Raw genomic sequence first — 141891 nt, forward strand, 5'->3', positions numbered from 1 at the left:
TGTTTTATTTTATATTAAATTAGTGTAATTAAGTTAATTTAAAATATTCTATATAAAATATAGTGTAATTAAAATATCTTTAATCAAACTTCATGTATCTGCAAATAAAACGTTACGAAAATTCACACGTGTATCTTGTATTTAATATAGAAAAACACTTCACACGAAAGGAAAGGATAGAATGTATGGAAATTTTTCAATGACACCATCGACAGTAAATCTTGTAATTAATCGGCCGTAATATTTATTATCCGACCGTGAAGAAAGATTCACGGGATAAGTTGGTAGATTTATCGAGGATACGAAGGGCTTGGCCCGAAACGGAACAAAAAAAAACGCTACTAATTAAGGAGAGCGATTACACGTAACGGTATAATTAAGAGAAAGGAAGAAGAATTAGAGCCGGTACTATGACAAATAAACGACTTTATCCGCACAGGAATTAATCGAACAGGCGAGGAACACGGCTTGCTTAACGAGATATAATGTACTCGGTTTGTTGAATTTATCAGGAAGATTCTGATGAGTTCAGAGTCTCGTGAGTTCAGGATAATCATATGAAATAATTTTATTCTTCCAAGGCAATTATTAAATATAAATATAATATCAAGGAATATAAATATCAAGAAATTATAAAAAATTGTTATCCTATCTTTCATTTATTTTATCATAATAAAAAATAGATTGTTTCATGCTTTATCAAATATTTGGGATAATATCGCAATTGAGTGCTTCAATATAATTTTTAAGAAGTCGATATCCTTTGGCGATATTCATTTTGTATATTTATGGTGGAGACCAAAAGATTTGACTGGTCCAGTTTATAAAGGGATAAACTCAACATGTTACCAGGAAGACTGGTAAAGGAGCGTTCTGTTCCAAATGAAAAGACGAGGAGAACATATAAAAGAAAGACAAAGATCCCGAAGTTCAGAAGTGCCGCCCGTCAGCCTATTACGTTGATCTGTTAAACCACTACATATGCAAATTTTGGTAGGCAGGGCTTATAGTTAGTGATGCGCTCTAATATATTTCGAATTGCATAGAAATTAAGATTTAAGCGCCTTTTACTATACATATAATATATGTATATTATAATATATTATATTATACATATATAATAATAGACTAGCTATAATACATTTTAAAATATTTAATCTAATATCTCCATCTGCTGTTACTTTTACTATCCTAATGTATTGTGTAATAAAGAATAATACGTTCGATAAATTATTATTATTATCACGGCAATCATTGTCTGTACGTAATTATTTGTTTCAGTAATTTTTTTATGAAAACGTTTCTAAAATAATTTTTGCAAAAAAAGACCCGCTATTTCAATGTCAGTTCGATGATAATAGGTAGAAGAACCTGAGAATGAACCCGTTCAATTACCAGAGCAGAACGTGTTTACATGTAAAACAAGTGGTTTATCGTGTTCATCGATGTGAGTAAGAGTTCTGCCTTTCTTACTAATGACCCAACTTCATTCCGAAGGGAGACTACCTTTAAAGGCGATAATTGTATCGACATTCTTTTTTCCACTGAGAGTTAAACATTGTACTTCAACTAATCCTGATATATATACAAAGGACTGCTCTATTTCATACTTAGTATTTTTATTATACTACATACCCAGCATGTAATAAATTATGTTTATTTTGAAAGAAAAGTAACGTAAAAATATTTTATAGAAATATCGATTTATAATAGATATGATTTGAATAAATATAGGTTTGCCATTTTGCTAATATAGTATAGACGATAATCATATGAAGCCAATAATAATATATTATTATAACGAAACGACTAAAAGATTGATATATCGGATCAGCAGATCGCTAATTGTATATATATGCAAATTATAGCCAGTTGTTTATCTAGCAATCAGACGGTTACATATTTCAGTTGGAGATTGTGATACGTGAAATATTATATTTTACTATAGAAATTATAATCAGTATTTAAACATTATAGAAGGAATAATAAAAGGAAGGAATATTCTAAAAATGTAAAGATCTATAAAATTTATAAAAATAATTACGTGTATACATATTGTAGTATACCACTACAGAATTTCCTTACTATATGAATTCGCTTCATTAACTAATACATGTATCAAGACCTTGATAGTACGTCTTATTGTTTGCTTATGAAAGTTTTATTTAGATACCCTACTTCTTTCTAATTGCTCTATACGACTGCTTTCTTGAATACTTCTGTGACTTGTACACTGGTTTTTTAAAAGATTTACTAGATAAATCATTTTAAAAATATAACGGAGAAACTGTTCAATTTATTTCAGAAATTTATAAATAAAGCGTTCTCGAAAATTGGCTTTCGATTCATTTTTGCTATACCACATTCGTTCGTTGGTGTTCCTCTGTTGAATTCCTAAAAAAATCTTTGTCGAACGAGAAGGATCACGAAACCACCCCTTTGTCTCTCCGGAATCACTCGAAGGAAAAAGAGAGAAGAAGAAAGAAAGGAGAAGTCGAATCGAAATCCTCCTCGGGGTTCTTCGCGAAAGAAGGGGTTGCATTCGGGCAGGAAAAAAAGAGCTGCTAATTGACACGAGCGATTGCACGTAACGGTATAATTAGAGAGAAGAATACGGAGCCTGGACCGGTGCACCGATGAACCAATGAACCGGCCAGAGAGCGGCAAGAGGGGAAGGAGAGAAACAGAAAGGCAAAGGGAAACAGGGGAGAGAAGCAGCCGGCGAGTTCCGTCGAGGGTAGTGATGGGCATTCAGTTTCTCCTATATCACGAGTTTTCAAACAATTTACACGTATATTGACACGTATATTGACACGTTGACTGGCATTGGGGGTCTCCGGTAACCGGCACCTAGACCTTCCACTGACGTCATGGAAGTCACCGATTAATTGAAGTAATTTCCACATGATTCAATGTACCTTTCCGACAACTAATAAGTTATTTCAGATTTATAAGAATTGTCAGTTCAAGTATTCAACAATTTCTGGAACAGAGCTGTTACAGTATATTCATTTATAATTTACTAAAAAATTGTTTAAATGTACGTTCAATAAGAGAGATGTTGATATGTTTACTTATTATGCATTTTTTTAATGTGGTTGATAATTGACGATAAGGCAAAATGGCTTGTCAGGTTCACATTTCAAAGAAATGTTTCATATATTACGCGAACGCGACGCTGAACCTACTGAAATAAGTGATACCATTTTGACGCTCTGGTTAACACATCAAATTTACCCGGCAGTTAACGCGGTAAATTATTCAACCAAACAGGGAACATAAATCTTTCAAGAAATTCGACAATTAAGTAAAATTCAATAGCGACAAGTATCTCAAAAAGAATACTTATCCGAACTGATCTACTAGCCACAATTTATCTTCAACGTTATTCGTCATATGTCGAGCTACGTATTATAGAAGATAAATCAAAGCTATTCGGTTTTGTCATTCGATCGGTGAATAATCACAATAATGGAGAACTCGCGGTGCCAGTTCCAACTGATTCGAGGTGCCTTAAGGCCATCGCTAGTCGAGGGGGCTCCCTCTTTGGGAGAACGAGCAGGAGAGACCGATCCCGTGGCGTGCAGGAGAGACAAGGCAGCGGGAGAGAACGAAACGTACCACGGTCTCGTGGATTCTGCCTGCACTCTGCGACCATTCCGCAGTAACACGTCGTCCAAGTCGGTTTCGCAGCGTTCCTCGGTCTCTGGCCTCTTGCCACGAGGCAGCACACGTCCTCGAGATGATCCAACAACCGATCCGCCGTGGGACCGGCTTCTTTTTACCGATCCTGCCTACCTCTGTCTAAAGTCTCCTTCGAACGAAAGGAAACCTCTTTCGATTCCTGCTCCTGAAAAATTCCTTCGATCGTGCTGGAATTTCACGTGCCAAATATGGTTCTGTTTCCTTCTGCTCCCCTGGTCTCGTAACGTTTACGGGATCTCAAAGTGGTGAACAGGAAGGACACTTTAAAATAAGTTTTCAGTCAACGTGGATGGTGATTCTTAAGACGTTCGACCGGAGGAGAGTAAAGTTGTTTTGGAGTTGCACGTAACAGCTCCGGTGACGCTTCGTTTTTCGAATCGACGAGAATGAAGGGCCACGAAGAAGGTCGAGAGGATTTTAGCACGGTGAACCACAGCGTTCGTCGGGGACGCCTCGAGAAAGGGAAGTGACAAGAAATCTTTCGGTGTTTGAAGAGCTTACGAAATGATCGAGAATTAGAATGTGTTTACCCGTTGGTGTTTCGAGTGACTGTTTTCGATGACACTTCCGCGTCCGGTTGCCTTGACTAACAGGTGATCGTTGTTTCACGGCCGATTCCTCTTTTTTATATTTATCAACGGTGACTTACGAAAGTTTCCTTACACCCTCTGTATGATCGGCGTCGTTATTATCGCCGGAATTCATGATGGAAATGATTGAAGACAAAGGAAATCGTGAGATATTTTAAACATACTAATGAGGATAAGCGTAATCAAAGTTTGTTTTAGAAAAAAGTTGGCAGTGTATCTAAGTATTTGATTATTAAATAATCCTTTCTCTTTTCCTATTGAAAATCTTCAATTTTTTACTTTCAAAGAATTTTGTGACGGTACTATAATTTTAATTTTAGTTATGAATTGTTCGCTTATCTTCGAAACAAACTATCGCTAACTATATATTATAACGATTCTATATCATGTAATATTTATATAGGGACATGAACAAGATAAAAGAAAAATTTTGTTCATCGAAAACAATTTCTTCCGCTGTATTTGTGAAGATCAAATGTTTCGATGCTGAAGATGAGATATGAATTGTGCCGTGTGAAAAATGATGGGTTTCCCGGCAAAACCGGAAATCTGAACAGAGATTCGATGAAAGTGAACCGACACGAGTTGTGTTATCGGTATTAATTTAAAAAGTAAGTGTCGTTGTGTGGCTTTCGTCCATAAAAAAGTGAAACGTTGCCCGATCGTACTGGGGCAATAATTAACTCGTCCTTAACGACTTTGGATACACCTGGTTCGGTGAGTAATCGTTTAATCGGTTTAATGGGCTATGATAATTAACTATCGATAATGTAACCTTGCCTTTGTGATTAACGTATTAATATTGTAATTAGAAACTAAAATCGATAGGATTATAAATACATGGAAAGCCTATTCTATTTAACCCTTTAACCCATTAACCCTTTATAAGACCATGTAATTTGAAAAGTCATTCCTACAGCTAAATAATACATCTTTGCTTTTGAAATTTTATTTCGTTTTTATATCGCAAATTCAATTTAATTTAAATTTATCGCGTGTTGATCTAAGTTTTTCTTTCCTTTTAATTGACGTACATACGTATAGTGGTATATGTTCTTTAATAATTCCTTATAAGTAAACCTAACAGCGATTCTCTCAAACATGACGATTAAATGACGTAAATAAATTTGATAATCAGTAGTTTATATCCTTTGGAATGTCTTCCCGTTGCAAAAATGATTAGGATCTTTGTAATGCCCATTTGACAAACGGATACGCATATCGTAATATCAAATCGCGTTTCGATGGCGGCTCGACTCAAGACAATTTATTCCGGGAACAATATCTCGTTGAATTTTAAATGGCCGGCGTTATCGAAACTAGTTCACATAGTGCGAAAAATGCAACTGATCTATCTGGTTTTGTTGCGTTCGCGCCGCATAAATAGAGAAATGCCGGAGCCGTGAGCAATAAAACAGTTGACGGGTTAATTACATTAGCTTTCAGATTCTTTGATATATTTGTAGGATCTTTAAAAAAAGCATGCATGGCTTATGTAATTGATTCTAAGCAGAAAATATAGGGACTGTGACTATTTTAATATTTCAATAACGAAGAACTATTAAGTCAACTATACGGAGATGAACAAAAGCATTCTACTAAGTTTCAATCCTATATTAAATCCTACATTGAAGTTTTTAAAACATTAAAACTGTTTGTCTATGGTTTCTATGTACCGTATGGTTTCTACAACTGAAACCAGAGTGAAATTGGAGCACAGGATATTCTAGATATCTGTAAAATTTGAAAGCATTCTAAAAAGAAGCGACTGAAAGGAATACACACGTATCTCATTGAACAAAATGTAAGTTCTGCAGAAACGATCTCTGTTGCATTTCATTATGGACATTTCAAATCCACCGAATATTTTAGAAGTTGTTACGTTTTGGTTTTCCGTTATCGTAACATATATCTGGTTATGGATGAGGCGCAGGTTACACCATGCAACCTTATCTCATCAGTTTGAGCTTTTGCTAAGTAACTTCCTTGCTATACGACAGATACGCAAGACGCTAGCCTTTCGTACTAGCAGATATACATAGATAGTATATGGTTGCAGACGATGAAAGTTGTCCGGTGTAGATTGCGGAATAACTTTGATTGAGAAGTTTACGATAAGAATTAATGGGATATCACTCATATAATACACCTCGTACACCGTTTCCTTTAGCTCTGTGTATTTCGTAATTATCCTATTAGTCATTCTTAGTGCTCTGTTTATTCTGATAATTATTCATTTTTAATTTAAACGATAATTTTTTACAATATTGTTTTCATAGTTCTATTTTAACATAATATCACAAATAACACTATCGTTAAAGTACAGAAGAATTTGTTAATGAATTGATAATTTGTAAAGGTATTCTAATAATATTAGGTAAATTCCACAAGAAGGTTCAGGTACTATTGCTTTTATTTTAAAAAATCCTTTGCGTATCCGGCAATTATTCTCTCATTTCGTCTTATCAACAAAAAGTTATGCGTGCGTCGTTGAAAAGTGGCTTAACTGCGGATTTTATGCGAATTCTCGACGTTGAATTCGCCAATGTCAGTAATCGGATCTCGTTAGCGAAGAATCAGTGTGCGCGATGGTATTCGACATCGATTAACATTGCCGTTAAGGTAAGCTTTCGTTTGAGAGGTAGCTTCGATCGATCGATGAACATTCGCGCCGCTGATCCACGACTTCCCTTCTGTGATCGCCGCTCAATGATTTACGAGACCCGAGGCAGATTAATTGCTGCACACTTTTAACGAGGCCCGGTGTTTCTCATCCGATGATTATCCGTGTTTTATCGTACTGCTGTCTAACTATTGCGCCTTGCCATTGTGCATCCTGCAACGAACCTTTTGTAGGTGGAAGACTTTTTTTCCCTTTTTTTTAAATCTTTTATTGTTGTAAATTTAATCATCAAACGAATTTGATAATTATGTGATTAATCAGATTTCAGTTCATGTTAATTTTGGTAACTATTGAAGTATATAATCTTTCTTTGACAAATTTTTAAAATATACCAGGGAAAATAACGAGTATGCGTGTTAAAACGTATACATTATCGATATCGCAATTAATTCGAATTTATATGTTTCCAATTGAACAACTATTTCCATCGTAATTAAGCGAGTTCAATTTGCTTAATTCAATAAGCATCCGTATTACTCTACCATTTCCATACGTAAGTAAGGATAAAAGCAGTTAGCCGCCACCTGACTGGGAGACATCATAAATTTGCCGCCGATAAACCTACTGAAATCCTATAATAGCCGTATCATCGCGCAGGTATCCCATGCGATAGCAAAAGCAGTAAACGGCATAAAATGTGAGAATACTTAGCTTATCGGACTTATGAATTTAATTGTAATTCTTTTAATCATCGAAAATTTTATTCGGATAAAAATTTCGTATATTCTACATCAAAACGACTTATTCTCTCATTATATTAATTCATTCTTTATTCTTTCTCATAATTTCCTTCTACCTCGATCAATTATCTTCTTCTTTATCTCCTCTTTCCTTTTTTCATTTTTATTCTCCCCTTTTCCGTTCGACATTCTACCGTTCCGTCCTCTGCTTGCTTCCCCCCAAGATCTTTATCCAATTTCTTTTCTTTTCTCTCTTTCAGTCTCCTTTTTTCCATTCAACATTATCGTTTCCTTTTTTTCTTTCCTGTTTCTTTCTCGTATGTTTACAATTTCTTTAACTTTCTCTTCATCCCCTTCCACCATTATTTCTTTCAGTTCTTTCTTTTTCTCTCTCTCTACTGTCCCTCACCTGAAGTCCTCTGTACGCACCTCCTTTCTCTCCTCTCGAGTCTACAAGCCGAGTAAGCACGCTCTCGTTTTCTCGCATGCACGCGTACGGTGAATGTGTTCTCGTATCGTCCCTATCCAGCAACTTCGTTAAGAGGACTCGAGTCGTCCTGCCGCTCCTCGTGAAAATCCCGGTCCAACTCGTCGAGGACAGGTTGATGCAACGACGTGCATACCTTTTCCCTGCCATGGAAAACAACGATCCGCTCTTACCTGGGTGTAAAGTGGTCTGGGTATTTATGAATGTTTAAGAACGTGGAATAATGGCCCTGTAAAATGTAAAAACACAGGCTTGCATATCGCATACGCTAGCGTCGAGCAGAATATCGTCCAAAGAATATTTTATTCCGTGTACTTCGAAAGTATTCGATGTCATATAAATCGAACGTTACGATCTGGAAAGATTAGCTACAAGCACACGGCTCGAAAACACTAACGTAGGATTGATGGTGATCGATGGTGATTCTATGTGCACAGATAAAGTTGAACAGGAAGAATCTAGTTCTTTCGTTTAAGACCGCGTTTCTTTTAGAAAATCCAGTTTGAAATAGATGTCATTGGATCCTCAGCCATGTTGAATTGTATTCTATCAACAGTTTAGCTAAGTGCATACAAAATATTATGTAATATTCTTGGTGTTAAAAATATTTGTTGTATCTTATATTAATAAAACAAAGAGTAGCATTGTATACATATACACTATATCCTTAATGCCAACCGAGATTCACTTATGTATGACATCTCCTTTTGAGTAAAACTGGTAATAAAGTTAATGGTTTGAACTGCATGTCTCGTAGAACCGTGAGATAGGATTGAAAGATGTAAAGCATAAAGTCGTCATGATGTCTCCTAAATTGGAGCGCTGTCCTTTAAACAAAGCGGTTACCGAATATTGTTGAAAAGGATAGCAAGTAGATGTTGTCTAGACAACGATTTATGACGGAGCATCGTTTTTACGATTATACGTCAGGATACTTTCATATCGTAGAAGACTATTTCAAAGGAGCCGAGAATTTATGTTTCCTCCATTTTGGAAGCAACGTAATTAATAAAAATATATTTTACACTTTTCCCAAAACATTTACACTATTCCAAAACCAATGCTAATCGCAATCCGAATGAGCGTATTATACATATACATATCTGAAATGCGCATGTAATTACGAGTCTAACAGGAATTAAATTGCGATGTTAATGCTTTCCCGTCCGCTTGTATCAATTCTTGGCCTTCTTCTTTCTCACTCTCCACTTAGATATTCGTAGCCGGCAAACGTGTACCGTAGAATTTCAGTGAGTTTATCGGCAGTGAAGTTACGATAATGTTTCCTGGTCAGGTGGAAGCAGGCTGCTTTGCGCTTCTCTACAAGGCCAACAGCAATAGTAAAGTAATGAAATTATGTTTTACATTTTATGTCAATTTTTTTTATCCATTCGTCTCAACCAGATTACATAAAAACATACATTTCATTATTACATGAATTATTACATAGCTCGATGAAACGATCATAATATAGTTTCATGAAACATAATTTTATGATATTTACAGTTTCGTCCAGATTGCTCTTAAATTTACTATCTAAAGTACAGATAAAGATATTGATGCGTTTCATTTGTTAAAAGACGTACATAAATACATTTTCTTAATACGATTCCTAGTTCTTTGCATAAATTCAATTTATCTTAAAAAGATTATGAAAACTCGATAAATAAATTAATAAGGATTAATCCTCTATGCAACTTGCAAGTTATATACTATTTATTCGTTTATCATTATACCAATTAATATTCCATAACTTTTAGATCACAATGACAAACCACGATCTTTGTCATGATGAAACAAAATTCTGATTGTAGACCGGTAAATGTTTATCGAAAAAGCACGTCAATAACAAAATGATTATACGACTAATTATGACAATAAATCATGTACGTTGAAATAAAATTTTCGCTTGGCAAAGTTAACGAACGTATCTCTAGGCGACGATTGAAGATACGACGTCCTCGCGGTCCTAAAGATCTGTACCTAATTATCATCGCGAGCCGAGGATTCTTGAAACTTTACAGATTTCCTTTTCCTCTTTTCAATGGCCGTTAGCCACGGAACGTCGTGTGCGCTTTTAATATTAGATCAACGATCTTTTACGATCATTATAGCCAGCGTGGTACCCATCCAGCTGCGCAGGATCAACGATCAACCGACGAAGACCAACTCATTCAGCAACAAATGTAGCGGTGCTTGCACTACCGCCGGTCATGTCTTGTTCAACACGCCAGCGAGATACTTTATTGCTGATAATTCGAGGCCGGTCCCGCGAGAGACGTGCTGAAGTACGCCATTTACATTCCTGTCGTGATCACAAATGCATTTTATACACCGGCTAATATTCTGCTCGATCGCGTGGGTTAGATAGACGAGGATATACAGGGTGCTTTTCTAGTATACTAGAAGCTTTAAATCCTGTTAGAATCCTGGAATTTTTATATTCTCCCTAAATGATATAGTACGCTATGTTATTTTTAAATTTATTGCCTATCCAGTTTCAAGCATAAATATCTTGGTAAAAATATACCTAGCCCATTTGTTGAAACCTACCGGCTGCAATTAATTTATATTCAGTCATGAAAGTCATCATATAACCCTTAAACCTGAATTATAACACCTTAACTTTTGGTAATTGAAGGATCCAGTAGTAAAAAGATACATTTGACAATATGTGCTATAAATTTCTAAACCTCAGAGTTTTAGGAGAAATAATTTTATCAGAAAACGTAATATTTAAATAGCTAGATAGACGATAACTGCTATAAAATTTTGATTGTAAAATTCATCGACCCATTAGCTCCTGTAACTTTGGTACATTGCATTAATTCGGATATACACGTTGGATATACACGATTTTATAGTTTTACTAATAAAATCCAATCCAAATAAACTATTACATGTACGCGCATAAAGGTGCTGCATGTACCTTTGGATCTTTACTCATTTTTTAAAATTAACATTACATCTACGGTAATTTGCTGACATACATTTCGCAACTGATGACAGGATACCATGTTCCTTTAAAAAGCTCCCGTTCGCAAGCGTGTTTAATTTGTTTCATGGTCGGTTCACTGAAATTATAGCAAGCCGGGATCAAAAGTTACAAAATTTACGACTCGTAACTTCAGCGAGTAGCATATATTAACTAGTCGCAGCGGGCAACTTTGAATGCAACAGCCACCCGTCGTGGTCGAGCAAGGTGTAACGCAAGAATCGATGTGCCATAATCGGGCCGAGCTTTTTGATTTAACAGCGCAGCGTTTCTTAATGAACGACGCGCCTCTTCTTTCGCTTCTTTTAAAACCAGTAGCGGAACTTTTTGATCCGCGATCGGGTTACCCAAGATCATTCACTCGCGAACAAGACCCAAGGTATACTTTTTTATACGTACCTGTCATCGATTACCAAGACCTTGAGATGCAACGCCATTCTAAAATGAGATCGTGATTATTTTAGATTTAGAAAGAAGTATTTATATCTTGCTAAAATTAAACTATTCGAAGTAGTTAATAAATAATGTATTTTGCCTACGAAGATAAAAGTGACCTTGAAAATATAAATACCTCTGTATTAGTTCTCGATGTCTAAATTAAGATATTTCCCACTAATGCTTTCATAAGAATCGAAAAGATTCAATAACATAAAATTCATATCGTTTGGCTGGGCAATGATGGCTTTTCTACTGAAAAATTCCAGACATTCCACTTTGATACTAGCAAAACCAACAGATAAAAATGACTACACTAAAAAAATTCAGAAAATTTATTATTTCCGCTATCAAAACAGAATCTGCCCGAATTAAATTTAAAGCAAGGTGATAATTCTAAAACCACCTTTCTACTAAGTCACGAAACTTGATAGCAATACGTATTAAAAATATTACAGACTTTCCAAATCTAACTCAACGCTTGCAAACAGATGTATGTACGTTCGCCATATGCAATCAAGGCGAGAGTATATCCATAAACCATAAATACAATATTGTCGCTAGACTCTACTCATCAACAGGTATAGTTCTCGTGTCACCGTAGCGTAACAGTTGAAAATGAAAAGTTATAGAGTTTACGAGTCGTAACTCAAGTCTGTAGTTTCTATTAACCAGTCGCGTACATGGCTGGAGCCTGGACCGAGAACAAGAACCGAGGACTCTCGTGAGTCGCTTCAGGAGCAAGCAAGGTGTAATGTCGAATCGATGTACCATAATCGCCTGGACTTAGGTGTCTTTCGTTTCAAGCCGAGGCTACGGCGTGCTTGCAGCCCACAGAACTGGTATACACGTATATATGTATATTGTATATACTAGTACGTGTACTCACGTACTCATTTTGTATACCGGGTGAAGCACTTGGTGTTACTGTTTGGAATTCCCTTGTGAAATGGTCTTAGCAGATACTCTTCGTGATTGTGTTTCGTGAAAATTATTTTTAATTCGAATAACACGGTTTTTAATGGAGCTCGAATATTAACGGGTCCGTTCAAGTGCATACACGCTATTGTAAATGCAAATAAATATTTACACACGAAAGTTGTTTGACTTGGTAGAAGAAACTTAATAGAATACTCTGACTTTTTTTTAAAGAGATTTTTTTTAATGGAGATATGTATTTTTATTGTCGACGATTTATTGCATGTTTCAAGATACATTCGACAACATGTATATTCCATATCGTAATATATAAATTCTGCCTTTTTTTTCTTTAGTCTTATTTTTTGTATATTAGAACTTAATCGAGAAAAATGGTAAGACAATTTGGAAGTTAATACTTATATCGAAATTACTTTGCAGGCAAGATGGCAGTTTGCAGCGGCTTACTCATTATTTCGCGATTACTTCTCATCGTCGTAGCATTGACTGTACCAGGAACATGGATGTGAGTATCCCTTTTTGTAGAATTACTAGCTTCTTAAATTAAAGTTCCAATATCGAGTATTTCGATACCGTTAAGATATAACTGATTATATTCAATTACGAATGTAATATCCAATTTTTATATAATTACGAATATTCAAACATTTAAGTAAAAACGTTATAATGTGCATTCCCTCATAATGTTTGCTATTAAATGCAGATAATAATTCAAATTTCCCTAAAGGAGTAAGCGTGAAATTCACAACCCCTACGCAAAATTGCCTAATTACTCGGCGCAATCTTCAAGGTACAGATCGAAGAACACAAGTACGGGGTATCAGGACGATAATCGATAAATTAATATGTCGTGAAGAGAAAGGTACGGTTCTCTACCCTCATCAAATTCCCGCAAAAATTGCCCACGCAACGACTACCATAATTTATAGCTCTTTGTATACAGCGAGACGAAATCGCGTCGTGGGAACACGATCGAAGGATTTTTCATAGAATCGCTGTCCTCTTTCTCAAAGTACCCCCGACAACGGTGTGTCTAATTTCTGAATTGCCTTAGTCACCCCTAACTTCCACCCCTGCACGTCCATGACAAATCATTGAATAGTTCCGAGATTGGTACAGATTTCATGGCGTGGAATTTTCATCCGTGAAGATCCTTCATGCCCCGCTTCGTAATTGGATTTTTGGAAATCACTGGGATTATGGTATTTTTTCTTCTGCTTCGGTGAAAGCTTCTTTATGTTTTTCTAAATCCCTTCCTTTCGTCGAAATTTCTGGCCAGTTGAATTGAAATGGCAAATATTTTTAGTAGAAAGGAAAACGGAGGAAGTTGTTCAAAATTTCCCTTTCATAGCAAAGATTTTTTGAAGATACTGCTTGAGATAGACTTCGAATTAACTTTTGATATTTCTAAAATTAATTGAACGAAGTTTCAAATGAAATAAGAATTAAATGAAAAAGGGCTAGTTCGTTTAATAAATTTTTGTTGAATTTTTCTTCCTAGACTCTACCTAATATGTCAAAGTTGCGAGTATCGAAAGTGGATTATAATTAATTTAAAGTTGTTAATTTTAAACAAAGAATATCGAAAAACAAACACTTTTGATCACTGATAAATGCTACCAACTTTTCCATTACACTGCTTCCCATTTCAAAATTCAAAAGATGACACTAATAGATTTCGATCGTTGATAAATGATCAATAACCCTTTCAGTCATTATAGTGGTTTTTTTTTCTAAATCATATCGCTAAGCGTCTCTGATCAAGAAAATGCCTAATCATTTGGGCGGGACTCATAGGATCTCCATAAAAGTTAATCCCTCTTATCTGAGCTTAAGTTAAGAACTCGATGGATGTAATCTCTGGTCGTTTTAATTTTATCTTTACTACATCCTAATTAGATCTGAGCTTTTGAGGGATCTTTCAAAGAGCTTTTAATAAATTACTTTCAATATTCGTGCAATTTCTATGTACTTTAACAAAACCAAAGAGTTCTGTCTTAAAGATACAGATTTTGTTCAGTGAATTACCACCTTATCTGCTTCTTAAAAATCTGTATATTCAACTTTTCATTCGCCACATATCCTTGTTATATACCTTATCCAGCGAACACACTCGACGTGAGTATCTACTCTGTGCGTCGTAAATGGCAGACTTGAATTCTTCCATGACTTACGGTCTTACGTGAGCGAATTAATTACACGACATTTCAGTCGGCAATAAGATAGAGCGTAACTTGAGCAATGGTCTATGCAAGATAAAACAATTTTCTCGCAAAAATGCGCGTTTCTCTCGCTAATCTACCCTCCAGTATCAACGTAACAACCCCTTAAGTCACGACTAAGAGCCAGCGTCCAGATTAGATTCCGGACACACGGCGATGTGCGTGTGTTTAAGTACAGGAATGAATTGATTCACACCAGGCCATTCCCGGTGCACTATTTCTCCGTGAATCGCGACGATATCGAAACAGTCAGATTAAAGGGTGGCCTCGAGACATTTTTCTCGTCCCACGTGAGAAGAAAGTGGCGTCATTGTTGGCCGCGACACGATACTTTCCACTAGATGTTTTAGTTTCTTTCGTTCGATGTTAGACTAGAAATCGGTTAGCAATTCGCTCGATTCGCTTTAACATCGAGCATATAGTTTCTTTCACTTGTAATATGATCAATTCTTATTCTTCGTTTCTTAGATTTCTACAAAATGATACGTGCATGTTGAGCGAAAAAAATGAGAAATAGGAAAAACAGTAACATAAAAAACGAAGAATTCCTGCTTGAACCGTAGGAACAAAAATAGGTACGTGTTACTCCAAAATGGTCTCTTCCTTTCCTTTGTTCCTCATCCCTTCTTCCTTTACTTTATTTCCTTCCTCTCTTTCGTTTTGATCTTTTTGCCGATATAACGATGATATCGATGAAATTTTTTTCATTCTGAAATAATTTATGTTTTATTGCATGAAACTTTGCCTACTTTTAAATTTCTATGTTTCTTTGTTTTCATCCTCAGCAAGCAAAGATAAAATCCTCATAAACTCACAGTCATTTCTTTAAGAATTTCTTAGATGAGGAGCACAGTCAAAGTAACTTTTAAAGTCTCGAAGGAATGTATATTCTTAGTTGTATTAATGGAGAGATCGTACTTCATGGTTGATAATTTACTACTGCTAATAGTAATCATTATCTCAATCGTTCGTCTCTGCTAACACTAAAATAATACGGATCGATTACATTACTCCTACGCAAAATAAGGTGGATAACGTATACCTGAGCATTGTGAGGAATAAAGTCTACGTCGCTCTTCAATGTTTATTAGAAAAAAATTATCATATATCCGATTTAGAATAATAGAACATAAAATTATATTTAAATTGATTGATATTTCAATGTGTAACAATCGAATCTCATACAAAGTAAAATTTTCTAAATTTCTACTTTATATTGGAATTAACTTATCATTAAATTCGTGAATACGTATTAAAATTGACCCCATTTCTATCTCTTCGTCCAAATGTTGACAGAGTTAAGGATTAGATCAATGACTTGAAATAGCAAAGTTTATTCAACGGGAAATTAAAATTAAATATAATATTTCAATTAGAACACCCGGTACGTAAAACCATACGATTGCCGGTATAATCTTTTAAGAGACACGGGGCATTACTTTTTGGGACGGCACGGCCTACGAAGTGCCCCACGAATTTGCGTGGGCAGGATCCTTCGAAATATTATCGTTCCCCTCCCATGATTCCCTGCGTCATTGTTTTAGGGGAGTGCAAAGCTGATAATATATCACAACCAAAACGTGTTCCGGAATATTAATGCAGTCTATTATGCATACCCTAGTGTAGTTTACCATGAGACCAATGGTTGAAAATCTTAATCCTCTAAATCTCGTTCAGATTAGTTAATTCGCTTCTTTAATTCGAGTGACTTCGCTTCAAGCTTGTATTCATGAAAGTCAAATTGCTTGATTTGAAATCGTTTACTTTTTTTTTTAATATTTATCGGTGATGTCTTCGAGCACTGTATGTTACGTGGGATAGTATCACGCGCAACTTTCACCCCAGTAAAAGGGATTAGAAACTGCAGTAAACAACGGCATAGAAACATCTGAGATGTAATAATACAGTTTGCTTAACGTCAGGAACGATATCTCCTACACAGAATGGTCTACATAACTGGGACAAGTTGTATCTCTTTCTAAGTTACAATTAAAAAAATTTGACAATTAGCTTTTATCTTTTAGAATATTGCTTCCAAGTGAAAAATCTTCATTAATTTAGTACCCATCTACTTTCCTAAATACTATATTCAAACAAAGTATTTTAAGGCATCGTTTAACGTTTGGGCAAATTTCATCGCAGTGTAAAGAGAGCGAACGAGAAAATTAATTTGATTCGATACTTGGGAATATCCAACAACTTGTATACTACATGTTGATCTTTAACCCGTTCTACTACCCTTAAAATATCGAATACGGATCCTCATATATATACACTATATATGACATAACTTTCCTATTGTTTCCTACACGTTTTGCCCATCAATCCTGCGCATTGAGGTCGCTAGACTGCGTCCATTTTATGTATTCGATTGGCAATATCAGAGCATCCAAGTGTGTACAGCATACACTCATACTCATGCTTATATCGTTGGTAAAACCTTTACGAGCACCCGTTTCGAATTTCAGATTGGTAGATCCGTTAGAGACCCCCTGACTTCTGTCCGTGACGGCATCATTCCATCATCTCGCTCGGTTGACTCACAAATGTACCATTAAAAATCGGCACGGAGAACCGTTCTTCGCCCACGGCTTTTCAGCTCCAAATTTGTATAATCAGCGTAACAAATCTTTGCAAGTTGGACCGAATTTATACATGCCTTTTGGAAAAGAAGGGGGCGTCGAGTATTCGACAAAGGGTGGTTGATCGAGATGGGTTTTGGAAATATCGGACAAGCTTCCACGTTGGAAGTTATTTGTTCGAGCTAAGAATAGATTTCGCTCGAGGTTCCATTGAAACTTATTATCCTTGTAAAACTCGTATTGAAATTTACTAATATAATATAAAATAACTGAAACAATGTAAAAATACACGTGATATTTGAATAACGCTATTAACTGTTAATCGCTACCCTGAAGTATCCCAAACAATATTCAGTACAGTTAATGTTTAACGTTAATCAAAATGATGGATTTAATTTTTATTCAACAGAGGTACATATTGGCTTGGTGGAAAAGTTATATCAACTCTATGAATACAACTATAAATCTATTTTATTAAGTTAAATAATATTTATTGTTTTCTATGACCTTACTCTATCGCTCTATTCTTTTCCGTTCTGATTTTATCCTAACGTTTGCATCGCTTTTTCCCGTGATCGTTTCAGAAACATCGGCCTGCAACACTTTCCACAACTCGAAACTGCTCAGATGATAGAAACTTACGACGTCGCTGCATCGAGCATTTGTCATGGGCTAAAAGGGCTCTCGCAAGGCCAAGGGAAGCTATGCCAGTTGTCCGTGGATCACATGCCAAGTGTTGCGAAGGGTGCAAAATTTGGAATTCACGAGTGCCAGCATCAATTTCACGACCGAAGATGGAATTGCTCCACTGTCTCTGATGAGTCAGTGTTCGGACCTATGCTTAGAATAGGTAAAACACTTTTATACAAGCTACTTATATCAAGTTCTTTCTTTCTTCGTCAATGACCTTTTATTAGCAATACTTGTTTCCTAACAACCTCTTATTTACGAAGAGACACATCACGATGCGATGATCTCATTATTGCAATCAAGAGATAGGTAGGTTTCAATAAACAGTACGGAAGAAATGAAGAATATTACACTAATTCATGGATCGATCAAGGATAAGGACTCTCTTTAAACAAATAAAAGTTTTAAAATGTTATCATTTATAAATAAGTTTTTAAGCAGTTATTGATATAGCTTTAAATGCTAATAAAAGGCTTAAACGGACGCGTTCCTTTTCCTAGCAAGCAGAGAGACCGCGTTCGTCCATGCGATCACAGCTGCAGGAGTGGTATATTCGATTAGCCGATCTTGCAGAGATGGACAATTATCCTCGTGTGGATGTTCTAGAAGCAGCAGACCCAGAGATCTAAAGCGAGACTGGATTTGGGGTGGCTGCGGAGACAATCTCGAATACGGTTACAAGTAATTATTGCAAACTCTTTTTTAATTTCACTAACTGTTTTAAAATTCTCCCTAATCTGTATGTATATTACTGTCAATGTTTAACATGCTCAAAGCTTTCATCGAGAGCTTTCTCTAACAGATTTTATCTGTTTAGATTTACACAAGCATTCGTTGATGTGAAAGAACGTGAGCGAAGTTTTAAAAGAGGCAGTAGAGAACAAGGCAGAAGCTTAATGAATCTTCATAATAACGAAGCCGGACGCAGGGTAAATTTCATTCTTTTTTATTTCCATTTTATTAAATAGAGACAAAGAAATCATTAGCGTTAATAATTATGAAATTAACAAATTTCCAAAGGCTGTTATAAAACGGTCCAAAGTAACGTGCAAGTGTCACGGAGTTTCTGGAAGTTGCAGCTTAATTACTTGCTGGCAGCAACTTGCTTCCTTCCGAGAAATCGGTATGTTTTTTTTAATGTAGTTACTTTTAATGTTGCGATAATAGAATAATATTATAAATACATATTAATCATCTTTACAGGTGATTTTCTCTTAGATAAATACGATGGGGCAACAGAAGTGAGAGTAAATAGACGTGGGCGTCTGTCTATGCGAGATCCAAGATTTTCGTTACCTACTGCGAATGATCTAGTTTATTTGGATGAATCTCCAAACTATTGTCTTCCTAATGAAACACTTGGATCGTTAGGTAACAAATTTTTATTCAAAAACTTTAAATGATCAATTTATTAATTTCTTTTGGTAATTTTCAAAAATATTAAATAAATACTACACGAGACTATGCTTATACAAATTTCTTTCTTTCTTTACAAAAAATAAATATTTATTAGGTACACACGGAAGAATTTGCAACAGAACATCATCCGGTATGGATGGATGTAATCTTCTTTGCTGCGGTCGAGGATATAACACACAAAAATCAACCATTAGAGAACGATGCGAGTGCAAATTTCATTGGTGTTGTTTCGTTGAATGCAAAACTTGTGTTAAAAGCGTAGATATTCATACCTGCAAATAAAATTTCAATTTTATTTTATACTTTCATAAGAAAAATTTATGTACCTTTTTGTGATACAATTCTCCTCGGTATTTCAGATAGACATCAATTATTAGGGAATATTATACTGTGTATATACATTTCTTAAACTTATAACGAACGTTTAGCAAAATACTTTAGTAAAATGCTTACCTATTATCATCATCATTTAAAAAATGTGCTATATCATATTTAACTTAAAATATGCACACTAATCCTTTATTTCATACTATTATACATTTTTCTCATGAAAAATTGGATGTATGAATGAATACAAATAGGTTTTTAAAATTCTGAAAATAGTTAAATGACTAAAAACACTGCTTGCATCTTAAAAATTATGAATTTGATATTATTTAACAATGACATATATGCCCTATTACCGATATTCAAAATTCAAATTTTAATTTTTAGACTGAAGTATTATTAATGTTTAAAGTGTAATATATAGATTTATTTTTTCATATGTGCAGGATTTTCTACGGAGTCTCAATAAATATAAGTGCACTTTACAAAATCCAGTAATAAAAATAAAAGCTATAAATACAGTACAGTTATTTATGAAGTTAACTCAACCAAATTAAGTTTCATAAATGACTCACGGTCTGTGATTTCATAAATTAAAAAGAAAAGCAAAATAAAAGACTTCATAAATTTTCTGAACTATTTAGATATTTTGTTATTTACAATTATGATACAATTATTAGTACAGTATTATATTTGTAAAGAAATATTTTTATTAGCATGCAAAATAAGTCAGCCTAATATGTAGTATTAATTTAGTTTATAGTTAGTGTAGTAATGATAAATCCTGCACACTTATACATATTTAATATTATTGAGCACAGTAGGTTTATCGTATTTGTCATAAATTAAATTTTATTTAATATTAACATGATTATTTATTGCTATCTTTATATAATGTATGCTGTATAAATTTGCATATTCCAATTAAAAGAAATGCTTAAATAATAAAGACAGATAACACTAAAATAGAAAACATGTTTTTGAATATCCTTCCTCAAATATTTTCCTAACTTCAAAAGATCTGTAATAAAAGTTAAAAGATCAAAATTTGAAAATTATTATTATTTTTACTTTACTTTATGATAGACAAAATGCATAATTCAAAATCTGTTAGATTATGCAACTTATATTTATTGCTGCGTACTATATATATACTTTTATATAATATTTATACATAACTGAATACTATTCATATGTTTCCCAAGGTTTCTCTGGATAATTCATGGTCCCAGGTCTTGGGTGTTTATATTCCTCTGGTTCTTGTAAGCAAATTCCACTTTCTAACAGTGTATCGATGAGTGATTGTACCTTCTTTCCAATAACAAAAGAAGTTTTATTCAAATAAATTTCAGATATACCACTTTCTAAACAACGTTGTGCAAGCATACGTCCCACAAACTTATATGCTATACAATCATTTGTGCTAAAATAATTTGTATAATTTTAATTTGGTTTTTGAGTTTTGAAAAGTATTTAATTATTAACTATTTAAAATTTTTCATAAATTGATCAAATAATCTACGTAAGTCTAGAAAAAATCTAGAAATCTTTGTCATCATTTCTTTTGCTAGTTGGAATTTCAAATTTCAAATCAATGCATTTCTATTTCATGTATTTATAGTGTCTACAAACCTATATAATTGTTTTTTCAATCCCCAATCTTTACTTGATACTGTGATAATTGGACCATTTTCAAAATGACATATTTCTGCTATAACATGACGTTGAGTGGTATGTACAACCAACCTATCCAAATTTTGATCACAAGTGTTAAAAAGATACAGTATTAAAACTTAGTACACTATTAAGGTTATAATAGAAAAAATTATGTTATGATAATTATCTTACTTATGCCAATATCCACATTCACGTTTATCAAGAGCATATCCTATAGGTTTCCTTGCGATTCTTAAACGTTCTAAATTTCGTGGATTGCGATTCCTGATTTCTTTACAATTTTTTACTATTTCTGCATTTCCATGTATTTGTCTTTTAATTAAGGTGTTAGTAGGTATTCGAAGCATTTTGAAATTTTATATAATTTATAAATATTTTAATAATTTTGTTTATTCAAATGCAAGTAAAATGTATACGTATGTATATCTGTCGTTTAAACCTCAAATTCTTTAAATATTTCCAGACAATCACAAATAATGAATATAAGCTGGGCAGTGAACTCCTCGCTCAATTATACTACATAATCAATAACACAATAGACAATATTTTTCATAATATTTACATGTTATGATATTTGGGTTTAATTCAATTAAAATAATAAAAAGTCTATTTTAAGATAATTAACAAAGTTCAGTGTTATTTAATCTATGTGTACAATTTCAATGAATTTTTTTCTTATACTATTTAATTATTTAAAAGAGCTAATGTTTTTTTATTAATATGGTATCATAATATTATAACATTTATTAATATTCTTATTTTATTACAAACAAAATTAAAATATATTAAAAAACATTTTATATTTTGTTGATTCATAAATTTCACCTCTCTTAATTTGAAATAAGAAGTATGTATATACATATAGTATAGTTTATACAAGAATGTAGTATAAGAAGAATATAATCATATATAGAAAAACACATTTCTTAAGCATATAGTAAAAAGTATAAGCAGTACACGGTAAGAAATATATTAGAGAATACAGATACTTGAATTTTACATATTTTAAGCATCATTATATAAGAATAATAATGTAAGAATGTGAATGTATGAAATATTTATATTTGTATGGAAGAAATATAAAGTAATAAATATATCATGAAATTTACATAAATTTGCTTTAAAATTTTGAATTCTTATACAGGGGACAGCACAATCTACAGTATCTTGCAAGGATTAAGTGTATAAATCTAATATTTTGTTTTTCTAAGTTTTATACATAACCAACTTAGATATGAAAAATGAAAAGGGAGAGTAAATATATAATTCGTAGTTAAACAAATGCTACGTTGGACAAGAAAAATTTATAACATTAAGAACTAAAAATTATTTTCAAAATGGGTACTGTAGAATATGGTTTTCCAATGATCGGTGGTTTAATGCCAGTAAGTAAGAATGAAATATAATTCGTTTATCTATGAAAAATTACATTATATATAATAATTTTCTTATGCATATCTAAATTTTTTGAATATTTCTTTTTTATATAATTAATTTTTGTGTCGCTAGCAAATTCAAGCTCTTATAGCACCACCTGTATCAGAAGATTCTAAAACAGCAAAAAATAAAAAGGACAAAGAAGAGAAAAAGCATCCGTATTTTAAAAGAAGAGGACGTGGCCACAATCATGATATCTGTGATGCCTGTCGAGATGGAGGAGAACTTATATGTTGTGACAAATGCCCTGCATCATATCATTTGCAATGCCAGTGAGTTTGGATACTTCAAGATGAAAGAAATGAGATTCAATATTTCTGGCTTTAGTAATATTATTTTTAAATATAAAAATGCTTACTGAATCTAATTTTTTGTTTAAATGAATTGAATTTTATATATATAATCATTTGCAGTTATCCAGCAGTGGATCCAGCAGATATTCCTAATGGAGAATGGTTGTGCTATGCTTGCCGATGTGCATCAAAAAAAAATCTATTAGATACTAAAGGAAATGAAAAGAATAAAAAAAAATCTGCATTAGAAGTGTTAGCTTTGGCAGCATCTTTAGTTAATCCCAGAGAATTTGAATTGCCTAAAGAATTGCAATTACCAATTATGTTCCCTGGTAGTAATAAAGTAGATTATGTTTCAGGTAGAAGAGGAAAACAACAAAGTGGAAGTAATAATGGTATATATTATTTAATTTTTTATAGATATTTATTACATAATTTATTATTAATTATAAGATTTTTTTTTCAGTAGGGAAAAGTCACTGTTTAGATAATAATTTAATGGTACCTTTACCAGCACGTTTGTGCTTTGAATGTGGTCGTAGCTGCAGAAAAGCACCATTAATTGCATGTGATTATTGTCCATTATATTTTCATCAAGATTGTTTAGACCCACCACTCACTGCTTTTCCAATTGGGAGATGGATGTGTCCTAATCATCCAAATCATTTCATAGATCAAAATTTATTAACCTCGTGTAGAGTGACAGAACGTATTAAACTTTGGGATAAATATGCCAATCAACGTATAGATCAACATGCAGTAAAATTAGATTTTTTACGTAAAGCGCGTGCTGCAAATCCACTTTTTCGAACAAAGATAAAATTAGAAGGTCGAACAAGAGTAAAGGTACCCTGTTCTGTAAAATTTCATTATGAACACCCACCAGAATTAGATCCTGTACAATTTTATCATGATGCTGTCATAAGACCAGTGATTAAAAATATTAAAGTACAGGGTGTAGAAGCTAATGATAACAAACTTCTTAAAGTAGAAAAAGAAAATACAAAAGTGCAAAAATTGGAAGAATCAATGGAAGTAGAAAAGGAGATTGAAGAAAACAATGAAATAAAGGATGAAAGTAATCAAGAAGATACAAGTAGCATTAAATATGAGGAAAATGTGGAACAAGAAAATGTAACTGAAAGTAGTTGTAATGATGACATTAGTACTGAATATTATGCAGAGAAGTTTGGTTATGATGTAAAAGAAGGTATACAATTACTTGAAAGACCAGTTTTAGAAGCATTGGCATTACAACGATTAGAACAAATTTTAGATCCAGATGGAGAAAATTATAACATAATTAATTGCCAAACAAGGGCCAGAGCGGCATTGTTTTCTTTAAATCACAAACCTAAACCACCAACTTTTATGGTTCATAAAACACTTACTATTGGAAGTGGACCAAATTGTGATTTAGTTTTATCTAATTATGGTAACTGTAGCTTTACATCTTCAAAACACGCTATTATTTTTTTCGACGAGGTAATAATGGATAATGATTTCAATATGTATCGTTTTCATTAAATATCTTATGAGATGTATTATTTTATCTACCTGTATTCTTTTATTTACAGAGTACCAAACGTTATGAATTATTAAACTATAGTGAATATGGAACAGTAGTTGATAATGTACTATATTCTTGTAACTATACAGGCGTCGTAGAAGAGATAAAAGAAGAAGTTGATGATAAATTCCAATTATTGACTAAGGAACAAGATACAACAGAAGCAGTAAAGGCTATAATAAGAGAAAAGGTTCTGACTCAGAAACAAATAGAGAAGAAAAGAGTATTATGTAAATGTAACTTGACAAGGTCTGAAACAAAAAATAAAGATCACTTAGAAGAAGGGTGGGAAGGAAGTGCTATTGTTGCTCACGGATCGACACTGGCATTTGGATGCCTAATGTTTGTATTTAATACGATAAATGCACATTTAGAACGATGAATCCTTATAGTGTTAATATTCCATCATTTCCGTGTACAAATATTTTCGTAAGCTAACGGTAATTAAATTAATGAAACGAATTCTTTTTATTTTATTTTGTTTGTATTTCATTGGCATTCGAAAGTAAATTTCAAAAGAATATTTCATAAAAATATTTTATTGAGTAAAGCTATTATCATGTATTTGCATCATAGTTTACATCTTTATCGTCGTCATTAATAGGTTCATCAAAATCTCTAATCTTAACATCAGCATCCTCTCCATATTGAATAATATTGTCAATCGTCAATTTAATATCTGCCATACTTTCTTCGTTTTTTATATTTAATGGATAAAAACGCACCAAACTGTAGTCCTCTATAAGCCTTCCTATTGCTTCAGTGAGGTTTCTGTATTTTTCATTCGAAGAATCTTTCTCCATGTCTGATAATAAACTGTATGGATCAGGTTCTAAATATTTGTCTAGTTGCTTTTTTGCACTTTTTGACAGTAAATCCATTTTACTAAGGATATTAATATGTGGTAATTCTAAATTAATCATCACACTAAGTGCAGCCATTGTACCTGATAAAAACTTTGATCCATCGACCATGAATTGACTATCTATTAAAAATACCCCACATATGCGAAAATTGAGATTTTGCAACATTGTTATTAATTGACGAATAACTGTCATATGCGAATATAGCTCTATTTGTCCTGGACAATCAAAGATGATATAATCATCATCCACATCACCTAATTTTTCCTCTAACCATGATGAGTTTTCTACTAAATACCTACAAATAAAATTTTACTGTAAATGTAAAATGTTTAACTTCACTATAATCTTTATACAGAAAGTAAAATTTATTTCATAAACTTACTCCATACAAAATACAAGACCACCATTAGGTCCAAATCGTAATTCATCATCTTCCATAGCATCATCTAACTGAATTAATTCTCTTATATCAACTAAAGGTTCATAATCAAAATATTCTGCTGCTGGATCTAAATTTACTACTTCTATTACTTGTCTTTCACTGGCTGCATGTTGTTGCATAGCAGAACAATAAGTGGACTATATAAAAAGATTATTAATATTAATGTGTAATATAATACATATTTAATAAAAAATATGTGTGTATTGTTTAATACTTATATTAATATAATTATACGTTCATTTTAATTTAATTGCACATTTCAATTGCATCGTTTTCGTATACTTATACTTTACATTCATAAGTTTTAATAAAAGAGGAAGAGAATACCTTTCCGCTACCGGCGGGTCCCATCACAAGTTGAGCGTATCTCATTTTGCTTTTCTGCTTTTAAATTAATATCATACGAATTAAATAATAATTAAATAATAATATGCACTACAACCACTTGCAAATGCACTTATGCACTACAACCGTTGGGAGTGATCACATTCTACTATTTGAGGTTGTCAAACCTGATGATTTTGAGTAATAAAAGGTTAATGTTTAGGTTAGAATTTTCACAGTTTGCGCAAATGTAATTCTTATAGTGAAATAAAATTTTTATAATTGGATGAGTTATACTTTATTAGTTATTTTGGTAAAAATATAAACATAGTCATTTTGGTAAAAATATTACTATATTTAGATATTATAAAATACTAGTTATGAAATTTTTCAGTAAAATATAATAAAAATAATTCATTACAGTTTTTATAATAAGTACATAAAATCTATATTGTTAAGAAATTTATTGAATATTAAAAATAAAAGTTCTTATAAATAATACATTAATGAAAAGAAGTTTTCACATTAACATTTATTAGCCTATAAAGAGCAAGAGTAAATGAAAAAAATTAAAATGCTTTCTGAAATCGATGCATATATTGAAAAATTTAAAAAAATTACATGCATTTACATAGCACATATACTATTACTGTTGTATATCTATCCTTTTAATATGTTACAAATTGAACAAAGGACCTTGATATTTGTGATAAATAGAAAAAAATTTCAACTTATATTAATTGTTTAAGTTGTTTTAAAATAATCATCTGAACTCGTTGTATATATATGGCCTTCAGAAGATAAAAAATCTAAAATTTCATCTACTTGCCCTGAAAGTGAGTTTGGTACTTTTTCTTTAATTTTATCTCTTTCAATACCAGATTCAGTATCATTTTGTGCATGAATAATTTTATAAACTAAAGTTTGTGCTTCTGACATTCCATAATAAGCAGCTTCTCCATTTAGATCATTTTTATTGTCTTGCTCTTTCTCTAATGTTGTAACATCTTTTGCCATCATTCTAGCTTTCAGTGTAACATAAGTAACTTCAAGAATATGATTTATTAATTCATTCAAGCTTTGTAGTGGCCACATTCGTAAAATTAAAATATGTCGCTTATCAGTTTGTTCTCTAAGAAAACCAACTATGCGAACATATGTATTTATTTGCATTGTAGTATCTGATGTCTTTTTATCCATTTCTAACCATTTGAGCGCAGTGATAGTACCTAAATATATAAATACAGAAAAAACTAAAAACCAAGAAGAAAGAAACTCAGAAAAAGGAATAAACATTAATTAAGTTGAACCTGTTTCATCTTCAATGTCATATGATATTTTTGTTGTTGTCTCTTCAACATTACGTACTAATCCAACAACCATAAACATACGAACCGGGATCTCCCATAATTTTGGTTCGTCAGTGGAAGAAAAAGAAAGTAAATTTCCTATCATAGCAGGAACAATAGTTTGTTTTTTACGCTCTTTTGTTCCGTCTGTTTTGTTGAAACTTTCCAAAAATCCACCTCGAGGATTTATACTGCTATCCAAATCTGATGACCACATACCGATGTTTAATTGATTATTTTTACAGAATGATAAATTTTAAAAATTTTGCGTTCACAAGTATCGACATGTGACAAGAGTAAATTATAACTAAAGTTATAAAATTTACGCGCGAACGTACAATCATAAATTACATACACATATAGACTAGATTCGCAATGAAATAAAACTGAAAGTATACATAGTCTGCTCAACGAGACAAGGCAGTAAACGTAAATAAATTTGATTGTGCGGTTGCAACTATTGGTTGTCGACTAGTGAAACTCGAGTTTACGTTTACTGCGTCGTTTCGTTTAACAGGCTATTTATTGCACCTTACACGATTTACGATTTTATACTATGCTATACTACTTATAATAGTTTACAGAACTTCACAAACGCATCGTGCTACAATAATATACAATATACAATAAATGATATATATGAATTCTATGAAGTCTGTAATCTGCGAAAGAACAATAATAATACATACATAAGCGATATATTTTACATATAATTGTGCAATAAATCAGTTTAAATTTTCCTCTTTTTTATTTCCTAATTTCTAAGAAATTTTCTAGATATAATCTCTGAAAGCAATTTTACATTATCTTACCAAAAGCAAATTCACGTAATAGAGTAACACGAATATTTCTGGCGCGAATTTTATCTTTTATGTATATATATAATAATATTTTAATCATTTTTATTTTAATGTTAGATTTGACGACTATAATTTGATAATTTTTGTCATTAATTGAAATAAAAATGAGTATGTCCTCAAAATAAAATTATGTACGTTTACTATCTTTGAGTATACCAAAGGTAGTTTTTCTCTATATGGTATTTGAGAATTTTAACTTGAATTTTTCATTTTATATAATTATCATATTGTAAAGTAAAAGTTGGATTAATTATTTATTTATTTTTTAATTATTAATTATTTATAATAAAATTTAACAATTAATAAAACAATTAGTTCCATTGAATTATTTGCTTCTAGTTCTTTATTTAATATTGATATAAGAAAGAACATTTTGTATGAATTTAAAGATATTTATTTCTTTATTATAATCTCTGAAATCTAAAAATATACCTATTTTTTTAATTTTGATCTTTTTTAAAGTCGTAAGGAGCCACAATATGTAAAAAAAATCAATGCAAATGTGCCTTATGATACGAACATGTCATGGACGAAGGAAAACTTTGGTTTGTTGATTTAAAATTACTGCAAAAAATATCATGGCGTCTAAGACCCGTGCGGACAATATTGTTAATGAACGCCGTTTACGTCCGATATATGGCAAGTATATTGTTAATATTATTATTAATGAGTAAATATTTATATTTCTTAAGTCATAAGAGAACGTGCTTTCAGTACTTGACCGGTAACGAGGTTATGTAACATTATTGCACTGTGGATTTCAGATTGGTTGGATAATGGAAATAATAAGAAAGCTCTTCAAGAAGCAGATAAAGTGCTTAAGAAACAGCCAAGTAATCAATGTGCTAGGGTACTCAAAGCTTTGGCTTTATTACGACTCGGTAAAGAAAATGAATGTCAAATTATTATGGATAAAGTACGTTCTGAGATTCCCTGTGAGGACTGTACTCTACAGGTCATGAGCATTTGCTATAGAGAAAGACACCAACGTAAGTCCAAGTTGTACTCTATTATTTCTTACACATATCGTAATTGTAATTGTAATTGCTACATATATATTAAATTATTGAAAGAACTGAATATGGTATTGAATTTATTTACAGCTGATAAAATTAGCGAAGTGTACGAAGCTGCAGTTAAAGTAGATCCTAGCAATGAAGAATTATTAACACATCTCTTTATGTCTTATGTTCGTCTTGGAGATTATAAAAAACAGCAACAAACAGCACTTGCCTTATATAAACTAAAACCAAAAAATCCTTACTACTTCTGGGCTGTGATGAGCATAGTTATGCAAGCTATACATTCAGATGAAAAGTTAGCAAAAGGAGTTACTTTACCTTTAGCAGAAAGAATGGTTCGTAGATTAATGTAAAATTATTCTAGTATGACAAAGTATAAATTGTTTTATTGGTAGCTTTTACATTATTTTAATAAAAATTAGGTACTAAAATTAATCAAAGAGGGAAAAATGGAAGCAGAACAAGAAGTGCAACTTTACTTAATGATATTAGAACTTCAAGGTAAAAATGAAGAAATGTTAAATGTTTTATCAGGGCCATTAGCTTCACATCTTTCGTCTGTTTCACAACACAAAGCAGCACTTTTATTAAGATTGGAACGTTTTTCTGAAGCAGTTAATGCATATAAGGAACTCATCAGTGAAAAGTGAGTGTAATGTAGTGTATGTGCACTTTAAGTAATAATGTTCTAATGTTTTATACTACTTAAATATTATAAATAGTGTTGACAATTGGGCATATTACCAAGATTATCTTCTTGCGGCTCTTAAATTTCAAAAGCCAGAAGAATGTTTAAATTTCCTTAATAAGATCATAACCACATTAGAGAAAAAATGTAGAGCTCCTTACCTTGCAAAATTTGAATTATTAAAGCTTACTCAAAATGGCGAAATTATCGAAAATGTTACCGAACCAATTGACTTAATGTATCAGTATTTTTCACAATTTGGAGAAAAAAGTTGTGTAGTTGGGGACTTACGTTTATACTTACATTTATTAACACCTATGGGCAAGCAACAGTTGATTCAAAAGGTAAGTAATAAGATAGCAAACTGTATCATTCAGATAAAAGTAATAATTCATTTGTATGATATTTTATTCTGAATACTGTTATGTTTCTAGATAGAAGAAAGCGTTGGTGTCAAACCTGATGGATTCCCAACTAATTTGCAGCAAATGCAGAGACACATTCATTTAGAACAATTGCGTCGTATTTGTGGTTTTCATCATCCTCCAAATATTGATATAAATAAGCAGAAACAATTGGTAGAACGATTATGTAAATTATATGAGAAGGGTAATGAATTATGTCCAATCCAAGATAGATTACCAACAGACTTTTGTCCAGCAGATTCTTATATTCTTCTAGCAACGCACTTATTGCATGAATTATGGTGCAATACAAATGATGCAGTGTATCTTTATAGGTAATTATTTTATATTTTTAAGTAAAAAAAGTATTTATGGAAAAAATTTAGTATCTAATAAAAATAATAATATATATTTATAGGGCAATGGAATTATTAGAACGTGGTTTATTATCAAGTCCGGCTAATTTTTATATAAAAATTCTACTAATACGAATTTATTTGGAAGCAGGACTAGTAGGTGCAGCTGATCATGTTTTTACGTTGTTGGATGTTAAACATATTCAGTTAGATTCATTGGGTTATTTACATGCACCATTACTTGCTCCACTTGGTCATCTTACATTAGCTACCATAACTTTAGATCATACTACTAAATTTTTTATTGCAAATTACAAAGATGTATGTATTTGTATATTATAAAATTCTTTTAATTAATAAGTAAAATTCTATCTAATTCAATTATAATATGTGATTAGAGCGCAGATCATTTAACGTTTGCCTATAAATACGGAAGTTTTGTAAAGATTCAAGAATTTGTGGAGTTAAAAGAACGTTTGGAAAATTCTTTTCACTTTGTTATGACTACTGTAGATAAGATGCTTTTGGAATTAGGTTGGTGCAGTAGTTCCACATCTTTAATTTCTGCTTTAGATAATATGGATATACAACTAATCGAGGATTCTGTTCGATTGAATTCTTTACGAGATAATCGTGATTTGGAGGTAATCCTATATCCATAAAATATTAAAAAAGAAAACTTAAAATTTAAAAGAATTGATGCAATTCTTTACTTAAACAGGTTGTTCCTGGATGGGAACCACTTACGGAAAACGGAGAGGATATTAGAATGCAAGAAGAAACACGCATATGTATGTTAAGATTACTAGCAGTGCGAGATTTAATATTAAAAATTTTAGCAGCATGTGTAGCACCTGACAGTTCCTCTCTTCTTATTCGATTTTCTAATGAACTGAAACAGCTGGATAATGAACAAATTCCTTCGATTCTTCAAAAATTTGAATTAGAGGGGAGAAAGAATAGATCATGTAAAATGTTAGTTCCTATGGATGCAGTCGAAAGGTTATGCGAAGCTCATTACTCCGAACAATTGAAGACAATCGCCCGACTTGCAGAATCGCTTGCTCAGTCACGTTATCCTGATTTTGAATGTATTCAGATGCTGCGAGTTTCACCATGCCTCCAGACAATAGATATCCCTGAGAAGAGAATTCCAATGTCTTTCAAGCATTTTTTACTAAGAGCGTCAACGTGCAGCGAAACTCTTGCAATTATTAGTGCCATATGTACTCTGTGTGCAACACAATTACAACCTAAGACTTCACAAAAGAAGAATAAGAAAAAATGTAATAAACAAATAACATCTATTTCATTAAATGATAATGATCATGTAAGTTAATTGAATGAATTGATATTAGCTGTTTACTCTAATTTAAGCAATGTTTTCATTTGTTTGTTTACTGTGTTATAGAGTTGGAAAGAAATAGTAATGGTACTTGAAGAGAGGATTCAAAATTTAGATTCGGTACTAACAGAATTTGAAAAATACCAATTACATACTGGGCTGAGTAACGATGAAGAAGATTTGTGTGCTACAATAATTAAATATGGTCAAGATAGTTTGGAACAAAGTTGCAGATCATTAAAATCTCGAGTTCAAAGTACGATAAAACTTCTAAGCAGTTTAAAAAGCTGAAATTGTAAGAAAATTCTTGTACAAAGAATATCCATCCAGCTATTCATTGATTTCTAAAACCAGTTCATTTATTGTGTACATAGTTATTAGACTTAATCAATTATAAATACTGACGGAATTGTTTATTGGAAATCAACTCTTCAAATTGTTTCAATTTCGCACTAAATTCATAAAGAATTATTAAAATATTTCATCAGCACAAAATTTGGTATATTCATGTTAATGTGGAATACACTGCCATCTTATGTAAATTATGTATTTTTAAAATAAGTAAACAGTATATTTGACAAAAAAACATTAAATTAATAAAACTTGGTTAAATCTAAATTCTGTTATCCTTGGATAACAGAATATTGAAAAGTGTTTTCTAATTGGTTACCATTATCTTTATTTATAATCATTTAAAAATTGGTGTACAATTTTTTTATTGTTTTAGAAGTTATTGAAATTAAAATGCAATTGTTTATTATTTTCATATAAATTTTTAACTTATATATATTAAGTACGTGTTTACATAGAGGTGTGTATAAATTCTTATACGTGAAAAATATCATGAAGTTGAAATTAACTAATTTAAAAAGATGTTACTCTAGAGTAAAATAGTTTTTCCCTAATATCAAAGTTTTTTATTTGTATTTTGCTTCTTCCATTGTATATGAATAAATTTATTACTTGTTAATCATATAATTTAAGTAATTACTTGATTGAACTGTACGAAATTAATAAATTGGATAAATTTATATGAAACGAAAAAAATTGTATCTATTTATATATTTAAGTGATTTTAATTAGCTAATATCAGCTAATATAGATCTTAATTAATTATATTTAGACATTAATTGTCTTTATCTAAATCAGGGATATTTTTGTTTAAACAAGAACATTATAAAATTATTAGTCATTAATATATTAGCAAACTATAATAAAGATGTGTGTATTAAGAAATTATATTTATATAGTTTAAAAGGCTATATTGGCTGCTACTCATATTGATAAGATCATTGTCATATTGGTACAATTTTGTGAAGGATCTGTTTCTGTAGGGAGAGTTTCTATATTGTATATTCTATACATATTTTCGACTTATCTTTCATATAGGTTAATTTTTTATCAGTCGCTTTATTTTCAGTTATATATCTTATATTAAACGGTAAGTATGTGTGTAAATATATGCCTGTGTCTATGACATTAAGCACTCTATGAGTATGCAACAACATTCAGTATTCATTAATGTGCTTGCCAATCGGCGAATACGCAGTTTAAGTTTGAAAACATATATTTTATATATTATTGAATTAGATTTCATATAATATTTATACCACGTGTTGTAACAAAATTTTTTTCGTAATAATTTACTCTGTACTACGTATTGACAATGTGGTCTAACCTGGACAGTACTATTGTGAGTGCATCAGGAGGATTTTTGAACGATAGTCAGGATCAAAGTGACGGAAATAAAAAAACTGGTAAAAGAATCAAGAAAATAATTCCTGTTATGATTCAACAGTTAACACAACTTAATGACAATTTGGAAGGTAGTATTATTACTCTTGTAGGAATTATACACCATATAGAGAAGAGTAGCACAAAAGTGACATATGAAATTGAAGATGAAACAGGTATCAAACAGGAATATTTTGAAATTTATGTAATTCTAGAGATAAATTGCTATTATTAATATAATTTTTTATGTTAGTATATAATTATTTCTTACTTATTAGATCAAATAAATTTTTGAAGAAATATGATAAAATTAATATATTAATTGATTAATTACAGGTCATATTACATGTTTCCAATGGTTGTCAGTGGGAAAGTCAGAATCAATAATTAATTTAAATACCTATGTACGAGTATTTGGATACATAAGAGAACAAACTGAAATCAAACATATATTAATTTTAAGGATTTGGCCTTTGACTACCTTGAATGAGTTAACTAATCATTTATTAGAAGTGACCTATGTAACATTAAAGATTCAAAAGACTTCTAATAATGAAGATAAAAGTCCTGATATCCCTATGCTAGATGACAACCTTGGGTTGACTAAAGAACAAACTATAGTCTATAAGGTCATTCAAGCAGAAAATGATAGCGAAAATGGAATAGAAAGAAAGACTGTCAAGAACCGTGTGCCAAGGAATATGTTACCAACAGTTGATGAGATAATTGACTTTCTTACAAGTGAAGGACATATTTATACTACTTTTACAGATGATCATTTTAAGACAACATAATTATGTCAAGCAGATACAGAATTTTGTTGTTCAAATCTAAAGTTATCTAAACCTGTTGAGAGATTAATATGTACATTCTATATAATTATTGTATAGAGATTTTTGTATTACATAGACGTAATATTAAGAAATAAATTTGAATTAATGTTTTGTGTAATTGATAACAATTACGAATAATTGTTCTAAATATACGTACAAATATTATTTTTTAAAAATAAACAATTAATTCAACATCAACCGAGTGCTACCTAACATAGAGTATGATTGTTATATTATATCATTATTATATCATATTATATTATTATACAGGACGATTCTTCTGTTAGTTGATTCAAAGCCAGTGCCGCCAACCATACCGTGGAAACTCCTTGTTAATTGACAAGATTTTGTCCCCACTCGCACGCCTAATTAGTAAGGCAATATTATGTTATATTCAACATTTAATAAAAAAATGTTACAACAATCCATTCTTAAAGTTTCAGGTATTATTTAACATATTTTTTTAATTTTATCTATATATTGTTTTGCTAAGAATTTCAAATCGCTTTGACATCTACGAATTATGTCTCAATATATGATATTACTAAGTATGTGATTACCACAAGCTTTGCAAAGTATCTGTAGGTCATCTATAGTTATTTCTATGAAAATAGTATTTGCACATACACGCGCGCATTTTGTATAGAACGATAGGACGAAACGTAGTTGACATTCTATCATCATACGTGCATAAAGATTTAACTCTGTTTATGTTTGTTTTTAACAGAGTAAAATATTCTGAAGGAAATTTGAAAACTTTTTTTATACATTGACCTATGATTAAAAAGTTTATTAAAAGAACTTTATAATTCACTTGTAATTTATATTAGTATAAAAATTAATATGTGAGTTACATTGTGTTTAAAAAATTTCAGTTAGGTTATCAAATACGAATTATTGAAATGATTTCTTTTAGATTAATTTGCTACAATATAAATTGCAGATTTTATATTCTTTAATTATTCAATAATAAGTTTTCAAAAATATTTACGGAATTCAATATGTCTGAATCTATGGAAATTTCTGAATCTGCTAACGGAAATATTTCTACCCAACCTGATGTATCTGCTCAAATAAGTAAGAAGGAGAAGAAACCTACATGTATCATCATTCTTGGAATGGCTGGGTCTGGCAAAACCACATTTGTACAAAGACTTGTTTCAGTATTATACAAAACAGGAAAACCTTATGTAATAAATTTAGATCCTGCATGTAGAGAAGTTCCTTATCCTGCTAACATAGGTAATATATTATATTATTACTGTTTTTTCATTACAAATATGTTTTAATAAATTCTTAATGTTTTAGATATTAGAGATACTGTCAATTATAAGGAAGTGATGAAACAGTATAGTTTAGGACCAAATGGTGGTATTGTTACTGCCCTAAATCTTTTTTCTACAAAATTTGATCAAGTTATAGAACTTATTGATAAAGGAGGCAAAGAGCATGAATATGTAATTTTGGATACTCCTGGGCAAATAGAAGTTTTTACATGGTCAGCAAGTGGGACAATCATAACAGAAGCTTTAGCATCTGAATTTCCAACGATTATAGTGTATATATTAGATACTGTAAGAAGCGTTAATCCTGTAACATTCATGTCTAACATGCTTTATGCATGTTCTATACTTTATAAAACTAAATTACCATTTATTGTTGCTATGAATAAGGTAATTGTTAAAGTACATAATATTATTGTGTTATCTAGTAATTAATCTAATGATATAATTCTATGTATATATGTTTTAAGATTGATATTATCGAACATAGTTATGCAGTAGACTGGATGCAAGATTTTGAAGCATTCCAGGAAGCTTTGGATTCAGAAACGAGTTATATTAGTAACTTAACACGTAGTATGGCTCTTACACTTGATGAATTTTATAGTCATTTACGTAGCTGTGGAGTTTCTGCTGCAACAGGAGCTGGTATTACTAAGTTTCTTGAACTTATTAAAGATGCAGAAGAAGAATATGAAAGGTAAATGAAGTTTATATATCAATAGTATTTATAAAAAATATTATTAATATCATTAATTAATATAATATTTATACAATATGTTATGAAATGCAAAAAATAAATTTTCCGTTAAAGAGAATATAAGAAAGCTTGGAAAAGAATGAAGATTAAACGAGATGCTCAGCGACAAAGGGCAGAGAAAGAACAACTTGAAAGAGCAACTCAGGAAGCTACAGGAGAAAATATGCCATTAATAACAACAGTTAATAGTGGAAGAGAAATTTCAGATGTATATTTAAAACACGCTGGTAATGAATCAAGTGAAGATGAAGAAGGTATGGAAAATCCATTTAAAAACGAAGAAGATGAAGAAGAAAGAAAGGAAGCAGAGTCCTTCAAAAGTTTTTTAAATAGACATAAAATGCAACAAAAGAAACATATAACTGATCAACCTACAACAAGTAGTGATACATAGCCTAAGAAGAAATGTTTGTAAAAACATTAAAAAATAAATTTTGTTATTAACAAATAAATTGTACGTTTAATATAAAGATATTATATTTTGAACTTTACATTTTATAATTACACATTTAATGGAAAATGTTATTTTACATATTATTTATTTTCTAAATGGCAATTGTCCTAAGAATACTTAAATATTATAATAATACTGATAATGCAGAAAGCTCAAATAACGTATAAAATAATATATTTTTCCTTGGATATTTAATTAATAGTTTTAGAAAAATTTGTCCACAACATAAACACTGGAAGCAAGTTGTGTGTCATTTGAGTTATCCTTTTTTGAAGAAATTGGTACCGAATTTTTTGTAATCCAATCTATAAGTGGGTTCATGGTTTTGTGGCGTATATAAACTATTCAATACTGAAATTTTATTATGTTAAGATTAATTTCTAATAGAAATTCTGTATTTTATATTGGTTAACAAATTTCTTTTAATGATATTTTTCAATACTACTAAATTTAAGGATGTTTTCAAGTGAGCCGCGGAGCAATTAAATAAATATACAAACAATGAAATAAATAAATAAATATGTTTGATTCATAAAGACTTAGATTACACTACCTTTTTCAGGGGAATTTAAAGTATTTTCATCTTTTAATATACGATTTTGCTTTTGTTGGTATTCTCGCGATATTTGTTCTAGCGCTTTCGTTAACGCCAACTGGAAACAATCAAAATCTTGTGAAATACAAAAATTACAATTACAATTTTTTGTAATTTTTTCTGTTGAATATAGCTAAGATTTTAGGGTAGTTGATTAAAAATATCTTCTTTCAAAATAATGATTTTAAAATTAATTTATTTAAAGAAAATTACACAAGTTCCAATTTTTATTAAAATCTTATTAAATAGGTATATCTTAGACATAAAATTTCTAAGAGGATTTAGGATAGGATATAGAATATGCATATGTATTTGAACTTCAAACTTGAAAAAAACATTTTACAAAAAAATTCTATAAAAGTCATGCTTTTTACATGCAATTTATACAGGATTTTATAAGGAAAGCTAGTCGATGCCAATATTATTTTCGTCACTGAAGAAAAAAAAGAAGAAGAATCATTTTTCAATTAATTTAATTTATCAAGGAAAGCAAAGTATTTCCTATTTTTATTTACCCGGCACATGTGTAAACGCGATACGTGATCGGAGTCCTTGCTTAAAAAATTCTGTTCCGCGGCACATTTTGCATTAAGCCGTCGACAGTGTCTCATTTTTCCGGCAGTTTTCCTGTATACTCTTGACAAGAGATCGGGCCTTCCAGTACGAAAATTTTCATGCAAAAATTCATGAACGTCCGGATTGTGAGAATTACAAATTGGATCTCTATTATGTGACGTCACTTTCCGGAAGCCGTACAGATTCAGCTGCCTGATAAAGCTCGTAATGTTTTTCGTTTTGAAGATGGAATTACCCGCGTCGAGATACTGTTCTTGAAATTTCTTGTAATCAAGAAGAATCGTATTACCATTAAGGCTCCAACGAATGGCACCACTTTTGCATTCGTTCACTATACGCCATAGTTTTTGCGGAAATCGCAACGAAAGAAATATGCAATCGTCGTACATGTTCGATTCGAAAGTAGCGTTTATAGTCGTCTATAGAACGCAGAACGAAACTAAACACTGCAAATTTCTCTCTTCTCTTTCTCGAATCCGATCGATTATCTTTTGCAAACAAAATACTATCGTATCACAGCAACAATATTTCTTCTTTTGGAATCGTCTGAACTATTTTAATCTCTTGGCGCGAGCTTGAAATATTAAAATAAGCACAATTTTTAAGTACATCATAGAAGAAGTAATTATTTGAATGCTATAGTTTGTAGCGTGTAGTGTTTGTTCCGTATACTAAATGAAATAGGTTATAGTACTTATATTTTAATTAATAAATGTACACTATAGAATTTAATAAAAACATTATGATTTAATACAATGATTCGTACACTAAAAACAACAATATATTTAAAATGTCTCTCATTCGTGTCTCTTTACACGATACTACAACATTTTATACAAATCGCAACGCAAAATTATCAAATATGTAGATGGGATGTGAGGTTAGAAAAGAAATTAGATATACGAGCGCGTAAATAATTATCGTAATCGTAATTAATAATAAATTATTAAAAGTATGTTACAGTTCCCTAACATTACAAAATATTAATACTATTTCCTGGACAATGAAGGTTCGGCATATCGAACTTTCACAATTTCCCTGATATCATTGGTATTTCTTGATTACATACAATAAAAAAGTATAGGTATAAAAGGTACGAAAAATTAAATAACATCGTAAGTGATAATTTTCTTCGTATCTTATCATTTTCGTTTTTAACAATTTTTATTCAAACGAATATCCATCGATCTCATCTATTAAGACAAAGAGAAATGTATTTAGTTGTATTCTCAAAATTGATTTACATCAGTCTTTCAATCCGGACGCTATAAAAGACAAATATCGAAAGGAAGAAGTTAATACAAAGGGCCATGGTTCATATTCATAAAAATAATCTAATGTAAAAGAGTATTTCTTGTAAATTCAAATTCAAATTCAAATTCAAATTCAAATTCAAATTCTTGCATGTCGCCTTAGAAAACTATACATATCTACCTAAAAGAGCATTGGAGATATGTACATCAAATTGTTCAGCAATAAATGCATCTTCCTCTTATTATTTTTATTCTAGTTTTTATCAGACTGAATTGTTTCGGACTGAAGGATCACATTTTAACCAATTACGCTTACCGATGTTTTTACTGGTATGGTATTTATACAAAGTTTAAAGGCTGTTAGCTTTAAAAACTTGTAGAATTATCTTTTTTTGTACGATTGAATAAATGGAATCAAGTTTCTGAAACCGCAATAGGAACAGTTATAAAATAAGCAATGGCTTTCAAGAGTATTACAATGAGCTTCAGACATTCTTTTTGAGTTTTCATTTTTGATTGAAATTTATAAATTATCGCGTGCCAAAGTACTTTGTTAAATCTCTTGTCAATCAGACAAAGCTGGTAAAGTTTGTAAATATTCGTGTGGTTTAGTCGGTGCTGGCAATAAATAGCCATCAGGATCCAACACGTCTGGCGTACGAATAGTGACCGGTCCTTGAGGTGGCCTCGGCAACGTGTCTTGTTGAATAGATTTACCTTTAGCTTTCTCCAGTCTTTCTAATATCTCCGAAAATTTGATTCTGTCTTTAGGATCCGTTTTCCAGCATTCTCGCATTAGCTGGCAAACAAATGGCGGACATCCTTCCGGAGGTATAAGCATTATTCCTTGGAAAATTAACTTCACCACCTGGACGAATGTTTAATAAAATATGATAGATCGTAGAAATTGGAGGAAAATAAGAAGGGAATGTTATATCGTGTCGCTTGAGTTCGAGTCTGTTCGCGTTAAATTGCATTTAGCCTTAAACTTGAAGGTCTAAAACTACTTATAAGTGGTGCAGTAGCAAACAAGTAGTAAGAAAGAGCAATGGCGCGACAGGTATAAGGTAACGTGCATGAACGAATGAAAAATCTCCATTGCAAATTTTTTCATGATTTCGTAAATTCAGGTACTTTTTGTACGATAAATATTTAGTAAACTGTTATTTATTCTAGCAACTGACAAAATAGTTTTACTTACTTCTTCGTTATTATGTCCGTAATATGGCTGCTTGCCAAAAGAGTAGACTTCCCATAGAACCACTCCAAAACTCCATACGTCACTTTCCAGCGTGAAACGTCCGTACATTACGCTTTCTGGTGACATCCAGCGAACCGGTAGAAGTCTGGAGCCTCCTATCTAAGGAGAATAAAAAATTCCTATTTTAATAAATCATTGAACTTATAGTAAATTATTTACCAATATTTTTATTACCTTATAGTAATCGCAAGTATACACATCCCGGGACATTCCAAAATCTGCTATCTTAACAACGAGATCAGAACCAACCAGACAATTTCTGCACGCTAAATCTCGATGGACGAATCTTTGACCGGATAAATAAGTCATACCAGCTGCAATTTGAATAGTTATCCAATGTAAAGACTCCTGAAACAAGTAATGGTATAGTGTCGGTGAAAATAAAGAGAAAAGAACTTCGATACAATGAAGAAGGTCAGTCTTTTTAATAAGATTTACCTGAGTTAAGGGTTGCAGGCCGGGTTTCGTTGTCCTACTAAATTGTCGAGAATTCGATCGCAAAACTTCAGCTAGATCTCCGTAAGGCATGTATTCGAAAACCATCCACGGACTGTTATTACCTTCCCGAAGTACTACACCTTTCAGTGATAAAATATTTCTGTGTCCAAACGTAGACATAATGTCGACTTCTCGCATGAAGTCTTCTTCCGCTTCGCGGGAGGCACTTTCTTTTAAAACTTTTATCGCGACGATCTCTTTTGAGTCTCCGACACATGATTCTCCTATGAAAAATGAAATCTTCGTTAGTACGTCAATTATTGCTATAATATTCGTGAAAAATAAATTACAAGACGTTCTCACGATGCTTTGATAGTATATATATATATCTTGTACGATATTTTGGAATATGAAAATGATAAGAACCTTTATACACTTTGCCAAAACAACCCTCGCCGATATCTTCTAAAAATACAAGAGATTCACGTTGCAGAATCGGCACTTCTGGCGAGGCGCAACTGAAATACTGTGGATTAGGTGTGTACTTATTCGCTAGCAGCAATCCCTTTTTCAGATTCATCGGTGTTCCCTGAGGAGAACATATGCAAGCATATTTTCATAATAATTTTTTAACCACTCAAATATTTTTTACATTTTATATTTGCAAATCTAATAGGAGAGAAGTTAATTTTGTCACTAGCATACAGTAGGAATTAAAGGAAATTAGATCAGATTAAAAATCCAATCTGTTCTGAGTTCATAATTATTTCGATGTGATCCGTTTGTTATTCGTGTTATTATTTTTACTAACAATAAATACAACTATACCGATATATGGAGGAAATTGTAATTAAAACCGTGATGAGAAATTATGTTTTCCCTTGCCCGTTTTTAAGGTGTAAATTCAATATAATGAAGATAATTAAGAGTGTCCCAATCAGCCATTATTAAGTTTCATTAACTTATTTCTCTGTACATTAAGATAAGCTTGTATAAGATTGCATTTAATGAAATGTGGCCAAACAATCAGTTACGTTAATTAAAAGTATTGTACTTTATATCCTTATCTTTAAACGCCATTAATATTCTTTGAATGTCTAAAATCAAATGTTTCGAATATTTTAAACGCAGAAGAAAAAGGAAATAAACAATAATGTAAAAATATGTATGAATAGAATGGAGCAAAAAATAATATAAATGAACATTACGTTATATTTGTTCTTAGAGAAAAATACCGATGATCTCGGTATAAAAATATTTTATCATTATATTTCCTTCCAAATTAAAAAATGTATGGAGTTATTGTATGACTCTCCAGGAAATATATTAATATACTCAAAAATGTTATTATACTCAATATCATTGTATTTATTGTACTCAAGTTATAATATTACATTAGATATCAAAATTTTGTTTGAACCAACCGAGAATATTCTGTTATCCAACGTTTTAAATAACAGTGTTTTAAATGTTACGTTAGTTTTTAACAGGCACTGCAATATTATTATTTGATTGACGTACATCCAGGGAATTCCTCTGTGACTTCACGTTATAACTCCGTTTCTTCACGCAATAGACTATACTCAACAATATTGCTAATACCGCAACGAAAGCTACGGCGATTCCTACTATTTCAGGTACCCTTAGTCTCGCTCGCTCTACCTGTTGAACAGTATGAAAATACTACAAACTATGTTTGCAGACGATTGTACGAATATTTAAAGGTTGACGAATAATAATTGAGTCAGTAATTTGGAGTAATTACCTGTTCAGCTTCTGGAAGTGCGGTAGTGCTGTTGGTAGAATTACCATTTGGGGGTATTATATTGGGTATAGGTCGAGGTGTTAGGGGAACTAGAAAAATAATTGAAATGATATTTGTAGAAAGATCGTTTCTTTAGTATTTGTCAAAAGTTGATAAAGCTATTTTTTTTGCTTAAAGGATAAAGTCACCTTCGTTTACATGTACAAAATCTTTTGTTGCAAGAAAATTAATTCGATGAAAAATAACTCATAACGAGCGAAATTTAAACAAGCGTTTGTTTTAACAAATACAATTTTTTCAAACGAGATAACAAAATTTAGATTTCTTTCTTAAGAAAAGTAATTTGCGCATAAGGTCACTTCAACGCCGGGACGGAAGTAATAGATATAAATTTGGTTTAGAATTCAAACTGGAATGATTTATTTTAACTTCTCTAACAAGATTAAGAAAGAAAAATATAATTCCATAGAGGAAAGTCAAGGTGACTCTGATCTTTTTTTAGAAACAGCACGCTTTAACATCTTTTCCCACTTTAGGTCGTAAACGTTCAGGGACGAATAGTTTCATGCATCATTTTCCATACCGTACACGTGCTCGCGTGTATTTTCTAAAGTATATTGTGGTATAAGTATACAACGATCGACTTGCCAAAAGATTAAAGAAATATATCGAAGTAAAAATGTTACTTAAAGAAAAATATGAAGAGATGCTACTTGACTCTGACCTATTAGGCGATTTGGACACTTTAAGTCCGTCGTAGGTGGTGATAAGTCGTGCGGACAAACACACTTCGACGTATTGTCTGTGAAGCTACGACAAGCTGCTTCCTTTCCACAAATTTGGGGCCGGTCTTTGCATCCCGTGATCACGGCATTTCCATTGATAGGCAGTATTACTTCCGATTGTTGTGTGGACTCGGTGGTTGCTGATAGTTCTGAAACAATATTTACACGTTATCGCAATTTTGTCAGTTTACAGTAGCTGTACTCAGTGAGTTTACGAGTACATAAAAATAGCCTTATTCCTTGAACAAAATATCTGAGAATGAGCGTACATCATGAAAAGTGAAGGATTATCGAATGTGTTACCGTGTGTGTTATGAGATGAAAGAATGTTAATTAACTCTCGTCCAGCTATGATTAGGTCGAGCGATGAACGAAACAAAGAAATGTATTAGAACGCATTTTTGGTTTTCTACGAAACGCTACTGTACCTTGGTTCTATTCCAATTCCTATTATAATATATTAAGGCAAAGATTTTCACTTCTAAAATATTCTTGCAATTCTTTAAAGAAATTATATAATATAGCTCAAAATCAGTAGGAGTAAAAGGGTTAAAGCCTGTATGGGATAAAAATGTAACTTATAGCATAACTATGTTTCAACAATTTATGTTTCCCTTAAAGCCTATGCAAGATGTTTAAAAAGAATATTGGTACCAATGTTCTGCTCTTTTAATTACTTCGTGTTAATTTCAAATTGATACGAATCTCGTTCCAAAGTGAGTTTAAAGCGGTAAAGCTTCTAAGAAAGAACACGAAGAAAGCCAGGAGTCGGCATACTCGACTCATATCAAAAGCGCCGAAGTAGTTGGCGGTTTAAGGTAGAGCAGTCGAATTTACAGGAGAACGGTGGTAACGGTTAATAAAGGGCGAGCTGGTAAGAAAAAGGGCTACATATTTGGATTGGGTCCGACTTGGAAGAGACAGTGAAGGCATTCATTTCGTGCTTGAAGCTTGTAACGGGTCAAAGCGTTATCTCTGCGGTCAGCGCTCTCCGACAACGAGTCTCGCTATGTGTACCTATTATCGCCCCGTATTCCTTCCCTTCCTATGCATCTCTACGAGAATTGCCGTATTTACGAGATCGCTCGATTTCTACAAAATGTTCCTACATTTTAATTTTCCAGAAAAATGACGGCTCACTTAGGGTAAATCAGATGTATGAGACGTTGCGTCGAAACAGACCGTAGTGTTCTCGACGCGGATGGACTTGACCAATTACAGCAATTGATATGTAGTTACTTTATGTCTAGGGACATTTTGGAGCTAGTTGTCTACGCACGTTCACTCGAATCGTCTGAGAATTTTTATGTCAAGTATTTTTGAAAATATCGAATTCTATCGAAATTGTTCAAGCTCAACGTAAGTACTTTATTTCTTTATACGAGAACGTCTAAAGATATCTTTTTAAAGACGCCATTTATCGACGTATAGTTATTTTACTTGAAAATATTTTTAATTTCAATGTTTTTACTTAATTTTGTGTAGTTGCTGTATAGTCGAGGACGAAGACATTTGGAAGATCATTTTGATGCTGTTTGTAGCCTAGTGATCATCCGATTTGATTAAAAATTTATTAACAATGTAATTTTAATAATATCGTTAAATCGTTCAATTTAGGTTCGAAGTTTCCTCGAAAATATTACGATAAACTGTAAATAACCAAGAAAGAAAAATTATTCCCTAAATTTGAATTTCTCCGACACGTATGAAAGATCTATTTGCTTTGTTGCCGTTATATTTTCCTTTACAAATCGTACGATAAATTCTAAAGGAAAAAATACGATGGAAGTTCAACTGCGAGTAATATAGATTAGAAATTAACGCAACTGACAATGAGCGTCCCAGTAAGCTGCAATTCCACGAAATGTAAGAGACGTCTGTTTATCGGATAGACACGCGGAAATGCGTAAGTCGTTTGTAGATATAGAATTTCCAAGTTCGAAATCGAACGATTACTTTTATTTCGACGAACAGGAATATTGTTTAGCCTTTCAACTATATGATATTACCTACATCATTCATGACCTATGCACTTTGTCGTTACTCGTGCTACGTGGAAGCTGTCGATGGGTGAACGAATGACCCGCGATATCGTGCATACTTCGACGCAAAGTTGCGAGGGAATCATCCTTACCACCATTTTTATATCAGGTCCGCGTCCAACTATGTTAAATAATTACTAGTTGTATAAGTATAAGCATATTTTGAAACTGTCTTGCTTCTATATCGCGTGTCTCATTTAATTTTTGTGGAGGAGCGATATTCAAACATAAAATAATTCAGTTGATTTATAACAATATAAACATAAATTGTGAATATGTCTACGAAACTCCTTTGATAAATATTTTCGTTTCTGAAGCTCAACGTTAGTTCTTTAAGTAAAACGCGAATGATTAAAAAATCGACGAAGTGGAAGATCAAGAAAATTGCAAACTTTATAAACCTTTTTATATTTCTCCGCATTCCTTTCCAATTGCGCGAACAATGAGTAGCTGACGATTATTTGCTAGGAACTACGATTTGTTTTGCGCTACTACAATTTTCACTATGGTTTCGCTGCTTTTGGAAACTGAGGAGCATTCAACGTAGATATACATATCCAGTCATGTTTATTTGCAAATCTGAGGTTTAGGCCAGAGATTACAATAGAGGCATTATGTGTGCGGGTGGTTTATCCCCCGAAACGTACGATTCGCAAACCGAATCGTCTGTCATAAAACGGGATTGTTCGCGATATACTCAGGAAATCGACGAAAGTAGCTCGGTTATCAAGTTTCCTAAAAAATATAAAAGTGAGACAAGTAAATTGGACTCGTTTAACGTGTTTCCTAATATAAAATTGATACGATTGTTTTAATATATTAACTAAGATTAAATTATTGACAATTCGAGAAATTTTATAGGGAACGAAATATCGTTTTGAATTTTTATACAATTCTAATTTCGTAGAATTTCCTTCTAACGTTTATGAGTTTATTCATGTGTCACAACGTGTCCATTCAGAAACATTCGTGCAAAATTTAAAAAATATAACGAGATGAGTTACGACAGACTCGGAGGATTAACATGACGATGAGCAAACCGCTTTCCTTTTCGTCGTCCATGTCATCATTCATCAGTATTATCTGTTCGCAATACAATGCCAAGCGAACAATAGGCTCACTACTCGACAAAGTCTCCTTTTATCTAATACGATAGATATTGTTTTGGATCTAGTTGCTACCTGAGATGTTTTCTCTAAATCAGACACTATTGTTTTCTAAATGGAAAAGAGCATGGAAATTATTCTACTCGCTGTGGAAATTTCTATCTTACAATTCCTATGTTACCTTAAGGATGCCTTTTATTTTTTTAGAATCTAAGTTATTTTACGAGTAAATAATATGTAATTTAGTATATTAAGATTAGTATATCAGAAAACATTCAGCGAAATTTTCATTAAGCTATTTAATTTCCAACATTATTCACAGAGTTTAAACTTTCCTTTAACACTTTGATGTTGATATGATGCCGCGCGCGTCGTCTCATCTCGCGCAAAATGTTTCGAGGTAAATATGTAAATGGAAATCTGGCGACGCTTGAAAAAATAAAAAACGTCGTTTTTCGTCCGCCGTCGGCAACGCTTGAAAAACACTAGACGTCGATTCACGTCTCCCGACGCGAATATATTAATACTAAACACTTGTTCGTGCTAATATGAATATCATGAAATTAATATAAAAAAATTCTATGCTTGTTTAGATTTCATGCAGCTACTAGAAAAGCTTCTTCATTGTTACTCGAGCATTTGGATGCTGCGCACGTGGTTATCATCTTGGGTTAGCGTTATCGGAAGGTCGAATATGTCGATATTAAAGATAAGTTAAAGGAAGAAGTATAGGGTTAGTTTTTATGTACGCTTTTTCCATTTCTCTGGGCCAGTTGACATTTGTTCCAATAAAGATACGACTAACCGGCTTTATCTTCTCGACATTTTGACTCGTACTTGAACCTATCTTGTTTCTAACGTATTTATGGAGTATACGCTCAGAGGGATTTCTGCATAATTCTGTTTTTTTTTTTTTTATCAAATAGAATTGAATATAACAATTTTTAACTTCTTAATTCTTAACATAAATTCTTAACTCGTAACTTTCAACAATATGTGCAGGTTTAGTGGAAGACAGTTTCCATGTTTTAAAATAACGAGGATACGCAAAGTAGAATTGAGTTAAATGAACTCGTGAAAAGTAACCAGAGCAGTGCTTGTTGCTTAGTAATAATTATCTGTAGTGCTCAAATTGATGCCTTCGTACATAACTGTAGCACCTAAGTTTACCTTTCAAAGGTATGAGCATTAGGTTGGTAGAGAATAAATACATTTACGTTCTATTTAATCGAGATATATCTCTACATTTTTCACGTAAATATACGATTGGTAATTCTGTTAATGTAATTGGTAATAGAGAATTATGAAAAGAATATCATATTTAATATTTAATATTTAAGAATGAAATGGAGAATAACAAGGAAAATATCGTGATAAAATAAAAGGCCGACAAGCAATGACGTTCTTTTTCCCGAGAATTAGAAAATTATAAAATATTCAGGAAGAAATAATTGTGTGATGCGATAATAAGTGACGAAAGAAGACAGTTCGAACTAAAGAAGATTACGAAAGTGTTGAATATTGTCATTCGTTCGGTAAATCCTGTCTTTATTTACTTTTCCTATTTTATCCAAATGTTTTGAAGCAAATATCGATTAACGGTGAATCATCCAAGGAATTTCTGGTGTTTTTAATTTATAAAGATTTATATTCTCGCTTATCATGTTTGTAACAATTATCTGAACGTTATATTCCCACATTGGATGAATACGTGTTTCATCTTTACTCGTCTCATTTTTCGTGATCTTTTTAACAAAACGCCACACAACGCGGGCCTGTTTCTCGATTCATCAGATTAATGGCCACGATTCTTGTAACGGCAAGGCATAATTTAAATTTTATTCATTTTAAATGAACCTTCACGAAGTTCAGATCGTGCAGACACTTTTGAAGATTATTATTAGGTCGTACCGATTGCAGCTAACCCTTGATAAATCAGAATTTTAGTTGCTTTATAGCTATTGCTTGCATGGTAGACGCAATGGCATTAGTGCATTAATAGTAGTTAATTATTAACAGTAAGTAGTTATTTATTAGTTAATTACGTTAATTATCCGAAGAAAATATAAATTATAAAGCTAAAATTTTGTCCTTTGTTTCAATCTTCTAATCTTTTAATGCTTACTTTTGTATGTAATCACGATAATACAAGAAATTATCTTATTTGCGCAATGTATAGTCTGTTACAGAGTATATTCGTCTTTTTTTTTATTCCATTAACGTAGTAAACATGTACGACGGCATTACGTTATATTATTTATAACGATTTTGTAAAATAAACTAAAACGTGTTTTGTAATATTATTTCGTATCGTATTTCGACAATGATAGGGAATGCATTAAATTTTGAAACGTAGATACATCAAAGTTTTATCTAAAAAGTTGTTAAATATCAATCTGACGCGTAATGTGCAATATTATTTATTGGTTTGGAAGAAAAGAGGTAAAACTAGCTCTTGAAGGGATAAAAATACAAATTTATGTGATCTTTCGTTACGCATAAACGATACAGTAACATGTGGCAAGTAAATGCGATGAGCTGTCCTTTTTTATCTAAGATATACATTACGTTAAAATAATCGCAAATTTTTTATTGTTAAGACTAATTCTAATGTAATAAAACCTACACGTGCTATGTATATAATTCCATATTACTATGAATAATTTTAAATTCTGCGTTGATTAAGTACTTTTCGCTATTCAAATCTTAATACTTTTTAAATAACAGTATACGTAAAAATCAGTGATAAATAATAAACTCACCGGCTCGAATTTCCGCAGAGGAAAGGCCTCTTCTTCTTGGCATTCTTCGCCGCTCCATCGCGGGTGCAGGAACCAAAATGGCAGGAAACCACCCCTGCTTTTCAAAAGAAAACTCTCGTTTCGCACTAATAAAACTTCCACTCCTTCGTTAATTACCGTCGGCACTTTAACGTTCGCGTTTTCTCATGATCCATCGTCAAACTCTAAGTTTCTGATCATCAAACCAGCCATTAAAAATTCGACTCAACAAAAGCAAAACAAAGATACACGACGGTAATTTGTTCACATCGTAAAAAGAACAGTCACAAAACCGTACGTAACACAATTTTGCTTTTCAAGCGTTCATCGCACTGATTGGACCGCACGTGGGCTAGAATTTTCATGAGTTCGTTCCTTCAGAAATCAAAGCACGAATAAACAGCTCCTTTGTGTATCTATGTATCCCACTAATTAAGTAACTTGTCGTTTTCAATTTCCAATTTAATTTGATATTTCGAAGCAACCAACCAATTGTAACACAAACGCTCTTCCTTTATCCAAACGATCGAAGAAACCCACTGTATGATACGATTTTCGTACAAAATTTATCGAAGCTCTAACGTTGCCAGAGAATTGGCAATTAAGTCGTATAGTGGCATGAATAAATTTTGATCGCATGAGTAGCAATTAGAGGAGATCGATAGGAGGGTCCAAGCAAGGGTGAAGGGAGAAACGCGGTCCGAATGGCAAGGATCGAGAGACAAGGATCGAGAGAGCAAAGAGTTAAGCCGGAAGAGGAAACCCGTTGCTAGGATAAATCGAGGAGGGTCCTCTATCTTCGACGGATGCTTACTCGAAACTAAAGACCGACTAAAGACCGCCTTCGAGAACTCCCTCGCATTGGCGTACACACAAGGAAACGCGGTCACACATACAAAAGTCGGATCGTCTGTTCGTGGCACCCACATGCATCCCGAAGAGCTACCAAGGATTTACGCGAGGGACGAGCGTGGTTCATCATCAGCGAGGCTCGACCTACGCTATCGGATAGACAGAAGCGACGGTTCCTCGTAATCTCGTCGCTTTTTCAGCCGACTTAAGGGTAGAGCCTCTTGTTGCGCTTTAATCTCTGACACGTGCCAACTTACGACTCCACCTTCGTTTTTAATAGTATTAGGTCGTTCCATAGGTTTGACAGAACAAGGCGGAACTTATGGGACGACTTAATATTTTCGTGGCGGCTTCCGTATTGCGATGGAATCTATGTTGTAGATTCCTGTATTTTGATTGGAACGATGGAAGGAATGGGTGGCTCGGAGGCAGAGCGGTACAAGAAAAAAAAATCTTTAATTTGGAGAGATCGTGGGTGTTAGCTTCTGATACAAAAATCTGTATATTTTCGCTTATGTTTGTTTGTACAAGTAAGGATTCTGTATATTTATGAAAAATGTGTTTAAGTACGCTTTACTGCTGAACCTCTCGATCACAGGAAACACAATCAAAACGATTCTTATCAACTTTTGTCAAAGCAATACTCTAATAACGATTAATGCGATCTTTTATTTTCAGTAGATTTTGTTACGTTAGTTTGTCAGATACAGCGATGTCAATCCTCGACAAATAATAACCTTAATAACTGTGGTTATAGCTAAAAACTTTTCGTATAGGTCAGAATTTTAATAATCTGCATTCCGAACGAAGGTCAAGCAATTAAAATGAGCAAGCTCTTTTACTTATCTGTTACGAACAAAACTCGTTTTATATATTTACTATTTGTACTATGATTCGTAAACTATACTAAGTTATCAATTTATCAAACGTTATTTATTTGGGCTCGGAAATAATTTCATCGTGATTTTTAACGAACGATTTAAATTTACGATTTATCGTTTACGTTCTAATGGCATCTGTATACAACCATGAAATCGATGAAAGAGTTCAGATTCTTATGAGTGATAGCTTACGTGAATATTTAATGACGTTTGGTAGCGGTTTGCATTACAACGAGATTATCAATCACTATTAATATTAAGGATGTGATCTTTGAATAAGATGAAAAGGAAAAACGAACAGAGAAAACCAACGATCAAGAAAGTAGAGAGTGATTTGCACAGACGTATGCTTGCATATTGCGCCACTAATAATTAACCAAGTGTATATCGCGATCGGTTTGATACACTGGTGTCCAACTGGGCGCCACTTTCCCCACTCTTAACTTGCTGTTCGTGAATAACTTGACTTTTCAGCTCCTGATCGCGATAAACAAGTCAACCCGAGTCACGACCACACAACTCTTCCATGGATACTTGCGTTTGTGTAATCTCGATTAATCGTCCGTACATAAAAATTAGCTTTTCGTCTCGTTTTATGTCGTTTTGCGTCGAAAGTGTTACGTAAATCGAGGAACAAAACATCGCCAGCATTTCAATATAAACTTCCCAATCGGAAACTAGAAATTAGTTTTGCAGAAATGTTTCAGTTTGAGTAGAAAAAATTGAAATTCCTTGAAATAACAGTAATTTATGCCTGTGGTTCAATTAATGTTCAGTGATAAAAATTACGCCTTCGTTAGGTCCGAACGTCATCTTATATTCTATGATATTTTTCTTTATAATTTTGTATCAGTTTTATTATTTTATTTTACTTACCTTTTGAATAAATAATCCTTATTATTTTTCCGTATTTTCTATAAAAAGACGAAAGCCGCTGCGACGTATGAGGTTTTCTAACGATTAAATAAGCTTCCCGAAAATCATATATTCCGTCGTTCCAGAAGCTTATTTAATCGATTATTATAGTTTAGTCAGTCACTACTATCGTTACTAACGCGCAGTAAATGTTAATCGGTTTCTCTTTCTCTTCAAGCAACGTTGACTGTCAGACCTATGAAAAGCTACGAAATCTAATCAATTTAGTATCCCAAGGAACAATGATCAACTAGGGAAACAGTCACCAATTAGGAAAAGTTCATCGACATGATTTGCAACGCAGTCACGTGCATGTATATTAGTGCAAATAGAATATAATATGTTAATAATAAAATCATAAATTCTGTGACAATCAATCTTCTTCTATCGTAACGTCGCGTCTACAACCATCGAAAATTGAGGACAACTGCAGATTATTCGTATGTAGAATATTTGCCGCACTATCGCAATGTAATTAATTTTATCCTGATACAATTAACATGCATAAACTATGCTAAGGATTTTGAAGATCAGAATTAAAAGTACGACAAATCTTGTAATCTGCAGATAACGTGATCACGCTTTTTAATCATTGTATGTTAATCCTACGATTATAAGACATACTAAATAATATCATATACATAAATAAAAAGAGAGTGGCAAATAAGAGCATAACGCTCTGTTTACGTTGATTTAATTGGACTTAATATTGACAATAAACAATCCTATGGTAAACAAGTCTATAAACAATAACATGTAAATAATGTTTTCCACAAAAATGTACAGTTCCAGAAATGCCCTCGATCTATAGTCATCGTGATCTCATGTTTTGGCATACTATTTGTTACGCCATATGTGCCTGATGGCATAAATATCATATCCACCCTCGGGTAAGGTAAAATACTATTCGCTAATGACAGTAATCTTTCATCGACGGTAAGTGAACGATGATCGAGTCGGTGGCTGTTTAACGTTGATGGCTACCTGATTAAGTTCTTTAACACGTGCCACTTAATGTTCCGAAGGGACGAAAACATGGTCCAGTAGAAAGAGAAATGGGTCGGAACGGAAGAATGGTCGGCAAAGCCGCAATAGGAGGATACGTTAATAGTTTTCGAAGAGGCTCCGTCGGAATGGCGTAAGTGTTGTATATTTACACTGGCGTTACAGGCTCACACCTGGACGCAAGAATAGCGCCGCTTCTTTTTCTCCGAAGTATTTTCTCGCCAGTGCGCCAAGCGGCCCCCTAACAAAGGGGATCGTTCATTTTTCTTTCTCTTTTTCTTCGTTTCTTTCAAGTTTCAGACATCTTTTTATTATTACTGCGATTCCTGACAATTGTAATCCGTCATACAATTCCTCGGTTCTTGGGTTTTTTCTTATTTAAGACAAACGTTGATGTCGCTTCGATGATATTTCACTTCGCTTGAAACATTCTTGTCTGTTTGATATTTCAGTTAATTTCTTTATTTATCTATGCAAGGAGACACGAGGAATAATATTCGAATGCGTAAACACGTGTTTTAAGTTAGAAAAACAAACGTTCGTACGCTTGATGATGGGGCACGATGAATTTTCGCATTAAGAGAGAGGAGAACTCTGTGAGCGAAATCGGATCCGAGGAAGACATCAAGAGGGTAGTTTACACCCGCTTTAACTCGACGATCGTCGATTTTCCTGGGTATGAAGACCGGAACAACGTCGGTATGCATGCAGATGGTGGTCGTAAGAGGGGGTGGTCTAAAATAATAAAGAAGCTGGCACGAAGATGAGGACTGTTTGTGTTTCCACAGACGATGGCCGATTCTTAAATGACGAGATGCAACTGGAAAAACGTATATTCGAAAGACAATACTTCGAATAAACGCATAGTTATCGATAGTTTCCTGTTGGCAATCGTTTTTCGTTCTAGGAAGAAAGAGAATAATAAATGTTGTTTTCTTTTGTTTCTTTCAGCAAAAAACGTAAGATATTTTTCGCTTCTTACCTCCGTTTCTTTATCGTTTAAGATCAATAATTTTCATTACAAAATTTTTAACCGGTATAATAATTAAACGAACAGCACTGATCAGCTAAAAGTGGTACGCTTTATTATAAAGGAATATTTAAATAGCGTTATTGCTTTGCCTTGTAACACATTAATCTATAATTCTATTTTGTTCCCTTTTACTTGATCAAGCTGATAAATTAATCGTGTTACGTGCATAATATGCATAATATAGATCTAAAGTGAACATGCGAGTCAAAAAACGGTCGATTTGATCTCGTTGTTCAGCTTATTTGCTATTAGTAGTAATATATCTGCAGAGGTATACGGTACCAGGCTTAGTTTAAAATGAAGTACAAGTACAATCCTTCATGCAAGGAATTACATTCCAGTTTGAAATTCCGATCAAGGGAATATCTTTTGGAAAACACGTTGCATGGTGTTCCATATTTTGTGGATTCCACACGACCTAAGTGGGAAAGGTAATTTTATAATTCAGCAATTATTTGTAATTAATTGTATAAAATAAATAACTTATTTAACGGTTTAAATCTCTCTCTCTCTCTTTATTATATTATTATCTAATTTTTAATTGATTTATTCGTAGATTAATATGGTTTCTCTTGACATTTGCATCGCTATTAGCAATCATAGCTATAATCATAATCATCTTAGATAAATTTCAAACAGAGCCAACTATAACCGGATTAGATATAATGACAGAAAATGTTAATATTGAATTTCCTCAAATCTTTGTTTGCTTCGACTGGTTTCATTTGAATCATTCGGGTATACCTGAGGTAAACGTAGCTGTTATTCTCATAAAATTACTCATTTTCTTATAACTTTATTTTCATAAGATTACGTTTTGTATATAGGATGAAATATATATATACGAAAAATTGTACAATTGGATTTTTGAAAAACGTATCGATGTAAAATCGTTCCCTCTCACTTACAAAAACAAAAACAATTTTCGTAAAACTTTTGAAGCAATGGGACCTGATTGTGATCTTTTAATTAGTGACTGCGTATACAAGTAAATATAATTTTTTAACCTCAGTTACAAACACAAAATTGAAACAATACTTTATATGACTCATTATAAAACTTAGGGGAATAAATATATCATGTAACGCACTATTTGTAAAAGTACATACGGCTGTGGGTATTTGCTGTAAATCTAAATATTTAGAGCCACTTAAAATTCTTGATCATTTAAGGAGTTTTGAATTTAGGATGTTCAGTTCAAGTTTTCCTTTAAGGTAAATATATACCTACTTTTTACAAATAAAGTCTTTCTTTAAATAATTCTTTTGCCATAAAAGACAAATAATCAGTAATACTTGTATTACAAGGTCTTGAATATATCATTAAATTCAGATTTTAATTTGCAGAGTTTACTATACGCAACAAAATGTTACGAGTCCAAGTCCAGGTGAAAGAGCCCTAGTAAAAGCATATTTTCCTATAGATATTGAATTTATTGTTCATATAACGTATACAACTCCCGATATTCGTTATTTGTCTCTTCGACAACGAAAATGTTATACTAAGCAAGACATAAATTTTGTCAATTTTAATGATTGTGAAATGAAATGTTTGATCGATAAGATATTTAAATATTGTAAGTGTTTACCATGGTTTCTATCGTTCGATGGTAAAACAGAATGCCCACTTTCAAAGTATTCCTGTTTCAATAACGTTAAAATTGATATAACTCAATGTAGCTGTTGGCTATCTTGCGATCATGCGTCATATAGCGTAACGCAAATACAAAATTCTTCTAAGAATACGAATCGAGTTATGTTGAGAAAATGGCCAACAGCTCTCTACAAGAGAGAAGTACGATTTGGTTATTTAGATTTACTTGTATCGTTCGGTGGTATTGCAGGTCTTTTTCTAGGATATTCTTTATTTGTATCTATCGAAATTGGATATTATTTTACTTTTAGAACTTACTGTGGAGCTGTAATTCAATCATCTCGGGAACAGTACAATATCATGACTGTTCATGTTGTGGAAAAAATTCCACAGAAAACAGATACTAATCAAAAATATTATTTGTATGTTGATTAACTCCTTTTAAAAGTTTTGCATTGTTTTGTTTAACGATATAAATTATAATTTTATCACAGACGAGGTACAAGTCAATGATTTTACCCTTGTTGAATACTGTCATCATTCCCGTGCTGTTAGTCCTTTCAAAGTCGCAAGATCCTTATCACGATTCCATATTTATTCAATGCTTTCGCGCAGACGCACTACGATCCGCATCGGTAAATAGAAGCGCGCGTAAATAATACAGTCTTTCAAATCCTTACTTGTATCATAAATATAACGGAGTTGGTAAGAGCTATATTGCTAAATGCCTAACGGGATGACACAGAGAAAGGCTGGCACCGTTTTTTATCGTTCATCGTTGCGCGTTGCGATGTTTCGTTGATACATGCGACATTTTCGGCACGCCTCCGACTAATACGAGTGTTTATGATTGTGTTGAATCTATACGGAATTCTTACCAACTCTTTCCAGTTTCGCCTTGTTCACAGGTATATTTTTACTTAATTGTTACTTCTTTTGTCGACAGTATATGTCAAATTATTAGGCAATAAAGTGATAGGAATTCTCAAAATACATAGTTTTTTAACTAGATCAGACGGCATACTTTGGGAATAATTGATAATATATTGAGCTAAACAAAGAATCAGCGAAGTGCTGAGTAACATTAATATAGCCATACGATATTAATTTTTATGTGATACCGAGTACTCATATGTCTATTTCGATAAACATTATCAGAAAGTATTTATTTAGGATGCATACTGTATCAATCTCATATAAGCTTCTTATTGCTTATAATACATTACTAAGTACGTAATTTTAATTTATTATATTTTTAAAATTATCAAATACCTCTGTTTAAAATTTCATATATATTATTTTTATTATCTCTATGATATCATTTTAAAAAAAGATTATCAAAATTAAAGTCGAACAATTGAAATCCTTCCGTTCTTAATCAATAATAATCGTGTGGCAAGAATAATGATGGACGGGTGGTGAAAGCATTAGAGATTCAATTTCTTTCTTCCCCTCTCTTTGCATTTGTGGATTCTGCAATATACGAGATGCAGTTTTAATGCGCATTTCCCTTAAATAACCTGCACAGTGGCAGCTTTAGCTTGGAATCAAAGTCATTTCTATCTACAGTTTTGTGAGAGGAATATGTCAATACCCGACAACGTATTTTCGCTGTTGCAACGTTTCGGTGTGATAAAATAGGAGATAATTTCGAAACAAGGCAAATGAATGATCAGAAAAAGGAAAAACAAACTTTAAGAAACATCAAGTTTTTAAATGTTTTTAATGTGCTCATTTTATGCTTGTCACTCCTATAATATTAGTGGAAGTAACAGGAAAAGGAGCTTATTGAAAAAATCTCAATACATTACATAATTACTTATACATTAAATCTTAAAGTTTTTCTCTAATTCGACGGTTCCTTTTAAAAAAAAATCGATTGGGTTTACATCTACGCTGCGAACGTAATAAGTATTGCCATTATATAGAAAGTCACTTATCCAGTTGCTGGATTGTCGATTTTCACGTACGTTTATGCTAACAGAAACTTGCCAGTTAACTTTTTAAAGGAAACTTTTCAACCATAATGTAGTAATATATAATAATTGTAATCTAATCTTATAACAAGAAAAAAGGACTTGAATTTTAATTTTAAATTTATTAAGGATTAGATTTAGTAAGGAACTATATACAATGTTCTACACAAAGGAAATAGTTTAATAGGCACTACATAATAATGCCGCTAATTAATTTAATTCAAAATTAACAAACTTAATTAACAAACTTCTTTTTGAATTGATTTTTCTTTTTCTTTTATTTGACTTTTTGTTATTTAAGTTGATGTCTAATTCTAATGCTAATTATTAATATGTATAATAAATTTTTGTGACTGTATATAAACAAATGTTTTTATTTATTAATCACATTATTAATTACAGTGTTTTTGAAAACTACATTAAATTTTAAAGAAATTTATTACCCTGAAATATTTCCAGAAGTTAGAACATTCATATGCAGAATATAAGATAAAAATATACATTTTGTTTTCCAGATATGATATACTAAATAAAGATGAGGATTATGTCATGTTATCTTCGTCGTTTCACAATAACAGCTCTATTTGTCTTACTGCTGTTTTGTGCTGTACAAGTTTTTCGTTCGGAACTGGGATTTAGTGACAATGATTTGTCAAATCTGGATAAACTGTAAGCAATCATTTAATTCCTTAAAATATAAGAGTATATCATCTTTAATTGTAATTTGTGTTATTCCAGAATACACATATCCCAGTTAATTAAGGAATCTGAACAATCTTATGTTGGGTACATATAATATATATAATTTTATTAGAATAATTTTATTTTAAATATAAAAATGCAAAGAGATCTATATGTTTTCAGGGAAGGAGTTGTGGCTTGCAAACTACCTCAATTAAATGTTTCTAATCCAGAAATTACCAAATTTATTCATGATGTCCCACCTTTGCAATGTACACCAGAAAATTGGGTTATTCTCCATGGTTCAAGATTAATTATTAGCAGCAGAGCAAAGAAAAGACATGGATCCATAATTTGCTCTTTCAGTGGTTAGTTTTATGAAATTGTATGACGTATGTTCATATTGAACATACTAGACATAATTATTCCAATTGTTCACAGAAATTCTTAGGGATGATGATTACAATGTATTATTCGAACCTGCTGTTGAGTCTGAAGATTCCTATGTTCTCAAACATAGTGATTTTGTTGATATTAAATGTGAATCAAAAGATGGAAATAAGTAAGAAGAACATATTAAGAAAAATAGTCAATTGACAAATTAGTTAAATTTATATTTTACACAATTTTTTAGATGGCACAGTATTATGGCCGGAGTGAAAGATGACCCTGAAGTAAACGAGAAAAGTAAATGGGAATATGTAGGAAACAAGGCCCTTAAACTAAATGTACTTATGTTTGGCTTTGATTCTCTATCCAGAAATACATTTATACGCAAATTACCAAAAACATATCGGTATTTAAAAGAATACTTAGGATCTTTAATACTAGAAGGATACAATATAGTAGGTGATGGAACGCCACAAGCTCTTATTCCTATACTTACTGGAAAGATTGAGCTTGAACTTCCAGATACTAGAAAACGCATGGGACTAAAGGCAAACTATGTTGATGTATATCCAATGATATGGAATCAGTACAAAGAAAATGGTTATATAACAGGATTCATGGAGGATGTCCATCATATTGGAACTTTCACATATCGTCTAAAAGGTTTTAAGAAACAACCAACTGATCATTATATGAGAACATTCTATTTAGCTGCTGCACCATATTTTAGGTACTACAACAAATATTGCATTGGAAGCATTCCTAGACATATGGTATGTTTGAATTCTCATTAATATTTATTATATTACAATTACTGAACTATACATCATTAGTATTCTTTTAGGTAATGCTGAATTATATTAAAGAAATTTTTGATGTCCACAAACATCAACCAAAATTTCTATTTGGTTTTCATGGAGAACTTTCACATGATTCTTATAATGACATAGGTGTAGTAGATGAAGATTTACATAATTGGTTAAAGAACTTAAATGAATTTGGTCATTTAAATAATACAGTATTGATAGTGATGAGTGATCATGGACATAGGTTTGAGTGATATGAAAAATTTAATTGTTGTATAGGATTGTACATCTAAAAAAAACTAACGTTGTAAATTTCATTTTAAAGGTTTGCAGAAATTCGTAATACTCTGCAAGGTAAACAAGAGGAAAGATTACCATTTTTTTCGTTTGCTTTTCCCCCTTGGTTTAAAAGAGTTTATCCAGAAGCTTATGCCAATTTTTTACATAATACACATTATTTAACGACACCGTTTGACGTTCACAAAACATTAGAAAGCATATTGAATTTTGAAATACCAAAAATTGGAGACCGTCAGCAAAGAGCCATTAGTTTATTTGATAAGGTGGGTATTATACAAACTCCATTATGTGAAATCTCATTTTTTTGATCGGAATCTATACTTGCTGAAAGTAATATCTTAAACCTTAAGTGATACCTTCAAGTAATTTTAAGTTTAAAAATTTTCCCGTTCAAAAGCTATTATACGTAAAAGGCTGCGAAATTCTGTATAGCTTTTTTCGTCTTATTCCTGCTAGATATACAGAACATTCGTCTTTGTTGATATATACTATGACGATGTAACTAGATACTATCTCGTGAAAGTAGAAAAGTTGTAAATAGATTAAATAGATAGAGTAAATTAGCATTGGTAAGACTGTACAGGGTGTTCATAAAAGTTGGTGCCAAATTTCAGTGTAGTAGTAAAAGATCTCAGTAAACGTGGGTCGAAAAACTATTAGCTTTAGAGTTATGAGATGTTTAGTGTACAAAAACGAATCGAAAACTGCTGCCAAGAGATAAGAGAAATACCGGGAAACTTTCAACATATACGTGCTTTTGTGCGTGGTTAAAGTAAGCTAAGTAAATAGTACACTAAGAGAACCAAACTTTAAAAACGCATAACCTTTGAATCAATGGATTCCTAAACTCAAAATCATTATATTTCACTTCTATTCATCAGGTATTATGAGTAAAGAAAGTTCAAAATGGAATAATTCCCAGAGAAAAAAATTTGCACTAGGTATTTTATAAATTAACCTAATACTTTATGTTTATTCATTTTGTTTTAAAGTTATACTATTATATATCTTTACGTTATATCAAATTGAAGAAGAAACACAAAACAGAATTATCACTGCTTTAATTTTCTAATTTAATGTTTTTTAAATAATTATATAAACTTACAATAAATGTTACAAATTGATAAATAATTATATTGTTTAACAATGCAGATACCGTTAGAGAGAACGTGTGCAGATGCATTTATAGAACCACATTGGTGTGCATGCCTGAGTTGGCAAGAAATTTCAGTTGATGATGATAACGTGATTGCTGCAGCCAAGTATTTTGTCCAATTTCTTAATGTTTATACAGAAAATCATCGCAACATATGTGAAGAGTTGAAATTAAAAGAGATATTGTGGGCTGCTAAACTTATACCTAATAAAGGTATTGTAAACAATTTATAACTCTTACTTATGTTGATCTGCTATTGTTAAAGTGTGAAATTGTAGATTTACTGAAATTCTACAAATCAGGAGATCAAGATGGTTTCATGGGAGATTTTAGTGCAAAAACAAAATTAACTACTGAAACTTATCAGTTGAAAGTAAAAACAGAACCAGGATTTGGTTTATTTGAAGCCAGTATTAATTATGATATAAAGAAAAACACTTTTTCAACCAAAGTAAGTTTGCAATTAAATTATATTAATCAATATAACTATTAAAAAAAAAATATGCAAATGAAAATATATTGAGATTCGTATTTTAGATTTCAGATGTTAGTAGGATCAATATGTATGGATCTCAGGCAAGATGTGTAGAAAATTCATTATTTCATTTACGAAAATACTGTTATTGTAAGGATTAAACAGTTAGTGTTCGAAGAAAGTTAGACATGTATTTAAAACGGGAGCGGAGAAAACATCACAACAAAGTTTACAAATCATAAAGGTGCTGTGATTAGAGTTATTAAACTCATTATTATATTACTAATATTAAACTGACATTAAGCATAATGTAGAAAAAATAATATAAACTACCATTTATATGATTTCAAATGTGGTATAGAATGAAGTATAGAACAAAACAGTGCAAGACAGACAGTATCCTAAGCTATTTATTTATTTTCATTAGTGCCAACTAACGTGATACCAAAGAGTATTTATGAATTGCATAATCAAAATATTTGTTACTAAATTTTATATTACTAGGTGTTAGTAATATATCAACAAACTATTATGTATTAGGTACATGTTGAATATAAAATGTAAATAATGCACAATACAATGTAATGAATTAATAAAAATTTTCAGTATTTACGTAATAAATAACGTTTTATACTAATAAAATATTCTTGTAATATAACTTTTTATATGTGTAAATTCTTTTTACATTCATTGTAAAAGACAATATTCTCCAAACTGATGTAAGAATGTTGTAATCTCGTGAGTAGTACCATCAATTAACAGAAATCCTATGTTTTGCTTATGATGTGGATCATGTGGAAAATAAGCTTGTCCTCTGTTATCTTTAGCCACTATTTGTAGAACTATTGTACTGATTGACAAGTCTGCATCTTTATTCGTTTGTACTCTAAGATAATAAAAAAATATAATTATTATTGACTTTAAGAACAAAATATTTGTGCAAGTATTATACAACCTTACTAAATCTTTATAAATGGCCTTTGTCACTTCTAAGTATGGATTTAAAACATCCTCATATTGACACAATATTCCACCAAGAACAAGCATTTGAAAAATACGAAATATAAATTCTTCGCGTTCATCTTTTAAATATAAATTATATTCTGGACATTCTTCATCTAATAACATCTATAAATTTATTATAGATAAGTACATATTATTATTAAATTAATTAAATAAAGATCCATACCGCTCTAAGATTATCAGAGATCAAAAGATTTTCTATTTCCATATCATATCTTTTGCAAATAATTCCAGACTTATGTACAACTCCATTTTTGGGATCTTTTAGTTTGTTAAAAAAAGTCATGTTTAGAACAGAACAAGGAACTGGCTTTATTTCTACACTTGATGCTACTATGCCTATTAATTGTGACAACAATTAACAGTATTTAATATCATATTATAGAAAAATATCTTTATTACCTTGTTTTAACCAATAATTTCCTTGTTTTGTTAATAATTCCTTAGTTACAATATTATCTTGAAAGAAAGCCTAAAACAATTAAAGGATAGTAGATAGTAGATTAGAATTATTCAAAATTAAGTTAAAAACATATTATATGGTAATTAACTAACTTCAGCCAAATGGTATTTATGATATTGTTGAAAGGGTTCATTGAATGTAAAATGTTGAATAATAAAATTTCCTCTTATTCCCCTGTAAGATTGAAGTAAACTTATTATTATATTCAACTCTTGGGATAAGGATCAACTTTTAAATTTTGCATGTATATACATATAAATCAATCACATGATATATTAATTAACATTGTTACCATTTGGAAAGAAATTCCTGAATCGTTTTGTCATTTATTCCAACAAAATTTTTTTGTGCAAGAGGTACAAATGTATAACTGGGTTTAATCTCCATTTTTATACAATGCTATTTGTTACTATGGAGATAAGAATATGAGAAAGATATATATAAATTATTACATGACAAGTAGACAATATTTTTGAGAATTATAATATAAATATGAGAAATATGAGAATTAGAAACATTAGAAGAATCACATTTTCAAGTAAAAATATAGTTACAGTAAATGTGAAACTGCATATGTATATTTGTAATATATTTACATAAATTACTTCATAATTTTTTTATAATTATTTTGATATATTATATCATAAAATTTACTAGTATTGATTTTTACATCATCAAAATCAATACTTACATCAACAAAAATATCAATAGACTGGTATAGTTTAACAAATATTTAAATAAGTTAAAAGGCTTTGAGGAACCATGGCGCCGAATCAACGTCAACGTCAGCTTTTTGTTTCTAAGAAAGAACTGAAAAAGTTGAATGGCAGAAGATTTTCAAAGTAGATGCAATATTTCTTTCTTTCTTAATAGTAAAAAGTGAATAAAGCATTGTTTAGTTATCTCGTGTTTAATAAAGTTAAATGTATTGTATGCCGGTTAACCTTTTCTTTTGTGATTCAATATTAAATTATTTTGATAAAGAACCATAAATATGTTATTTTATAGAAATTCTATAATTATCAATAGATAATTATCTTATTTTATTTTTGTATTTAATTCATTGCCAACAAACTCTACTTAGGATAAGATAAATCTATTAATTATGAAGTAAACATGCATGTGAAATTAAATACAAATCTTAAGGAAAATTAAGGATATGTGTTTCAGACCAGAAGAATCCTCTGATACTGGTCTCATATATCCTGGTGTGGATACAGCATTTAAGCTGCTTCTATCAGCTAGATTTTGTTCTGCTATTTGGAGCCACATAACAGATTGTGATGAAACCTATAACTATTGGGAACCAGTAAGGAATAGTTCTTAATAGTTACAATAATTTTGTATGATTTGTATAAATTTACTTGTACTACATTATTTTGTTTTAATAAATGAGTTATTTATTTTATAATTATATATTATTTTTTTATTGCATTTTGTCTTAGAGTCACTATCTGCTTTATGGGACTGGTCAACAAACATGGGAATATAGTCCACAATATGCATTAAGATCATATATGTATTTGTTGATTCATATGGTACCAGCAAAGCTTTATCATTACTTACTAGAACCAAATCCTGTTCTAGTCTTTTATTTTGTAAGATGTCTATTATCTGTGGGTTGTGCTTTATCTGAAGTATACTTCTATAAGTATGTATCTGTTGAATTATATTATGAACTCATTAACAATAAATATCATATTAAGATAATAATTACATTTTATCATTTTTCTCTGATAGAAATGTATGCAGAGAATTTGGGATTCATATAGGGAGGCTAACATTAGTATTTCTTATCCTCAGCTCTGGCATGTATATTGCTAGTGCTGCATTTCTACCATCCTCTTTTTCAATGTATGTTGTATGAAATTAATATCATTTAAACAAATGTTGAATTAATTAGATTATTTAATTTTGTATGCTTTTTATACAGGTATCTGAGTACTGTTGCAACAGCAGCTTGGTATGGCCGTCAGTATGAATTAGCAATCTTTGCTACAGCTATATCAGCTTTATTAGGATGGCCATTTGCTGCTTTACTTGGGTATAATTTTTATGTAGAATTAGAGTAGTTTAAACAGCAGAAATCTAGCAGTGCTATAAATCTTTTTCATATTCTTTGCAGATTACCAATTGCAATGGAAATGTTAATACATAAACAAGACTGGAGTAAATTTATGAAATGGGTAATCATATCTGGTGCTGTTGTTTTAGTACCAATGATATGGATAGATTCAATGTATTATGGGAAATTGGTAATAGCACCATTGAACATTGTAATGTACAATGTTTTCACCAATCATGGGCCAAATATCTATGGAACAGAACCTTTCAGTTATTATATTTATAATGGATTTTTAAACTTCAATTTCATTTTTGTTGGTGCACTTTGGGCTCCATTTGGATTGGTAATATTTGTAAAATTCATGATGTTTTTACCTTCACAATTATTAATACCTTAATGAATCATGTAGCTTTTAGTGTGGCTAATTGTACCAGCCAGACCAAGAGATCGTCTATGTTTATCTTACTGGTATTCATTGGCACCACTATATCTTTGGTTTTTAGTGTTTTTCTTACAGCCTCACAAGGTAAATTAAGTAACATTATTTAGTAATTAAGGCTATAAAAACACATGACTATATGTATAGTCATATTTTGATTACAGGAAGAACGATTTTTATTTCCTGTATATCCAATGATTTGTTTGGTTGGAGGTATAGCTGTAGATACTGTCCAAAAATTATATTTTTTTATCAGGACAAAGCTTAGTTCTTCACACATTGCTTATCATTATTTACAATATACTGTTCATATAACATTTTTTGCTATCTTAATATGTGGTTTTCTTGGAATATCACGATCACTGGCAATATACAAAGGTAAAAAGCTAAAATTTTTCAAAGTGTATTATTAATTAGGGAATGAAATGTATTTTAATCAAGATAAGATTCTATTTTATATCAGGCTATTATGCGCCAATGGAAGTAATGATCGATGCTAATAAACTTGGTTTAGAGAGAGAGATATTTAAGGATATTAATATCAATTTTTGCATTGGTAAAGAGTGGCACCGATTTCCGAGTAGCTTTTTCTTTCCATCAAATAAGTAAGTAATATATTTTTTGACAAATACAACTTAAAACAATACATATTTTCTAAAAAAATCAATATTTTAGTTGGAAACTTCAGTATCTCAGATCAGAGTTTAAGGGTCAGTTACCTCAACCTTTCCTAGATCATGAAAATGCAACTAGTATTATACAACCCTATTTTAATGATATGAATAGAGAAGAACCTACACGTTATGTAAGATGATATTTATATCATAATATAAATATATTAAAAGTATGGGTTTATATACAAAGCCTAATCTAATCAATAATATTTTATATTGCAGTTTAGCTTAGACAAATGCCATTTTGTATTAGACCTGGACATTGGTACTGACACAAGCTTAGAACCAAATTATTCTCGAATAAACGATAATTTCACGATAATAACGTCATCTAAATTTTTAAATTCCGCAAGGTGAGTGAATTACATATTTGAATTTTTTAATTTTATTTATATCTATTATGTTAAATTAATGTCTCATTTATTTTTCAGATCGCATCGATTTTTCCGAGCGTTTTATATTCCTTTTGTGTCACATAAATTTTGTACATATGGTTCATATAATTTATTACAAAATATTAAATTTAAATCGATTCCTCTTTTATCAAAAGAAAAAAATACAAAATTTTCCTGAATAGAAATTTTGGAACACGTATATGATTTTAATAAACAGGGTCTGTGTCATTGAAATGACATGTCTGATATTGTATTTCAGATGGATTTTGTACTTTATGATAAAGGATAAAAAGAATGGGTTCAAAGAAAAACCACGAATGATTAAAAAACTAAAAGATTACACAATTTTTTAGTTTTGCTCAAAATGAAGAAATTCATGATCAGATTTTTAAACAATAGAAATTTTTTGTTTTAATAAACAGTTTTTAATATATAGAGCAATATATATGCGCTCATATTTAATATATAATTGGTGTATTCTAGAAAAATATATAAGCGATTTTACGAGATTAATGTAGCTTAATTTACTGGACAATATAAAAATTTTAGTATGACATATATATAATATATGTAATAAATTTGTGTAACAAATTTTTAAAGATGTATCATATTAAATTCACAATTACTGTTTACTTACAAAATACTAAACAATATAAAGTATATTAGCTTAATTACTGCATTTTTAACATTTTAACACAGATTCCAACAGGCTACTAAGTATCTTTGTCGCCATTTTACATATATACGAGTATAAGAAACTTAAAGGAGCAGATATAATAACATTATTTCCGTACTAGGTGAATAATATTTAATAATAACATTTACATATGATTAAATAATACTTATTTTGTAATTAACAAATTTTTGTATATATATATAGTAAATTTATGAGTATATTTGTGTAACTACGATATAATTAACTTTAATTGCAAATGTTCTGTAAATTATTGTATTATATTTTATAAATATCCTGATAAAAATTAATATAACTGTTTACTCCATGAACATGTTGTATAAAATCTAAGTTCCCGAATATATTTTAATTGTTATTTTATTTTATTGATTTATTTTTAACAATATTTTATATATAATTGTGGTGAAATGTATTAATTAAATAAAATAATATATGATATTTAAAAATATATATTGTTGCCTCCTTGTCAGATAAGTTTTTACAATTATTGTATTGCTGGATAGTCAAAATTATCGTCATAAATACTAATAACCTAATATATGAATATATTTTTGTAGAAATAATGTATGTAAAAAGAATTATAATTTCATAATTTTTTTTACTATTAATCATATTATCGTACTATTCTCCACTAAGTCGTATGTTCTACAAAAATGTCAACTATAATATCTGGTTTTCTTAATTTATACGTGATTAAGCATTCTACGCAATACTTGATTAAAATCAAATTTTTAGCGCCATGTATACCAAACGGCGCCTCTATCTTTAATGTTAATAGCCATTTTTAAATCAACGTGATAAGTTTCAGGTAAACAAGGATTTAATTCATGCGCGTTCATGTATGTCCTAGAGCAGAAATATTTCTTTTACTGTATGTGTACGTGATATTCATTGGCAAATGTTTAAACGATGATAAAATTAATACTTAAGGTGATGTAGTTCTTATACCGTCTGGTAGTCGTGAAAGTATCTACGTGGTTCAAAGCACAGTAGTTTGTTAAAATTAATATAAAATGGAAACGTTGGAAATCGACGACGAACGAACTCATTCCATAAAATTGCCAAGTGCTGTTGAAGTGTTTGCAAATTTAAAAAATGCTCAAAAATTCGCGATCGACATTGGTATGTATTGTCCTACCATTATTGTACTACCTTTTTTATGCACAAATTTAATTAAGATAAGAATATATTTTAAATGTTATTAAAAAATTGTGTATATTTATTGTAAATGAACACGATCAGCTATTATCTTTTAGTAATACAGTAAAAGATTGCTGTGGCTTTATTTGATTGCAGGCTTATCTTTGACAAAAATAGCTTATTATTCAACGATTAGTTATCGTAAGGCATTGTATGAGGATACAGGCTTAGGAAATAGTGGAGAACGTGCATACAGAGTTCATGAAGGCAATAGACTTCACTTTGTTAAGTTTGAAACAAGATACATTGAAAATTGTTTGGATTTTGTGAAGGAGAATTTAGTAAATGTTGAGAGGTTTTATGGTAAAAACATTAAAGTGACTGGTGGAGGAGCATATAAATATAATGCTTTGTTACAAGAAAAATTAGGTTTAATGTAAGCATTTTATATAAGATAATATTAGTTATGTTGTTTTGTCGTTCATCTGTTAAATGAAATCTTTATAATTTAAAATCAAACACTTCTAACAAAAAGTGAATACAATTAAAACATTATTTTAGAGTTGATAAAGAAGATGAATTTGCATGTTTAATAAAAGGCTGTAATTTTTTACTTAAAAATATATCTTGTGAAGCATTTGAATTTGAAAGACATGGGAATCCTGAATATAAATTTCAAAAAGCTGATCCTAATATATTTCCATATATGTTAGTAAACATTGGTAGTGGTGTCAGTATTCTTAAAGTAAGTTACAAATATAGTGATTAGTCACCTTCAATGGGTAGGGTATTATTTTTTAAATTTATGTAATACTTTTAGGTTGAATCTGATAAAGTATTTGAAAGAGTTGGAGGTACAGCTACAGGAGGTGGAACATTTTGGGGATTAGGTTGTTTGCTTACGAAAAGAAAGGTATCAGTATTAAATGCAGTCCAATATACATTAACTTATGTACATAATTTATTGGTTTTTATTTTTATTGGTTTTTTTACATAAGTACAGTTTTACAAATGTTTAAAAATACACAGGGCTTTGATGAATTGCTGCAACTTGCAGAAAGGGGAGATCACCGTAATGTGGATATGTTAGTGAAGGATATTTATGCAGGCGATTATTCCTCACAAGGTTTATCTGCAGACCTTATTGCATCTTCTTTTGGCAAAGTTACTTATAATGATAAAGGTAAGAAAGTAAACAATTATTGATAGGATGCTTAGGTATTTATATCTTTATTTATGTTTTGGCTTCATAGCTTAGAAAAAGAACTTGGATTATGTATTTTTAGTTCTCACTCATTCCTATATAGCACTTCATTTTTCTTAAACTATATGTCGTATGCTTAACTTATTTATTATCACATGTTTTCCTTTGGTTTATAATCATTTCAGTACCTATATTCTTACGTCTTTTCTCCAAAACTTTTAACTATATAAGATGCTAAGATCTCTTAAGAAATAAATTCTGTTATTTGGATTTTAGGAAGACCAAAGTATTCTGAGGCAGATCTTGCTAGAAGTCTTTTATTTACTGTAAGCAATGACATTGGACAAATAGCAAGTTTATATGCAACTGTACATAAAATGGATAAAGTTTACTTCGGTGGTTACTTTCTTCGTAACCACCCTCTATCAATGCATACTATTTCATATTCTATCAAATATTGGTCGAATGTTAGTTTCAAACTTCTCATTGTTACGTAATCATAGTTCAAAACAAAATTTTTCTTAAAATAATGATAAACATTTATTAAATTATGTGTAGGGTAAGGTAAAACCTCTTTTCCTTCGTCATGAAGGTTATCTTGGTGCAATTGGGGCCTTTTTGTATGGTGCTGAACAATCCGATGAATATAGTTGGCTGGAAAATTATGCAGGGTCTTCAGGATTTAAAGATTCAATATCTACGAATCTTGGAATTAAAGTAGATCAGTTGGAAATTGATCAAGCAGAAACTGCTGTAACATTTTGTCCACTTTTGAAAGATCCTGCATCTTACAATCCTGATACAACTGATCTTGCTGAGGATAAAGAAGCAAGGTGAGTTATGAATGGTAGATCTTTTAACCATATACAGCAATGTTTAATATTTCTAGAGATTATTGGCTTCAGTGTCTTGAAGAATCAGTGGATAAATTTGTGGCCAAAGCTATTCACAGTCAGCCACATAGTCCAACTGCAAAAGATAGAGCAACAAAACTGAAGGAAAAATATGTTAACAGATTGCATTATCTACATCTTCAACCATTGTAAGTTCAGCTCAGTAATAAAAGTATACATCATATGAATATATTATAATTCTATAATTTGTAATATAATGTTAAATCATTTTACATTATAGTGCTTATGGAACACTTACAGTCAGAGTATTATTGGATACTATTGAACACTGCATGAAAGAATTCGATTTTCCTGATCCATATCTGCATGTAAGTCTCTAGAAAAGTTTATTTTTACATCGATAATGTTATGATTTTTTTTAAATATGTATGTTTAATTAATTTTTGTAATCTTTATTTTACATATAGCAAAAGAAAAAGGAGAATGAAGAAGCCTTAACATATTTAAAAAGTCGTATAGCAGTTCTGGATGAATTGGAAGGAGCGGAAAAAATAAAAGCTTTGATTCTGGGCGTTCTGAGTGGTAATATGTTTGACTGGGGTGCACAAGCTGTTGCAACTTTAATGGAGACAACAGATTTTGGTTTTGCCGAAGCTCAAGCAAAAATACCGGGTACTGTCACAGACTTGTGACATTTATGATCACGATTAATATATCAAAAAAGAAAATCATTAATAAAGATAATATGATATTTTTCTTAAACTTAGGTAGACCTTGGCTACAAGATGATTTGGATGATTGGATAGAGAGATTGAAAACTGGTCCACCTCATAAATGTGCTGCTATTTTCGTTGACAATAGTGGAGTTGATATAGTATTGGGAATTTTACCGTTTGCTCGTGATTTATTACAACGAGGAACAAAAGTTGGTTGTCTTGTATTTTTTCGAATTTGACCACAATATATTTCCTAAATTAAAATAACAATTATTTTAGGTTATACTGTGCGCTAATTCTATGCCAGCATTAAATGATGTCACATATCCAGAATTGGTTGTAACATTACGAGATGCAGCAAAAATATGCAAAGTTATTAGACAAGCTCTGAAAGAAAATCGTTTGTTTGCCATGGAGACAGCTCAAGCTAGTCCCTGTCTTGATTTAAGGTAATCATTGTGATATATATAGTTGCAAGATAATTATTTGGAGTTTTACATATTTTAACGAATTATTTGATATTTAATAGCCGACTCAATTTAGATCTATGTCTTGCGATGGTAAAACATAACGTCGATCTTATCGTATTAGAGGGAATGGGTAGAACGCTTCATACGAATCTTTATGCAAAGATGACTTGTGAATGTCTGAAATTAGCAGTTGTTAAAAATCGATGGTTAGCACTTCGATTAGGTGGTGACATGTATGCTGTAATATGTAAATATGAACGTCCACCAACGAATAATAAAGTTTGTGATATAGAAATAAAAATGAAAGAAGAATGTCCATCAGAATGTGCAGAGAATGCAACGGACATTTGCACATGTGACGCAAAGGGATAAATGATAAAAACGTATGTGACTATATTAGATTATGTATATTTAATTATACACATTGAAAGATTTATTTTAATTCCAGAAATTGAAAACTGATACATTAAAGTATTTCTTTACTTGTATTTAAGTATGTATATAAAAAGAAGCGAAAATCTTCGTATACTTATAATTTTGAATGAAAATATTATACAAGGAACATTATTTAAATACTTTTTTATAAAATTTATCGTTATTCGTTTTCAATAGAGTAATTATTATACAATTTATATATAGTATTTACGACTGAAGCTTGGTCCTCGGAAATATGTTTTTAATATCATGAAATTTACCAAGCTTCGTGATCTAGCCTACATGTTTCGAATATGAAACGTATTTCAATGTATTTGAATATGAAAATTCTGGCACTGACAAGAAACATTGGTGAATAACTATTAACACCTAGTCAAAAATAATAAAATTATGTTCTTCGTGATTTAGAGAGAAGATGATATAAAGGAAATAATGACGACCAATTATAATGATTACAGACCTGTATCATATAAATACTGTACAGTACATATTCTGTGATAATGTAACGTTCTAATAGAAAGTTACATATTCGTGTAAATTAAAACAGTAAATTGATAGACAATATAATAGAATAACACATAAAAAATAAAACAGTTTAGGATACCAATGTTTTTTGACTTCGAAATTTTTTGTATAGAGATCTATCGCTTCATGTCAAATTAGGAATCTTTGTGTTAAACATATTTTTCTTTGTGAAGAAAAATTCAAGAGGAATATTAGTTATATGAAATTAATGAGCAAGATATGCATTGTCAAAAATGACCAATTTGTTAGAATACAATTCTGAGATTTTATAGGGAGAAACGAATAAAAGACGAAAATGAACTACAGAAGAAAATTGTTGAAACTTAAAATGATGTTAGTATGGTTTACAAATTAAAAACTTTTATGTGAACCATTTGTTAATACTCAATCCATATACGTGTATGTGATATTTGATTTGTTTTGTAAAATGTAAATAAAACGTAATCTTCTTTGAGATTTAATTACAGGATATTTTAATAATCATTAAAAGTAATAATTAATATACAAGTCGAAGAAATTTTGTTTTCATAGTAGCTTCATTTGCGCATTGCTCTAACCAAATAAAAACACAATATTGATCTAACTAAATTTTGTTATATTACATACTTACGATGTTGATCTTTTACTCATATACACTGCTCAAAACAATTAAATGATCGTTTTCCGTGTTTAATTATACTACTTATTTACTAGGTATGTATACTTTTTTTTTTTAATGATTGTCTTAGGGCTAATATTTGTCGCAGTATTATACGAATAACATGTCAATCTATGAAGTCAATAATAGCGATCCGCTAATTATTTTCAGCAGTGTATAATATCTCATTTTACGAATCAAATGCAAATGTATTTTTGAATAATAAATTTCGTACAACATACTCTTACTTCTTTTAGTACCTATAATATGTAATTATTCTATATCCTCTTGAGAGCTATATATACCTTTTTAGGAATGCCTCTATCAGCGAGATCCATAAATCATGTTCATGTTCAATTCGTACCAGTAGATAAAATGGAAATCGAGGTCATGTGGGTACAATCTGTATCGTTCCGTCTATTATGTATATCCGATAAGGAAGCAAAAAGGAGGCTCTTTCAGATCAAAAAAGGACGATTCGGTAAAAGATGTATAGTATAAAGCATTTTCGCGAAGAAAATACGGAAAAGGGAAGCATCGGCTAGTATACCGATTGATAAAGCAAGAAAAAAGTATCAGAAAAAGAATCGGAAGACCGACGAGGAAAGAAGAAAAGTGATTGTATGTATGCGAAGCACGTTCCGCGTTCATTTCTTTTAGCCACATCTTACGCAACGTTCTACAGTTTGGCTTTATTAAATTCCTGTTAGGCGATATTGTCTGATGGTTTGCTTCTAGAAGTCAGTTGATGCGTCGAACGCGATCCAAGAGATTATCTAATCAATTTTATATTTCACTTCGATCGGTAGTGTTGCTTTCGGTAGAAATCCTTTCTGCCGCCTAGATCTACTCAGATTTTGTTCAATCTTATACAACATCGAAAATTTTGCGATCGTTAATTCGTATTTAGTCGTATTGTAATTATTTTTAATATCCTAATAAATTACAATGTAACAAAATTCACGATAACGTCCATTTATATCTGTGACGTTATAATAACAGGAGATAATAACAGGAGATGCAGGATAAGGAAAGAATAAATAGAATATAATTTATGCAAATATAGATACGCTAAGAAGCAAAGAGAATCGCGATAACATTTCGAACGAGATGAAATGTTAATTACGGGGATGATTCTCTTTTCTCTCGAACCCTTTGATAGGTTCGCGTTTCATTTGAAATTCTGGCCGAACTGACGATGCATTGAGCTTTAGCTAGATTTATTCGCCCAGAGAATCTTTATAATTGTTTGCAAGGGAAATAATAGATCTAGGGGATATTGACTCAGCTCTAGTAGGGCAACGCAAGACCAATTAGCAACGAGATGGAATCCTTCTCGACCGGAAGTCGATGTTCCTCGTAGTTTCTAATGCGAAACTCTTGTTTTCGTTGAATCTTCGAAAAATGAAAGATCTGTTAGCACTACCGGAGATATCCAACGTTCAGATCTTTCGTTTCAAATCTTAGCCTAAGTTTCCTCGCAGCTATAAGCGTACGTTTAATGCCAGTGTTCTAACTACGTAATTTCATGCAGATTACGTAGGAGAATATTCGCGTATGCGCTTATTTGTGGCCACATGAACACAATGTTGTCGTTGTGCTGGTAGATATTTTGAGAGCTCTTCGCGTCAGCTTTAATTCCTTCCCAGGGATTCCTCCGCGATTGCGGATTGCACTTGCACCCATGTATCTAACGTGAAACGGTCCCGTAGAAATTACGCTCGCAGTTCTCGAGCGCCGCTACCGCGGCTAGGTAGTCGCTACAGTACGAGAATGAAGAACGGGATTAGATAGAAGGTATCCCCGCGAGCTTCACTTTTTCCCTATGAGTACGAGAAAATGTAGTGAAACATAACCTAAAACGCAAAATTCCTGTCAACGAACATTGCTTGAAATTCTCTTCGAGATCGTTCCGTGAGATTTCAGAATGGAAAAAGTATCGCGAGAGAAGAATGAAGAGTGGGTTGGAACGAAACACATTTACGAGCCAAGTTCTTCAATCCTTTTTCATGATAGAACCGGAGAAGGAGAGATGGTTCTACGTTCGATCCTGAGCCACCTATCACATCTAAGCCCTATTGGGTTTCCAGCATTGGGCACGGAATCTCAAAATGCTCGTGTCATCTCGGCACAGAGATGCTGCAACTGTGATCGAATTCCAGAAACTACTACAATCGATGACCTGTGTAACTATTATGAAATTATTGCGATTACTGATAATTTAAAAATCGCAGTTGTATACAGGTTGGTAACTGGTGGTACAAGCGGAAAGGGGGTGATTCTACGCGAAAAAAGAAGTCGAAAATATAGAATAAAAATTTTTTTTTTAATTTTTCCATCGAGACAACGATCTACAGTGAGATCCGTTATAACGAGACGTGATAAAGTGCACGCGTACCGAGCCAAAATTCAAAGTCGATTTTCTCGAAAACAAAGCCTCAAACGAAAAATTTTTATTCTATATTTTCGACTTCTTTTTTCACGTAGAATCACCCCCTTTCCGCTCGGCACAGAGATGCTGCAACTGTGACCGAATTCCAGAAACTACTACAATCGATGACCTGTGTAACTATTATGAAATAATTGCGATTACTGATAATTTAAAAATCGCAGTTATATATATCGATGGATAACTAATATGTAACATGGATATTTTACAAGCAAACGAAACGTAAGTCGAATACGCCTCTACCATCGGGTTTCAGCTACAATCCTCGAGGATTCGCGTATCTAATGGATCCTTACGTCGCATCGTCAGGAATTGCATTGGCAACCTTAGACGAGCACTTGGGTAGGAAAATATTGAAAAGGATTCGGTTATCGTTAGACGCTTTTCGCGTTAACTTTTTTCAATCCCGAAGAGGAGAGCGTGTCAAAGGAGATCGAATGGTTATTGCAAGCTCCTAGAAATGGAATCGATCCGCGACGAATAGGTTTTGTACGAATATCATGCGATCATCTGCGATGAACGATTCGTTAGATTAGACGAAGATTCGAAGATTTCTCAAAGTACGAAATAGTATCGTCACGTTTACTCGATACTTGATCTTTATAAAATGATCTAAGCCAAAGTAATATCCACGGCAATCTTTCTCGATAATAATTTAATCATTCGTAATTTCTCTTCAATTGTTCATCTATCGTATGTGTACGTCGAATGACGTTATTAAGACGGACACAGCGATAACAGCCGGGGGCTGATAGATGAACGGTGGCAAGTTCGCATCGATAAATTTGCTAAACGACGAGGAAATGATGAATCGTCGTTCCGTTTTACCATCGCCGCTCTAATTACGTTAATTTCGCAATTAGAACACGCTCTCGTTCGCGTAAGCTTATCTGTGCCAGGGATGCGGAGGATTTTTTTTATCGTTTCTCTCACCGAAATGAAATTCGTGACGCGCTACGCGAAATATCGTGGTAATTATCAATTTGTAACGAATTCTTCGAATCCGGAAGAACGCGAAACAATTCAAGTATTACGACTCGTTCGTTACTTTCTCAGGTGTCGATGGAATTTTCAGAGAAATGTTACACTCTGCGTTATTAAACTCTACTATCGCCGTATAAATGGATGAAATAATTCCATTCGATGCAAACTCGACGATTTAAGTCGCAGCATCGCGAATAATCCTTAGAAAAAAATAACGACGATAGATCGGACGATGGTATTTCGGTTTCGATTCCGTTCAGCGCCAAGTTATTAAAAGCTATCGCCGGTCCCCAGTGTTGTTGATGGTCAACAGACGTTCGGTCGTTGCGGAAGTGCACCGAGAACAATGGTGAACGTCAGGGGTACCGTTTCGTTCCATTCTTGTCCGTTTTCGCACGATACGGTTCGGTTATGTGAAATTAGTTTTGACAAGGCGATCCCTGGGCGAAACGGAAACGTAGAAGAATTTGTTTTCATTTGCGCGTCACATTTTATCGTGCGCTTCCTGCAACCAGGATATTCGTTAGTTCTCTGTCGTGCTTTTTTCTCTTTTTTTCTAAATGTACAAAAAGATGTTCGTTCTTTAACGAACGATTCCTATAATCGCGTGCTTTTTGAATGTTTTGGCAGCTGTTATTAAAGCTCGTATGTATCTTTGAATAGCAGCGTAGCGAATAAAAAAGAAAAAGAAAAAAGGAGGAGAAAGAGACACAGAGAGTAAATGTGAACATGTGAAAACACGTGAAAAAAGGTTGCTTGTTCACGTGTGCCGCATGTAAGCGCTTATGAAAGAGCCTGGTTTATGAGTATGGCTCGGTTTTAATTTCGCCGGGATGGCAGCTGTTTATTACGATTGCACCGTGATAAACGCAGCCCTGCAATTCTCAGATTTGTTTGCACGGAGAATGAAATGGGATGTAGGTACGCGCATTAAGATAATTTCATGAATCGCGAATGGATTATTTTCCTAGAATCTTTAATCGTTTATGTTCGATATTCACGCGATACGACCATATTTATTCATATCGAATTTTAATCAGACACACCGTTTCGCATCCATTCGATATTTTGCAATGCCACGTCGCAGATCATTTCTCCATCGTGGTATTATTTCATATTACTATTTAACGATATTATTTAATTCCATCCGGACGTATTTCCATAGGGAGAACGATAGCGTCATTTTTAATTCTATAATCGATCTCTTCGCTTCCGTAAACGGTATGCATATTTGCGCAACGTGCGCCAAATAAAAGAGGAAATATGAAGGTTTATGCACGACCAAAGTTCACCCTTAATGTTCCCTTGAACGGAGTAGTTTATTGCGGTTCCATCTTCGCGAAGATTTACGCTTCGCCTTGGTTTTCTTTACATCCGCGCTCCACCTCTCGTGTCGCCAGGATTAACGGTGTCGTTAAAACGACCGGAATTACCTATTCCTGGCAGTGGGCGAAGTTTTAATTCCCCGTCTGCGGAATCATCGGCGATGATCGAACAATAAAAGCGTAATGAATAATAAACGCCACGTTTTATCGTTCGCCACGGCCAAGATTCTCATTGTTGCGAATTTGTATCATCGATTTTACGATCATCGTCTCCGTAGTAACCGCTTTCTAACGAGCCTTTTCGCCAGTAATAATTCCACTTAATAGTTACTTTCTCTATCGATCGAGCTTTCAAATTCCTTTGATTAAAATTACATGTATTCGCTGTATTAAAACGATCGTTTCTCTCTTCATCAATGGCAAATCGAGATCGAAATCGGTTTCGATATTGCGACGTTTCTCTATTACGGTTCTCAACAATATCACATTCCTGTGATAATTTCATTTTGTTGTTATTCGCTTCCATATACGGACGTTGTCGCACGATTCTACAATTGCAATTTTCGAAATTCCTTCTTTAATTCGCGTGCAACATACGTATAAATTATTTTGTTAAAAAACATAGGTAAAATTAAAACGGCGAGAAACGTAGTAGAACGATATTCGACATTACAAATGATAAATCGTTCGGTTAGGAGTTTGCGGAGACACGGTTCTCCGAGTTGGTTCTTGGTAATTGCGATTTTCCCCAGTGAAATGTCATCGGTGGATTAATTAAAAGCAGTCTAAGGCTTGGACCTGGCATCAACGCGAGGAAATCTGCCGAGAAACAACCAATGCAAACGCCTCCAGAGAGTTGCAGAACATTTCACGCGAACCTCCACCACAATTGCCGTGCGCTTCTGGAAACTTCCCCTCCCATTGGAACCTGTTGATGCCACTTCTGCCGATGTTTTTCTGCGCGCTCTGCCTCCGTTCCAACCCTCGAGCAAATATCGCTTGCTCGAGAACGCGCTGCATTTTCACCCCAGAAATCTCTCTTCTCTTGCTAACCGCGTTTCCCCGCGGTCAACCCGATCTTTTCTGCTTATATTTCTATAGAAGAAGCGTGAGAGGTCGCAGAGAACAGGTCATTTCGCCGATCTTGTACGATTCGAATAAACGGAACACGTTCGACTGCACCGCGGTGCTCGAGAATTTTTTATGTCTCAACCACCAGCCTCGAGTAATTGTCTTCGTAAGAATATAAATGTGAATAAAAATTCGCGGTTTGTTAATCGCGCGTGCAGTGCCGAGTATCTTAATTCCGCCGTTCGTTATTATCGCTTTCTATACATTTCGAGGATCATTCTCGTAATTCGTCGTATCGTTACGTGGATCTTGTCACAGCAATAGAAACGTCCACGCGTCGCAGAACGCAAATTTCACTATCTATTGCGTTGGCGACTAAGCGATTGCGGGTTTTGTCAATACCACTTAATGACAAAATCCGCGATCATTTAGTTGCCAACTCAATATACAGGGTGGTTGGTAACTGGTGGTACAAGCGGAAAGGGGGTGATTCTGCGCGAAAAAAGAAGTCGAAAATATAGAATAAAAATTTGTCGTTTGAGGCTTTGTTTTCGAGAAAATTGACTTTGAATTTTGGCTCGGTACGCGTGCACTTTATCACGTCTCGTTATAACGGATCTCACTGTAGATCATTGTCTCGATGGAAAAATTAAAAAAAAAATTTTTATTCTATATTTTCGACTTCTTTTTTCGCGTAGAATCACCCCCTTTCCGCTTGTTACCAACCACCCTGTATAGTATACAACCACCATCGATGAAGATGAATCAGCGAAAATACACTTTTGAAATCTATCGCGCTCAGTTCTCCGACGATTTCTCTTTTTCATTAACGTTAAAAGTCACACGACTGCATCGAATCAGTGAAACGCGACGAAGGAACGTAGAATGTACGAGTTCTCTTCGAGATTTCGCCACGAAACACAATCCTATCGCGTTGGTCACTCGACTTAACGCGCAGACAGATCCACAGTCGCACAATTCATTACAATTTTGTCGCGCGTGTTCGAAATTTATTTCGCGATGTACATCGACCGTGCTAACATGATTAATCTCGTCTTATTAAACGGTGTAAGTAATTGGCGGCAGCCGTGTGCACGGGCATGCAGGGATATTAATTAAATTTGTTTCTACGTTCTCGCAAGATTATGCGGGGTGACCAACTCGCGGCCGCATCCGAGTGCTCGTTGCGCAACTTGCATCGGTTAATTACATCTAACCGGATTAAGGGGTGGGTTGTGCACATTCTACGAATACCGAGAAGGCCGTTACGCTCGGATCAACGAGCTACGGACTGCCGAAAATCTTTTGAAAATGATCCGAATATTCGGAACTGGCTGGCTAATTTCCGATTAATTATAATAGATGTTGGGTAACAATGAATTCTCGAAGGAACGGGAATGCATGCTCCGGATTAACGCCGTGGTAGTCGACCATTTTCATTTTCTCTTGAAAATGGAGGAAAAGCCGGCAGATATGGTCCAGTATGGAGAGGTTTTATCTTTCCTCCGGCATTGTTGAGAACAACAATTTTTTTCGTTGTTTCATGGATTCAGCTTCGTCGTTCTTCCTCTTCCCAGCGTTATCCCCGTACTGTTTGGCGCAGCTAACATTTTTATCAATGTCCACCGCGTAACCGCGACCAGATGAATAATTTTTCTTGAGCCCTACGAATGCTTCTCTTTCGTTTCCTCTTCTTTCAGAATCGGTTAGAATCGGTTATTGGTTATCGAATTTCTCGCCTTCGATTCGACGAAGTCTCTCGACCGAAATTGTGCGTGTATGTTCGATTAATAATTGTAAATATTTTTTGATAGAATTGCTGCTGTTCGTTTCTCAACGTTGCTTCTTTCCTTTTCACCTCCCCTTTTCACCAGAGGAATTGCCTCGTCTCGTCCAATTTATTTCTATGACGAAAATTCAAGACGACATCGATGAGTTTGATTCATGTTCCCGACGATCTAATTAAACGCTTTATGAAACGGTAAAGCATTAGTTCCTGAAGAATTTCTGTAGCAATCGATACGAGCTTTCCTCTGTTTCACAAAGAAATCAATAGCGGTATTCTTGACGCGCGTTGTCCTACAAGTGTTCGATATTTGTAATTTAAATACATCGGAGCTTTTTCTTTCCAGGTGTCTCCGTGATAAATGGTCCCCTGTTTCTGCCTGGCAAGTCATATACGTTCAACTTTTTCTTGCTGTCAAGAAAAAGGAAGGAAAGCGGAGACACGCGACAAAATAACGCGACGACGTGACATAAACGTAATGACGAGCAGCCTGAGTTGGTGAAACGAAGCATAGCCGAGAGGAACACGTACGAGCCAACCGACAGCCAACGGTCTAATTGGTCTTAATCGGTGATTCAGACGATTATGTCAGCGTCGAGCTGTTCTTTTCGCACAGCCATGTTCTTCCTTCCTCGTCAAGGCCGCTGTTAATTCCCCAGAAGATCAGTTAGTCGGTTGCGTTGAGTTTTTGAACTGAGATAGAGACGTCCTCGTTGCGAGCTCGTCGCCGTTTCTCGTGCGATTTGTCACAAAAGTATGACGATCACGCGTGATTCTCGACTGTTGTGCTGTCTAGCAATAATTCACTCGTAACGTAAATTATATGAATTTCCAGGTCAGCTTCTGTTTACATTCTTTCAGCGAGTTATTCTTTTCTCGTGAAATCTACTTAACGCGTTCTGTGATCCACATTGAGGAAACGTAAAATAAGTTTCGCTAGAATTATACATTTATCGTGGAATATCTGAAACCTTCTGGCCTTTCACTTTAATAATAAAAAAGATCTGTGTGTTCTACCCTATTCACCGATATCATGATATATTCACACCACGGATGATTAAAAAATCATCCATAAAGTTTTCAAAGCATTTTTCATATAACCGGTGAAGCGAAGTTCTATGGAAAGAATTCCAGGCGAAATTCTAAGCCAAATCACCGCGGACCGGAATTCATTATCCACCACGTACGGTAGCCAACCTGCGGTGGTTAACGAGGCCAAAATCAGAGACGTGGGCAACGGAAAAAGCGACGGGCAAACGGGACAGGACGAGAGAACTAAATAAAACGACAGAAATGACGAGAAAGGAGAAGCATTGGGTAGAGGCGGTTTTCGCCACCGGCACGGAATTTCGTCCGTGCGATGCACGGGAACAAGAGTCTGGGTGGCGACGTGCACGCAAATAAAATCAAAACCCTCGACGATGCCCTACCGATTCCACGTTCCACCGGGTTACACGGTACAGAAGCGCTTCTCTTCTCTTTTTGCCTCTTTTTCCTTCGTAGAGAGCCGCGTGGTAACGTCAATATACACCCGCGTCGTTTCGTTCATGCGCGTCACTCGGCTATGCGATTCGCATACTGACAGGTCAGATTTGAATCCCACGACCGACATACAGGGTGTCTCGAGAGAACGGACCTCTTACTCCAAGCGATTCAATTCTGTTTGACGCGTTATTGTAAGAAGATCGCGATTATACGTCGGACGATTGGCGGGCATCGAATTAGAGCCACGTAAGGAAATTACGTACGCATATTGCCAGTAACGTTGCCCGTAACGTCGAGTGAAAAGGACGTATCTGAAAAATAGTTTATCGCAATAGTATGTACGTTAAATAAAAAAATTGTATCTGCGTCGAAACCGAACAGTTTTTAATAACAGTTTTTATTTCAAACGTATGTGAAATCGATACCTGCTTGATAAATACTCAAAACGACCTTTTGAACAGATTTCAATTAACGCGGCAGAGTGGTTGATGATAAATTGATAGTACATCGGAAATAAGTTCGAGCATTGACCAGACTCGAATTCTCTATAAACAGTCTCGAATCGGCGATGCTTAAGAATATTTACTTGACTCGTCCCTTCTTGGAAAGTTCCCCTCGGACCAAGTATCGACTAGATAATCCTATATCCTTCACAGGGTTATCGACAGCAACTAAATAAGTATATTAAAATTCAGTGTGAAATGTCTCGGCTGGGAAATACGGCTACGAAATAAACGGAGTATCGTAATCCTTTAAACTTCTTCCTCGATGCCTCGTACAGGGTAATCGCGCTCTAAATTACGCCAGTCTCGCCATTAGCCTTCGATTCTCTCCGTCTATTACTCGTCCACGTTGAGGCAGTTAATTACATCCGCAGCGACGATAACAACGGTGGTTACGTAGAAAGCGAGCAACCGTATCGAAGGAAAAGAGAAGAAAAGCAAAGTAGATTGGTTATTTGTCTATTTAGTTAGAATCGACGAGACTGATCGAAGATGAGTCGCGAGCCATCCACGTGTAAGGGAATTGCTCACGATCAAGCGAGTATCACGCCTCCGCAAATTTTCCACGGATGGCCGGATGGATGGACCCATGTCCCTGTCAGGTGAACGTGTTCGTCGATCGGTCGTAAGCCTCGTGCACGTGCGATCGAAACGCTGCGTGTGTGAGCGCGCGCTCGTGCCACAGAACAGCAGGATCGTAAACAGTTTACAGCGGCGCGATTCCACGTGACAACGACAATGGCAATGAGCAGATCGTTCAACCTTATCGGCTGTGTACTTAACCGAAAGTGATGTCCACCCGCGGCTCTTTTAGCCCGTTGGCCAGGCATAATGGACGTCGGACCGATTTCGACTCCGCGGTTTCATCAGGATCGCTGATACTACCGGCTTGCAAGCTCGTTTCGTTGTCCACTGGGTTACCGTTTACCATTAGTTGCTGTAAATGGCGAGCCGCGATTTTCGAAAGTCGATTTGAACCAGAAGAAACGTCGTTTACTTATTTATGGATAGAATAACTATGATCATCTATGCAGGGTAATTGTAAGATATTTATTGCGAACGTACACCGTACAAAGATCGCAAAATTATCTTTTTTTTTTATTAACTCCATTCATAGTTACATTTTGTCCGTTGACATTAGAAACTACTTATACGTTTTACATATTTTTGCTCACTTGTACTCATCCTTTCATATCGTGTCATTTCATAATGCGATGTATGCTATAGTATACTCATAGAATATATGATATATGTATATATAATTAGAACAATATAAATATATATAACGAAGGTGTTCTGTTAATGGGTGTGTATGAGTCCATTGCCGTTTTATTAATATGCTTATCGATTCGATATTTATATTTTACACTGTGTTCTTGTACCTCACTCGGTATACTAATAGTAATTCAGTGATTTTCTGATGTCTTCGTTTGACGTATCATGCGACTGGTCTAATCATCCATAAAATTGCAAAATTACGACATGTAAGGATTTGACACGTAACGCGTTACACTCGTTTCGTAAAATAAAACATTTCGTTGATACGTTTACTCTTTCACTCTGAGTTGCACGGACATTTAATCTGGACTCTGGATTTTAATTCTCTTAATTCAACTGCAACTCTTAACTAGCCCCGCTATTTAATTTCGTCCCGTGATATTTTTTCTTCTTGTCACCTGTAACCGTTTTCCAGATATACTAGCTCGACTAGTAGCTCGGCCCAGTTACGCGAAAGACCTTGTATTTTCATCTTTCAACACTTTATTTCATACACTTGTAATTCGCTCTACGTAAATTTGATCATTTCCATTATGCAAATACTGTAACGTATATTATTTTTGTTGCAAGATGGAAGTCGTTGTTACAAGGATTTAGCTTACCAAGGTACCGGCTAATATATCCGTATTACACGCGCCGACGCCACGTATACGCTCACCGGCAAACAAGCTAAGCATCGGTAAATTCTATTGTTATAATGCGTGCATTACGCGCATTGCATTACGCATATGACCGCGGCTACGTGATGTGGGTTATGCTGATTCTTACTGCCGTTTCGCAGCGCTCATTACCAAATTACGAGTAATTCCATCCACTTTACCGTACAGAAACATTAGTCTGTTAGCCCTGTATCTATCCGAGACAAACATCAAATCATTACGCCACCGATCCTTTTCGATAATCGCGCGCACACGGCTTACAGAAACTCATTCCTTCTGCACCTTCCCTATTTTGTTTCGTTATATACGAAGATATACAGGGTGAATTACTTTAATATTTAAATACGTAGCTCGCTTCCAACGACGATACATGCATGGGCTCTTCGTTGGCGATAAATGTGACATACGCCGCGCTGCTCTGAATCTCACCCTTTGTTCGCGTTGCATTATGCGCGCATATGAATTGTAAATAATAACAGACTGTTCGCCGTGATCCTCTTCCACCCTCTTTCGTACCGCTGTGGTTGTATTTCGCGATAAAGCTTATTGTACGCTACGTTGAATCCCGTCTAGCCAATGCCGCGACAGCATTGTGCCAGCTCCACTTCTATTTCTTTTCCAATCGCTTGTCTTTTTTAATTAGTATCGCCTTGCATTTTATACACAGCGAAAATATGTATTTGGAAAATTCGGTGGAACGCCGGACGGTGATGGACAGCGGGTAGCTCTTAGCCGGTTTTTCAACCACTTCATAGACCCCTGTAGACGTTTATCTTTACGCTCTGCTACCCTGTCGATCGATCATGGTCGACAGAGGCCCAAACGCAACGGCAATAACCGATATCTAACGCCCTCCATTCACGGTGCGGATCAATGCCACGGAACTGATGAAAAGCAAACCTCGTTGCGATGCTCGTGCTTGATGCAAGATACTCGGAAATGTTGCAAGATACGAAATTATCGGACACAGGTGTTTAATTCTGCTAGTCGCTTTTATGGCGACAAAACGCTGCTGCAAAATCTTCCGAGCTAGAAAAACTGGCTGTAATCTGGTCTAATGTTACAACGTTAAGTTATATACGCAAAAGTAGTTTCGCAAGTTTCGTAACTCGTTTTGCTTTAAAATAACACTAGCCGATATTATACGTTATTGTTCAAGCTGTAGATTTTCCATAGGAAAAATAAAAGAAAAAGGCAACTTGTATAAAATTTACGAAATTCTCCTAAAGTCGTTCGCTCTTTGTCTTTTCTTGGTATACCCTGAAACTCTCTTCAAGTAAGAAAATAAAATAGATATTCCGTATTACTACCCTATCTTTTATAACCGGACTTTCGACGTTGTTACAAAGTTCAGCGTTCCAACAACGTTCGAAGACTAAAAATGGCAATGTTTAGTTTCAACGCTGGTAATATTGTTACGGAGCTTATACCGTTGGAATATGTTCTGGACCATTATGAAACAGTTTGTAACAAGGTTCTAAAGCTCAAAATTGCTGCAGGGAACTCAATAATTCGGATAACGACGTTACGTGTGTAAAATTTGCCTCGTGTGACCCAGACACGTTGTGCAACGAAAGCGGAAAGCTTGAAAACTCTCGCAAATATTCAACGATGTTGCAAGACTCACGATCAACGTAGTCGTTCGATGTGCAGGGTTCAATGATTTACGTTACATACAGGTATATCGAGAAAACATATCCATGATATTCTACCTGATGTTATTCATCGCTTTCCAGCTAGAATTCGAGGGCCAGCGGATACGATACCTCTGGAAATCCATTTGCAACGTCGACCAAGGTTTTCTACCGGCTTTATCAAGGTGTGCACGAACGCTCGTTCCCTACAAACGATGCCACGTACACTCGTGTTGCGATACTCGTGTCAACTTGCAGCTTTTCGTGGCACACGCCGTGTTGCCTGTAACGAGCGCGTTTCCCGCACGCGTAAGTACCTACATGTCACAGGGTTGCCGACTCGCGTTAAATTTCTTTGAAACGTGCCTGGCCTCGCGCTAATTGTCTCTGTTCTAACGACGAAACCTAATCTCTCGGTAAACGGTCTCGTTCCTCGAAGAAAACCAGCTTGGACCCTAATTAAAGGGGATTCAACGTCAACGGTGATACTTGATCTTTGTTGGCATACGGGAAGGGGTAAACGCTTGTGAAGCTTCAAGAATGTTTAAAATTTATGCACATTACGGTTCATAAGCGGACGCTATAGTCGTTTTGCTGTTAGCGAAGAGTAAATAAGAAAATGATGGCTAAAAGCGGTAATTATTATCGGAGTGCGAATTGTTTGTGTAAATTTATATATCTACGAAGAGAACTAAAAAGACGGGGTTTAAGGAGCTTTCACTCATTAAATATTGTAACGAGTATGATAGCTTTCTTTGAATATCCGATTCTTTGAATATTCTGTGCATTTTCGCACCTTTGATTTTTCCATAAAATTCCTATACAGCGTTGTATATTTTCAATACTTTACAGGTGAGTGGAAACTTTTTCCACGATCGAAGCTCGGATGTCGTGCAATGGTAGAGAAACACCCGGAGGATACGGCAACGTGCAAAGAATACAATTTGTCTACAAAATTCGTAATATCGTGGCATACACGTAAAGTGAAATGAGAAACGATGTATGCAGACTTGTGCGCGTAAGGACTTGACTTCCGAGAGTAGACAAGTTTAAATTTGATCGGTAACTTTAACTTTCTCGTTAAGAATCTTCCAGTGCTCTCCTTGTTACGTCGTTTCGCGTAATATTACCTCGAAATAGCGTACGGTGGTATCGAAAGATTTCCATTTGGAAATTCGAAAATGCGCATAAATATATTATCCGACCACTTTAAAGACTCGACGATGCAGTAAACCGTAAGTAGTAGTGGCCGTGCGCGTGGTCTGACGAAAGCACGAGTTATACTACTGACGCGTCTGGAGTCGCTCGAAGGCCATCAAATTGGTAGGAAAATAACGCAACGGCGTGCACGGAACAGCAATTTAGGTGGCAAACTTTATGCAACTGGACGCGTGCTGAATCCCGCCGGTAATTGAATCTAATTCTTATTCCTCGAACGTGTTCCGTAAAGCCGTGGCCCTCGTACAAGTTTAAACTCGAGTACACCTACTCCTACTTCCCACCCTTTATTCCTTGCCTCCATTAGCCGTTCCTGTTGCTTTCTTATCCCTCGTTACGTTTGTCTTCCCACGTACTTTTCTCAGCTCGTGCCTCTCTCCTCCCTTTACTTTCTCTGCACCTTTGTGCTCGTATCCGTAAATGCGTTAGGTGAAATGATAGCCAGATCGTTAGCAGCTTACTGAAACTTCCAGAACACAGGTTTATGGCAGAAATTAATTGGGATTGTTTTCCTTCTGTAAGAAGAGAAATTGTCTTGAATATACGGTTGACGTGGCACAAATTTAGGGCCGCTATGAATTCATTGGCAATTCTATTATCCGCTACTTGATTAGAACAGTCCCATTCTATCCCACGCATTCGCGTCTAAAATTTTCTTCACCAACGTTGTCGTCCCACTGCCTGTTTGAAATCGACCGATTCATCAGGGCACGGCCATTACCCAATTTATTAATCCGTTTCTTTGTTCCGGCCGGTAGTGAGGTCGCGATCCCTGCGCTTGCTAAGTTACAGCGAAAGAGCTGCAGGACACCCACGTGGGCAATTAAAATGCTAATTCTCATTGATAGGTTAATCGGCGTGTTGTTTCGGAAAGGCGATTGTTCCGGGCGCGTTCGTCCGGGATCGTTCATCATTGTCATGTGACGTTCCACGATGGAGTTCGTGTTTGACCGTTCCCCATTCCAGGGAATCGCGCGCCCTTCTGGTAACACCATCCTCGACGCGGCGATATTTCTCCGCAATGCTTGTTTTACGAGTCTCGCGTGTATTACTTTATACGAACGAGGTGTAATACAATTCAGTGTTTGCTCGTTGAATTGTGTACAATCGAGATTTCGTATGAAGCGAGGTATTAATACGGAAAGAATTAAAATGATCTGATAAATTAGGAGATAAATATGAGAAATTAGAATTCCTCATGGTGTTTGTTGATTTTCAACAAATTTCTATATATTTTAGTTTGCCTACGACGAGAAATTAATTTCGGCTAGACGTTTTGGCTTTTGTAACATTATCAAGTATCTCGTACTTTCACGATCTACAACCTTCAGAAGCTCCACGGGTCGCTGTCATCGTCGTCGAACAGGACCGTGAACCGATGCGGTAGAACGCACCACGTGTATTAGCGGTCCATTAAACGTGTTTTCCATGACGAGACAACAAGTGGGTCGGGTTGCACACACAGGCGAACGTTGGAGCAACTTCGCCAGCTTCTTGTTGAACAGATTATACCATTCCACGTCGACGTGTTTGCCGTCTACGTTCGAATTCGCTGAAAGCTTCTGCACTTCCGCAATGTGGGCCTTTGTGTCGGGAATTCCTTTGACCCTAGTCTCATATCTGCCGGATAGGAGCATCCTCGGTGCGATCGTAACGGCAGATCGAGTCGTCGGCCATCGGAAAAACGCTCGAAGACGACGTTTCGTGGATAAGACGGAAGGAAAAGGGTAGATAGAACCGAGATGGAAACGAAAAGGGATGATCAGAGAGGAGGAAAAAGGAACGCGAGTGAAACCAGTTCCGCCGCGCCGCCATCGGTTGGGATCTTTTCCGATTTTTCTGTCGGCGAAGGCAACCTATCCTGGTGATGCATTTTCTAATTTATCTGCTGCTTTGAGAGAACGATACCGACGAATCTTATCGCGCGAGCTTTGCTAAAGGTTTCTAAGATTCATGGCTCGGGCGAATTAGCTCCGTTTTAGAATCTCGCGAGAGAGCAACGGTGGAACATTAATTTCCCTCAAGGCGGAAAATTAGTCTCGATATTAGAAGTTGGCAAGAATCAGGGCGAAGTAATTGTAGCTCGTTGAACGGCGTTAGAAGTTCTTCCTCGAGGTTGTGGAAGTTTGTTAAGCAGTCAGGACTAGGGCAAGGGGTGCGAGTAGAAAAGAAGACAGGCAGAAGACAGAGGATGGGGAAGAAAATTAAAACAAGAAAATGTATGGAAATGGGCTGGATGCGAGAAGGGGAGGAATAGAGGTTTTGATGACCGTACAAGCTCGCGCAACGGCCTGGGGTTAATTGCAAAATTAACCTTAATTATTGGCCCCCCTGGACATTTCCATTCTACTCCCGCTTAGTTCTAGCCGACAGTAATGTTGCAAGTTAGTTACCGGTGCCTGTTCGCCGAAAGATTTTATCTTTTTTGCTAGAGACGCTGTTACGTAACGTTAAAAAGCTTCCTTCGATCCTCCAGCTTGATTTCTCACATACACGCACGATCTTATACGTTTGCTTGTCTCTTCTCTTCCTGCAGCTTCATCAACCTTAACTAAAATCAATACGTTTCTCGATATATTTAGCGAGAATTCAATTCTAGCATTGATCATACGTTCAAAATTATTTATACAGAATCAAATACTATCGCGATCTTTAAAAATAGTATCAGATTTCGGAGTGATAATTTTAAATATTCGTAAAGACTGTATCGAGAAATTGATTTCTATACTCAATACGCCTCTTCGATAGCTGCTTCATTTTCAGTATAACTTTGTTCAAAGACTCGCGATACACAACCCAATGTCGTTACCTATCTCATCGTTAACTCGAGTCGCAACGTACTATAACGGTCTTACGTAAAACTTTGCGAGACCTTCCGACGTTGGTAGCAACTTCTGCCTTCCCAGCGTTACGTATTTATTATTTCGGTTGGAACGAGAGGAGATTGCGGGAAAAGAAAAATCGTTGGAAACCGTCGAAGTGATTTATTGTTCCATATTTATACACATAATAAGCGAATACGATTATATCGTATTAGGTACTAGATCGTATTGTATATATATTCATTCATTTATTTATATATCGAGCATTCTGTACAATAAATAAAGACTCTAGAGCATTTAAAACATAACACGGTGTACTCCCTTGCGATTGCCATCGAAAAGTGTACAATAATTTAACGAGTTTCCCCATGCGTATATTGTATCGTCCTTTCAGACACCGTTCGTCAGAGGCGCCACGACGACGGCGCGACGCCTAGCTTTATTCGATCCGAGGATGTATATACACCGCACAGGGTTTTACTTTGAACTTCTCAAACAAATCGTAACAATTCCCCTCCCCGTTCGACACGGTCGATGAGATCACGTTCTCGCGGGAAGCTCTGATAATTCTTGCTCTTCTTCAACGCATTGAACAACTCGCTCGAACGCGTTCGTTTACACTTTCACGAATATATTCAGAGAAAACATGCGACGTACGAAAAACATTGTCACGCTGTCTATGTAAATGTGTGAATCGATAGTCTTGCTGTGTTCCTGGTCTGTTCGAAAATCGTTAGCCATCGTTATAGCTTGTATGAAACATTTGAAATTCGCATCGACAGAGAAGACGCGAGTCGCAGACGATATTGTCCACGGATAGAGCGTGTGATATGTTGGCATTGAAACGGTGGCGCATAGAAAAGAGTAAAAGTCAAGTATAAGATTTTGCACGCTCGGATGTTCGTATAAAAAGGCATACGAAGACGCAAGACTGGTAGAATTCAAAGGACTTTATAAAAAAGATCGTCTCGAACGAATCTCGGCTAAGTATAAAACGATATGTCGCGTGTTTCTATGCGCCAGTGATAACGGTCTGCGTGTATTTGTGTGTATGCACGTGTGTGTTTAGCGTACGAATATCGAATGAAAAGCGAATGTGATCGAGGCAGAAAGGACGCGGCTACTCGATTCGGTCGAACCATTGGCCCAACCTTCGAACAACCTTTGACCTTCCATGCCACGAGTAATATCTCTAACGATAGGGTTCAACTATTTATACAATCGTGCAACGTACACTGCTCTTGCTGCTGCTTCTTCGTCGTCGAATAAAATCGTCCTCGATAATCGAATCCATTCGTTAATTGCGATTTATTTAGAATGGAAATTTCTTTATCCTAAAACGGAGCTGAAAATAGGAGAGAGATGCGCAGGGAAAAATCGCGACACGATCGTCGAATTTCGTGTTTGTCTCAGCTGATGATTTTCCAATTTCAATTTCACGGTTCACTTGAATTTTTCTCTCGATTAGATCACTTTCGGCGAGCAAAGAATCGTACCGATCGTGTCACAACGAAACCTGCAATTTCGTTAAACTTCCACATTACGGAATGAAAGGAACGACGCACTCAAGTCATCCGAGGCTATCCGTTTCTTCCTCTGTGCACCGTTCGCTTTCCCTTCTCGCTCATTCAACGAGCGAATAGACGAATCTTATAATCGGCTACTCGATCGATCTTCGTCGAAGCGACGCGATCGCCCACGATATATTACTATTGTCTTCTTAAATCCACGAACCGAGATACATACAACATGCATTTCTATCTAACGTGACTAATGTTCACGGGAACGCTCGTTTCGCTTTCTCAAACGAGCATTATCTTAGCTGGAACAACGAGTTCTCCGAACGTTTAACTCTTTCAGTCCTGGCCAGCGTTAACGCCGGCAAATTTCATCCTCGCGTGTCAAACATTTTATTTCCCTCCTGAATAACCCTCAGTAAGTAACGTGTTTTGATATGTTTGTCGAAGAACGATAAACCTGAGAATATTTTATAAGCAAACCTATGATGAAAAGTAAAACCGCGTACCATATTTCGTAGCATATACAGCGACATGGAAAATCGGATATGTTGCGTAAAAGGAACAGAACTTTGCTTTCTCCAATTTCTTGCCAATGCCGCTGTTGTCGAGGACTGAGAGAGTCAATAGCATGGAGAATTTGAACATTCCGGTTCCTCCTCGATTTATGCGATCGTCTCACTTATCGTAAACGCGCGGTTGCACAAATTTCGAGTCCGTGTTGTTTCAGTCGAGAGGACTCGAGGGATTGGCAGCTCCTTCGAGGAACAGAGGTCCCGCGGTAATAAGCACAGGAAGAACCTGGACAAGAAAACGCAGCACAACACGCTATCCAGCGGAATCGTTCCCTTGGTGCCGTTGGCATCGTGCCGAAAAGGACAACAGCCGGTCGAACCGCCCTGACGACTGTGCATCCTTTCTCGTACAGGATTCACATGGCTGAATCACGAGGCCAACGATAGATTCGCGTTTCTCGTTCGTCCATCGTCGGACAGACGCGAGACGACCAGATTCTCGTTACGATTACGCCGCAGTCGAGGTTCCGTGCAACAGACACAAGTCGCGTGATCGTTAGCTGCGTTGGCAATTAAGGGGAGCTTTTCTTTCGCGATCAAAAGAGGAGTCTTCTGTTATCGGCTGATGTCGTTAAAATCGATCGTCCTTTTCTCGATACCTGCGGAAATTGTCATCTCGTTCCTCTTCTCGAGGGTGAGCAACGAGCTTTATTTATTTCGTTTCACAGGCGATCTCTCTCGGGACGGTCGGAGTTGTCGATTCGGAGGACTCGCAGTATACAGTAGAGATCGCGAGAACTCGGATAGAAGGATTGTTAAAGATCATCGTTAATCGACTCGCCAAGCAACTAACGATTTACCCCGAAAATTTGATCGTTTCTTCCTTTCGATGATTACCACTACCAAGAACCGAAGAAGAAGGTGGATAGTATTCCTATTAAAGTCAGCCAGCCAACCAGATTGAAGGATCCTCTTCTGTAGACAGCGTTGTTCATGCAGGTCTCCCGGATGCTGATGTTCTTGAGGCCCCGACGGCTCAGCAGATTGTGAACGCCTCGTTTATCGCTCTTCTGTAAGATGTGCTCTCGCGAGAGCAGCAACGAATACAGTTGATTGTCCGGGCTCCGGGAGCAGAAAGTCAACACCATGTCTGAGGCCACGGCTTTCATTACGTGCACGTTCCCCGTGAACTGGTGGTACGGTCTCTCCGACACTGTCAGCGTACCTGTCGAAATCGTCGCGATCGATTAGAGATCTATGCTTGCAACACGAATGTAAGCGGTAACGAGGAAGCAAGGAAGGAGAAGAAACACCTAATGTAGAAGAAGCGAGCAGATTCTGGCCAGAGGAAGACGAGAAGAAGTGTAGAATGTGCGTAGAGGGGGAGAGAACTGCGATACATTACTATACTGTATAGAATGTAAGGAAGTAGATAGAGCGAGGGGTAGCCTGGAGAAAGTGGGGGCGGAAGATATTGCGAAGTAAATTGGCTGAGGGATTTAGAAAAGAAAAAGAAAGACAAGCGAGATCAAAGATAGGGTTAGGTAGTAATAAAGTGAAATGAAAGTAGAATAGATCGAGTAAATAAGCGACCAGTTAATTAAGGAGCGATAGTAAGGCAGCGATCTATTTTCTAGGCTAACGAGGTCGAAAATAATTAAACAAATAGTAAAATAATACTTCCGATATAGAAAGACGAGTGATGCTATGTCATTGGAATTTTGAACCGGTGACGCCACGTGATTCCACAGGTTTGTATAATATTCTTAAATCCTTTTATATTTCAATCTTGCTCTCATTTTAGCGAGCAAAAAGAGCTCGCAACGTTTTAACAGGATGTTTAACGTAAAATCGAAACCGGGAATCATGCATAGAGATAGGACACTATTTATGGAGATATTTTTCGATCGAAAAATTGAAAAAATATAGCTGTATCGAAAATGGCCGGGAGAACGTAGCAGGGTCAATGCTGCAATATACATGCAGCTTGAAATTCTGATATTGAAAATATAAAACTGTCGAAGTTTGTTTTTTTATATGGATCCATCACAGCGACATCATAACGCGGTGCATCATTCGTGCGTACCAGAACGAAAGATGAACAAATTGTTCGAATCGTTGGTGGATTTTGAATGTTGCACGACGGGGGATGAACGGCAGTTTGATTAACTCTGTGTCGGTTAACCGCAGGAATTGCCTGGCGATTGTATCTCGTAGTACGACCTTGGAAACTACGAGATTTATCACAGGATGTTCGCTATTCACACAGAGAAAGAGTAAAAATCCATACTGTCTAAATCCGTCTAACTATAACACCGAATTAAATGCTACTAAACGATGAAACTTCATTTAATGTCAAGCTTTAAACGCAGCTAGAAAACCGAGGAAAGAAACATTGCAATAAAATTGTGATAAAGAGAACGAGATCCGATCCTGCGGAGAAAAAGTGCTGAATCTGATCCCGAATTTTCTTCGAAAATCTTCTCGATCACCATTTTCCCTTGTTGATTTTAATTTCACGGAAATCCATCGATAATGCATATGAAACTATAGCAGCAACTTGGTCTCTGTTCGCAGCAATATTTCTCTCGTGTATTCTATGCATTCCATAGACGTGACGTTGAGTCGTTCCAAACGAATGCAACTGAAGCATCGAAATGATTTGAAATCGGGGAATACGCAGCCGCGATTCAAGGGGAATCAGCAGCGGAAATCAGTGAATCGGTCTGATTATTGTCTACGACGACTGGGAATGCCGGTGTGCTCCCGCTGGAAATCTGTCACATTACGCGCCATTATGTCGTTGATGGTGTACTTACGCCACTGATTAGGGATACGCGCAGATAGGATTATCGGATGTCGCGCTCAGTTTACGTATGCCATTCCACATATCGCATCTACGTATCGCCATTCATTTTTTTTACCTTCAATGCGTACGTTCTACTTTTCCCAACGATCTCACCATTGTTATTTGCCTTTCCAACGATGAACGTCGGCTTGGGTGCTCGAAGAATTGCCAGATAATCGAATATACGGGATGATCGTTGTTGAGAACTTTTGTTCGAAACATCGTTTCGTAAGATGGGCGGAACGATTTGAAAAATCGTGGCCCATCATGATCAACACCCCTGTACAATACGGAGGATCGTTAAATTTGGCGTTTTTTTTTAATCGTTAAACGAACGTTACGTTCCTGTTGAGTGTTTGGCCGATAAAACGGCGGGTATTATTACTTCGGGAAGTGATTGTCACGCGTCTGTTACGTGCCAATCGCAATAACGTCAACAGCCAGCACTATCGTATTATTATTGCGTCGTCCATTAAGCTGTTTCATCATGTAAACGGTTACTAGCCTTCGGGATATTGACGTTTAATCGTATGAAACTAATTGGAGCGGCCGTTCGGTCGCCTGAAATTCTGCCGAAGGACTTTACGTTTTCATCGAACGAATCATTTCATCAATTATTTTGCCGCGTTGCCTTGTTTATTTCCGCGTCGATTCACGGCATGCGCACGTTTCAACGATGATTCGCAATAGCAGCAGCTTACAGAGAACAACTGAAACGCTACGGGAATGAATTCAAGACTGCTACGGAGAGATCTTGTCGTTCTCGCGCGCAACACACGCCTTTGATTTATTTTTCATTTTCCAAGTCGAGTGCTTTTATCCGGACTGTATCCGTTTTACGGTAGAAACAGGAGGATCGGGGAATTGGCACTAAAAACAGGAAGCAAGCACGCGACAAACAAAGAGACGCGAGAACTCTGTTTAAAAAGTGACACGGTCTCGTTGTTTCGATAAAGTCTGTTGAATTCGTGGAATTTTTAGTAGCGTGTCAACAGAAACGTCATAGAGATATTTTCCGTTGAAAATCAGTGTATGCTTTGTTCCGCTGTTTCGAAACTGAATTTTTTGCTAACCCGCCAGATCGCGATCTTGTTTCGTCGATTCGCCTTCATCTTATGCTCCATGAATTCAGATACGATGCTGAGTCGATTATATCGGCGATTGATCACGTAAGGAATCTGTCACAATATGTACGATACGGATTTTTGCATATACAGGGTGGTTGGTAACTGGTGGTACAAGCGGAAAAGGGTGATTCTACGCGAAAAAAGAAGTCGAAAATATAGAATAAAAATTTTTCGTTTGAGGCTTTGTTTTCGAGAAAATCGACTTTGAATTTTCGCTCGGTACGCGTGCACTTTACCACGTCTCGTTATAACGGATCTCACTGTAGATCGTTGTCTCGATTGACGTTATTTTTTTAATTTTTTAAATTTTTATTCTATATTTTCGACTTCTTTTTTCGCGTAGAATCACCCCCTTTCCGCTTGTACCACAAGTTACTAACCACCCTGTATATTTCGTAGCACGCAATGGTATAAAATTAGCGCAAGCCTGAATACTTTTGGGAAACACCGTAAATTGAACGAACAATAATATCGCAAAATTTGTAGCGCTTCGATATTGCGATAACAGCAAAGTGCTAATATTTTACGCTGTAATATAATATCAGTTGAAATTCTATAAAAATATCGCTTTTATAACATACAGCAAATAATCTATCAGGAAAACAAACTTTTGCGCGCCACTGTGGACAAGACACAAGGTTCGCCTGGTAGCCAATTTGTCAATGAAGCAAAATCCAACCATTTAATAACGCGGTGCTACTCTAATAAAAAAGAAAAAAAAACAAAGGAACGGAAGAAGAGCCTGAAACTAAACGAAAATTTGGAAAGACGAGATTCAAGTTAAACGTCGCCTCGCTACCAAGTCCAAGGGATAAGTTTCTGGCGAAGGAGAAAAGGTAGAGGAGGCTTCGAGAAATCTCGATCCGCGAACGCATTGTGCTCGCTTTCGCCAACTCTCAGCTGTCCGTGGATACGAGACAGAAGAATGGAGCCGCGAGATGAAAAAAGGGGCTTTTGAAAAATTATTTTCCGCGTCGGCGGTTTCTCGCGGATTTTCCTCGCTTCCCCGCGGCTTCGTTTCTCTATCCCGAGCCAGCCCATAATTGGATGGGCTGACTTCTCTCCGGCATGACCAACGAGACCACGTTCGGCTCTATTCTCGCTGACAGTTAACCGATAATCACGCCGACTACCTGGGAATTCATTAAGATCGTTATCGGATGCACCTTACGACTTTAATTGCCGCCACTGGTTTCCTACTTTGTTCCTAAGTCTCTAGAGCTCGATAATTAGCCGCTTAGAGGGCGATCGTTCGGCGGAAATTGTCCTCCCCTGTGATCGCCTTTTGACCGACTACTCCACATATTTCACGCCTCAAACCATTTCTTCCTCTATCGTTCTCAGCGTTTCTCAGTCGTTCTACATTCTGTCGTTCGTCCCAATCCGATCGCTACCAATAATCGACGAAGAACGTTCATTCGGATTTCCATTACTCGTAGTCGACATGAATTCACACCCTCGTTGTATTTCAGACGATTGGACTGAAAGATTTCCAACAGGAAGATATCACAGATATCGTTGGTGAATTTTGTTCGAAAGTCAACAAAGGTTGCAAGTTCTTGCGAGACTAGCTTCGATGGAAAACTATGATAAAAGACGCTTTTACCATGGAAGTGACCGTTTACCTTCTTGTCGATCTCGTTCTTAGGAGTCAACCAGTTCGATTGGCTATTTCGTTCCGCCCCCTTTGTTCTATCGCGTTTATACGGCTCATTGATCACTAACTACGAAAGCTGCATCGGGTCAATGAATTGAAACTGCTTTGAAGTTAGGAGCTGACAACTGGTAAGCCACTACTCTTGTAGGAACAGTTCTGTTTAGAATCTATCGGACCATACCGAGACACGATTTCGAACCAGATGATGGATCTTAATTTCCTCGATAGAGGAATCTATCTAAGCGCCAATCTCCTTCCTGTATATCCTAACAAAATTCTGGTCTTATCACGCAGAAGAACAGAACAGTTCTACATCGGCAACAGGAATTTGTCACGAGAATTATTTCGTTAAAAAAGAAAACCAGTGACTAAAAGAATGCCTTGGTTTTTATATTGGGCACGACTATAGTTCGATACAGGACTATTACTGATCAGAGTGTCAGCTCGATCTTTCGCTAAAAACAAATATACAGGGTGGTTGGTAACTGGTGGTACAAGCGGAAAGGCGGTGATTCTACGCGAAAAAAGAAGTCGAAAATATAGAATAATGTTGAGAATTGTGGATCTTTGAAGCCGAAATAATGTTATAGGAACACTAAATTTACACTGAGGATTCATATTAAAATAGTAATATATTTATTTCATGGACGATTCCTTATATATTCATCGATACACACTTGCACGCGTCTCAGCACTTTCTTCTATACCCGACTGTTAAACGACTGACTAGTTTACACACATCTGTTTTCTAGATGCCGCGCACACACATACCTCCACACACTGATATTCACATACAAGTATCTCTACTACGCATTTAACCCAGCCCAGCACAGAAAATTATACATATCTCAATAAATAAAAATTTTTTTTTTTATTTTTTAAATTTTTCCATCGAGACAACGATCTACAGTGAGATCCGTTATAACGAGACGCGATAAAGTGCACGCGTACCGAGCGAAAATTCAAAGTCGATTTTCTCGAAAACAAAGCCTCAAACGAAAAATTTTTATTCCATATTTTCGACTTCTTTTTTCGCGTAGAATCACCTCCTTTCCGCTTGTACCACCAGTTACCAACCACCCTGTATATTTGCCAGTATATTGTACACATACAGTCACGTATATACGTAGTACACAGTACGTATGTCACGAGATACGCGAATGATATTTGTAAAGTCGTTTCTAGACATCGAAATGAAGAAAGAAAAAGTGCATAAAAATGTCGTCCAAGGCTTATTTCTCAAGCTATAAATAATTCTCCATTTCACGTTAGAAATACACTGGTAACAAAGATTTATGTTATCTCACTTACATTTCGTATGTGTCATCGTTTCTTACTTTGACATCCATGAATCAAAACGAATAACATAATATCGTTAAACTGAGAAACACGACGCACGAGCATTCACATTAGCGACTAGCCAATTTGGCCGCGTTTAATCTGGTCAGTTATCGAGCAAAGTATATTTCTGGGAAATCGGTTACCTCGTCAGCTTACGATAATCGTCTTTGAAAGAAGTTCGAACCGAGTAGCTCCAAGTTATCGAGCTGTTCGTTATTATCTATCGGTGAGGAAACTTCATTGGAGCAGGAACTAACCGGGTAGCTTTTTTATTTTTTATTTTTCTCCCCCTCACGCCACCAACTGCGATGTTTCACGGGGGAATTATTCTTCCGTTTTATGCGCCACGAATGGCACGGTGACTATCCTCGCGGACCGAGAAAAACCGTTCAGCAAAATCGTGGACGGCAGAATCATTGTCGGGAATTACGCTTATCTACTCGATTCTCACTCTTTTTCACAGATTTAACAGAAAAAAATATTAAATCTCCACAGCTTTTTGTTAAGAACGCTCAAAAACAGAAAAGAAAAGAGAACAAAGTAGACGAAAAAGTCAAATGATTATTCGAATTTATTTTTTCCGCTTGGGAAAAGCTGGTGAAAATTTTCATCGATTCGCAAAAGAAGGATGATCAAAGTACCGCACCTAAAATTCTGATAAAGCGTCGTTCTATGAATCCTAAAGCCTCGTGAAAGCACAATCATTTATGGCAAACGCGATGGGATAGTTTAAAAAAAAAATTCATGAGATAACCCGAGAAGCGAATTGTAAGTTTGTCCACCTCAAACGATCGTAACTTCGAAACGAATGCACGAAACGAGAAGATTCAACAGCTACTTTGCAAAGGAAATTGTTAATTAATAACGATAAAACTGGACAAAAGAAATAAGTAAAATATTACATTAAATATGCAAATATTCTGCGAAATATGTTTGTTATTAAACTACAACCTGCTTCTAAAACAAGATGGAACGCATCGAATACGAAGGATTATCGCTATATTTCATTTTTCTCATCTTCGGATTGTAATTTTTCAATAAAATCATCGTCGACGACGAAGTGTGCCATGTACGATGATGGCGTGACGTATCAGAATCTTAGGTGCCTGAAGTAGAAATTTGATATCTTTTAACCATCTTCCTTTGCGAATTTCACAGCACCTAAAATGCCCTCTTCGTGTTCCGAAATTGTAATGTGGTTGGGAACGAGTTACCATTTTGAAAACTGGAGGAGATCCAGAAGCCCGGCTTCCTGGTGATGTCCGGTATCCGGAAGGTGTATTCCACACTGCCGGCCTCCTCCACCCACAATAGCTTCAACGAGGACAAGAACTTGGCCGATTTCTCGGCCTCCATTAGGTTCACGATCGGACAAGAATCGACCACGTACGATCCAACGGCAGGTTTCGACGAGTCGACTTTGTGCTCCAGCACCTCCACCACGTACCACTTGCCCATTATCTGAAATCAATACCGGCACAAATGGATTTATTACGTTCGCGTGCTAACGCAAACGCGCTCTGACGCGTTCCGATCGGCAAAGCCGGACTGCTGCAAAGCCGGACTCTGCTGTAAAGCCGGCAGATTTAGGAAACGCGAACGGGGGCTTGGAATGTTGCCTGTTGGTGCTATCCACAGTTTCGATCGATGAGATTTTCCAAGATTACAATTGTTTCAATTTGTTTACGAATTGTTTGTTACTCGTTGACAATGAACCATCGTAGTTTCTTATCTTTTTGGTAACATTATGCGAGTAGAGTTACGTAAAAGCGTTGCAATTTCATTTCATCGAAACTATCGTCAATAATATAGATTTGCCGAGTGTAGAAAATTTTCTCGTTTTTTTAACGCGGATATTAGAAACATTTACGTGAAATATATTTACTTACTTTATACAGGGAGGTTGGTAACTGGTGGTACAAGCGGAAAGGGGGTGATTCTACGCGAAAAAAGAAGTCGAAAATATAGAATAAAAATTAAAAAATTAAAAAATTTTAAAAATTAAAAAATTTTAAGAATTAAAAAATTTTAAAAATTAAAAAAGTAACGTCAATCGAGACAACGATCTACAGTGAAATCCGTTATAACGAGACGTGATAAAGTGCACGCGTACCGAGCGAAAATTTAAAGTCGATTTTCTCGAAAACAAAGCCTCAAACGAACAATTTTTCGATAATCCCTGTATAATCCCCTGTATAATCGATAGTAGGAATTATTTATTTTATAGTACGAATATGAAATACACAACAGACATGTACAGTGTTCAAAGATCCTCGAAAGAATCGACATCGATTACCGATGCACCTATAAGAAGGATCAGGCATCCTCTTACGTTCTCATCTTCACAATCTACCTTTCGATTCGAGCATTCGAACGTCATTACCAGACTATCAAATTTTGCAAACAAATTTACTAGCTTAGATTACTTTGGTGGTTCTCCGTCATCTTTCGAATCCAATTATGTACAGAAAGCTGTCCGATGTGGATAGACAATTAGGCAACTCTTATAGGTATCAATTATGTATTATGGTATTTCACCTACGTATCAAGAAAGGGCCAACTTGTTTAAAAAAATAAATAAGAAATAAATATGTTTCTTTCGAGATGTCGAAGAAGTAAATCGTATATTTTTCGAACATTCTAGTAATTTTTGAGAGTGCGGATGGATTCTTTCCGCGTAAAATGGTAGAACATATACGTGGAAAAATGCGAGGGAATATTTTTGTCGAAAATGTCGATGTGATTTTTAATCAAACATTGAATTTTCGCTCTATACTTCGTTATCATGATCTTCCGCCGATTCGATGTTGAATATCGACTGCATAGTTGGCAGTTTCTGACTAGAAAATCTGGAACGAGGGAAATTCAACGCGTTTTTAAATCGAATGTCAATTTAAATCCCGGTTTTGTAAAAGTTATCTGCATAATTACGACCGAGCACCGTCCCAAACGATCCAATTTTTCGAATTAGTAGCACGTTTTCGTCTACGGTAAATTGGTAATTCGTGTATCGAAATGATTTGTCCGTTTATACGTATAACGGGAGGATAATAAAAGATAATTCTATCAAATGCGCGGAGGACGCAACGACGCAAAATAACGGCGGTCATCGATTGAAATTAGAACAGTCGGCTTATCGTGTATTTTCGCTGTGAAACAATGGGATGCATCTTAGCTAATTTAAAAACGCATCAAGGGAATACAGAGTTTCGTAGAATCGAACTTATCGATTTTGTATGCTTCTTAAAGCATCGTTTTGTAATTACCCGCGAGAGAAAATGTGCAAACTTCGACTACTTTTCATGGTTCGATGCGGTGTAACCTCTTAAGTACGAAAAGTAAAAGTTTATGAAAGTGTCGCGATCCATTTACCGCGATAGATTTTCGCGATCGTGAAAAATTCTCGTCGTTTAATAAACCATCGCTCTTCGGTTCCGTTCCAATAAACGTACAAATCAGTCACGAGAAACTTTTAAAATTTAAAAGCAACTTGACACGGGCTTAATCCACTTTAACTTAGCTCTAACTTCTCGCAGCTAGATTGTGAAGTTGGAGGAGAGACAAGAGTAGCGATACCCGTCGTCATTTTGACGACTGAATCTTTAAGTAGGAAGGAAGATCGAATGACGCGATTAAATGTTAAAATAAATGATAATTCGCAGGCCAACAGGGAACGGGTTGTCGTTCGTGCCGCAGGAAATCGTTCGCTCGACGAGATAATCCGCTGACTTTAGCCGAGGAACGGATAATTCGAGCTCGTGCTTAAACTAAATTGGCGACGATTTATTGGCCGTGCAATCGGCCATGAATAAACGAAGAGAAATAATATCGATCAGCTCGAATCGGCTGGAGATCTCGTTGCTGGAAACAACATTTCGTATATTTAGCACGAACGAAGAAGAAAAGATCTGATTTCGATATTAACTGCGTTTTGCAACGAGGAAGTCGATCCGTCGATAAAGCAATCATGTGAAATCTTCCCGTTGATTTGATGTGCGGATAATTGAAAGTAAACGCGTGCTACTTCGATTAATAATTAATACCGTAATCACGAATACCATCGTGATTACGAAATGAAGCCGCGAGCATTTCCATCAGATCGCGTGATTTCTAAATGAATTTTACGTCGAATTAATCGTGATATCTATATTCGAAAACAACGGGTATAACGATGGCCAATTAACGAAGCCAGCTCGAATCCAGTTAACGTTATGTTGCTGTAATCCAGGATTTAATCCATTCGCAAGAAATATTTCACTATTCCCGAGTATTGAAATCGTGGCGACCAATGAAGCCACGGAAGTAATAAGATTCCAAGTGGTAATTAGTCGACAGTTAACCGTGCTCGCTGCAAACAACCGCATCGTTGTCGAAAACTTCTCTTTGACCAATACTCTCTAATAGCGTGAGCTCGATTTACCTCGTTTCTCTCGGCAAACGCAATTTCGCCCGAAAAGTAACGTAATTTCATTCGCCGTGGCTGTTGTCCACCAACTTACCAGGCTGGAACATACTCGCGGACATACTCGTTGCTATTGCGCTAAAAACGTTGACAATAACGGGGCCGCGATCTGTACGCAAAATAATTAAAATAACAAATGCCTGGTACTGGACGAGCCGAGCGCGAAAATGCTCATCGGCGAACACGGAATACACGGCGGAACCAGAGACGCATAGGGGCGATTTATTAAAGTTACGCCGCGGCCTGATACACCGACCGGCCATTCGTTCCGGCCCGCACGCGGTATTGCTACGGAAAACGGACTTTAAACTGGACTTCATAGTGGCGCGTAATTGCGACGCCCGGCTTTTATGAAAGGGGGCAGACGCGCACTTTCCACCACGGGCCCTTCGTTTCTCCCGCGGATATTTCGCAACAAGCCGCGCCGAGATGGCCAACGGCGGATTCATTTTTCAAGGGTAATTACACGCTCCGCTACTTCTCTCGCTCGTTTATCACGGGATATTAGAATATAATTGCCAGGCATAGGCGCGCGCGCGCTTTCCCATTGTCGACGACACGATCGAAAAGTCGTTCTTGTTGGTCGAGGAATCGTAAGGTAATTTGCAGATGTACCAATTATCCGAAACCCCTAGAAATTGGAAAAAGATTTATCGCGAGAAATGCGGCCCTTCAGGCTGCGGACTAATTCGAACGTAACACCATGTGTTGGTATTTGTCTATATTTTACGCAACTTAATAATTTTAACAATCATAGGGATCGTTTTTAACCGGGAAACGCGTACCTTTGTGCGTTCCTTTTGTTTGTTCCTGTTGGGAAATTGGATAGCAGCGTCGAAAGGTTCGTTGCAATTGCTACGACGCGTGTTGATAATGGAACGACGATGGTAGGGAGGGGGTAGAATGCAACGTCGAAGCAACGGCGAAATATTTCCACATACCCGTGGGCAAATTCGCCTGTTCATTACTTTAATTGGTTCACGGTCCACTCTGAAATTACGCAGCCTCTAATATACGCGAGAGCGATTGTCGTGCGGTGTACGCGCGACCTGATTAAACATTGCCTTCGATGTACACGAAATGACTAGTAATTGACTCGTCGTGCATGCATCGTTACATTTATTTGGGACAATGTCTAAGAATTATAAAAGGATAAATGGATAGTTTGCTAAATATTCGTATAAATAACGCTGATTACGATCGGTGATTGCCTGATGTCTGATTATTGGCGGTGTTATATCACTTAATATCCTTTCTTCGGTTCTTCTTCGACAGAGGTTTCATTGGATCTTTTTGTTACGTTCGTTATCAGATAAATTGGCTTTTTAATTGTTGAAAATCCTGTTCTGCTTTTGTTGAAACGTCTTGTTTCTTTGCAGGTGTTACTCTTACACTTTTGTCTTGTCGAAAATGGCTGATGTTGCAGGTATTGGTCTTTCATTACAAACTTCTGTTTAATGTACTTGCAATTGTATTACATTTTTATCGTTCAAAAGTTCTTAATTTGATACTCTTCGACTGGATTTTTATTATTGGAATTCTTTCCTGGTACAGCGTGTGTCGAAGTCTTTTTCTAATATTAAAATTCATTTTCTGAATTCCTTTTATAATTGTCCAAGTTATTTAATTTCGTTCGCTTTAACAGAACTACAGAGCCATCAAGTCGCCTTTTTTCAACGCGGGAATTTTCCCTTTGCTCCGCTCGCATCGACGAGGTTCATGCTCGGCACTCTCGTACGACTTCTTTTACTACTCAAGTCTCTCCTTCATGTCGTGGTACTGTCGTTCTTGAGTGTCCTCGGAATTCCTCATAGAATTCTTCCAGTAGCAGAATCACACCTCCGAATGTAGAAAGTTTTCATTGTTGCCACTTTCATTACAGCGAAAAGTACTTCAGAAAGGCACTGCTGAAGAGAACACGCAATAAATTATCTTTCTAATCAGCGATCCCTGTTGGAAACTGTCCATAGCAGTGTAGTTGAAACCGCGAGATAACCCCGCAGAAACTCGTAAAAAATATTCTATAGTCGTGAGAAAGAATTTTGGAAAAAGTCACAAAGACTAGTATAGACCATGGTTTAAAAATTCGAGGACTCAGGCATCGGATTCGAGCCATCCATAAAACGTTCGTGGTCATTCAATTTTCCGCAAACGCCCACGAATGACGCGTACAACATGGCACGTGGTTAGTAGCTAGTGTTCCGGCTTCGCACCCAGTTCTAGTACTGCTTAATTGAGCATATCAGGAAATATAGCAGTGTATTTCTTATCGACTTTACATTGTACTCGATACATAGCCATCCGGCTATACCCTATCGGTTGCCATAACGGTATATCGATTGGCACGCGAATTTATGTCAATATTATCGGATATCGGCTAGTGAATTGTAGCAAACATTTCACGACTTAGGTTTTTCTATATCTCTGTCCTTCTGCACCATAAACGTCGTATCTATTATTTCGTTAATCCCCGTTTAATGGTATACTCCGACTATCCACCGTCCACTCTGCTGACGTTGATTTACGCTAATTTTCCACCGCGCAATAAAGGCAACCCAGCGCGACCCTTGACATCCATGCTGAATTTTGCAAGCGTTTTCGCGAGTCTAGTTCGTAAAAGAACGTTGTTCGAGCCGAGCGACTAAGCGGTAAATGAAGCAATATCGTTGATAAATGAGACGACGATTGCCAGCCAACGAGACGAAACTCGAACGGGATTCGATAGTGTATAAGAAATAAATCTGGAAATACCAGAATTACGACATCAACGAGCACCTGGCGTTATTGTAAATTGTTTTAATCTCAGGGTATTACTTTTAAAGTATAGCGAATATATAAGACACGTTTGACTTTTTACGAGACTGCCAGTAATTGGAATACTCTAACGTAAATAACGAAGACTACGCTTTCCTTTTTATCTCGTACATACATTAGGTAGAATTATATCTATTTCATAGTTTTCCTGCTGTTTTTCCTCTGCGTCTTTTCTTCTTGAATACTCGACGGAAAAAACAGAGACCGTGCAGTGGCACCGCCGGAGAATATGTAACTTCTTGCGACGCAACAGAATTCAGCGCAAGTGGAAATTTATAGTTCATGGAGCAGCGTGCTGGCAATAATATTTTGCCTGTTTCCGGCGGTTTCCCCTCCCCTCTTTATCTTTCTCAGCACTTGGCAAAAGGAGAGACGCGCCAGGCGAGCCAACTTTAATTTCTGCTCGTGGAATAATTATTTTCCAGAAGATCCGTGTATCGTTCAACTTTTTGAAGGTACATCCTCGGTGATAAGCATGAAAATGATATTAAGCCAGGCTCTCTTACTCTTTCGCGCTTTCTATTTTTTTTCGTTGAAGAACGCGAGATATTTCACCAAGTAAATCATCGTTACGACAATTTTTCTCATTGAGAAGAGAAAGGGCGCTTTAGGCTGCGCGATCCTCGCGAAATCGCGCTTCAATTTTGCGAGATTAATCCGCTTGATAAATCACTCGATTGATAAACAGCGTCTAAGCGTCGCGCGCGGAGTTAGATACGAGAATATTGCAGCAAAGCGCAAAGCCATCGTATCGCGAATGTTGATTTAGTAACTTTTGACTTTTACTTCCGCGACGACGGCACGTGTGAGCACGCGGTGCCGCAGCATTTCGACACGTTGCGTTGCGTTGCACATTGCGGAAAGCACCGGAGAAATTTAATAATGTCACCGTGCTGGATGCACGTGCGAACGTCCGCTGTTTTCTTATTATATACTGCGAATCGTTACAATTCTTTCGTTTATCGAATTTACCTAATCGATCGATATTTTCATTATCGTCATTTATTTATTTATTTAACGAACGGCGTAAAGTTTCATTAATGTACAAGCATTATTACACAAGAAATCTATTATTACACGCGCAATCTGTGTAGTGACAGATCTGAGAAACTAATATCGTATTCTTTTTGGTAATTTTTATACAGGAAAAACTTCATCAGCTATCCTGTTCTCCCTAATGGAATCCACCTCTCAGGATATATCTGGATATTTGCCTTTCGAGTGAAGTTATATTATACAAATTATCACGAAATACCAATTAGATATCTCGCAGTGAATGAAGACAAATAAGAACGGTAGTAAGAAAATGATCCAACTCCAAGTTTCTTCAATTCTGAAGTGGTGGGTGGAGGAGACTCGAACACCGTAGAAGGGTTGAACGTGGAAGGGTTAAATAAAATGATATCGAATCGAACGATTCGAACGAAAGCAATTAGAAAGTTCCAGTTTGCCATCTGCGCTGCATGAACTCTGTGAGAACCGAATGGGAAACCACCGTGGAAGTGACTGTTACTAATTGATTATCCGTAAACGAACCAGCTGTTTTTTCTCGTGCAAGTTGATCCTGAATATCAAGGAACGAAGAAGGAAGGAAGAAAATGGGCTTTAATTAGACAGCTCTGCGAGTAACTTGATCGTCTTGCAAACGATAGAGTGGTAGTAGATTTGTCACGATTTCCAAGGAAATCTAATTCGAGCTTCTCGAGGTTCCCTGATTTTCCACGCGACGTTCAATTTCTTTAGACAGAACAACGCGAGAGACGAGACGAATCACGAACGCGAACACTATGATTAGAAAAACGCTTGAAGGAACCAAGATTTAGCGATCATAGTGCAGCATAAAATCCTGTACGATATTCTGTTCGATTTTCTATTATAATATACACAATGAGATATTCGCTTTGGAATACACCTGTACAATATAACGTTTCGAAAACGACTGACAGCTTTCTATATGTAACCAATATCCCAGATACAGCTAATTATCGATCGTCTACTTAATTTTCTGCTACGATACATACATTGATTTTGACACTTCACAAATGTGGCTGTCAAATAGTCGAAACGACATTCAGATGAGATGCGGATGTAGGTACTGGCAGTATCAATTTTCACTGAACGAATTAACGATATAACTAATTAATAGTATAATCAAAGGAAACGTTCTAAGAGTCGTCACTATTTTCAATTTCACGATATACATTGCCGCGAATAATTCTAAACTCAAGCCCACTTTTTGAGTTTTCATGATATTAAAAGAAAGATTGACAAACTCGTTTATATAATTCCATATTTTAATACGAAACGGAAAAGAAGATACAGGGAATACAAAATTTGTTCTTTCAAACTCTGGAAGTGTTCTTGAGTATTAAAAAATATAAAATCAGTGTTAATTTTATTACTTTTTCACTCGATATTTTCTTTCAGTTTTGATCAGTTCTATGAATAGTTACACTATCTATTAGAAATATCGAGGAAATAATACAGAATATTAATAATAAATATAAAATAATATAATATATAAATATAAAATAAATTAATAATGAAAATAATAATTCAGTTTATAATTATTCACAGCACTGTACGTCTTTCGTTAAGTGCCTTTTTGCCATTTCACAGTATCTATTATGAAATATTTTTTAAAGCGAAAACATCTAACTACTACGCTGACTTGGCAAATTTTATTAAGAATTCTACGTATCTCCGAAGCATATTTATTCGCAAAATGATTCTTTGCTTTAGTGGCTAAGGGTAGACACACGATCGAGACGGTAAAATTGCTTTGGTGGTTTGCAACAGAAATACGAAAAAGGTTAAAAATCAACTCGAGCATCACCAAGATCTGGGAAATCCTTCTCACGCGGACAAATGTAGAATATAATGCTTCAGCGAAGGGTTTCATAGCGATCCTCGAGTCTAACGGCACACGTCTGGTAGCTCGCCACGTAGCTTACGTCTTGTCCCATTCGACGTCATAAACGTTCTTACGAAATTTACAAGGAATATGCAAAATCTATTTTAAAGAATTAATGAATCGAGTAATTAAGAGGAAGATACGAAATCGTATTCCGCTCACATCAGTATTCGAAACTCGGTCACTCGCAACGTACAATCGCATAAAATTTTCAGCCGCGTAGCTTTGTCTATAAAATTTCTCGCATGGTTTACGAAAATTCGCTAAAATATCTGAATACCAACCAACGAATGCACAAAGGTTGTCAGGGAAAAAAAAAGGAATTCGAAAGCCAATTATTCGAAAACGCGTGGAATTTCGATTGCGTTGATTTTCTTTTCAGCATTGTCGGAACAGTCACGGTGGATGAATGTGAGTTAATAGAAGGAACAAACCGGCTCGAAACAAGCAACAACAGAACGCTACGCGATCCTTTCATCCTTTCGTGAAATACCCTTTCTCCTGACTCTTTGTACAAAAAATCGTGGCATCGAACGGCGATCGCGTCGCCAATTTCGCGCAGGCTGAAACACAACCAGCTTAAGGTCGTTAAACGTTGTGAAAATGCAAATACGGTTGGGAATGTAGTGACAACGCGACAGATTCGAATGCGTTCGGAATCGAAACTAAAAAATCCCCCTCTTTTTTTCCCCTTCGTTTCTTTTTCGACGTTGCAACGTCGGTTCGAACATGGTCGGACAGAGGTTGGAACAAAGCCACGTAATGACTGTTATAAGAGGAAGCGATAAATATTCCTTTTGTCCAAGTTTCGGAGAATAAACGGCACCGAACGCGGGTGTGCCTATTCGCAGATAAATTTCCGTTTATTGTCCACGCTCTCTCTCTCTCTCTCTCTCCCTCTCTGTATCTTTCCCTGTGCCGTTTGTTAATAATTTATACTGCTGTTCACGCGGCAGGAGCGTCATTTTTCGTGAGGATAATATCGTAGGACTCGGTGGAAACGTCGCTATGTATCTCGACGATGTTGGGGCCGATATAGTTTACGCGCAATTGAAGATGAAGTAGAACGAGTGGCCTGAGGGAAGATTTTCTTACGGCATTCTATAGGATGTTAATTTAGAGTTTTCCAACTTGTTTCACCTCGAGATGTTTTAAGGTCAGAAGCTCGTCGATCTTGGGCCTTCGAGGTCGATGCTCTTGGTATCGATCTTCTAGACTTTCGAAAGTAGAGCTTTCTTTTATATCCTCCTGTATTCCTTATTCAAGACGAAGTTTCGAAGATTTTAGGCTATAAAAATTGTAATTTTTTCACCTTGACCTTCTTCGCAGGAACTTTGCGAAAAAAACTTGGAAGTATCGGTGGCTGTGCCACGAAATATGATAGAGCAACGAGCTGAGCGGTTAGTGGGCGATTTGTCATCGGATTCATGATACGAATCGAATGACGAGAGGAGGCAAAAACGAGCGGAGTGGGACACGTCAAAAGTCGTAAAGATGCAAATGCAGGTCTCGTCGGAAAAATTGCCGGCTGTCAGCCCCGAAACGGCTCCAAGTCGATGAATCTCGGCGTATGCTGAGCTTTCCTGTTCTTGTTCGATGGCACGGCCACTGGGAGGGATGATATGCGGCCGTATATTATCCCTATGGAGGCTGACTTTATCGTGTTCCCATTTCCGAAACCTGATGGTGACGGTCATTAAATCGGGAATAAAAAAGCCGGCAGAATGCCCTGGATGTTTTCCATGCTATTATTAACCTTTCATAACTAAAATTTTATTTGCTTCCGAGTGGCGAAGACCGTTATTCGTTAGAATTTTTTCCTTTAATCGGAACAAAATTTAATAATTGCTAACAAATATTTCTATCTAAAACGCAATCTACTCTTCGTATGTTCATTATAATTTTGCAAATATCTCGTTTCGCAACGTAACAATATTTATTTGCAGATAAACGATACATACTTTACGGAAGTTTCAACAAGATGTTCTTATTTAAATGCTTGCCACTGTGTATATCAGGCATGTAAGTATGAAACCGGAATTTACCTATAGATGGCCCTAACAGATAATGTAGTTATCACTAAACTGCGTCATTGATGCCAAAAGTCTTTGTTGACATCTCACAAACATTTTCGACTCAGAACAATACAAGTTTCACACAACAGCATAGTTTGTAATAGCGTTGAACATGTCAAATTTTGTGCCTGGAAACTACGATTTGCGAACAGCATTGATTTTCTGTTACCATTTGAAGAAAACTGCTGCAGAATCGCATCGAATGCTTGTCGAAGCTTACGGTGAGCATGCTCTTGGTAAATCACAGTGCTTTGAGTGGTTTAAAAAATTCAGAAGTGGCAATTTTGACGTGAGGAACGAAGAACGTGGAAGACCACCGAAAAAGACCACCGAGCTGTTAAAACCTGGCGAAACCGTTAATACTGAGCGCTACCGACAAAAAATGATCGATTTGAATCAAGCTTTGCGTGAAAAACGACCAGAATATCAAAAAAGGCAACACAAAGTAATTTTGCTTCGTGATAATGCACCATCGCATACAGCAAAACCGGTCAAGGAAACGATCGAAGCGTTCAGTTGGGAAATACTTTCGCATGCGGCTTACTCACCAAACTTGGCTCCGTCCGATTACTATTTATTTGCATCGATGGGACACGCACTTTCCGACCAGCACTTCACTTCTTACGAAATTGTACGAAAATGGCTCGATGACTGGTTTGCCTCAAAAGAGCGACAGTTCTTTTGGCGTGGCATCCACCAATTGCCAGACAGGTGGGAAAAATGTATAGCTAGCGATGGGCAATACTTCGAATAAAATATTTTTAATCATTTTCATACAATAAACGTGTATTTTCTATACAAAAATTCCGGTTTCATATTTACATACCTATGTAACTTTTCACGTTGGCGACATCACAAAGGATTAATTTCTCTCTACGGAATATTCCTGTACATCTTATACGATAATCCTCAAAGGAAAATAGTTATTGGCAGTGGCTGAAAAATGTGCGATACATTCTTTATGCGGATTATCGGCATGCATAGAACGCTTTGTTGCAAGCTTCCAACGTGCTTGCTTGAACGCGACACGTTGACAAATGCAAATTAAGGTGTGCGCGTGGACACGCGAAAAGCTGAAGAAAGAGACAATACCCGGAAGGAATCCCTGACGAGTCATCGGATCGACACCTACCAAGGAAGAAGAGAATCTCTTCGTCTCTCTGCAAAATTTAATTAAATTCCTTTGGCCGACGATTTATTTTCAAAACCACTCGCTCGACTCATTTTTCATTCAGCCCTGCCAGGGTGTCGATTGATTCCTGTACTGTGCTGTCTTTTGCCCGCTGTACCGATAGAGGTAACGCGGCCCGATCGATTATGCGATTCGTTGTTCACCTGGTTGGCCTATACAGACGATTCGGTTCTCGAGTCGAAATCGACTGCAAGGGTAACAAAGAGGTATTTCGAAAAAAAGGAGGAATCGAAATGCGATAGAGCTACACGGAAGAACGAGAAAATAAGTGGAATCGTGACGCTGTAAAGGGACGAAAGAGATTAAAGAAACGAGCATAATCGATGGAATTGCCGATCCTCGAGACAACGAGCCTCCGGCGTACATAACTCGTGGTAAAAGACGATCCATCGAGTTACGACGTGGCATCGGAGAAGGCGAATCTACTCGAGCGAGCTTTTCATCTCGAGTGGCCCATTTTTCAGCCGAAAACGCGATTCGATCGTTTCATTAAAGCGGCATCCGCCTCGATTAAAACGGCAAACTGCCGGCTGAAACTCTTTGAATTCCTCCTTCGACGGTTGGATTTCCTCCAGGAAAATTGAATCTCGCGTCGTGCCCGACGTTCGAATAAATAGACGATTTACAGATATTCACTCTCTCTCTCTCTCTCTCCTTTTTCTGTGGAAACATCTCCGATCCGGAGAACGGCGGAACGACACTCGTTGCCTGTACACTTATCGCAAATCATTCGAGTTTATTTCCCCTCTCGACTCTGTGTCCGCCACGACGCTTTCCATTAGAACGGAAATCGATCGGGTGCGTTAAAACCAGTCACCAAAGCAACAGATCGCTTATTCTTCCACGTCGCAGAGACGGTCCTGGTCTTTCCACGGGGAAATTGATTCCTTCGTATGATTTCTCTTTTTCGCGTTCCGCTCTCCCGACTTTTTAACTTTCTGCCGTTTGTCGTACGAAAATACGTTGCGCGAGAAAAGCAGAAAATTCATTCCAAGTATCGAATACACTCATTTAATTCTCTGTAACTGCTTGAAACTCGAAAGTTAGAAAAATATTTACGTTTGTAGAAAAATATCGAAATAAAAATAAATAACCATATTTCAGCAAAAATGTTCTTTTGCCATGGAAAGATGGTGCCAAGTTATTTCGTTGTTGTAAAAGAAGATCGTTCGAAAGTGATTAAAAAACATTGCTTCGTGCAGCAATTCTTACGTTTCACATTTGGCGAAAAAATTTTACAATGTTAAACAAACTATAACCAATTACAATTTCCTGCTTTTTTTCGTACGCGACAAAAGCTCGAGAACGAACGAAAACATTTCGCTTTCCTATAATTTCTATATTTATTTGCTCGTCAAAGACAAGCGCCGTCACAACGATCACGACAGCTGAGGAAAAGTCTTCGATTCGAGTCTTTGGACCTGCCTTTTTGTCAGTGTTTCCTTCTTTATGTTCAAATCGATACTTGGAGAGGTGACATCGCCCTTTACCTACGGGTAGGAAGAAAATTTACGGTTCTTACACTCCTCTCTTTTTACGAACTTATCGACAAGCCTCGAGATCTCCGGGAAAATGGCTGCGAACTCGAATCCCGTCCCTCCATTTTACGGACAGCGCGCCAAGGTAAACACTTCGCGGGAAATGCCGATTGCCAGGGCGAATCTTCGACAGAAGACGGGCCCGGGTTTAAGGCTGTTTATAAACAGCGGTAGCGACGGAGTGCATCGAATCCGGCGAAACTCTATCGGATTCTTTGTTAAGACGTACGATAAAAAGGTGGAACGTAGAAATGTCGAAGAACGGGTATGTGTGGGTAAACAAGAACCTAGAATCCCGAATAAATAGAAAACCCAATTGAAAACGGATAAAAACTAACGTCGATCTTCAACGTGTCTTCCGCTTTCTTAGAATGTCTCGTGCTAAAGCTCGTGTATATAAAACGTTTTCCCCAAGTTAAAAAATTGACCAATTTTCCTCTTTTGTTTATAACTCTTATCGATCGCGTTAAAGAAGAAGAAATCTTCAACTAGTAGAAATATCGTAGCAAAAAACTTTTACGAATATATTAATTAGCGTTTCTTATACGAAAATTTCTGAAATTTCATCGACTCTATAACGAGATATGCTTATCGCGGCTATGATAACTTTTATAAATTTGAAAAGTATATGTATCGAATCGCGTGGATATTTCTTTAAACGTATAATACGTTGAAAAGATAAGCGCGATAAAAATTTCATTTGAAAAAATATTTCCTATCAAGCTAATATTGTACCTGAGGTAAGATCCGCCAATATGCATGTATACTCTTTAGAATTTACATTGGATTAAAATTCTTGATGGTTCGTATGCTGGTCGAGGTTGAACCGTGGATTTTCCAAGACCACGGGAATTAGTGTTCGTCGGAGGATCATAGGAGGATAGCAGCGGCGCCCGTGGTCAGTACCAATTACGGTTTCAGGGAAATCGGTTTCATTTGCAGTTCGCTGGATGAAGAGGAAAATCCCTGAGGGTTACCGATGGCCTACGCTCGTACAATCAAGTCTGTTTTCTTCCGGAATAAGATATCCTGCGCTGCTATAGCTTTTGGTTCTGCTGCATCCGTAACTATCGAATTTCCATGAAATTGGATAACGAATTTTCATAAAATTCATTCTTGTTTTAATACGACCGACTAGCCGGTACGAAGTCGCAAGGATCGAGAAGGATATTTTCGCGATCGAATTATCATGGAATTTTTGGTCTTCGTATAAATTACCTTCGTAATTTTCCGCTTGAATCGGTAGATTCGATGGCGAACGAATTTCAACACGGACGATTCAGTCTTGTCATACTTCCATTCTCTGCGAATCCGAATCGCAATAGCTTCCAGTCACTTTCTCACTCCCGTGCTTCTGCCCGTTGACGTATTCCATTTCCCAAATCCATATCTTGAATTTCGTAGATTTCCGACGGTCTACGGTGTTGGAATCGAATAGGAACAGCTCGGTAGAGTATACTCGATATGTTTATTTGTTAGAAAAACGGTTTTATCATCTCTTAAAACTATTTTCGGCCTGACATCTTCTCCATTTTAAAGCTTCGAGCTGAGATGACAGTGGAGTAGTTTGGTCGAAGTTAATTTAACCATTTTATGATACTTTAACCGTCACGATACAAAGCACGCAAAGACGTGCTTGCAAGTAATGTTAGCGGAGAAATTAATCGATGTTGAAAATTTGATAAAGATTGTTCCGACGTGTATCGTATGAAACATTTGCTAAAGGTCCCACGAGTTTCTTTCTTTTCTTTTTTTAGTAGATCGATGGTTTGTTTAGATTGTTATACAAATTTTCAGCATGAAAAATTCCGAGACTGTAGAGGCGCCAGAAGGATACTATGGCAACAAAAATTAAATATTTAACAGCGGAATAAGTGAATTGTTAGCGAAGTGAAAGACAATCATAGCCAATGATGAATACTATATGGGGAACTAATTAATAGAAATTTCAATTAAAACGATTCGTTTCTTCTCTTGGAAAGAACAAAAACGACGGAGCTTTGCAAACAATCGAATAATAAGGAAGAAAAATAGAGCAAAATTGTAAGGGAGAATGGAAATAAAAGCGATTGTTCTCGATACTGGTCGACTAGTTGGTTAATGCGGATACGATAACCTCGTGATTTGATGTACAATTTCGCAGGGCGTAAATGCGGCACGTTAGCAACCAAGACAAATGGCGTCAGCCATGGCCACCGGTTATATTTGTTCGGTCGCGTTCTACGGTCAAACTGAAACCCATTGTTTCACGAGCCACCTAATTACACGTTGTGTAAACCGGCGTCACTTAACCGCTGTCGGCGGCCGTGACATAATCGAACAAGAAACGACCCTGTCCATATAATATTTCGGTAGGACGCGCTGACCGATTGTAATTTCGACGTGTGGCCGACACGATTCGGATGGCGTTCGACTTTAATTAATAAATAAACGAGTGATGAAGAAATTTCTGTACCAATTTTCCTACCCCCATAGGGAAAGTTGGCGCAACCTCATCTGTAAAACGAACACGGCGAAACTTCGTTCGTTACATTAAAAGAAAAAAGCAAAAAAAGACAAAAAATGTTCATCGGCTGGAACTTTCTTTTCGGTCCGCGATAAATCACTACACGGTTTCGCGATTTATATTCGGATTCGTTAAAAAATTGCCCGCCCAGCGAGAAATTAATTTTCAGAGTTATCGTGAATTATTGAATCGCAAGGAATTTACGGATAAAAAGATCTGGCATTAAAAAAAAAAAAAAAAAAAAAAACAGAGAGAGGAAGAAAAAAGAACGTTCTATTTTAAGCGTCTATTTTTGAGCCGCGCAGCTTTGAATAAATTACGTTTTTACAGAAGGGTCTTCACACGCGAGACAGGACGCGTTTATTAACACTCCGACCGACCGATTAATAACGTTTCATAAATTTTCTAGGGGCGAAGGCGCGATCCAAGCTACGGTCGAGTAAAAGGCGCTCGAAAATATGCGTTCCCCTAATCGATGTGATTAATTTAATACGAGCCGTAAACGTGCGCCCGCGCTCGGCCTGAATATCGTTTCGACACGCTTCAGAAAATTGCATGTTCCTCTCGCCGCAGGATCTATGTGTACGATACGCTGTAAATTTCACCCTTGCTGCGTGCAACCTCCGTTGCACCTTACATTAAACGCTCGAGTAACTTTGAAATTATATTTACCCGTAGGTAATGCAGCTCGATATCGATACCGTTGATTCGCCCGATCCGATATACTGTGTAGCCTGTACGTACGCGCTTTTAAATCAATTATCATCCCTCTATTGTCAACGATAGATAGAGGCGGCAAGTTGAACGTAGCTGCACGATTACATGCAAATGTGATTTTCAGTCTTCGAAGGATATTCGGTTAACGTGGTTCTTTGCCGCGTATTTCCTTTTCGAAAGTCTTTCGATGTTTCGACGCTCTTTCCAATGGTCCAACTATACAGGTATTTGAAAATAAACTTGCGAAATTTATATTGCAGCAATAAAGATAAAAAGGAAGAAAGTTTGTGATATTGCGTGAGGATCTGCGATCTATGAGAATCGAAAGGTTAATCTTCGTCCTTTAGATCCAGAGGGATTGAAGAAAATTATTTGCCAGATCGTTGATGATGCGAGCAAGCCGAGTCGAGGATCCAGGTTTAAGTAGCGCAAGTAGTTTTAGATCCGCCGAACGGCATCTCCGTGAAACTAATCATTAAAACTTTGAACCGACTTCAAACATTGTCCGATCCCGCATTCCAGATATGGGGAATTTCTGCCGGATTTCCCCGAGTTCCGAAGATCTCGCGAACGACGGAAAGATGTGTTAAAAGTCTCGAAAGTTTTGCGAAATTACGTGTCCCCGGACCAACGAAAGAATCGCATTAACCTGCCGGCTGGGATCTCGCGTCAATCTCATGCATTTTTTATGAGAACGTACAAAAGAAGCCGGAAGGGTGGACTTTTTTAGTTCTCACCACGGCGACGAATTAACTCGTCGTGTCGTCTCGTATCGAACGAGAAACTGCATGAAACTTTAGTGTCGTACTCTGTCGCTGTAACTCCGAATTTTTCTTCGCCCAGAGAGACCCTGACAACGAAATTACGGACCCTCGCACGAAAGCACCGTGTCCAAAACAGGCGGCTGCGCTCGCTCCAAAGCCCATTTGCCAGCGTTGGAAGTTTTCCTCGCTAACGTCACGAAACTAGACCGTGTTTCCGGCGGGGAAATCTGGCCGACTTGCGAGTAGGCTACGCGTTTAATCAAGATTACGTACGTTTCTCCAGGGTCGGCTTGAAGTTCGTCGCGATAAATTCACACCACATAAATCTTTCCAAGTTGACACGTACTGCGGTAACGTGTTCGGCAGCGCGTGTTTTCTTTTTCCAGTGACCTCGCTCTCTAAACGTGTATTTCAAGTTTAATTAATTAAAAAGATGCCAAGGATAGTAGGAAAATAAGAGAGACAAAGGAAAGGAAGAGTAGAAGGAAATAGAAACGTTTGTAGATTTTATTGGCAATTGATGCGCGATTTAATTTCTGCGAATGCCAATGCACGCGGCCACGGTTCGCTCGAAAGCACCTGACGTGAAAATTAATCAGGCTAATTCGACTTCGTATCAATTTAATATGATCCTGGCAGAACAGCGGGAACGCGGATCGTTTTGTTTGGTCTGACCACCGGCATCGTTCACGGGACACGTGTAATTGTACGTGCCGGTTGAAACGATGCGTTTGAAACGGTGCGGCGGATTAATCAAATCGGCCCCGCAGCCACGTTTCAATATTTTCCGACCGATTAGACGGTATCAATTGGCTCTTTCTCCCGCGTTACGTGCCTCCGGTAATTTTAATTGTTCGCGAATTTCCCGATTCATCGCTGATTCCGATGATTGACAACCGGCAATAGATACCATTCCTTGTGCTCTTGACGATCATAGCATAATTACGCGTTATGCCAAAACCAAATTTTCACTGTTTTCACGAAGCGACAGTTTGAAGAGCGGAAAGAGCAAACATATCGGCGAAACAAGTTTCTATTCGCTTAAATAATATGCTATTTCCTCGAGCCAACTATCTCGGTTAACTTCATTCGTTGTTAGACATTGTTTCTGCGAAACCAAATCTATCGCTTAACAAAGTTGTCCGTCATTCGATTACGCGACTCCGTAAGCTTCCGGGCTGTTGTAGCTACTTACAATTAGACGTGGAAAATTGGCGAAAATTATACCGGCGACTACAACGAAGCGAAGAGATTTTCTCCGTCTGCATTTCTTGAGAAACGATCACTCGTATTTTTATTTCTTGTTTGCGACTGAAAATTATGAACAACAGCGTAAGAAAACGTTAGCTTCAAAACGTCGTTCGTTTCATCCTGATACGAATTTTCGTTTGGGAGATATCGTCGTTTGAAGAGAAGTAGTTTGCCGGCGCCTCTCGCTCGCTCTCGCCACTGACCTACCTGAAAGCGCGACACCTGTGCACTGGTCAATGCCAGACGACGAATCAGCGTTTTTTTTTTTTTTGTACTAGACGCTAGTATGCAATGGGAGGAAAAAATGTGGGTCATGCCGATTCTTAGAATCCATTCACGAGACTCGCGTGTGTTCGAATGCTCTGCCTTCAAATCCCGTATTTTGCAAACGAATTGAGATATCGAAACGAAACAAAAAAGAGTTTTACTGGGTTTTCGCTTTTCCCCAGCGAGTGCATTTCTAGTAAAAATCCTTTATTTTTCCTGTGGTCGTAGCGGTCGCTGTTTGTTCAGGATTTGAATGTAAACGAAAATTTTGATTCCTCGGTTACTTTTTGCAAGTTACACAGATTTATTGCACGTAAATTGGAAAATATTGTTCGCGCTGCAAACCAATATAGCGTCGTAATAGATTTCTTCGTACGAGAAATTAACGCGATAAAAATAAATTGCACAAAATTTTCACTCTAATTAAAATCCCCTCCCCCACCCCCAAAAAAAGAGATCGTTTTGAAATAGAAAGCTTGAAGCAGAATAAATAAATCTTTCTTAGTACTTGTCTAACGTTACTTTATATATATATATTACGTGCTTCGAAAAATCAATGACACATCATCGATACTTAATACTCACTTTTCCAAGTCGTATGGAACAGATAAAGAAATAAATAAAATCGTTTGAGAGTCTTTCGAGTTTTATACTCCCGTTTTATACTCGACTCGGGGGAAACGTTTCGCGTGTGCTTCCGAAGGAAAATCACGAAACGATCAAATGCAGTATCCGTTGGCGCGCCTTCAAAAGCTGCGATTCGCATTTCGCGACGCTCATAACTGTCTAATTATTTGGAAACTGCTTGGAAATCGAGATGATGGTCGTTTTAATGCAACGCGATCACGACTTGACTGGCGAGAATTCTTGTCTGATATCTGTTCAGCTGCCGGACTAGAAAGTTCGCTCCAGCTATTCAGTGCTAGAGATCGGTTGTCTGGCTGGATCCGCGTGCACAAGAACCGCCCTTTATTTATGCTAACTAATGCCAAGCGATTTGCATACGCGGAGGCTCTTTCGTACGGTTTCCCAGCGATCGAGATATAGCAGGGAAATAGAGAGAGAGAGAGAGAGAGAGAGAGAAAGAGAGAAAAAGGGAGAAAGGAAAGTGGAAACGCCTCAAATTCCCGCCTTGCCTCCGGGATCTGATATTACAATCTCTACTGAGCGTGATACGCATCGCCAGCGAGGTGGAGCTTCGCGTTGTTTCGTTGTTGTTAATGTAGGCTGCGAATAAATTATATTTGCACGGTAGCTCGATGGAAAATCTCGAATGAAAAGGAGACAATCCAACCCGCGGCAACTTGAAATCCCAGGATCTAACCGCGTTATTTCCTCCCTGACTATTAGAAGACCAGCATTCGATGCTCGCGGCGTTCAATTCTTATTTGCTGCTCCCTTCGGTATACGCTCGTTCAAAAATTCCGGGAACAGAGACGCGGAAGAGAGAAGAACACGTGTGCGTGTGCTCGAGTGTATCTTTTCTGGCGTATTGATCGGACGAACGAAGCGAAGACAGAGAGGTAGAAACGATCTTACACGTACGAAGATCTTTAGATTCTCTTAACACGTTCGTTCCTAAGTTCGGTTTTTAAACCGAGAAGCGGCAAGCATTCTATTTACAAAGTCGAAGCACTTACGCCGCACGATGGTTTTTTGACGCTTGGAAATACAAGCGAAACAGAGGCGATAGACAATTTTACATGAAAAATAAGTAAAAAGAGACGACACGACAATTTTTTTTTTCATATGTCATTCCGTTAATATTCGTTTCTGACCGAGCTACAGTTTTTGCAAACACCGACAGTTCGAACAACAGAACAGGTTTTTGCTTTTCACTTGCGTTGCATTTTTTTTTAACGTTTTGCTGTATTACAACAAGGCGTTAAAGCTATCGTTCTCATTGTCACATTTATAATTCTAATTATTTGACAATCAACGGACACTAACTTCGTCTTTATTCTCTACAATTTTTGTAAAAATCATTATTTCGATCGCAGGATACTGTCAACGCCTTCTTTATACACCTGCTCTTTCATACGCCATGGGATGAATAAGTGACAAAAGATAAATCACAGAGGATGTGTCTCACGCGAAGATGCGTATACGTTTCTTTCCGAATGTTCAGAAAATAACGACTGAGTTACGTATTCTTGCTATAAATAATAAAAATGTATGTACATAAACTCATACATATATATTATGCCCGAAGTGTGTGTCGCTAAGCGAAACGGAAAGATTTCTACAATCGGTCGACAACGTGTTAATATTTACTCTGAGAGCGGCACAAAGCGTAGAAAGCATCTTCCTTTATTCTCTTTTTCGCACTCGAGAATCCTCTACAAGCTCCTCGTAACATCGCAGAAATTTTCATTCGGTCGTTTCCAAAAAAAAAAAAAAAAAAAAAAAAATCGCCCAGTCACGTCTCGAATAATCCACGATAACGCTGTTGCGTTTAGCGTCGTCGTTGTTGCTTTCCGTATTCCGTGTTCGTGCACGGTTTTCGGAAAAGGGCAGAGGCTGTGAAAGAGCGAAGAACAGGTCCGGAAAGGAATCAACGGGTGTTAAAACGAGCGGCCTCTTCGCTGCTAGCTGTTTTTAAGTGCTGACCCCACACGTTCATAAAATGCACTCCGCCAGCAACATATTGAGGCAATATCGGTGGAATTTCACACGACGTGAGCAGAAGACGTTACCTCGCTTTACTCGCCAGTATTATCAGGCAATGCTGGTCCTGTTCTGCCAGCGACTACGAAACGTCGCCGTGTTCGGACCGATGCTCTCGAAATAAAATAGCATCGTTAATATTAAAGAATCCTGATTGCGAAACGCTGTAATATTGAAAGTTCAGCCGACCATAGCTAGAAAACAGTGGAACTTTTCCGAAAGTTTCGTTTCGCTCGTCTGTAATTGAATCGCGCCCTACGTAAAATTCAAGGATTTGCTACAGCCGCTGGAACTTTTATATTTTCTCCCCTTCTAATTGAATTTTCTCTATGGAATTATTATCAGGCAATCCGACGATTGTCCGAGCTACGGCCGACCTTTGACCTGGTGGCTTCGTTAGCTGCACCACTTAAGAGTATTAAACATACGCTATTACTCGAGAATATTAGATAAGCGGGATGAAATCTTGATTGTTTAGCGAGACTCAACTTTTCTTTCGTCTTTCACAACACTGGCCCGCGGAGTGTCCCAAGTTCTTCGTTAAGAGGTTATTAAGATCTCCTCTGACGCTGCTTCTTCATACTTTACATCTAGCCTACTTAAAGGTGTTTTCGTAGCTGGTGCTCGTAAACTTTCGTATAATTTCGCCGCTGGTCTCTTTGCCTCTGTTCAGGGAATCAATCAGGCTCTTTAAAAAAGCACGAGAACCCGGCTGATTGATAAATCGAGTTTATCCCCTCAAACTTTCAAGCATCCGCTTTTTAATCCTTTTAATCCCTTTGCACGCGACTGGAATCGTTATTCAATTAAAATCACGCGTCCGGCTAACGTGAAAATATGTATATCTTCGTTTCTGAAGCGTACTGCACAAATAACGCCAACAAATAGAAGATTAAAATTTTGTTAAATATTATTTCATCGAAACATATTTGATTAATATGGACGGTGGGCAGCATATTATATATATCTATCACTCGTAACGGATGGATACAGACGCAAGATAAACTGACTTTTATTTCATACAAAGAGCGAAGCTAGGATAAGTCTACTTTCGTTGATCTTCCTGTCTTTGTGCCACTCGGTCACTACCGTATTTCCTAACGACGTATTTCTCAAACGTCGAATAGCGTAACTAACGTTACGACAATCGATTTATATCTTTGAAACGTTTAAGAAGATAAAATACCACATAGTTGCGTGATCGGTGGTCCTTTCCTTTCACAATTATTCACACGCAATTTCAGTAATATGTTATTAACTAATAAATGTGTTGAATTGTTAAGCTACTTCTTACGAAGAGTGGAAAATGGTTGCTACGATCTTTCCTTCTTCACATGCTCCGTATCGAAATTCTCGCTCTTTCGCAAGAAATGAAATTATACCCACGAAGAGATCAAATATCGGAATTGACCTCTATTTTTAACCAACAGTTTAATAGCACTTATCGTCGAACAATAGGAGTATCGTTTCAATTGCTGGTTAATCCCTATCCACCTCATTTCCGGCTGGAAGTTGCCGATCGCATCTAGAAGAGCTGTATCGTCGATCTTTTCGCAGAGAACTGGAGGGACGGTCGGCTTAATCGGACGATCCAATCAGCGTGCCTAGCCTAGTGCACAGAGTTCTCGTTTGAAGTGGCAGAAGAAGCACGGCCTACGTATTGCGATCGTACAACTTCGCGAAATCTTATAGCTGAACACGAACATGGGAAAACCTGGTGTCTACCATGGTCGTCTATCCGAGCTGTTCGAACTCCATGCTCAGAACGCCGAAGCCATAAATACGTCAAACTTCGACGTCTCTACGTCTCTGAACAAACGAACTCTTTGTAAAAGCGCTTACCCTTCCTTCGTGGATGCAGCTTTCTTTGTTCGCCTGTATCGATTTACCCTTCACTGGCGATCGAATCGAAAATCCAGAGTATTTTTAGTTGCTCTTTTCTCGATATATTCGAGCTTCGTATCAATTGCACGGAAGATACTTGCTACTTCTCGAATGGTAGTCGCCGAGTTGTCGTACTCTGTATCGTGTTGCACTGTCGCACTTTACAATCGTTTTAACGCGTTCAACGAGGGAGAATTTCTACGATTCCTAGATTCCGTATTGGAAAAGATTGAAAACAACGTTTTTCGCTTGGTTTTTCGTCAAGAAATATCTAGAACAGGTCAGAGTATTGAAAAATACTAAGCAATGATAATAATAGTAATATCGATACACGCGTCGATGTCGTCACTGAACGTCACGGACTTATCTGGTGTCGAAATTGGTTCGTACAACTTGTACGAAAAATTTGAAAGGAGAGGAAAATGAGCGGATGTTAGGATACGTTGCGTGAAAGTGGAAGATACGCGTCTGTGTTAGTTTTTGAGTGATAGTCGTTGAGCTGTGTTGCGGCGTATTGTGCCTTTATATTGTTTCGGCGTGTTTAATCATACAGGGCGTTGTTTGGCGTCGAAATTGTTTCATAAAATTCCCATGGAAAGGTTATCCGATGTTTAAGCTTTCGCAAATGAATCTTGTTAGGAGAGATAGGTATCTATCGGGATAGGGGAATTTCCATTTGATGGGACGCGTTCCTTCGATTGTTTTCTCAGGCAAAAGGGAAAGAGAGCCCAGCCGGAAACGCCTAATCTTCTTAGTTCAGGGACGGGAACCGAGAGCAAGATACTCGTTGAATCGACGGCTAGAATTAAGCGACACCAGATATTGCGAAACTTCCGTGATGGCGTTCCGAAATGTTGCTAGATGAAAGAGAACTCGAGCAGGGAACCGATGGGACTAAGTACTTTCAGGCATCGCGGCAACTTACGCAATTAGTGACGCGTTTCTCGAACCTATTACGCTTGGAGTATCGAAATTCCATCATTTAAATCATCCAGTTTGTCCGATAACAGAACCTTTTCAATTTCGGTATCTCTCTAACGTATATGTCTGTAATAATAACGAAAAAGTCCAGCGGACAACAAACTTCCTATGTACAGTGCAAGACCGTAGTCGCCACGATATCCGAATTTTGTTCCTCTGGACTTGTGTTATTGGAACTGCTTCGACGACAAAATGTACACACGTTTAGATCGTATTTTATAAACGTAAACAGCGACTACAATGATCGAAAGAAAAATATAAAAGAACGCCACACGAAGATTCAACTGTAAAGATGGAAGGATATTTTTGATTTATAAGAGATTTGTAATATCTCGATACAAATTGATTCTTTAAATGTTTCTGTCCTCTCTGCTACGTCGTTATAACAAATATTCAAAGGATTTGATCCATGCGCTTATATACAAAAAGATACGAAGTTTCAGTACAGAATGGACATGCTACGATGCATACCCTGTGTACATGCAGAGTAACTTTCGTGTAAAAAGTGAAAATTGGCAGCGAATCTTAGACAAAAATGCATTGAATTAAATCATTCAGCGAATAGAAATTCACTTGGATCGCCGTTGTCTGCGTTCGTCAAAGTTAGAACGGAAGAAAAGGAAGACCTGTTACACGCTTTTGTGGTCGATCGTTGGCGAAATGAAACGAAGTTAGAACGGCACTTGACCGATTCCAGGGAATTCTAGAGCCTGGCACGCTCGTATTTCTGGCATTTCGCCTGGCAACGTTACGCTGTCGTGAGAAAAGTGCTAAAAGAAAGACGAAAACGGCGAAGGTCCTGACCGGGAAGCCTGGTTGATTGAATTGCCGGTAGGAAGCTAAGTCACGATTAATGGAACAGAAATACGGGAACGGCACATCCAAGACAAACGACGATCGTGGCCAAGACGCGACGTAAAGTTTGATACACCCGATGTAGCTGGTCCGAACGGTAAAATAAAAATTTCCAGCTTTACGGTCAGACGTTTCGTAGAGTGGCAAGTTGAAGTAGACGTTTCCCGCTTTTACCCGATGAAGCAGCTTCCAGCTGTAACTGAATAGAACTGAAGTTTATATTCTCTAAAGGGAAGCTTTTCGAAGATGGCAAAATAAAATGGAACTTTCTGAATACGCCCGAGCGAGATATTGATTCTCGATTAAATTGCTGTCGGTTATCTGTCTCCTATACAAAAGGGAGAGGGGGCAGGTTTATAATTTATCGATAAAATTAATCGCCAATATTCCAAATTCTCTGGCAAAACATTATCGCAGACTTTTTTCCGTTCATCTGATTAACGTTAATAACGATCCGGCCAAATATTGATATCGTTTCTTTCGCAAATAATATTTGCAACCGTGGAACCAAATATCAAAAGGGAAATACATCCTGTTCAAAGAGATCTGTTGAATGACATGATTTGTCGCGTCTGACCATATATGCGGATTTTCTACTTAAAACCGTGAAAAACCTTCGCCAGTGTTTCATATTAGCTGGCCAGCGTTCCCGATCATTTTCAAAGCGAACAGGTTTTAATGAAACAATACGACTGGTAATATCCGAATCCTTTTGTCCCGTTCGTTATTGAATCACCAAAGAGATTTAATCCACTGCTACCTTTGACACGTTGTTCGACAGCGAACATATACTGCAGGTATCCGCGTGAAATTTATCTCGCAATTAAATATCCCGCCAATACACAATGAAGAGGCAGAAGGAAAGACAATATCTTCTTATTATTTTCAACTATACCTACTTGCCACTGTCGTACTGAATTTCAAGTTCTTAATTATCTCTGCTATCGTCCCTTTGCTTTGCCATTCGTTTATCAGAGATCCTAAACGGCAAAGCGGAAGAGACATATATCGTTTCGTGGATTTGGGTCTCATATGTATGATGTGATACATATACATATATATATATATAGATGTATGTATATCAGTCGCTTTGACTATCGAATTATCAGCACAAGCATATTTCGTTAATCTGGAAATCCAGCTTTGCTGCACCGATACCGTGAAATCTCCCGAAAATAAGAGACAGACATGGAAAGATAGGTGGATGGATAGATAGATAGATAGATAGACAGATAAATAGATAGATAGAAGGAGAAAGAGAGAGAGAGAGAGAGAGGGCAGCGTGCATGTGGGTGCTTCCTTTGTTGTTTATTTGCTTCCTTCCGATTTCTATTCTTTTTGTCTGATTCTGATTCGGTGCGTATCCTCTCGACGAAAAAATTCGAAAGAAGATAGGTCGGTGGCTGTCAGTCACGTTTAGATTGGATTCTAAAATCCAGCATCAGGGAAATCGACAATGGATGGCATCTCGTCGACGATCCATGCCGTTTCTTTACTCGCGGTTGGTTATCGAAATCCTCGGGTTCGTTCGTTTAACGGTGAAACCATCGACGCGATTCGAGTGTACCAATCTATATCGAGGCAATCAAAATAACAGGTTCCTCGCGAAATAGGTAATGCCAGGCAAACGAATTTCCATCCTTATAGTTTAGACAAAAAATTCATCGTCGGAAACTCGTACGATATTCTGGAAGAAAGTTATTGAATTTTGGTAATTTCTCTCGTAGTCGGAAATTCCGTCGGTTGAACGGTATATATGTGAATCTGAAATTAGTTCGGCAATTTGCTCCTTTTCCAGCAATTTCCCCTCGTAATCTCTTTGAAACTTCAATTTCATAGGTAAAAAAACCCTCGGGTCGAGTTGGAAAAAAATCCAGCTGCCTTTTAATGTTTTACATGGTGCAAACTGACGATGTGGTACCAACGACGAATCCTAACCATTTTCCGTGTGCTCATCAGCAACGCGTAGCAAGTCGCTTATTGGTCTCTCAGGGAGCAATTACGCGGTAGTAATTTCCGCGGCGAGCGTGTCCCCGACGATGAACACACTCGCTCGAAAAACTTTTCAGCATACGCTCGGATCGAGGACAATTGCGTTACACCGGGCGCTTTGACAACAAACGTTGCTCCGTTGCATCGCCTCCCACGTAAACGCGGCGACATTTCGTTCCCGTGTGCGACACACGCGCGCGCCAACCCTTTTATTCCGAAGCAAAAAAGTCAGCGTCGAGACCAACGCAAACAGACCGGTCGCGAGTACCGGAGAAAAATGAATGTTTGACGCGGTTCGTGAACGAGAAACAACGTTACAGACATCTTGGGAACGGGTCTGCAATTTATTTAGAGTCACGTACGTACTACACGCGACCAATAACAAAATTTCCCTCGGCGCGGCCGGTAGAAAAAGAGAAAAGAAAAAAGAAACTTCCGAGTGTCCTTCGTGCGTGTACGTTGATGGAATTCTCGAACGATATTCCACAATTAACAACCATTCTGTCTTGATATTTAACAAATTATTAAGTTACCGATGCTAGTAGTGGCAGCCACGAGAGAAAAAGAAGCGACGAAGAGATAGCGCGGTGGAAGGAAGGGTTCGAAGGTAATTCAGGCAGCCCCCGGGTCGAAACGAGATTTGCATTGAAACTCAAGGCTGCGTGGAGGGGAAAGAAGTAACTTTTCCGCAGGTTGAGGTGGCGGCAACACGCTACACGATCCCATTACTCTGAGCCCGGCCATTATTATATTTTGTATTTAAGTAAACTTCGATAGTTGCTGCTCTGCTCGAGTTACCATAACGATCCCGGAAGAAGTTTCAAGCGGAAGAAGGGAAGGCTTTTCTTATCCATCTCCGTTTCCACAACGAACCGAATCAACGAGGTCGCGTAAAACGATCCCCCTTTAGCCTTTAAAGTAAGCATTCAAACTTCCTCGCATCCTCCTCTCGCGATGCCGCAATATCGAATCGATCTATTCAATTTTGCCAACCGCGAAGAGATAGAAGTTCACGAAGAACGAAGCGAAGGCAAAACAATGCCCAGCGAGGTTTGCCGGTCCAATTTTACCACGCGATCGAATCATAGGCTATTTTCCGTGAAAATGGAGAAAACCTCCCATACTTTTCCTCTCGGTTTCCCCGTTTCGAGTTTCGTTACGGCACACCTTTGTAAAGCTGGCTAAAAATTATTCGAAACTTCTCCACCTTTGGTTGGTACCGCGCGAACAAAGGTGTCGGGTTGACACGGAGGAAAAAGGAAAGAATGGAAACACGGTCGAGGGGATAGTTTTTGATGCTGAAGCGGGCTTGCCACGCTAGGAACAACACCGTCTCTCGACGACGTGCTTATTAAGATTATAAATTAACGCACGTCAGCGTCGACTTTTCTAGCTGGTAAGCCTGGAAAACGCGTTAATTCTTCGCTCTTAGGAAGCACGTAAACGTTTCGCTCTTTCACTGTCCACCACTGTTAAATCATTCATACAGCATCCTGTGTTCGCGGTATCTCGCTAAGAACAACGTCATCGACGTTCGCTGAATACACTTTTCCGTTTTATCGAGCATAAACGTGAATACAAATGGAAATATCGGATTTGTGTAATGACGAACAATGTTCTAATCAAGGTATATTACGCGCGTTTAGGATGATACAAACGTTTCAGGGAAAAATGTTCACGGTAAGACGCACGGTAAAACGTGGTCCTTCTTTTTAACGTTACGACTACCGAGATTTTCAAAGCAGTCGATTACTAATTTTTTATAGAAACGTTAAAACTTTGTTGAATATAATGCATGTTCCTCTTCTTTCGTCCTATATCTTTTCACACACCTGCTGCGTTTATTTCCTTGGTACGAGTTTCCTACCTTAGTCGTGGTCAGTTGTAGCGCTAGAAGCTGTTGGAACATTCAATAAGATATTTTCATAATATTCTATGACAGTTTTGCTGGTTTCTGTGTGAAAGTTGAAGACTGGAAAAAGGGGGTAAAAGTTGTTGGAACATTGTGACCGCCAAAAAAACGCAGTGGCGAACGCGGCCAGGTCGTAAAGCGAAGATCCTTTCAGAAGTTTCGCGATCGCAGTATGTTCAGCTTTAAAAACTTCGGGAAACCGCGCCGCCTTCGCATGAAATCCGTCGTACGATCTTATTAAAGCATCGTACTTAAAGTTCCCAATGGCCGTCGGGAAGTTAAATGAAAATTTGTAAGCTCCGGCAAAACCTCCCTTGGGGACGTGCTTTTAATCTTCAGCGTCGTGTGAAACATTTTCTGTCAAGGATCCTCCTATCGTTTCGCAACCTCGCAAGAATATTAGATACGCGCTAACCACATATTCGCCAACGAACTCTCAATATTATCGAATCAAACGTTTCTCTTCCTTTCGTGAGAAATTCAACTCACAAAGACTATTCGCGAGAATTTGTTTTCCGTGTTGTTAAAAAGCGTAGCTACCGGTGCTTTTTGACTTTTTCGATATTTATTCGGAAAACGTTTAATCGCATTTGTCCGATTTTATCGAGCTTTTTAGATTACAAAAAAAAAAGAAAAAAAGAAAAAAACGCGCCGGAATAAAATTTCACTCGCGAGAAGATTAACGTGATTTCTTTATCTTTCAAACATCACAAAATCGAGTCAATTAATCGTTCAAAATATTGACATAAAAATGTTCCCTCGTCTCGGAAACTCGGCACTTTCCAAGAATTCCTACGTCTCCTTGGTCCCGTCGTGAAACGAACTTCTCAAAGACAGAACTGCTCGATCGGCGGCGTTCTAAAGCGTGAGCTCGCGTTTCGATCGCTAGCAGCCTACGAACCAGCTGACACGCACAATACGATAACTATGCCCGTTGCTGCGAATGCGGCCGATTGCATTTGCGGAGGGAAACGGGTCGTATGTAGGCCATGGGACGCGAGTCCTTGTGTCTGTCGAGCAGCATGCGCGCTAGACCTACATTAGGGTGGCCCAAGTTCACCTTCCACCGCATCGCCATGGATGCTCGCTTTTCCACGCATCCCTTCCGGTCGAATTTACGGTTCAACTTCCGTCGACTCGCGCCATTAAACGTCAGCCTCGCGTCGACGACGGAATTCCAGATTTGCCTGCTAGCAAGACGACGCCCTACAGATTTATCGCGTCGTGTCTACGATACGACGAGTCACGACTCCGTTTCTCAACGATACAGCGACAAACAATTTTCATTCGTGCCTTTAAATAACGAAGAAGAAAGTGACTGGTCGTCCTTGAAATTTTATTTCTGTTTTGCTTCTTATTTTCAAATGATCGTAGAATCGATAAAACGTGAACGAGTTGCGCCGATTTATACGGATATTTCTTCGCGCGTGAAATTTCATTTGGACTGCTATTCACCGTTCTACGTGTAGCTCGATAGATTAAAACTCGAAATTCAATATGGAACGGGTCGTTAAAAAATATTTAACAAGCAGTTTCAACGTGAAATATTGCTCGCTTATTAAGCAGAGAAATAAAATAGGAAGGCCATTAGCAAAAATTCCTGTGACACAGCGACTCGATAAGCTTCGTCCAGCCCCTTGCAACGGTACACGCTCGTAATACATTAATAAGGTCACAGACTAACATGCGTCGATGTAGTTGCCTCGACACCCATGACCTGATTCTGCGAATTAAGTAGCTTCCGATTATTAAAGCCGGCGTTATGACGATTTATTGTAGGCATTCTATTGGAAACGCATTTTCAACCGGCTGCTGTATCGTTTTTATCTTCCATCGTTATCTGCGTGTTTTCGTTGCGTGCATAGAAATAATGGTACATATCTTTTTCATAGAGTTACGTAGCTGCCGTTTGTCTCGTTTCCTTTTTTCTATCAACTCCAATGTACAATACCGAAGAACGAATAAGAATACTGTACAATGTGCTGAACATTCATTTATAGATTTATCGTCGAATATCAGCGTTTCAATTATTTCTTTAACATTCAGATTTGGTTAAAATTCGAGGTCAAGGTAAATACGAGGTAGATCTACCAATGGGAACTCGAATGGCGCGATATCGACGTGTCCGGAATTACTCGCAGCTAGATATGCCTTGCGGGCAACCAGTTGCACGTGCTCGTAGCTAGTGCAAGATATGACCGTAGAAATTTTCTTCGTTTCATTGCGAGACTGGACTAAAAACGCGCGATAACCCCCCACGCGCGCGATTGTTCGTATAGCGATTATAATTATCGAAGTCGCTTGACGATGAACGTGTCTCGTTTGACATCAACCGATGTTTAATGAGTTATCCGTAGCTCGCTCGACTTCCGCGAGAAAACTTAATTGGCAGACTGAAAAATGTCCCCTTGCGGGATGAACGAATTCCCTGTCCCAGGAATCAAGTCCCTGAGAAACAACCAGACAGTGTATGAGAGTATTCTACGTTCGAGTACTTCACGGTGGTTGAGAGATTGCTTATGCATTACTTTACGAGGCAACTATGTTTATGGTGTTGCGTAATAACCGGCATATACCTACTTTCAGTTTTAACGTCCTGCGGGACCCATATATCTTTCTAATACGGTGCCGCTGCCAAATATTGGTCGGGTAAACACTATACCGACGTAGTTTATCGCAAAATCGGGCCTTTGAGCGCTTTAATAAAATTACCCTGTACGGCTTGCCTCTATACCATTACTTGCTTAATATACATACTCTACAAGAGCAGTGCCATAATTTATTGTATTCGTATTTCGACTCGACGGGATAAAGCTAGCCGAAAGAAACTTCTTAATCCGGTCTTTGAATAAATAATACCCTGCAAGAGATTAAACGTATTCTTTCTTTACCATGAAGGTGAACGGATACGCTTCACAACGTCCGATGTAATCGTCTAGGATTAACCGTGGATTAACGCTCCCCCTGCTTCCAGCCTCTTAAACCACTTAATTCGTAATTCAGGCCGGTGTCTAATTAGATAATTAAATTGGATCGCCGTGACGGTCGAACCGCGGATCTTTTGATCGTCTTGAGCTGACTCTTAATCTCTTAATACGAATCTCGGCTTCGACTTCTCGGCCCGACGAATACAAACAACCGTATCGTTGTATAAATAGTTTCATAACTATGACCGAATAATTCAAATAACTTGTGTATGGTTAATTATCGAATTTCTCTTAATGCACTATTCCTCCCTCGATAACGATAATTTGTGGACTCGAAGCGACGAAAATGCTTGTGCGTGATACGTTAGAACAAGTTTCCTTTGTGAATAGGGGAAATCGAACTAGTTGCCGCTGTTATGAAAACTATTGAACGCAGATGAGAGTACTTGTAGAATTACGCATATGACCGGAAATGTAACCGTGTAACCGTGTGGTAAGTCAGTCGAAGGAATATTCGTAATTCTAATCGTCGACAAGGATTCAATTATCCTGTAATGAATATCGATGGTTCGTGTTACTAAAGGGAAAATAAGAATCCTGTGTTAATAAGAAAATCTTATGTCTTATGTTATGGTCTTATGTTAATAAGAAAATACGTGAAAGTTATATCTAGAATTTATATATTTGAAACGAAGAAAAGGAAAGAAAAGGAGAAGAAGGAAGAAGACACGGTGGGAAAGGATTGTAAAAAGAGGATTTTCTCCTTGGTTAAATTTAATAAAATACGAATAGAACGATTGTGACGGATCTAAGATAAAACTGTTGAATTGGAAGTATCCGCTCGAAAAATCTCTTTATGAAAGCGGAGCTGCGCTTCAAGATAGTTCAAATGGTTACGTAAGCATCTCTTACTTATTATCCAATTACTCCCCGCGAAATCGGAATATCTAACAATTAATTTCACGTGCGCGCCAGAACAAGCCTCGCAGAACAAGTCTCTGCTCCGCAGGGTTAATTATTCAAACTGATTAATCGTTCTGTAATTATGCATTCGGACCACGTTTCATAAAAAGAAACCACCCGCCCTCGGCCCCTTCTTCCCTTTCCGGCAGGCTGCAATTAATAGCGCGTTATCTTTTCTACTTAACTGCCTTTTTTCTTAATTATAATTTCCCGTTGAATTCTACGGATTCCTCGATTCTTATACGAGCCTCTCTTCTCCCAATTAATCGAACGTTCCGATTAAAAGACAATCAAAGATACTTTTTCTTCGCGATTTAATTATTTCAATCTCTCTGCTTATACTTTATTCTGCTGGAAAGAACGGCGTACCGTTCTCTGTTAATTAAAGGAACAACCATGCCTGTGAAAGATATTACATGTCTCGCGTTAAATCGTCCAGGAAGTAAACCAGCAAGCCGGTGTTCTGTAAGACCACGCCGGTTTCCGTCTCGCGATCGTTAAACGTCGAATCACGACAACGACGAGAAGGTCTGGAAAAAGTGACATCAGACTGAAAATGCATTTCCATCTGTCGTGCACACTGACCCACTTTTCCCGTTTTCCGCTCCCACAATATGTTCGCATTACCCGCGTTCGATACGTTCCTCGCATTCTCCATCGTTCGCTTCCAGCCACCAGACCTTTTAAGTCAGCTTTTTAATTTCTCCCCAACCATTATTCTCCGACCATTATTATTCTGTTTCCCGTTTCTATCTTTCTCCCACCCTGGTTTTTGGCTGACGAAGTTTATTACAGTTCTTCGGAGAGATCGTATGATATTTTGCGAATTCCAAGCTCAAAAGCCCGGATATGTTCACCAGGGAAGGAGCACGAGGAGTTATGGTTCGACGAGATTCGCCCATCTCTATAGGGGGAAGCAATCACCATCAATTAGGCGAATTCTACCAAGTCGAAATCTGTTTCGCGTCCTGGAGTGCCAAGAGGATGGCTCAAAGCTTATTGCAAGTCAAAGCCAATCCCATAGGATACATCGGAGAATACAGTCTTGTCTCTGGTTTATGCATTTCTCACGAACATATCGATTTGACTTGCGTCGATTTGAAATCCACGCATCGTGTCCTATGCATTAGGAAAGTCTGTTAAGGTATAAAATTTAGTTGCTACCTTTGCACCAACGTTCAATTACCTTTAGCTACTTCCTTGATGTGGCGCAACAGAAACACGACGACTCTCGAGCAAGGGCGAACGCTGATTGATCGCGAAACGGTTATTGATAAAGAGAAAGTTTGCCAGGACGAGGCAGCTCGAACGAAACACGCGGAAACTTTTTTTAATATCATAACAAGCAATATTTTTTAGATTACGAAGAGGAAAGATACTAAAAGATATTTGTTTAACTGCAAAACAAAGAGGACAATTTTTCTAACATAAGATCGATAATCGACAAAGTTAACCGAAGTTAAAATTTCTTTGCCAATTAAAAAATAGAAAACGTAAATTATCGCCTTCTTTCCCTGTAGTTTTCGCATGTGTATAAACGTTTGCTACAAAAATCTGTTTAACTATCGACCAATGGCATAGTCCAAGACTTTCGCGTAGTACAATATTAACATTCACGTCACGACCACAACGTCGGAAGTCAGAATATAAATGAATTATCATTTGCCACGAATCTCGTGGAGACTGAAAGCTGCGCAAATATTTGATATAATCGTGACGAGTAGGGAAAATTATTTTTCGATGCAAAACCAAGCAGAGAACCATCGCTCTTTATAATCAAAGTTGAGCAAAAATATGTGTGTGATTTTTGTTTTAAACTTCCCAGCATTATGCGATGGATCTTTCATAACATTGCATTTTAATTGCGCTCGATTATCACTAGCGAGGCAACGTCACCAGGAAATGTGGCTCGTTTGCATACGTAATCCTCCGTGAAAATCTCGCGTTACAACAAACCTATCCACTTATACATATTCACCGGGAGAAAAATCCATTTCCATATGTAACGTTTCATCGAATCGAGGAAACTGCCGTGACAGCAGCGATTGCGTATTTTTCGTTTGACGTTACCAGGGCGTACAATATTGTCAGACCATTGTAATAACACCAGAAGACCAACAGTCGACGATAACGTAGAAGGATTTTGCAAATATACCTCGTTGCTTCGCGGTAGGTTCGTTTCGTTACAAAATAAGGAAACTCGATCGAGTTGACGAATACCTAACTCGGAGACGAGCGTAGATATTCCGTCGAGTCGAAATACACGAATAGTGTGATCATGTTCTATATTGTAAAGGTATAACATGCGAATTAATAAACAATACATAATACGCGTAAGAAAATGACGATAGCTAATATCCTTTGATCGTAGTAAATAAATAATCGTAAATTTTTAACATGAAAATAATACTGATCAGATTTGTTGAGGTTGACTGATAGAGGAACGAGTGAATGAATTTGTAATAGGAAAATATATTGAAATAAATATAGCTATAACTATAAGTATTAGGTCGTCCGAAAAGTTTCTTTCGTTTTACAGTATTTTATCGAATTACGTATGATCCATTTTGTTCTATCAAGATAAAGATTACAACGTTCGACAAATTAGGTTTCATGTTTGTATAAAAATACGTTGTTGTAGAAGACGTGTCCGTAAAAGAAAGACACTTTTCCGACAACCTAATATAAGTATTAGTGTATACTGATCCGTATCCTCACGCTTACATTGTTACAATACAATAGACGAAGCTATGATGGGGAGAATGTGCATATATTTATAGCAAAGGATATCACCAAAAAGTTAACCTTGTAGACCTAGCTAAAGGTTACAAGAAACAGCAATAGAAATCTACTTATAGCTCTCTCGTAATCCGAAACAAAAATTATATTCAAAAGCACAATAATATGGACCTCTCCTTATTTCGAATGTTTCTGTTTCACTAAATTCTATTCTCCAGGTCACGGATATACAAAAGAAAAGGTGTAGAGTTTTTTTTTTGAAGTAATCATTTCAACGGAATTGACGGAGAAGAACGCTAACAGTTAATGTTCAATTGTGGTGTGCAACAATAGGCGAAAGCACATGCAGTCAAAGTTTCGAGTAATTCGAACAAGGGGTAAATGAAACGTAACGATCATAGGACTTCCAGTTGACGCGTCTGGGTCACCGACAAACAAACTTTCCCCTGTGGGATAACGCATCCGCATATAGAACAATATTTAGGTATCAGCGGGCAATAGCTAGACTGAAAAGCCATGGCCAGCGTTTGTACGCGGCCGACACTCTTCGGTGAAAAGTTGAGCTTCGAAACCACGGGAAACCCGAAGCTAAAAGCTCGCTGTTTCCCTGGCTCGTCTGGAAAATGTTTCATAGCTCAACGAGAGGCTTTCAACGGTAACTTTCTACTCCTATAGAGTTACTCGCGTCAGGAAAATCTTTTCCCTTCTCCGTGTTCCTCCATTTCGTACAATCTGCACGTTTGCAAGGGTCGATTGTGTTCATGCGATACAAATAAAAAGGAAAAAGATAAAATTCAACTTCGATGGACTCAAAGGGAAAATAGGATGATAAAAAAAAACCGCTTCCGGAGATTTTATATTTTTCAATTACAGAGCTCGCGATTTAGCACTCGCGGCGTTTATCGTTGCGTTTAGCACGGCATTTGTATTCTTTTCCACTAGACGTGTACTCTTTTAGTATCTCGACGAGTACATTGTCCACTGTACAAGTTCAACGGTTATAAACAGCCTTTGAATGTAACTTATTCGGTATAAATTAGGAAAAGAGTTGACGTCTAAGTTTCGACAATGGTACGCAAATTCTGATAAGCTTTCGATGGTTGTGTGACAAGAAGATATTTACAATAGCGGCATTTTACCAAAATATCTCTAAATATTAATCCCATGCAAACGCTTTGAATCTTCGTCGCGTATGTCCGCCTTTTAATCTCGATTCTGCGAAAGAGCTTGGTGAAACGAAAACCGCGGCTTTTATCGCTTTTGCTTCCATTTTTGTCTTTTTTCTTCTTTGCTTTTTCTCCGGCACATGACACCGAAACGCGGACGAGTCACGCCAACTTCCGCGTTCACTGACGCGCGTATTCACGATCATAACCCGACAGTATCGCGAAACCTTCGAAACAGAAGCGTACCGTGCTGCTTTACGGCTTTGTCCTCCGCGGCCGAAATCTTCGTTGGTTGCGCGATAGAATCCACGGAACGTTGGTTTCGCGGTAAATGGAAGTGCAGCGCGAACTTCTGCAACGGCACTTTGCCTGCACAAAGTTTTTCAGGCCAAGAATTTGCATGCATTTCTGTCCCAAGCAAAGTAGCTTGCAAGTTTCGAATTACCAGGCATTACGTGCCGCCTTCTTTCCCTTGTACGTCCCATTCGGTGATTTTCCCGTGTTTCTGTCCGACCAAACAACCGAGATTATTACGGAAAAGTTGCTTGGCCTTCGGCTGACTTCATCGACGACGAACGTTTTATACTAGTCACGTTCGAAAGGTTGACGATGAACGAGTTAGGACGAAATATTGTTGTAACAGAAGCGTAAACTTCCCTTCACCAAGTATCAACAACAAGATAAAAGTTTACTCGTTTCGCTCGGCTCACAGGGTTAAGCAAACTGCAAACAACGTGTCGTTCGTGGCTATTTGTTCGAGCCACATTTTCCAGGCGCGAAAGTCGTACGGTAGATAAGTCGGTGGGGGAATTATTCGAAGAATCCAATCGGAAAGTTATTCGTCAGGGAAGTTGAAGATATCCGATCTCGTTTTGTTCGTACTCGTTTCTGGTTTCCGTGCACCCTGGAACGCGGATCTTATCGCCTAAACTTCCTTCTTCTTCTTTCAGTCGGTCATGATTCAAAGTATATTCTCCTGATGGAACTCCATTTGTCGAAAAATTGTTGGCCGAATAAAACGGACAGTAGAACAGATTAACCGTGAATCCTCTTTCGATTTAACAAGTTTCCAAGTTATCCAGGGGATTTTTTTTTTAAACGAAACGCCATGCGGACCATCGCGTGAACGAACTTTTCGGGAAATGAGATTTCGGAATAAACGCCTCCGTTTCCCGCTCGGCGAAGAAAGAGATCCAAAAGTTCTCTACGAAACTTCGGAATTTTATTTCGACTGCTTCGTATTCGTTCACTGTCTGTCACTCTGTTCCGCTGTTTCGCAATTCGCCCGTCCCGTAAAACCGATGAAAAAAAGGTATTCGATCTGATAAGAGAGTCGTTCGTTTACGACTCTTGTAACGCACACGTGCTTTATATAACAAAACCAAGCAAACAAACAAAAAAAAGAACAAAAAAGAAAAAGAAAAATATGTTTGTAAAGGTACTGCGATTCGACGAACCATCGCTGCAACTATACATCCTCTTCGAGACACACTAAGAGAAATACGAGTATAAACTGAAACGTGGAGAAATACAGGAAATACATTTCGTTAATTCTCTAATTTACTCTCTGTTATCAGTTTATTACATCTACGCAGACCTGAAGCGAAAAGCACTCGGGAGATGGCTTTTAAAATTTCCCAGCGTTTGCATTTATTATTGAGTTAGAGCGAAATTCGCATAGAGAAGGAAGAAATAAAGCTGAACCCTTATCTCGTACGTGCTACGTAACGTTTGTATTTAAACTTATAGTCCGTCGAGGTCTATCCGCCTCGAGGAACTTATTGCGTGAAAATGGAAAGAAATGAAAGGAGGCGAGCCATAACCGTGGGACAATATAAAATTTCCATATTTAAATTTCCTCCTTCAGCCGCGTTTTTACGATTCACTCGACCACTCCTGCGAATATCCTACATTTTGATTAAAATCACCACTTACTTACGAGAACAGAGGAGAGGAAAAAAGGGGAGAGTCCTCTAATTCTTCTAAAGTCGGTTTCTCGATAATTAGCTTCCTTCAAGATGATCGAGCAAAGCGGTAACGTGCAGATACGATGGTGATCGATTGGAAGAAAAACGAGCCTCGCCTTGGTACCGCGAGAAAGACAGCTTGAGCACGAGAGAAAAAATTAACGTTTCTTGCTGTACTGCAGCGTAGTAAGTTAGCAGCTATCTGTGAAATACGAGAAAAGTTCCACCACGGTCCATCCGGGGCTTCGAACTGACGCGAAACCCCGCCACCGACTTGACTTCGTTTTCCTCGCGGCTGAATAGAACTCGTCTCGTCGACTCTAACGGTGTGGAAAACACACAGAGATGAAATTTTTCCGCGTGAAATTCGGCTATCGAAAAGGGATATCCCAGTGCATTGCATCGATCTCGGAGTCATCCTGTCGGGCTGCCGCTTCACGTTCCGATCTTTCTACTATAAACTTTAAGGTGATAGTAGAATTCCCCTTGAAAACTTTCGAAACTGTGCCGCGTGGCGAAAGATCTTCTCGCACGGTCGAATTCTTTGAAAATTGAATCGAGTCGCGCTCGGTTCGTTCCACACGCGTTACATAAATACTCGTGTAGAGATCAATGACTTGAACACACCCGGAATTTCTATGAATAGTGGGCGATGCGATGAATCGATGTCAATTACCGAAGCAACGTTTCCATGTGCATCTACGTACAATTGCTGTGTTTAACGAGAAACCTATTCGAGACGGATATAAATATACGATGACGGAATAAAATGAAACGAAACAATGTTGATATACATTTATGTAATTTATACAGCTGCCTAAGCAGCGAAGTGTGACCATCCGTTCGTGTACGGAATAATAGAAACCCTTTAAAACGAAAGCCTCTCGTCGATGAAGCTGCTTCTAACACCGTAAATCTCGCACAATCTCTGGCAACCATACACCTCGAGGAAATGCACCATCCTGGATTTCTCGTGCTTCAGAGTGGAATATAAAATAGATCCGTAGTAATTGTCAGATATTTTGCCTTGCTTCGCGCTGATAGCAGCCATTAGTGGCGATAAAAAACCTACCCAAATAAAAGTTAGCTGACGAGAGGTGGATACAACCGTTCTTAAAATTTGATGCGTCAAAACTGTAGAATCCGAGCGCCTAAAAGAGACATATACTTACTACGTTGAACCGTGAAGTGTAAGTTCAAGGAAAGAAGCCTCTGTACGCTCTTCCTTCGAATAAACCGCGTAAAAAGCCTGATAGTAAAAACGCGACAA

The 141891-nt window shown here is 36.2% G+C and overlaps 16 protein-coding genes across 26 annotated transcripts in view; 9 read left to right on the forward strand and 7 right to left on the reverse strand.

Annotated features, from left to right (window-relative positions):
- The first annotated feature begins 3572 nt into the window (after window positions 1-3572).
- LOC138182968 (protein Wnt-5b) lies at window positions 3573-19727 on the forward strand. Of its 3 annotated transcripts, XM_069119455.1 has the most exons (9): window positions 3573-4439; window positions 4699-5012; window positions 12935-13019; window positions 17903-18168; window positions 18509-18689; window positions 18826-18937; window positions 19029-19131; window positions 19212-19379; window positions 19522-19727. In XM_069119455.1, exons 3-9 carry the CDS (start codon window positions 12940-12942, stop codon window positions 19707-19709), a joined length of 1098 nt encoding a protein of 365 aa, XP_068975556.1. In that variant the 5' UTR covers window positions 3573-4439; window positions 4699-5012; window positions 12935-12939; the 3' UTR covers window positions 19710-19727. The 3 variants fall into 3 exon arrangements, with proteins under 3 accessions (XP_068975556.1, XP_068975555.1, XP_068975557.1); XM_069119454.1 differs by having other exon boundaries at window positions 3573-5012; XM_069119456.1 differs by lacking the exons at window positions 3573-4439; window positions 4699-5012 and adding an exon at window positions 6802-6917.
- Window positions 19728-20869: 1142 nt separating this feature from the next.
- Window positions 20870-22006, reverse strand: mRpL18 (mitochondrial ribosomal protein L18). Its single transcript, XM_069119459.1, has 3 exons — window positions 21603-22006; window positions 21387-21500; window positions 20870-21177 (listed from the first exon to the last, which is right to left on the reverse strand). Exons 1-3 carry the CDS (start codon window positions 21776-21778, stop codon window positions 20940-20942), a joined length of 528 nt encoding a protein of 175 aa, XP_068975560.1. The 5' UTR covers window positions 21779-22006; the 3' UTR covers window positions 20870-20939.
- A 293-nt stretch (window positions 22007-22299) lies between these two features.
- LOC138182966 (PHD finger protein 12) lies at window positions 22300-25265 on the forward strand. Of its 2 annotated transcripts, none has more exons than XM_069119452.1 (6): window positions 22300-22391; window positions 22576-22816; window positions 22941-23140; window positions 23282-23556; window positions 23628-24646; window positions 24739-25265. In XM_069119452.1, exons 2-6 carry the CDS (start codon window positions 22769-22771, stop codon window positions 25111-25113), a joined length of 1917 nt encoding a protein of 638 aa, XP_068975553.1. In that variant the 5' UTR covers window positions 22300-22391; window positions 22576-22768; the 3' UTR covers window positions 25114-25265. The 2 variants fall into 2 exon arrangements, with proteins under 2 accessions (XP_068975553.1, XP_068975554.1); XM_069119453.1 differs by having other exon boundaries at window positions 23631-24646.
- On the reverse strand, window positions 25255-26454 carry LOC138182969 (GPN-loop GTPase 3). The gene is made up of 3 exons (XM_069119457.1): window positions 26367-26454; window positions 25980-26176; window positions 25255-25892 (listed from the first exon to the last, which is right to left on the reverse strand). The coding sequence occupies exons 1-3, from the start codon at window positions 26409-26411 to the stop codon at window positions 25289-25291; spliced, it is 846 nt and encodes a 281-aa protein (XP_068975558.1). The 5' UTR covers window positions 26412-26454; the 3' UTR covers window positions 25255-25288.
- Window positions 26455-26812: 358 nt separating this feature from the next.
- Window positions 26813-28114, reverse strand: LOC138183293 (replication protein A 32 kDa subunit). The gene is made up of 2 exons (XM_069119990.1): window positions 27674-28114; window positions 26813-27592 (listed from the first exon to the last, which is right to left on the reverse strand). Exons 1-2 carry the CDS (start codon window positions 27927-27929, stop codon window positions 27108-27110), a joined length of 741 nt encoding a protein of 246 aa, XP_068976091.1. The 5' UTR covers window positions 27930-28114; the 3' UTR covers window positions 26813-27107.
- Window positions 28115-29055: 941 nt separating this feature from the next.
- psidin (phagocyte signaling impaired) lies at window positions 29056-33110 on the forward strand. Its single transcript, XM_069119761.1, has 10 exons — window positions 29056-29211; window positions 29337-29561; window positions 29676-29929; window positions 30017-30240; window positions 30317-30626; window positions 30717-31021; window positions 31105-31363; window positions 31441-31686; window positions 31764-32372; window positions 32454-33110. Exons 1-10 carry the CDS (start codon window positions 29151-29153, stop codon window positions 32676-32678), a joined length of 2718 nt encoding a protein of 905 aa, XP_068975862.1. The 5' UTR covers window positions 29056-29150; the 3' UTR covers window positions 32679-33110.
- Window positions 33111-33686: 576 nt separating this feature from the next.
- On the forward strand, window positions 33687-35083 carry LOC138183056 (replication protein A 32 kDa subunit). 2 transcript variants are annotated; one of them, XM_069119589.1, is made up of 3 exons: window positions 33687-33828; window positions 34074-34297; window positions 34458-35083. In XM_069119589.1, the coding sequence occupies exons 2-3, from the start codon at window positions 34174-34176 to the stop codon at window positions 34913-34915; spliced, it is 582 nt and encodes a 193-aa protein (XP_068975690.1). In that variant the 5' UTR covers window positions 33687-33828; window positions 34074-34173; the 3' UTR covers window positions 34916-35083. The 2 variants fall into 2 exon arrangements, with proteins under 2 accessions (XP_068975690.1, XP_068975689.1); XM_069119588.1 differs by lacking the exon at window positions 33687-33828 and having other exon boundaries at window positions 33843-34297.
- Window positions 35084-35616: 533 nt separating this feature from the next.
- Window positions 35617-37471, forward strand: LOC138183055 (GPN-loop GTPase 1). Its single transcript, XM_069119587.1, has 5 exons — window positions 35617-35799; window positions 35871-36196; window positions 36263-36627; window positions 36708-36937; window positions 37052-37471. Exons 2-5 carry the CDS (start codon window positions 35956-35958, stop codon window positions 37389-37391), a joined length of 1176 nt encoding a protein of 391 aa, XP_068975688.1. The 5' UTR covers window positions 35617-35799; window positions 35871-35955; the 3' UTR covers window positions 37392-37471.
- Window positions 37472-37642: 171 nt separating this feature from the next.
- Window positions 37643-39264, reverse strand: LOC138183058 (heat shock factor protein 5). Its single transcript, XM_069119590.1, is given in 5 exon segments — window positions 37643-37673; window positions 37675-37761; window positions 37763-37802; window positions 38005-38104; window positions 38562-39264. Coding segments are annotated over 5 exon segments (708 nt in total). The 5' UTR covers window positions 39012-39264.
- A 73-nt stretch (window positions 39265-39337) lies between these two features.
- LOC138183054 (muscle, skeletal receptor tyrosine protein kinase) lies at window positions 39338-51100 on the reverse strand. 2 transcript variants are annotated; one of them, XM_069119585.1, is made up of 9 exons: window positions 50035-51100; window positions 44064-44273; window positions 43340-43428; window positions 43096-43257; window positions 42001-42163; window positions 41575-41858; window positions 41311-41484; window positions 41077-41235; window positions 39338-40743 (listed from the first exon to the last, which is right to left on the reverse strand). In XM_069119585.1, the coding sequence occupies exons 1-9, from the start codon at window positions 50090-50092 to the stop codon at window positions 40441-40443; spliced, it is 1602 nt and encodes a 533-aa protein (XP_068975686.1). In that variant the 5' UTR covers window positions 50093-51100; the 3' UTR covers window positions 39338-40440. The 2 variants fall into 2 exon arrangements, with proteins under 2 accessions (XP_068975686.1, XP_068975687.1); XM_069119586.1 differs by having other exon boundaries at window positions 43096-43236; window positions 50035-51097.
- A 3920-nt stretch (window positions 51101-55020) lies between these two features.
- LOC138183245 (sodium channel protein Nach) lies at window positions 55021-56844 on the forward strand. The gene is made up of 6 exons (XM_069119919.1): window positions 55021-55169; window positions 55295-55487; window positions 55566-55726; window positions 55803-55952; window positions 56085-56753; window positions 56826-56844. Exons 1-6 carry the CDS (start codon window positions 55036-55038, stop codon window positions 56842-56844), a joined length of 1326 nt encoding a protein of 441 aa, XP_068976020.1. The 5' UTR covers window positions 55021-55035.
- A 191-nt stretch (window positions 56845-57035) lies between these two features.
- LOC138183145 (uncharacterized) lies at window positions 57036-62377 on the forward strand. Of its 3 annotated transcripts, none has more exons than XM_069119739.1 (12): window positions 57036-57239; window positions 58823-58976; window positions 59046-59093; window positions 59175-59356; window positions 59430-59550; window positions 59623-60151; window positions 60223-60428; window positions 60510-60747; window positions 61637-61853; window positions 61919-62091; window positions 62178-62274; window positions 62328-62377. In XM_069119739.1, coding segments are annotated over exons 2-12 (1947 nt in total). In that variant the 5' UTR covers window positions 57036-57239; window positions 58823-58842; the 3' UTR covers window positions 62330-62377. The 3 variants fall into 3 exon arrangements, with proteins under 3 accessions (XP_068975840.1, XP_068975841.1, XP_068975839.1); XM_069119740.1 differs by lacking the exon at window positions 57036-57239 and adding an exon at window positions 57791-57958; XM_069119738.1 differs by lacking the exon at window positions 57036-57239 and adding an exon at window positions 57792-58297.
- A 267-nt stretch (window positions 62378-62644) lies between these two features.
- Window positions 62645-64185, reverse strand: LOC138182984 (cilia- and flagella-associated protein 300). Its single transcript, XM_069119475.1, has 6 exons — window positions 63894-64185; window positions 63694-63775; window positions 63541-63610; window positions 63305-63477; window positions 63071-63243; window positions 62645-63001 (listed from the first exon to the last, which is right to left on the reverse strand). The coding sequence occupies exons 1-6, from the start codon at window positions 63986-63988 to the stop codon at window positions 62803-62805; spliced, it is 792 nt and encodes a 263-aa protein (XP_068975576.1). The 5' UTR covers window positions 63989-64185; the 3' UTR covers window positions 62645-62802.
- Window positions 64186-64296: 111 nt separating this feature from the next.
- On the forward strand, window positions 64297-68178 carry Alg9 (alpha-1,2-mannosyltransferase Alg9). 3 transcript variants are annotated; one of them, XM_069119874.1, is made up of 12 exons: window positions 64297-64443; window positions 64772-64910; window positions 65047-65252; window positions 65342-65455; window positions 65535-65645; window positions 65727-66009; window positions 66076-66192; window positions 66270-66483; window positions 66569-66710; window positions 66781-66910; window positions 67002-67132; window positions 67211-68178. In XM_069119874.1, exons 1-12 carry the CDS (start codon window positions 64364-64366, stop codon window positions 67350-67352), a joined length of 1809 nt encoding a protein of 602 aa, XP_068975975.1. In that variant the 5' UTR covers window positions 64297-64363; the 3' UTR covers window positions 67353-68178. The 3 variants fall into 3 exon arrangements, with proteins under 3 accessions (XP_068975975.1, XP_068975976.1, XP_068975977.1); XM_069119875.1 differs by having other exon boundaries at window positions 64343-64480; XM_069119876.1 differs by having other exon boundaries at window positions 64352-64443; window positions 64758-64910.
- Window positions 68179-68641: 463 nt separating this feature from the next.
- On the forward strand, window positions 68642-73673 carry LOC138183126 (4'-phosphopantetheine phosphatase). 2 transcript variants are annotated; one of them, XM_069119711.1, is made up of 14 exons: window positions 68642-68990; window positions 69165-69444; window positions 69570-69753; window positions 69829-69921; window positions 70038-70191; window positions 70489-70679; window positions 70771-71045; window positions 71102-71254; window positions 71347-71434; window positions 71534-71738; window positions 71834-71991; window positions 72062-72231; window positions 72312-72635; window positions 72701-73673. In XM_069119711.1, exons 1-13 carry the CDS (start codon window positions 68882-68884, stop codon window positions 72622-72624), a joined length of 2373 nt encoding a protein of 790 aa, XP_068975812.1. In that variant the 5' UTR covers window positions 68642-68881; the 3' UTR covers window positions 72625-72635; window positions 72701-73673. The 2 variants fall into 2 exon arrangements, with proteins under 2 accessions (XP_068975812.1, XP_068975810.1); XM_069119709.1 differs by having other exon boundaries at window positions 72312-73673.
- A 17537-nt stretch (window positions 73674-91210) lies between these two features.
- Window positions 91211-141891, reverse strand: part of LOC138183031 (uncharacterized) — a 58561-nt gene continuing 7880 nt past the window's right edge. Inside the window, exons 2-3 of the mRNA XM_069119549.1 lie at window positions 101283-101529; window positions 91211-94320 (exon numbers count right to left, since the gene is read on the reverse strand). Coding sequence (XP_068975650.1) covers window positions 93995-94320; window positions 101283-101529 — 573 coding nt within the window. The 3' untranslated portion in view covers window positions 91211-93994. The remainder of the gene's footprint in view (window positions 94321-101282; window positions 101530-141891) is intronic.

The sequence above is a fragment of the Bombus flavifrons genome, chromosome 9, assembly GCF_040668555.2.
Source record: "Bombus flavifrons isolate JBK064 chromosome 9, iyBomFlav1_principal, whole genome shotgun sequence".
Classification (NCBI taxonomy): domain Eukaryota; kingdom Metazoa; phylum Arthropoda; class Insecta; order Hymenoptera; family Apidae; genus Bombus; species Bombus flavifrons.

Bases quoted from the DNA above. Each gene is read 5' to 3' on its own strand.
- LOC138183054 (XM_069119585.1), bottom strand. From the start codon at position 50,092: ATGGAGCGGCGAAGAATGCCAAGAAGAAGAGGCCTTTCCTCTGCGGAA. The intron at 43,258-43,339 runs GTAATTACTCCA...CATAGTTTGTAG, and splicing joins CACTTCCAGAAGCTGAACAG to TATTTTCATACTGTTCAACA. The intron at 41,859-42,000 runs GTTCTTATCATT...CATTTTTCATAG, and splicing joins TTTTGGCAAAGTGTATAAAG to GAGAATCATGTGTCGGAGAC.
- psidin (XM_069119761.1), top strand. From the start codon at position 29,151: ATGGCGTCTAAGACCCGTGCGGACAATATTGTTAATGAACGCCGTTTA. The intron at 29,930-30,016 runs GTTCGTAGATTA...AATAAAAATTAG, and splicing joins TACCTTTAGCAGAAAGAATG to GTACTAAAATTAATCAAAGA. The intron at 31,687-31,763 runs GTAATCCTATAT...TTACTTAAACAG, and splicing joins GAGATAATCGTGATTTGGAG to GTTGTTCCTGGATGGGAACC.
- LOC138183145 (XM_069119739.1), top strand. From the start codon at position 58,843: ATGAGGATTATGTCATGTTATCTTCGTCGTTTCACAATAACAGCTCTA. The intron at 59,094-59,174 runs GTACATATAATA...TGTTTTCAGGGA, and splicing joins TCTGAACAATCTTATGTTGG to AGGAGTTGTGGCTTGCAAAC. The intron at 62,092-62,177 runs GTAAGTTTGCAA...TTCGTATTTTAG, and splicing joins AAAACACTTTTTCAACCAAA to ATTTCAGATGTTAGTAGGAT.
- LOC138183293 (XM_069119990.1), bottom strand. From the start codon at position 27,929: ATGTGGTCATCAGATTTGGATAGCAGTATAAATCCTCGAGGTGGATTT. The intron at 27,593-27,673 runs GTTCAACTTAAT...TTATATATTTAG, and splicing joins TGACATTGAAGATGAAACAG to GTACTATCACTGCGCTCAAA.
- LOC138182968 (XM_069119454.1), top strand. From the start codon at position 12,940: ATGGCAGTTTGCAGCGGCTTACTCATTATTTCGCGATTACTTCTCATC. The intron at 13,020-17,902 runs GTGAGTATCCCT...TGATCGTTTCAG, and splicing joins ACTGTACCAGGAACATGGAT to AAACATCGGCCTGCAACACT. The intron at 19,380-19,521 runs GTAACAAATTTT...AATATTTATTAG, and splicing joins TGAAACACTTGGATCGTTAG to GTACACACGGAAGAATTTGC.
- LOC138183245 (XM_069119919.1), top strand. From the start codon at position 55,036: ATGAAGTACAAGTACAATCCTTCATGCAAGGAATTACATTCCAGTTTG. The intron at 55,170-55,294 runs GTAATTTTATAA...ATTTATTCGTAG, and splicing joins ACACGACCTAAGTGGGAAAG to ATTAATATGGTTTCTCTTGA. The intron at 55,727-55,802 runs GTAAATATAATT...TATAAAACTTAG, and splicing joins ATTAGTGACTGCGTATACAA to GGGAATAAATATATCATGTA.
- LOC138183056 (XM_069119588.1), top strand. From the start codon at position 34,054: ATGTGGTCTAACCTGGACAGTACTATTGTGAGTGCATCAGGAGGATTT. The intron at 34,298-34,457 runs GTATCAAACAGG...GATTAATTACAG, and splicing joins TGAAATTGAAGATGAAACAG to GTCATATTACATGTTTCCAA.
- Alg9 (XM_069119874.1), top strand. From the start codon at position 64,364: ATGGCGCCGAATCAACGTCAACGTCAGCTTTTTGTTTCTAAGAAAGAA. The intron at 65,646-65,726 runs GTATAATTTTTA...TATTCTTTGCAG, and splicing joins CCATTTGCTGCTTTACTTGG to ATTACCAATTGCAATGGAAA. The intron at 66,911-67,001 runs GTAAGATGATAT...TTTATATTGCAG, and splicing joins GAGAAGAACCTACACGTTAT to TTTAGCTTAGACAAATGCCA.
- LOC138183126 (XM_069119709.1), top strand. From the start codon at position 68,882: ATGGAAACGTTGGAAATCGACGACGAACGAACTCATTCCATAAAATTG. The intron at 69,445-69,569 runs GTAAGCATTTTA...ACATTATTTTAG, and splicing joins CAAGAAAAATTAGGTTTAAT to AGTTGATAAAGAAGATGAAT. The intron at 72,232-72,311 runs GTAATCATTGTG...GATATTTAATAG, and splicing joins AGTCCCTGTCTTGATTTAAG to CCGACTCAATTTAGATCTAT.
- LOC138183055 (XM_069119587.1), top strand. From the start codon at position 35,956: ATGTCTGAATCTATGGAAATTTCTGAATCTGCTAACGGAAATATTTCT. The intron at 36,197-36,262 runs GTAATATATTAT...TTAATGTTTTAG, and splicing joins TCCTTATCCTGCTAACATAG to ATATTAGAGATACTGTCAAT. The intron at 36,938-37,051 runs GTAAATGAAGTT...TTTCCGTTAAAG, and splicing joins GCAGAAGAAGAATATGAAAG to AGAATATAAGAAAGCTTGGA.
- mRpL18 (XM_069119459.1), bottom strand. From the start codon at position 21,778: ATGCTTCGAATACCTACTAACACCTTAATTAAAAGACAAATACATGGA. The intron at 21,501-21,602 runs GTAAGATAATTA...AAATTTGGATAG, and splicing joins GAATGTGGATATTGGCATAA to GTTGGTTGTACATACCACTC. The intron at 21,178-21,386 runs GTTTGTAGACAC...AAATTATTTTAG, and splicing joins TTGAAAAAACAATTATATAG to CACAAATGATTGTATAGCAT.
- LOC138182969 (XM_069119457.1), bottom strand. From the start codon at position 26,411: ATGAGATACGCTCAACTTGTGATGGGACCCGCCGGTAGCGGAAAG. The intron at 26,177-26,366 runs GTATTCTCTTCC...CTTTTTATATAG, and splicing joins GACCCGCCGGTAGCGGAAAG to TCCACTTATTGTTCTGCTAT. The intron at 25,893-25,979 runs GTAAGTTTATGA...TTTTATTTGTAG, and splicing joins GGTCTTGTATTTTGTATGGA to GTATTTAGTAGAAAACTCAT.
- LOC138182966 (XM_069119452.1), top strand. From the start codon at position 22,769: ATGGGTACTGTAGAATATGGTTTTCCAATGATCGGTGGTTTAATGCCA. The intron at 23,141-23,281 runs GTGAGTTTGGAT...AATCATTTGCAG, and splicing joins TCATATCATTTGCAATGCCA to TTATCCAGCAGTGGATCCAG. The intron at 23,557-23,627 runs GTATATATTATT...TTTTTTTTTCAG, and splicing joins ACAAAGTGGAAGTAATAATG to TAGGGAAAAGTCACTGTTTA.
- LOC138182984 (XM_069119475.1), bottom strand. From the start codon at position 63,988: ATGGAGATTAAACCCAGTTATACATTTGTACCTCTTGCACAAAAAAAT. The intron at 63,611-63,693 runs GTTAGTTAATTA...TAATTGTTTTAG, and splicing joins ATAAATACCATTTGGCTGAA to GCTTTCTTTCAAGATAATAT. The intron at 63,244-63,304 runs GTATGGATCTTT...ATAAATTTATAG, and splicing joins TCTCTGATAATCTTAGAGCG to ATGTTATTAGATGAAGAATG.